We start from the raw sequence: 144179 nt of genomic DNA on the forward strand, positions 1-144179 counted from the left end.
AGACAGATATTTAAGTTCAAAGTCAGCCTGGTCTACAGAGCAAGTTCCAGGATAGCCAGGGCTACACAGAGAAACCCTGTCTCAAAAACCTGATTTTTTTTTTAACTGTAGTAGACAGAACTCAGAGTAGCCCTAAAATTATCTCTAGGCTGTCAAGATAGCTTGATGGGTAAAAGCTCTTGCTGCCTTTAGCTTGATCCCTGAGGAGCTACACAGTTGAGGAAGAGTACTTACTCCAGTAAGTTGTCTCTGAGCTCTGTATACACGCATGCACAAATGCACTCGAGCACATGTGCACACACACACACACACACACACACACACACACACACACACACTTTTTAATGTAATAAAGTTATTTACCCCTTTATTATAATTTTCTTCCTACCCCTCATGGGTGTGGGTAGGACTATGTATGTGACAGATGCCATATTTATGATTACATTATATAACAAAGGCAGAGAGGTTTTGAAGATCTAAAGTACCACATTCTCACACAGGATAGCTTTGAACCAATCAAAAGGGAAATTATCTGGATGGGTCTGTTTTAATCATGTGACTTCTATGGAGATCTGGGGCATCCTTGAGAAAGATTTGGAGATTTTCCTGCTGGTCTGAGAAAAGGTGGAGTTCCTTATAAGTTGTCCATGAAGAGGGACAGCCTTACCAGCCCCTTGTCTGAAGCCTCCTGCCTGGGACCACAAGAAACAATTCTGTCAAAAACACAAATTCGACCAGAGAGAATCACACCCTGACCAAAATCCCAACCACTGTCCTGGAGACTCTGGGCAGAGGATTCAGTTGAGCTGCTTGTGGACTTCTTCCCAATTCAGGGAAACCAAGGCACACAAAGTTCTGCTATATTTGTTGTACCTCACTTCGCAGTTATAGCAGCAATCACCTTAGAAATTTTAGCATGTAGTATCTTTAATTTTTGAAAATCACGATCTTCACTTGAAGAAAATTTCAAGGATGTTAGCACTTTATCAATGCCTTAGTATCTAGTCATAGATAGTTTGATGTTCTAACCCACAAAACAAACATTACTGCATAATTCTACTTAGTAAATTCACTAAGTTTTAGCCACATTTACCATGTTGCTTACTCCTCTCTCTCTCTCTCTCTCTCTCTCTCTCTCTCTCTCTCTCTCTCTCTCTGTTTTGGATATTTATCATTCTTATTCCCACCATTTTGATTTTATTTATTTTTAATTTTAATTTGTGGGTGTTTTGCCTATAGGTATGTCTGCACACCACTTACATACCTGGTGTCCAGGGAAGCCAGAGAGGGTGTCAGATCCCCTGGGACTGTAGTTGCAAAGAGATGTGAGCTACCAGGTGAGTGCAAGAAATTGAACCCAGGTTCTCTGGTAGAATAACAAGCACTCTTAACCACTGACCCATTGCTCCCCCCTCTATTTACATATTTATCATTAGCATCACATTTGTGTAAGATGAGTGTGGGTGCGTATGCCACAGTGTACTGTGGGCTCAAAGGACAACTCTGTGGAACTGATTCTCTCCTTCTTCCCTCAGATGGGTCTGGGAATCAAATTCAGGCCATCAGGATAATATGACAAGCACTGCCAGCTAAGCCATTCCTTCATTTTTAATAATGGCATTGTTTAAGTGACTTGCAATAACATTTCCTGAGGGTTGACTAATTGGCTCTCCTGAATAGGGGCAAGCCAGTTCCCCAGAGTCATTGCCCTGAGCCCCACCCCGGGGGGGGGGGGAGGAGCATGGTGTCCAACTTCAGGTCCTGGCCAGACAGAGACAGACGGCACTGGTGGCACCCCTGGACTGTATGTTCCTGAACTCTTCTGGAATATTTGTAGCAAAACTGGGGAAAGAAATCCAGAGGCTGACGGTCACTCTACTTTAGCTACAAACTTGGAAGAGAGAAAGGGAGGAGCCAAGGAAGATGATGCTCTCCAGCTCAGCCTGTCTTCTCAGCTGAGAAAACCACATTTTTCCCCTCTTCTGCACTGCTCTTTTGTGCTGTGTACCCCCTTCGATTCCAGGCCTGAGAGGATGACTGCTTCCACAGCTTTGCACAACAAACAAGCAACAGAATAACCAAGCTTCAAAGTAGCTTTGTGTAATTCCTGCACAAATAACAGATTCAGCAATTAGGTTATAGAGGATCAAGAACTAAAATCAAGAGCCAGCAAGATGGCTCATGGTGTAAATGCACTGCCAAGCATTGCTGGGCTTTATGAGTCTGGTCCCCAGAACAAGCTAGAAGGAGAAAACTGACACAAGCTTTCCTCTGATTTTCACATATGTACTGTAGCACACGTATGCCAAAGCGCGCAGGCGCATGGCGCACACACACACACACACACTTAACAAGATACGTTTTAAAGAGCAAAAAATGAATGCCATAAATATCTTATTTCAGGAAAGTACATGCATTTCCCTCTGGTAATATTCTACCGGGTTTGCCACAACAAAACACCACAGATTGGGTGTCTTAAGTGACCCATATGAATTTATTTTCCCATTCTCTGAAGCCTGGAGTCCAAGATCAAGGGTCTGCAGGGATGGTGTCTGGTGAGCTTTTGCTCCCTGGTGTGCCAATGTGGAGCTACTGTTTGGGTCTGTGAATTGTGTGATGATTCATCTTGCTTGTCAACCTAATGTGATTTAGGATCACCATGGAAACGTACACCTCTGGGTGTTTCTTTGGGGCTGTTTCCAGCAATGCTAAACTGAGGAGAGGAGGTCCACCATGAATCGGAGCAGCTCTATACTGTGGGCTGAGGACACAGTCTGAATAAAAGGGAAAAAGAACTCATTCAATCTTGTGTACCACTCTAAGTGCCTCATTTCTCCTCCCCTGATTCTGCCTTGACATCCCAGAATTGTTCCTCTTTGAACACTGAGAATGAGAACTGGTAGGGAGCCCATCTGAGCTGTGAAACTGCTGGAATTTAATGTCCTAAAGTTAGAAACAGTCCACACAACAAAGACAAACTTCTCTGCTTCATGTGATGGGGTTCACTCCTGTTCAAACTCTCACTCTTCCAAAATTCCTGCTTTTGTGGCTGGTTGCCTGCTTTCTGGCATGAACCTAGTTATAACTTTTTCCTCATACTGGTGCTCCTGAGAAACAAAAATTAAACCTCTCTCTCTCTCTCTCTCTCTCTCTCTCTCTCTCTCTCTCTCTCTCTGTGTGTGTGTGTGTGTGTGTGTGTGTAAGCCTCTTTAAAGTGTGGGATCGGGATCAGGTACCTTGGTGTACTCACCCTAGCCTAGCCATGAGGCTATCACCGGGAAATAAACTTTCTCCCACTCAGGGGCCCTCTCAGGCCTGTCATTGATGGAGTCTTGTTCCCCCTCACAGAATAACAGTATCTTCAGTGTAACATGCCCACAGAGTATTGCAGACATCACCAGGAAACTTAGCAACACTGGTTACCATAACCACACCCATAGGCAAGGAGACAGGGAGGTTTTGTGTTTTGGTTTTTTTATTATTATTTTGTTTTTGGTGTTATTGAGCTATGTAGCATTTTGAATTATTTTATTTTTGTTCTGTTGAATGTGACACAAACATTCTGGCCAAAAGAAATATAGGGAAGAAAAGAGCTCATTTGGCTTACATGTTCATGTCATAGTCTATCACTGATGGAAGCCAGGGTAGGAACCATGAAGGAATGCTGCTTCCTGGCTCACTCTCAGGCTTGTTCTCTGGCTTATGTGTAGCTGACTTTCTTGTACAGCCCACCTCTGCCTAGGGCATAGTGCCTTTCACAGTGGTCTGTGCCCTCCCACATCAATCATCAATCTAGGCAATCCTTCACAAACATGGTCACACTTGTGAGCCTGGTGCCAAAAGAGGACAGAATAGGGTGTTGAAACCTCTGGAACTAGAGTTACAGATGGCTATGAGGTGCCATGTGGCTGCTGGGAATTTAACCTGGGTCCTCTGGAAGAGCAGCCAGTGTTCTAACCACTGAGCCGTCTCCCCAGCCCCAGTGATCACATAATCTTATGTGCTGCTAATTTTCAACATTTTGAGGCTTTGATTTTATTCTTTACTGTGTTTGTCTTACTTTGGAGATTCTCAGTACATTAATGAAGACATGTCTGTAATGATGGCTTAGAAAAGAAGAGCCATATCCAGGATAGCCACGTGTTTTGGGAAAACTGTAACCGTATCAGCTAAAAACCTGGAGCTGAGTGTAATGGAATCCTGTGTGTTTCTGCATGCTCTTAGGGACTTGCTGGGATCCAAAGCAATGTTGAGGTAAACAGTATAAAATTAAATTATAAAATCTTCAGAAGGAGCCAAATATATAAAATTGTAAAATGTCCAAAGTGTTGGGATAAGTAGTCGCATAGGCTAGGCAAGTCTGTATGCAAGGAAAGCAGGGCTTAGCATGCTATTTCACTCCAGGTTACAGCAACATGGGCTCTGTATCTAGAAAACTCTGTCCTAAGAAATCCATTTAAGGATAACAAAGGGGAGGCAACTTTTTATCTCTGTCTGCTTTGGACATTGAACCTCATAACAGTTCGGGACTTGGAACCTCTGTCACATTCTATGAGCTCTTGAGAAAATGCCCTTCCCAGACCTCTAAACTTAAAAATACCACAGTAACATTTAATGGGTGTGGAGCTGATACACAGACATCAGGTGACTCACCATCACAAGAGCCAGAGTTGGAATTCAGCCATTCTGGTCTCCAGTCCAGTGAGTCCTTCCTGTGGACAGTCTGCCAAGAAATGAGTCAATCAACAATCCGATGGCAGAGGCATCAATGCTAGTTCACTTTTCCTTTCCCTGGCTTTTCTCTACAGAGACTTAGGTAGACCATATTTAGCCTATCACACAGAAATGGTGTTTATGTTTGTATAGGTTATATATGTGTGTGCACACACATGTTAAATTTCTAAGCTGCTTAAATTTACTCACACTTAATCTGCATTTCTCAAGGAGTTTCACCTTATTTTTAAAAAGTAATTTAGGGACCAGTGAGATGGTTCAGAGGCTAATAACACATGATGCTAAGTCCAATAACCAGAGTTTGATCCCAATGACCCATATGGTAAAGGGAGAGAAGCAACTAATACAGGTTGCCCTCTGACCTCCACACACATGCACACATACTCATGTGTACATAAAGTAAATCAAAGTCAATAAAAAATTTTAATTAATTTTTCTTTGGTTATTCTAAGACAGGATCTCATAATATACCCCAGGACTGCTCCAAGTTCTAGGCCAGCCAGAGCGACATGGCAATAAGTAAACAGATAAATAAGTAAATAAATGGATACACTTAAAGGACATTTCAGAACAAACCTGCCTCAGAGAAAGCTGCCATTCTCTGATGCACAAGATAAATAATCTGTCTCCTGAAGCTTCAAATTATATTTCAGAGAAATTAATAAATGTCCCATCTGTGAAATTACCATAAATTAATCAAGATGTTTATTCAAATTTTACCTAATAATACATGCTCATGCTTCTATGACTGGAGTTTTGCTTTTCTGATTATAAATGATTGTAGGTGAATGGCATGAAACAGCGTCCTGAATAGATTGTGCTAGTGTTTCGTTTCCTTCATAGCTATTCAAAACGCTTGTCAAATTACCTTATGACCTGACAGAAAATCCCAAATAAAGTTGGCATTTCATGTATATGATGCTGGAGAGGCTGTTTTTCAACTCCAGATTCAGAGTATTAAGAAATCAAGTGTGGAATTGTGAAGTCTTGTTTCTTAGCCATGTATTGAAGATTTGCTGACTCCTTTTAGCCCATAGTTACTCATCCAAACCAACGGCAACCTTGGCTTAGTCTTCAGAAAGGTTAAAAGACAGAAGCTTCTTTTGCCAGGAGTAAACAGTAAAATTAATCAGAAAATATTGACCTGGTACCAGGAACCCATGTTCAGGAGGGTCAGCCTTGAAGTCAGGCACAGAGCCTCAGTTTATGGGGAGAGAAGCAACTGCTCTCCCATGCTCCTTACCTGGAGTCAGTTCATTAAAAAGATCAAGCCGAAGTCGAAGCGAGGCAGCCTGTTGAACATACAACAATGCTGCATATCTTCTTTTAAAAACATTTAATTCACTATTAGTGTGATGTGATGTGTGTATGTAAGTGTAGGTGGGCATGCACCATGGTGCACATGCACAGGGTAAAGGACAACTTTCAGGACTTGGTTCCAGCATGGGGGCTCAGGGATTGAATTTCAAGCCCTCAGTTAGGCTTGGTGGCAAGTGCCTTTACCCTCTGAACCATCTTCCCCATCTTGCATATCTCTTTCTTTACTTTGTAAGAGTATTTTACTCCTTTTTATTTTATGTGCAGGGGTATTTTGCCTGTATGTATGTATGCACACCACATATATGACTGTTGCCCATGGAAGCCAGAAGAAGCCAGATCCCCTGGAACTGGAGTTACAGATGATTGTTAGGCTTCAAATGGGTGCTGGGAGCCTAGTCCTCTGCAAGAGCAACAGGTGTTCCTAACTGCTACATTGTCTCTCTAGTCCCAGCCCCATTTATCTTGTTGTTAAACAAGTGGGGCATGAATTTAAAAAGAGCAAAAGAGCTAAGGCAGCCTTTTGCCAATTAACTTAAGGCAAGACCCCTGAAAGGCAAGTAGAAAATCAGATTAATCCATTGTGTGTCGAATTGGAAATCTAGAATATTCTTTAGGTACCCTATCATCAGTTCACTTATAAATACATGGAATCTATAGACTTGTGAAACATTATATCAGCCATAGGGAAGGGTTTCTGGTCCAATAGCCCAAGATTGCCTCAAGTTTCCATCAACTGTGTCAGCACAGTCGTCATGGCCCACTAAACTAAGCCTCCACACCATCCTGCTCCTCCGTAAATGTTGGTCTTCCCATCTGTTGGCCACTTGAAGAACTTCCTGGATAATAATTATAAAAGGCTTATACAATCAGAAAGCTTAATGTACTTATAAGTTGTGGACTACACAATAATTTAAAGTGGGATATTATTCAAAGAAACAGAAACTATTTTGGGATCTGCCTTAGTTGGAAGTTTCTGTTGCTGTGAAGAGACTCCATAACCTGTAGCATGAATTCTAATGGTTCTTAATAATAAAAAGGAGAGATGGATATTGGTATTAAAGCTGAAAATCAGAGAAGCAAAGTGGCCAGCCACTAGAGAGTTCTCACCTTTAACAACACTCAAACCGAAAGGGTGATCCTGTCCCCAGACAGAATCTCCAGACTGCATCTGTCTCCACCAAACCTCAGACTGCACTGAGCTCTTGTATTCTTCTGCCTTATATTCCTCTCTAGTGCTGGGATTAAAGGCATGGGATCCTAAGTGCTGAGATCACCTTTGTGTGAGCTCTGTTTCTCCTTTAGACGGGATCAATTTTGTGTTGCTCAGGGTGGCCTTGAATTAACAGAGATCTTTCTGCCTCTGTCTCCTGAGTACTGGAATTAAAGGTGTGTGCCACCACTGCCTGGCCTCTATGGCTAAATAGTGTGGCTAGCTTTGCGCTCTGATCTTCAGATAAGCTTTATTTGTTAGATCATAAACAAAATATCACCACATGACCACAGCAACTTCTATAAAGAAAAATATTTAATTGGGGAGCTCACTTACAGTTCAGAGATTCAATCCATTATCATCATGGTGGGTCACGGGGGCATGAAAGCAAACATGGTGCTGGAGAAGTAGGTGCAAGAGTCCTACATCTTATAGGCAACAGGAAGTGGTCTGAGACCCTGGGTGTGACTTAAGCATATATGAGACCTCAAAGCCTGCCTCCACAGCGACACAGTTCCTCCAAAGCCACATCTTCTCCAACAAAGCCATACCTCCCAATAGTGCCACTCCCTTCAGGGGCCATTTCCTTCCAAACCATCACAGGATCCATCTGAAGATGAGACTCAGAAAAAAGCCCCCATTCATCAGAGCAGTTAAGCATTCAGAAGGAAAAAGCACTCTGCATTTCAGTCTACACCAGTGGTTCTCAACGTTCCTAATGCTGTAACCGTTCCTCATGTTGTGGTGACCACCAACCATAAGAGCACAAGAAGAAGAGGAGAGGAGAAGAAATGGAGGAGCAGATATATTGAGTTGGGGGAAGAATAGAGGAGAGAGAGCAGGATGAGAGATACCATATCAGAGGGAGCCACTATAGGTCCGAGAAGAGATCTGGAACTAGAAAGATCTCCAGAGACCTACAAGGATGACACGATCTGACAGTCCGGGCAGTGGAGGAGAGGATGGCCTAGAAGCCCCTCCCCTAGAATGAGAGTGATGACTACTCTCTATGCTATCCTAGAGTCCTCATCCAGTGGCTGATGGAAGCAGAGACAGACATACACAGAAATACACTGAGCTGAATTCTGGAACCTAGTTGAAGAGAGGGAGGAATGAAGAGAAGGGGTCTGTACCAGGTTGGAGAAACCCACATAAACAGTTGGCCTGAAAAAGGGAAAGCATATCGACCCCAGACGCTCTTTGGGAGGCCAGTACGGGACTAATCCAGCCCCCTGATCATGGATGCCATCGGGGAGGCCCCTGCACTCCTGGGAGCCTCCAGAGGTGGACTGGCTTTTTGCCCTGGTGTATGTGGGGGACTTCGAGAGCCCATCCCACTTGAAGGGATGCACTCTGTCTCTGAACACATGGGGAGGGACCCAGGCCCAGCACAGGAAGATTTGGTGGACTTGGTGGAGCCCCGGTTGGGGGCCCTACCCTGCCTGGGGAGTGGTGGGTGGATGGGGTGGGGGGTAGGTTGGAGGTGGGGGAGAAGGAATGGGGGTAAGGGGAGGGAGAGGGAGAGGGAGAGGGGAAGTACATGTGAAACAAGCCTGTTCCCTAACTTGAATTAATAATAATAAAAAGAGAGAAAAAAATTACTTTCATTGCTACTTCATAACTATAATTTTGCTACTGTTAGGAATTGAAATGTAAATATCTGATACATGACAACCCATGGATTGAGAACTGCTAATCTAGAAAGAGCATGGGAAAGAGAAAATTAATTGGAAAGTAGTAGTACCTTAAATAATGACATATCAATTTTAATTTTAATTTTAATCAATACCTTCAACTAATACTTAGACCCTAAAAATAAAGCTCTGCATAAGAATCCAAATAATTTAATTACAATGTTTTAATTATTTGAGAAATCAACTTAATTCCCTACATAATTTTACTGTTTAGCCACACCAAAATGTGGTGTGGCTTGCTAAACAGGACTTGCTAAATTATCTCACATAAGATATGGCTGTCAGTGTAAGAGGAAATTCAATATTAGAACCTCAGAGAAGCAAACAAAACAGATTGTAGTGGACAGAACTAGACTTGGGAAAGTGGGCCTTCTCCTCAATGACTCCATGGCTTTCAGAAAATTATTTAACCCTTGGGTTTCAGTTCCTTTGTCTATAAACAAAATAACATATTACTCTAAACACCCTCCACAGACCCTTAGTATAATGTTCTTTTAATGCTTTTGAATAAAACTTAAGTCCAATATACTACTGCTTTAAGAAAAACAAATGCCTGATGAGATTTCGAACGTTTTCCTTGTGAAATAATGCTATCCATTTTTGTATTCACAGAGGACCTAGTGGAGTTCTTTGATGTAGGAGGATACTCAAAACAGACATTTCCAATGAATGATTTTTTATCAATATTTTTCTCCCTTTCTCTCTTTCTTTCTTTCTTTCTTTCTTTCTTTCTTTCTTTCTTTTTGGTATATTTGGCAAAATTGGATATTACTTTCTGTTTCACATCGTGGTTTGAAAACACATTTAAGTTTATGAGTGGAATCTAAAGATTATGTTTTTGTACTTTCAAAGTGAGTGCCCTAAATCTTCATGCTCCTTTCACTATTTACATCCGGTGTTGGTTTGTGTTTCTAGAAAGCCATATATTCTGAGAGAAACTGGAAAAGAAGGTAACCATAGAATGTTGGGTTAATTACAGAATAAATGAAAGTAAAAAACATATTTCTAATCAGAGAAGTTATGCCTACCAAATTCCATCACTATATTTACACAGTAACCATTCCAGCTCTCCCAATACCGCCCACCTACTGAAATTCAAATGCAGCAACATGAAAAAATGATTATATTCTAGTAACTTACTAGAAAATGTGTATTTTTCATATAACTTTATGTAAAAAATTCTGCATAGATAATAGGACAAGAAGAAACTAAACAAATGACCAAAATACAGTATATTAAATTCCCTAAGAATTAACAAAAAATTATCTTAGAAAAAAAAAGGCAAAAATAGTAATAATGGCAGTGTTAGAATGAGTGATGGTTAATTTTAATTGCCTAGTTTATGGTATCTAAAAGACAGACCTTTGGACATGCCTGTGGGGCTGGAGTAAGGTCTATGGTCCTTCCATGGCCAGTGAATGAGTAGTCTCTCTCTCTCTCTCTCTCTCTCTCTCTCTCTCTCTCTCTCTCTCTCTCTCTCTCTCTGTGTGTGTGTGTGTGTGTGTGTGTGTGTGTGTGTGTGTGTGTATCACCTCTGTGCCTAGAGCCTGAAGAGGCCAGATGAGAGTTCAGCATCCTCTGGAACTGAAGTAACAGATGCTTAGGAGCCACTGTATGGATACCGAGAACTAAACCCAGGTCCTCTGGGAGAACAACAAGTGCTCTTAACCTCTGAGCCTCTACAGGATCATCAAATAATTCATAATGAAGTATTCTCAGAGACAGACTCCAAACTCTATGAACCAACTTTAGACAGAAGCTCATCATGGACCTCTCCACCAAACTGCCTCATCCGTGAGCAGTGTATGAGCAGAGGCCCCTCTGAGAAGAACTGCAAGTGTTCCCCTAGATGGTTCCCCGGCAGAAGACACTGTTCTCTGGTGCTTCCCTCTCATCACATCTTTTGCTTCTATCCTAATCTTCCTGAGTTAACAATTACTTCTCTTTGAATCCTTTGCATCCATCTTCCCTCTGAAGAACATTGGCAATCCACTGGCCCCTTCCTATGACCCAGAAATTCTCTCAGTACCTGGAATGATCTAAAAAAAGGTGTTTTTTTTTTTTTAATTCTCTTCCTTCAATGTATTCCTATTGCTGCGTAAGAAGAGAGGGGAAATTTATGCTGGGAAGGTAGGAAAGTGATTAGAAACAACACAGGAATGTAGTGGTGGCTTTGGAGCCTCTCTTGGAGAGCTAGGGTCCCAGAAACTCATAAGCCACTGAAGCTTCCCAAGTCAGTGGTTTGTCTCATAAATTCCAAAGACAAAATTCATGGACCACAGAGGATGAGTTTTAGAGAGTTTATCATAGATTCATAGATTGGAGCTGAAGAGGGAGAAAGAGCCACATATCAATTTGAGTTAGACATGGAGATCAGCCACAGGGTGGACACAAGCACAAAGTAGGCAAGTGTCACAAGGCTGTGAGGGAAGCTTTACAAGAAGAGTAAAAAGAGCCAGAAGTACCGGGGTTGGGGGCATACTTATGTTCTGGTCAGCACCCAAAGAAAGAAGAGAAGAGAAGGGGAGACTTGCACCTTTTCTGAGTCAGGACTCTGAACAGCAGGCAAACCAAGCAGAAACTCATGGCAGTTTGTAGGGACTGTGCTATGGCAGAGAGGAATTCTGGGAAGGACAAGTGCACTATTTCAATAAGGGATAATTACTCCAACTATCTTTTTAGCATGGTTTAAGGTGAACCTGCCTTCCTGAGGGTGGTCCCTTGGCCTGCTGATTGACTGGTACAACTGGATTAACTCCTAAGGGGCAAACAATGGTCTATCTCTACCCAGAGACAGATCACACTCTATTGACAACAGTATTCTCTTCATGGGCCTACAATGCCAATATAACAGAAGGACACAGACCAGACAATTGCTTTTCTTTTTTCTTTTGTGCCCTGGTCTGCTTTGCTAGCACACTAAAAACTTCAGACATTTTGCCCCATCTCTATGGACAGCTTTCAATGAGTTGTTATGTGCAAATCATATTCCTCCTGCTACTCTGAACTGTAAGCCGATTAACAACACTTTCCCCTCTACCTTGAGCATCCATTATTAAGTCATCTTAGAACCAGCCATTGCACTCTACTGAGGGTTGGGAAGAGACAGCCTCACCCACACATAGTTGCCACAGGTCAGCATAGCAACTATGGCCTATGAGCCAAATGCAGCCCTTTGCCTGTTCTGTAAGTAGTTTTCCTGGAAGACAAGTATGACTACTCATCTATTGACTACACCAGTCTCTGTTCAAGGCAGAGTTGCATTGTTGCAAGAGTGTCCATGTGGATGTAAAACCTTAGATACTGTTCATCTGGTTCCTCAGAGGAAAAGTTTGCCAACCCCTGACACAGCTTCTCCTGCCGAAAAGCAAGGCCACCTCAGGTGGACGGTGGTGGTGTATATCTTTAATCCCAGCCCTCGGGAAGTAGAGGCAGGCAGATCTTTGTGAGTTTTAGGCCAGGTGGTCTACAGAGTGAGTTCCAGGACAGCCAGGACTACACAGAGAAATCCTATCTTGAAATGACAAAAAGAGAGAAAGAAAGAAAGAAAGAAAGAAAGAAAGAAAGAAAGAAAGAAAGAAAGAAAGAAAGAAGGGAAGGGAAGGAGGGAAAGGCCACCCCAACACAAAGGATCCATCTAGCCCTTCTATCTGCTGCTCTGTTCTGACTTCTCACAAATAGGAGACTTGGGCTCTAGATAAATTCATCTTTTTATTCCTCTTTCCTGAACCCTCCTTGCCTTTACTGAGGATAGAGGTGTAATACTGAAGATGGCAGTATCTATAAAAATTAGCATTTTGCAAACCTGACCTTTGCTTTATATGGGCAAGCTCATACACTTGAAACCTTGGTGCCTCTCTTGACTCCCTATCCTCACCCTCTTAAGCTTACCCAACTGGTCATGAACTTAATAATCCTCCTGCTTATGGCCAACATTAATCTCCTTCACTGTTCGAAGTACTCTACTTATATCCGTTCTCTTATCAATGGGCTTGGCCTGGCCATCCTACCCCCATAACCCATTTACCACAGGCATGGCCTCCTGCAAGCCAGAGTCGTTCTCAACTAAGGTACATCTCTACCCTCATAATCAGGTTTCTGCATTATTGAACAATAGCAGCACTATTTTCCTACTCGCTCAAACAAAAGCCTTGGAATCATCTTTTAGCTTACATTTTTTCTTTGTATCTCACACTGTACTTAATCAGCAAGCCCTGTCAGCTCCACTTAAGAAAACTAGAAGAGGAGCCCGGTGCAGTGGCACATGTCTGTGAACCCAGCACTTAGGAGGTACATACAGGAGGATCAAGTGTTCAAAGCTGGCTCTGTCTAAAAAGGCAGTTCCATGACCTACATGAGACCCTGTCTAATGATGATGATGATGATGATGGTGACGTTGATAATAGTAGAATTAGAAAGTTCAGTCATTGATGCCTATGTCTCCACTCTAAGTTAAGAACCAACTGAAAAAAAAAAACCCAAAAGATAAATGGATCTAAAACATTACCTTTACAAAATATTACCTGAAAACAGAACTGCTATCCATACCTCATTCTTCTACCCAGGATAAGAAGGCAGCATATTAGTGAATCCAGCTATTCAGGCTTCCATTCATACCCAGGCCACGGTGGGCTTGGGCATCCCTGTATAGGCGGAGCTAGACAGAGAGCTGCTCCTTTGACACTTCACAACATAGGAATAGGGCCAAACACATACTCTCAGCATGCAGTGGAATGGGTAGAGCTGGAAGGGGAACAGGAGCAGCCTGGTAGCATTCCCCAGTACTGCCTGCTCTGCCGCCAGACTGACACAATCTGAGAAAGGGAAATGATGATTAAAAAGGCAACTAGTTTCCCAGCAGGTCACGGGGGAGATCTGTCCTTTTACTCCATTAGGTTTAACCATTAACTGTTGGTATGGCTGCCATCTACGAGGGACATGATTAAAAGTCTACTCAAACAATCCTAGCCCCACCTTCAAACAGCTACACCCTGAGATCCAGACCTGATTCTTCCAGGATACTGCTGGCTGGAGTTTATTACAGAGAAGATGCCAAAATGGGTCAGAATAATATATAAATCATTTGAAAGCCTGTCTCCCAAGCTGGAAATCCCTTTGCTGTTCTGTTTCCCTGCCCCACTGTGCACTCACGTTAGCCAGTGTAGCTCATCAAACACTGGCACTGAGATGAAAATAACAACATAAAAAATATGCTAATCTTAAAAATGCCAGCAACATGCAAAGTCCTAGATTTGAATATTAACTACCTTCTTACACGGATTTTCCTGGGAGGAAATTAAAGTTAAAAATTAAATCTGCATGCAAATTAATCCAAACATTTCAGAGGTCAGCAGAATCAAAGTCCAAAAATCTTGCTCTCAGTGCTTGGGACTTGAAAATTCAAAGAAACTGAAGTTGAGCCAAACTTTCTCCTCCTAGGCTCTGCTTCTACCTAGTCTAGGCTGTGAGGGCTGGGCTGTAGGTAGAGCTGGGCAGTAACCTCAGCCTCCCTCATCCTCAGTGGCATGGAGGGAAATCTTGAAGGATTTTAGAAGATGAATGTTTCTTCATTTTTTCTGCTACATTTGAAGATTTTACAGTACACTGAAGATTATCACGGCCTTGAACCAAACCCACCACATCTACAAAACAAACTAGTATTATCTAAGGCAGAATGTTTTTGGCGCCCAGGATTTGTGTTGCCCAAGTCACTGGCAATAATTAAATGGGACTAGATGGAAGGAGGTCAGAATAAGAAAAGAGCTTTGGGTTAACCTCTCTGTGACACCAGCTGTCTGGATAGTTCTTCACAGTCTGGTCTCTGCATTTGCAATCGGATTCTCACATTCTGACACGTGTCTGCATATCTGTTGATGGGAGTGAGGCTGAGATCTATAAGTAACCCTCTTTCTATAATAGAATTTAGTTCCTGGCAATCTTCTTGTAGAGTCAGAAGCTTGAACTGTCTGTCAGCAGCATAAATCACAAGGCTTTGTTTGATTTCTCCTTGCTTTTCTGTTTAGCTGTAACTCTGGTTCCCTTTATTCTTTTGAACGCTATTCTTCCAGCACCCTGACACAGAACTGAATTCAAGCCTCATCAATAACCCATGAGCAAACCTTTTCAGGAGCCTGAGCCAGAAAGGGTGTTTCTGTCAGCAGCTGTGGGGCAGGAGCCAGGGACACAAAGCTCCCCGCTGTAGCCACCTGCAGCAGCCTGAGCACTTCTGTTCAGAGAGCTCTACCCAGGTGAAAACATTATTCTTATAGCATTGGCAGTAGCCTGCAATTCTTGGGGTGGTGTCTATGGGAACCGTTTGACCAATGACTCGGCAAGAGGTAACCCATTCCTGGCACTGGAGGTTCTTCTCGATGGCATAAGATGTGTACTTGGGCACTATGTTCCTTATTACATGGTGACCTCTCATAGATTCCTTTCATATCCATACATATTTTAGGACATTTCTACAGCAGTAGGTTTCCACATGGCTTTTCAAAAACCCTTCAGTGTCAATTAGCCCACTCCACATTCCCTTCTTTACCCTACCTTCCTATCTCCCTCCCTATCTAACCCTCCTATTCTAGTTTCCTCTTACCTGTTTAAAACACTATATTTTATTTCCCCTTCTTTGGGAGATTCCCTCCTTCCTGCCGGTCTCTTAGCTCATACAACCTGTTGTTATTTGGACTGAAGAACCAATAACCAAAGCTTAAAAACTAGCATCCACATATCAAAACAAAACATGCAATGTTTGTCTTTCTGGGTCTGGATTTCCTCACTGAGAATGATTGTTTCTAACTTCATTTACCAGAGAATTTTGTAATTTCATTTTTCCTAACAGCAGAATAATATTCCATTGTGTAAATTACTACGTTTTCATTATCCACTCATCAGCTGACAGACATTAAGGCTGTTTCTATTTTCAGGATACTATAATAGAGACACAGAGAACATGGATGAACAAGTGTCTGTAGTAGGATGTAGAGTCTTTTGAGTATATGCCAAAGAGTGGTATATCTGTGTCTTGTGGTCAATAAAATCTCTGTTTTCTAAGCACCTCCACACTGATTTGTACCTGTACCATTTACATTTGTGTCTGTACCATTTACATTCCCATCAGAAATGATTACATGTCCCCCTTCCCTCTGGCTAATCACCTTATCTTTTTGTATTTTGTTTTTCTTCTTATACTTCCTCTGTTCCTTTAGACAAACTGAAATACAACTTTTAAGTCAGTCCACTTAATCTTGGTTTCCTAAGAAAGCCTCCTTGCTAGCATCCTGGACAGGTCCAGAGCTGCTTGAGATGGCATGATAGGACTGAGGGCTGGTCTACAGGCAAGCTGCATGGGCAGAGCAGTGCCAGAATTTCTCTCTTGGGATCGCAATATTCAAAATCATAGCAACAGCATTTCAGACAGCTGGCATGACACTGCTCACCTGTAGCTCAAGACAATAATCTAAACTCAACATTTCCTCCACAATCCTTTGCTAGTTGTTGTTTCTAAATTGTCTCCTTGCCCACCCAACAGTGAATCCTCTACATATCTGCCAGTGATTTTTTAAAACAAATTTACATTGTTTAAGTATGGTGTCTCATGTCTGTAATCTCAGCATCAGGGGACCACAGCAGGGGGATGAGAGTGGGGTGGTTGTGTTTCCTGTCAGAAATCAAACCTGTTTTCCTTTGCTTGACAGGTCTGGGGAAGACCCAGCTACATAACACATCTCTGTTTCAAAAAGGAAAGGGTAACTTACAGAAAAAAGTCAAAGGGTACTATGAAGAAATTTTAAAAACAGCTCATAGTGAAAGAATTATTTTTTAAGCTAGGCATAGTGACGCACACCTTTAATCCCAGCACACCAGAAGCAGAGGCAGGAGGATTTTAAGGCCAGCCAGAGCTACATAGATAAACCCTGTTTTGACAAAAAAAAAAGAATTAATTTTTACAAATAATATATCTGATAAGGGTCGAGAACCTTAAATATATAAAGAACTTTTGTAACTCAACAGTAAAAGACAGTTTTTCCCCCAAATTTTCAGCCAGGCAAGAGACTGAAGAGCCTCTCTTCAGAAAAAAAAAATGTACAAATGGCCCATGGGCATAGGAAATGATAGCACTGTTAGGCACTAGAGAAATGCACATGTTCTGCATGTCGCTGTGATAATCACCATGACCAAAAGCAACTGGAAAAGGAAAGGATTTATTGGCTTGCTGGTTACAGTCAATCATTGAAGGAAACCAAGGCAAGAACTAAGGACAGGACCTGAAGCAGAGACCACTGGGGAACATTACTTAATGGTTTGTCCCTATTCTCCTGCTCAACTACCTTTCTTACACTGCCCAGTTCTAGCTGCCTAGGGATGGCTCTGGCCACAGTGGTCTGGACCCTCCCATATCAATCATTAATCAAGAAAATAGCCACACACACACACATTCTCTCAGGCCAGTCTAATGGAAGCAATTCCTCAACTGAGATTCCTTCTTCCTAGGTGAATCCAGCTTGAGTCAAACTGATACAAATTAACACCGGTAGTAAGTTTAAATGACAATGACAAGCTTTCTGATGCCCATTGTAATGGCTACAAATCACAAAACCAGAAAATAATGTGTCAGGGTGTTGGAATCTTCCTTCATTGTTTCTGGGAATATAAACTGATACAGCCACTTTGGAAAAGAGACTAACAGTTGCTTAAAAAGTTAAGCATACACTTACCATATAACCTATTAATTACCCGTAGTTACAGAGAGAAACAAGGATCCTATCAGAACCTTCATGGTCATGTTCACAATAGCCAAGGTGTGAAACAGTCCAAGTGCTCATAAGCTCATCAATGGAGAAATAAAATATAATACATACATACACTGGAATATCACTCTGCCCTAAATAAGAACAAAGTATTACTATATGCTGTGACATAGATAAACCTTAAAAACACTATGCTCAGGGCTGGAGAGATGGCTCAGTGGTTAAGAACACTGGCTGCTTTTCCAGAGAAACCAGGTTTGATTCCAAGCAACAACATGGTCACTTACAACTGTCTGAAACTCCAGTTCTTGGGATCCAACACCATGGGCATGCAAGTGGTGCACAGACAAACATTCAAGCAAAACACTCATATACTTAAAACCAAACAAAGCATTCTGCTGGGTGAGAGACTATAGGCTGTGCTGGTTAGCTTTTGTCAACTAGATACAAACCTATACACACCTGGAGAGAGGGAACCTCAGTCCAGGAATTGCCCATATCATATTGGCCTGAACCATGTCCATGGAGATATTTTTCCTGATTAACAATTGACGTGGGAGGGCACATACCTCCAGGTATGCCTCTCCTGAGCAGGTGAATTGTGTAAGAAAACAGGCTGAGGAAACCTTGGAGAGAAGCTAAGGCAGCACCCCTCCATGGTCTCTGCATCAATTCCTGCCTGCAGGTTCCTGCCCTGGCTTCCCTGAATGATAGATTGTAACCTGTAAACCAAGTAAATCCTTTCCTCCCCCAAGTTGGTTTTGGTCAGTGTTTATCACAGTAACAGAGAAACAAACTAGAACAGGTTCTATGCTTCATTTACCTGAAATGCCCAGGACATGCAAATCCACACAGACGGGCAGTAAACTAGTGGCTGCCAGGAACTGAAAGGAAAGAGGAATACCTGCCAACAGGAACAGGATTTCTCATGGAAATGTCCTGGAATTTCTGGTTGTGGCTGCACCCATGGTAAAATTCTACAACAAAAGTCCAACAAAAAATCCAAAAGAAACAAATGAAAATAGTAGATTATGTTATAGGAATTATTTCTCCCAATTTTAAAAAAATCACTAAGAGGGAGCTGGAAAGACGGCTGAGTGGTGAAGAGCACTACTGCTCTTACTGAGGAGTGAGGTTTCATTCCCAGCACCCATCAGGCTGCTCACAACGGTCTGTAAGTCCAGGTTCAGTGGATCCTATTCCCTTCCCTCTGTGGGCATGGCATCACGGGCTTTTACTTCCAACTCATGTCTTCACACTTCATATTTCTCCTCCGGCCTGAAGCATTAGCTACCCCAGGCTTCTCATGGATCCCTTCTTTCATATAATGGAGACCTCAGACCACTGTCAACATCTTTTGAAAGGCCCCACTAACTACTCCCATTACCGTCTGTCATGATAGTTTGTATTTCTATCTGTGTAGCTATTATGGTTAGTCTTGGTTGTCAATTTGATTGGCTCAAAAGATGTCCAGGAGTTTAGTAAAGTGCACCCTGGGTGTGTGATAGACTGGGAGTCTAGAGGCAGTTGGCATGGGTACAGTAGCTGAGGTGAGGGAAGACACAACATCAGTGTGGGTGGCACCACCCAGTAGCTAAAGGCTGATGGAGTAGAGGAAGGTAGAAGCTAGATAACACGTACAAGCTGCATTCTTCCCGAGTGATGGGCCCATGGGTGCTCCTGTCACCAGTGCATAGACAAATTCTCTCCAACCTTAACTCGGAACTGTGTCATTGGTTCTTTTTTTCTGAGGCCTTCAGCTTGTTGAGCTGAGCAGCTATGCAGATGGCCGCTGAGAGATCGTTCAGCCTCTAATCATATAAGCCAATACAACAAACCTCCTTTTGTAATTTATAAACATATTCTTTCTATTCATTCTATTCCCCTAGGGAGCCCTAATTGATACAGTAGCACTTATCAGTCTTTGAAATTGTATGTTTGCCTATTTTCTTTCTCATCTGTGAGTACATACAGAGCTTTGGTCTGCCTTGCTCACTGCTATAATCCAAGCGCTTACAGCATTGTTTGGCACCAAGCATGTGATCAGAAATGTTTTCAGTGAATGGAGAGAGTGCCACCAGTGTATTTTGAATACTTTGGTATTATGATGGTATTTTAAGTGCTGACAAAACCCATGTGTTGGAATGAAGACCCCGTAAACCACAGTCCCGGACACATTAAGGCACCATGGGAGAGGATGAGAAAAAAGAGGGAAGTTTCCTGCTGTCATTTCCAAACATCCCCAAAACTTGTAAAAGCTGTTAAATCTGCCCAAAATTTACAAAACCAGCTAGAGAGGGGGAGTAGGAAACATTTCATCTGGAAAGTTGCCTAGACTTTGGTAAACAACCCCTCACTCATGCCCATATAAGCAATCCTAATTAAACTCATTAAGAAACACACACTTCTAGCAAGCTTCTTCAGCAGCCACCGGCTCACAGATAACGACACAGGAACTGATTATGAAATCTTGGCCTTAGCTTATGTTTGTCTCAACTAGCTCTTATAACTTAAAATAACCTATTTATATCAATCTACGTTCTGCCACATGGTGTTACCTCTCTTTCATCTTGTACATCCTGTTTCCTCTCTGAGTCTGGCTCCACCTTTCTTCTTCCTAGAGTTCTCTGCCCAGAAGTCCCACCTATACCTCCTGCCTAGCTGTTTTAGCTGCTCAGCTTTTTATTACCCCAATCACAGCAATACATTTTCACCACACACACTAATGTACACACATGCACACTCACGCACAAACACATACACCGTGTGGGGATAGAGAGAAGACAAAGTCAGTGGGAGTGTGGGAGGACAAAAGGAAGTGAATATAAAAATGTATTATATATGTGTCTGAAAAACAACGAAACTATTAAAAACAATCATCTAGATAAATAATGCAGTGGAATGCTAGATTCTGTTTGTTCCCATATGGAGGGTGTAGTTGCTTGGTTTGTGCTACCAGGAAGAGATCAAAGAGAGGGCCCAATGAGTATCCCTGTGATTGCTGCTCAGATCAACCTCTGGGCTAAAGCTTTGCTTCTGGAGATGAGCAACAATAAAGAACAGAGCACCCATAGACCACAGAGCACCAGCACATCTGCTCACCCATAGACAAGAGTACCAGCACATTACTTGGAGGCCAAGAAAGAGGGCAAGCAGAGAGACAAGGGTGGAGTGATCTAGCCTTTGAGAACTGAGTTAAGAAGCAACCATGAACACACCAGTGTGAGGAGAGGAGAGCATGTAGGATAGTGGAATCCATGTGGTGGCATGCCAGGAATCCAGGAAAGTATGCTATGCAGCAGACTCCCATAAAAGGGTCTAACCTGGCCTCTGTATTTCCCTGGAGAAGACCAAGACACATGCTGAGAAACATGGATTACACACAACGTAACACTACCCACTTCTTCAGATGAGGAATGTATGTATCCTGCTTGTAATTCTGAGATGATCTGAGTTACATGTGAGATAAACTGAGTGGAAGCAACAGTGGGAGAAAAGCCATCTGTCACTCTATATTCTAGTGAGTTTGATCAGCAGGCAAAAGAAAATACCTGTAAACTAAGATAGATGGGGGGGGACCCATAAAGCTAGTTTAGGTTTAGATGATTCAGTAAGGGGAAGGTATTGAGGAAGGAATGAAAAGGCATGGAGGGATGAGAATGGCAGGTGGTACAAGCAAATTAATGGCTAGCTGGCAGCCAGTGAGACAGCTCCATGAGTCAAGTCTGATAACCCAAGTTCAAGCCCAGAAACCTGTATGGTGGAAGGAGGGAACAAACTGCAGGTTGCTCTCTGACCTCCACATGTGCACCATAGGCCCCTACCATCCCAAATGAAATGTAGTTTAAACGCTCTAAAGACTAGTTGGGAAACTAATACTCAAATTATTACTGCAAGCTTGTAGAAACAATGAAAGTGACTTTTGAAAGTTTAAGAAACATTGGGAACCATGGGGAAGTCCATGATCTGAGCTGCCTCTGGCTGCTGTGAGCAGGGAAGCTTCTTTTGCAGTGGTATCGATGACTGCAGACTCATAACTGAGAATGAGAGACATCGAAGGCTTCTGGGGCAACACCCCCCCCAAAAAAAGGAAAGAAACAATCCAGACAAAAAGTCATTGAGAAGAGCTCTTAAAAATTGTGATAAAAGCCTTTCACCAGCTGCAGCGAAGGGCAGAGTGGCCCCCCTTGCACCTCACCTGGGCAAACAGTAGAGCTGGCCCTGGTGATGTAGGTGTTTGCTAGCCAACCCGAGGAAATGAGAGCAGGGGAAATGGTCTTGCCCATTGCTGCTTACGATGCAACACGCAACGCGTAGGGTCGTCTAGCCAGGATGGTGCAGGAGAAATCACCCTGGTGGTGAGGACGAGGGAGAGCTGGAGGGATGACCAGCCCAGCAACCACCCAGACCCAGAACCAGGCCTATGATTTGGATCACCCCAACATCCACACCATCTGTGATCTGCTGGAGCACAGCAAGGGGCTGGTTCTGAAGATCCAAAGCTGCAGAATCTCCATGACACAAGGCAGTCACAGGATATCCCAGAGGAGCCTCAGTGAAGGCTATTGATGATGTAGCAAAAACCAGAGATCTCAAACCAGACCAACAACTGATTGCTATGAACACTTGCAAGTAATAATATATGGACTGAAAAACGGTGTGATTCACTGTTCACACTACAGTTTCCACAAGATTTTTCTTTTCTTTTTCTCTTTTCTTTTTTTTTAAATTTAAATTCTTTAATTACTACTCATATTTACATATCCACCCCCCTTCCCTTGCCCTCCCATTCTCCCATGTTCCCTACCAACCCCCTCAACCCATCCCCTAACTCCTCCTCAGGGATAGTGAGCCCTCCACAGGGGACCTTCAAAGTCTGTCATATTATTTGGGGGAGGGCCTAGGCCCTCCTTGTTGTATCTCGGCTGCAATAGTATCCCTCCATAGGGAATGGGCTCCCAAAGTCCATTTGTGCTCTACAGATAAACACTGGCTCCACTGTTAGAGGTCATATAACTGTCTTGGCCTCCTAGCTGGCACCCACATTCAGAGGACTTGGTTGGGTCCAATGCTGTTTCTCCAGCTTTATGACTAGGGTCTCCATGCTCTTAGTTGGTCAGGTCAACTGTTTCTGTGGATTTCTCTAGCACCATCTTGGCTCCTTTGCTCATTCCTCCTCCCTCTCCACAACTGGATTCCAGGAGTATGGTTCAGTGCTTAGCTGTGGGTGTCTGTCTCTGCTTAGAACAGCTACTGGATGAAGGCTCTAGGAATGGTAACCAGCCTGATCTACAAGGGAGTTCTAGGTCAACCAGGGCTGTTAAACAGGGAAATCCTGTCTCAAAAAACCAGAGAAAGGAAGGAAGGGTGGGAGGGAGGGAGGGAGGAGGAGGGAGGGAGGGAGGGAGGGAGGGAAAGGGAGAGAGGGAGGAAGGAAGGAAGGGAACAGAATGCTATGGGGCCAAACTTAGACAGAGACACTGAAGCAGTAACATCTAAGGGTGTCTTAGGCTGTGAATTAGACACATTTCAGGGTGTGAAAGAGGAGTCCAGTGACAGATTTTCCAGGTTTGAATTTCCAGAGGTGCCTGCTAGGTGTCCTCTGTGGCTAAGGCAGCCCATACATTCATTGGCTGACTCACCTGCCTGAAACAGATCTTCAGTCATTGTGAAGCCAAAAACACACTCCCATGTCTTACTGAATGAATATTTGTGCATTTGCATCTTCCTTTTTTGAACTTTCTATCTTACCCTCTTTCAGGTCTGTCTCTTCACTGGCCTGCTTCTGGGGCTTTGCCCATGCTGCTGCCTTGGTCTGAAACAGACTCCCTGTTGTCTGGCTAACCAAATACCATCCTTCGTCAAGGCCAAGCTCACATTTTGGTTCCACCACAAGTCCTTCTTAATTGCTTTTCTTTTAACTCCTAAAATACAATTGCTCAATTATATTCTGCCATGCATTATTCACAATTGCTTTATACATATTAATGTTGGGAAGTTGAAGACAAGGAAGAGTTTAACAAAGAGAAAGGGAGCTGAAGAGGTTGCTCAGTGGTTAAGGGCCCTCTTGGCTTTTTCAGGGCACTAGCGTTTGATTCCCAACACCCACCATGGGTGGATCATGACTCCTTGTACCTCTAGCTCCCAGAGACCCAATGCTCTCTTCTGGCTTCTGTGAGCACCTGCACAGACACAGACACACACTCACATACACACCCAAACTGAACACACACACTGTGCACACACACTATACACACATGTGCACACACAAGATGCACACACATATGCACACACACAAATGAAAAATATATTTTTAATAAAGAGGAAGCCCACTATAGCTTCTGCTTTGGGAATGGGTATTGCTAACCTTACACTTTGACAGGTGAAGCAAAGTGGTCCAGAGAGACTCTGGTACAGGAAGAGAAGTTGAGCTGGCTCCAGTAAGCATCCTATTTCCATGTCACTCAGCAATTCACCTTACGATTTTGGTACCATGAGGAGTAAGAGGACCACATGGGTGCTCCACATAACAAAGCTTACTGTGTATATTCTTGGACCCCTCTCCTAACTTACTGAATCAGGAGGACATCTACAATGGGACCCATAAATCTATTTTTAATAGCATTCTAGATAATTCAACTACATTGCAATATTTAAATTTTTAAAATTATATTTATTCAGTGGGGGAGGGGTTGCACATGTGCCACCATGTGCATGAGGAGGCCAAAGGACAACTTGCATAAGTCAGTTCTTTCCTTCCACCTTGTGGGTGCCAGGCATCAAACTCAAAGTCCTCTAGCTGGTGGCAGGCACCTTTATCCACTGAGTTATCTACCCAGTCCTTGGATAACTTTAGAGCATAGAAACCTTAAAAAAAAAAAAAAAACTCACTAGGTACAACTACCTCTCACAAATTACATACTCCTTTCATTTTGAAGACAAAGTACTAATTGTGACATCCTATTCCTTGTGGGGACACTCTCTATAATGAGTATCACTTCTTGCCTGGGGTCACTGTCACTAAGAGGCACTATTCTAGACAGAACAATGGGAAGCCTCCTGCCAGAGCCACCTGGTCTCCTCTAGCAACTACAATTAACTACAACTGTCAGTGTTAGTGTGTGTACCCAGCCCTGATTATTACAAGTAACAGTTCTGGAGATTGAGGGTCTTTAATTTGGGGCTTTATAAAAACAACACAATTGCTGCTTGAAATAGGCTGGATCAAAATTTTGTTGTTGTTGTTGTTGTTTTTTCTTGTTTTCTGTACCCCTTCCTTCTCTACCCCCAGCCCTGCCTGGTCCCCACATTCCCTTTTCCCCAGATTCACTCCTCCTCCTTTCTCTTCAGAAAAAAGGTAGGCTTCCCAAGGATAACAGCCAAACAAGGCACATCAAGTTATAATAAAACTAGACACATCCCTCATATTAAGGCTGGATGAGGCAACCCAGTAGGAAGAAAAGGTTCCCAAAAGTAGGCAAAAGAGTCAGTGACAGCCCCTCCCACTTCCACTGTTAGTAGTACCACAGGAACCCCAAGCTATACAACCATAACACATATGCAGAGGACATAGGTCAGCCCCATGCCGGCTCCCTGGTTATGAGTTCAGTCTCTGTGAGCCCCTATGTTGATTCTGCGGGCTGTTTTCTTGTGGTGTCTTGACCCTACTGGCTCCTGCAATCCCTCCTTTCTCTCTTCTGCAGAGCTCTACCTAATGTTTGGCTGTGGGTCTCGGCATCTGCTGCCATCAGTTGCTGAATGAAGCCTCTCTGATAACGATTATACTAGACATCAGTTTGGTTACATACAATGTATGGTTCACCACAGAAACAACTAACCTGGGCTCACAGGAGCTCACAGACTCTGAACCAACAGCTAGGGAGTCTGCATGGGCCTCTACATGTGAATGAAACTTGTGTAGCTTGGTCTAACTGTGACACTCCTAGCAGTGGGATCAGGGCCTACACCTGATGTCCATGGAGGTCAGAAGAAGGTATTGGATCCCCTGGAATTAGAGTCAGAGATGGTTGTGAGCCACCGTGTACATGTGGGAAACCAAACCCAGGTCCTTTGCAAGAGCAAGTGCTGTTAACCTCTGAGTCCTCACTGCAGACCCTATTCTGGATACTATCAGGTCTTTATGAGGGTTGTCATCAGGACTTCAAGCACCTCTCTGGATGGACCCTTTCTCTCTGTATAGCTTTCCGTTCTCATTGTATGAGAAAAACTTAAAAATTAATGACAAAAATCTTAAACACGGAAATTTTTTGTATATACACAATGGAACTGTGTTCAGCCATGAAGAAGAATGAAGTTTGGGACTGTCAAAATGGCTCAATGGGTGAAGTCACTTTTCACCAAGACTGAGGGCTTGAATTCTATCCCTGGAACACACATGGTAGGAAGTGACTCTAGCAAGTTTCTCTCTGACCTCCATTCATACACTCACATACATATATGCACACACATATATGTACACACTAAACAAAATGCAATAAAAATTAAATTAAAAACCATTTTATTGTTTTATGGCTACAAATGCTTTGCCTGTATGTGTGTCTACATATGTGTATGTGTATATGCACTACATGCATCCTGATGCCTATGCAGGCAGGAGTGGGTGTTGGGTTCCCTGGAACTGGAGTTCCAGCCAGCTGTGATGCAAGGGGTTGAACTAAGAACTGACTCTGAAACTAGTTCCCACAGGTATGAAAGTCAAAGGACATGCAGCTTGTCTGTGATAGCCCTGTGAACTCTCTTACACTTTTTATTTTCTAGTTCTTGGACTAAATTGGGAATCTTCTGCCTGCTATCTGATTTCTCTCTTTGAAGACAAGGCAAGTTTTCAAATCAGATGGGACAGAGATTTTTAATTTGTTCACTCCATTTTTTTGTATAATAGAACTTAAGAGTTCTGATATTTGCTTTCATAATCTAACAACCCCCATTTGCAAACAAATATTCATTTTAGGAGTCAATAAATGCAGTACTATAGAACTTTTCATTCCTAGGACAATTGACCACAAAAGTTAGCCATCTAACCTCTGTATATCCTGGAAATCTGATTAATTAGGGTTACCTTCTGTTAGAATATAACTTTGAAAGTCCAAATTAACTGGACACTAACAATGGTCAGACTGAGTAGAGCTTCAAAGTCCTTACAGAATTCATTGAAAATTCTTCTCCTTGTGCTATTCACAAATTAAATCAGGGACATCTGTCCTTCATCATTTTACTTCTTTATCAAGAAAAATCAGGTTATCTCAGCTTTGCAACCTGTCACCTAGAGGCCATTGCAACAGTTGAGTGGGTTTTATACTTAACAATAGTAAGTGGATATATAGGTTAACCCAGAATAACCCAAGTTAATAAAGTTACAGTGTTGGGGCTTGAGAGATGGCTGAGTGGTTAGTAATGTGTACTTCTCTTGCAGAGAACCTGAGTTTGGTTCCTAGCACCCGTGTCAAGTGGCTCAGAACATGTAACTCCAGATCCAGGGAAAGCCAACATCTCTGACCTCCTTCCACAGACACATATGCATACCTCCACAAAAATATACACATAGTTCAAAAACAGCAAAAATAAACCTTAAAATTTTGCAGTGTTAAATTAGCACCTATCAGAATTTAAAATACAGTAAGTCAATGCTTATCCTAAATTACAAGGAGATATTTTACAGTTATTAGCCTAGTGAGAAGGTGGCAAATTCAAGGCCAGCTTGGGCTAGAATAGTGAGACTCTGTCTCAGAAAACTAAACAAAATGAAGTCTGTATCTACTAGGGTTAGAGACATGGCTCAGTGGGTAAGACTGCTTGCTGTACAAACATAGGGATCAGAGTTCAAATCCCAGAACCCAGGTAAAACACTGGACATAGTGGACTGTTTCCCTATAACTCAAGAGCTGTGCGAGTGGAGACGGGAAGATTGCTGGGACTTGTTGGCCCTCAGGCTATCTCCAGGGTCAGTGAGAAACACTGTCTCAAGACACTAAGACAGAGCACCTGATCATTAAGGCAGAATACCTGATTCTCTGCTGGTCTGTGTGTACATCTGTACTCATCACATTCTGTGTCTCTCTGATTCTGACTCTGTCTCTCTCTGTGTGTGTCTCTCTCTCTGTGTGTGTGCACATGTACAAAATAAATTGCTTATTTTCCATGTTATTTATTGTATAGATTCTTTAAAAAAAAAAAACCTTCTATGGTGATGGTGCTGAAGTGTCGTAAATGAGCAGAGAAGACAGAAGACAAAGACTAAGAGGTGAGATTAGAGGAAGATTGCCAGTGTGCACGCTCAGAGCAGGCACAGCAAGCTGAGAGCATGCCAGAAGTGGGGCAGACTGCTCTGCCTCTTTCTCTGGTGTCAGCCACATTCCTGATGGTCCGGTCCAGTAGGTATTGAGCTCAGAAATCCAGAAAGACACATTCTGATGTCTGAGGGAAGCCATTGAAGTCTGAAAATGCAGTGTTGCCCCACCACCACCACATCACAGGTTATCCAGCTATTTGGATCAAATGTGGCCAGTGAGGAGTGGGGAGAAGCTAAACTACTCAGGGAAAAAAATTAAATAAGAACCTATTTCCCCTTTCCTTCCAGAACTATGGTGCTGTCTGATTTTCTCAAATGAAACATGTTTAGAAATATACACACTGCAAGGCCAATTTCCCTTCACAGATGGTGGGACTGATTTGCATTCAAAAATTATCTGGAAAAAAAAATCACTTGTGTTGTTAAGACTGATTTCTAATCCCTGCAGTTTAAGTCCCTTCAAATAGTACCCTAGAGGCAAACATTAAATAAGAATTAAAAGTACCATTTATATTTCCTTCTATGTTAAAAACTGATAATTATATAATGTTTAGTTGAGATGTACCCCTGGTTGGTCTTAAACTCTCTATATAGGTGAAAATTACCTTGAATTCCTTATACTTCTGCCTCCACTTCCAGGGTTAGCCACCACAAGTAGTTTTATGAGGTGTTGGGGATCGAACCTAGTGCCTTGTGCACTCAACTGACCTACATTCTTATCCCAGTATTTAACATTTAAAAAACCTTAGCTGCTTCTTTTGTCACATTGATCCAATGAATCACACAGAATAGGTACTATCTCTTTTATATTTGAGAAGATATAAAGATCTGAGTAATTAAATTAATGGCCAAAGGACATACAACTAGCTAAGCCAAGATGGTGTCGATTCATGACCCTATCTATTGCTTCCCATTAGTTCCATGCTGGCCGTTGGGAGTCTCAGCTTCCCTGGCACCCACCATCATTTTAGAGGAACAATGCTCCAAGCTTTACTGGAGTGAAGGGAGGTTTTGAAATCTCAAGGGAGTGGGTGTTACCTCACACAGGAGCAGGAAGTCCTCCCTGACAGCGCTGCCTGGCTTTATGTTGTGAAGCAATGGGAGTCAGCTCCTTTTACAGCCTCACAAAAACACTGGAATCTAGGGAAGGTAAAGGAAGTTTCGTATGTGACATTTAAAACTTTTTCAACAAAAACAATATGATGTTTGAGATCTTGGAGTTTGCTTTAAAAGAGTGGATAGATATGCAGGGAAAAGGCATAAATACACAGAGCAAGGGAATGGCCTCAGCACAAATATTGAGGCTGAGTTATGAGCATAGGAGTTATTATTTAAGCTTGTCTATATGTGTTTGCAGTCTGAAGACTAAAATGTTCATAAAGTAGCAAAACAAATAATGAAATGGGAAATGGTGAGATAAGTCAGAAGGTGATGGCATTTGCCATGCAACCTGCCACCCAAAGTTTGATCCCAGCTTATGGCAAGGTTGAAGCAGAGAGCTGATGAGTCCACAAAGTTGTACTCTGACCTCTGCACACATGTCCTGACTTGTGACTCCTGCCCTAATAATGAACTTAGAAAATACAAATGAAGAAATCAACACCATTAAAATCAAAGCCAGACTCTGGAAGAAAAGTAGGGAATCTCAAGCTAGAAGATGGAAAGTGTGATTGTTTAGGAGCAAGCTGGCTTGCTCCTAATTCATAGATCTTAAGAGATCACCATTTGAAAACAAATGGAACTAATTTCTGTCAAGCAAAATGGTCTGTCAGACTCAACTCAGAGAGTGAAGGTGGTGTTCTGTAAAGCCATCAGTGACTCTGGGATAGCGGTCCTTGCTATCTGCAACATGTGGTCACCAAGGTCACTTGGTACACCCCAAGCCTGGCCAGTAAGATGAGGGGAACAGCACAATGGCACATCTTGTGAAATCACAGTCCAGATGGGCCATAGTTCTGCTTTTGTGAAACAGCTGTAAGAAAAGTTCAGTGATGTGGTGAAGGCTTGATAGGTGCTGCAGTTCAGATCTGTGTCTGTCAAAGGCTTGCATGCTAAAGGCTTGATTCACAGCTTGGCACTCCTGAGAGGTCATAGAACTGTCAAAGGTGGGATCATGGGCTTACACACTCGAAGGGGATTCTGGGTCTCTCTCTTCTTTGCCCTGTGGTGTTGGGGATCAAATCCAAGGCCTCACCAGGCATCTTAATACTTGGCAACAGGGCCAAGTAATCATGGATTTAAGCCTTCAAAAGCATGAACGCAAGCAAACCTTTTCTAAGTGGGCTGTCTCAGGCTTTTCTGTCAGTGACAGAGAGAGAACACAATAGGCATGGCCTTCTGATAGGTGCAGTGAAATCTGATGACAAATTTTGATTAAACAAAAACTGGTCATTTCTATAAGTACCTAGGAGTCTCAGCTATGGGCAGAGGTCAGTTATAACAATGCTCCTGAGACAGAAACTTCATGCTTAGGGCCTCTCACCAGTGAAGGTCTCATAAGGCTCCACGAGGAGCCTATATTAGTTACCAATTTCTTTATTGGATATATAATGCATTTATTATTATGGTGATGTGGGTGTGGGTGTGATATGCATTTGTGGGAATGCAGATACTCACGTGCTGCAGCATTGTGGGGACAGAGGAAAGCATTCGGGGCTCCGTACCCTCCTTCCATAGGAGGTTGTAGGGATTGAACTCAGGTGTCACTGGCCCCATAGTTTCTTTTTTCTTTTTCTTCCTTCCTTTCTTCCTTCCTTCCTTTCTTTTTTCTCCCTTCTTTTTTTCTTTTCTTTCTTTCTTCCTTTTTATTATTATTTTTCTTAGAGAAAGGGAAGGGTTGGTCTCATATATACCAGGCTGGTCTTAAACTTGCTAAGTAGCCAAGGATGACCTTGAACTTCGGATCCTTCTAACTCTACCTCTCAGGTGCTAGGATTATAGGCTTGGGCCACCAGGCCCGGTTTATATGGTAATAGGGATCAGACCCAGGGCATTGTGCATGTTCGGCAAGCAGTCTACCAACTAAGCCATATCCACAGGCCATGACCACCAATTTCTTCATAACAAGTTGCTCGAAACACAGCAGTTTAAAACAATAAGCTTACTTTTCTCATGCCATTTCTTAGAATGGAGGATGGAGCAGACTCCCTAGGTGATCTGTACTGGGCTATCTCAGGAGCTTGCAAAGCTATCAGTCAGAGCTGCAGCTATCTGCAGGCCTGACCAGGTTTGGAACACCCATTTTTAAAATGGCTCACATGATCATGGGCTAGAGGTATCATTTCTTTGTCCATGCTTCTTTTGAGTGTTCTTATAACATGGTAGCTGGGTTTCCCCAGAGTGAATGCCCTGAGAGAGAGATGGGTTGATGATGTTTCTGTATCCTAGCAACAGAAGTGACTCACTGTCAGTTCTACTGAATTCCATTGGTAAAATACAACACCAACTCAATATGTAAGAGGAACTGTACAAGGTCATGAACATTAGGAGTTAGGAATAATGAAGGGTATTTTTCATAGTAGGAAGCTGCTACCACTAGGCCTTAGTAATGTGTTCACATAATTTACTTTTGTAATAGTTAGAAAATTAAGACATCTCTATGTTCTTTCCCCAAAATCATATTGGGTTTTAGTTCCAATAAATGTAGTTTTTTTCCTATAGGATCTTAGTTGGTACTCTGAAAATTATTTTAGCACTTGGTAAAACTATACTACAAACCAAAATCACAGTACTGAGTCCTGATAGGAATGAATCAGTCTGTCTGTCTGTCTGTCTGTCTCTCTCTCTCTCTCTCTCTCTCTCTCTCTCTCTCTCTCTCTCTCTCTCTTTCCTCCAGGGTCTCACTAATGTAAACTTGGTTGGGCTGGAACTCTCTATGTAGAGGAAGCTGTCCTTGATCTCATAGAGATCCACCTGCCTGTGACTCTTGAGTGCTGGGATTAAAGGAGTGTCCTACCACAATGGCTTTTAATCTGAATTTTTTTATCTTTCATAAAAATGCTTTCCAATCAGGCTGATCAGAGCAAAGAGGGGTTATATGTAGCAATCTGAACACATGCTCCCAGCATAGGTGCTCCCAGCTAGCTCAATCTATATATTAACTATAAATCTTTCTGTGCCACAAATTTCTCAATCACATGATAATGATAAGAGCGCTTCCTTTATATCATGCAATGATTAAATAAGACAGCCTCCCCAAGTGCCTAGAATGTGTCTAATGCTAATGGAATGCTACTAATTTTTATTATTATTATGTCTCTGAAAACTCACCAACCTCAGGAAGCCAATCCTGGAAGCTTTTTACAGTATTGCAGCAATTTATAATTTCAGTGTTCATCTCAGATGATTGCGTGCATTCATATAAGTTGTCTAACAATGATATGAAGCAATATCAAAGACATGGAGCAATTGGAACACATAAACATTTAGTGGTAGGAGTATAAATGGGTATAACTGTAATTTTAAAAAGCTGCACACAAGGGAAAGACACCATTTGACAGAGTTTGGATGGAGGGGTTTTTATTGGAAGAAAGTGAATGGGAAAAGAGGGGAGACCAGCTTCTGAGAACAGGAGTGGCAAAAAAAGAGAGGTGTGGGGAGAGACAGAGAGACAGACAGAGCAGCAGGGAGAGAGAGAGAAAAAAAGAAAAAGATGGGAGGTGGGCAGGACCTTTTAAAAAGGAAACATAGTGAATGTGCATAGGTGGGTGCTCTTAGTGGCTTCGGTTGAGGGCATATCCTGTCAGAACCCCAAGGGCAGGCCAGTACAGATGCCTGAATACTAACAATAATGATTTTGGTATAATGCTTGTTAGAGTAGCCACATAAGATAACTATGTGCACATCCTACAATATAGCAACTCTTCTCCTAGCTATAAACCCAATGGCAATTATGCTAGCATTTACTAAGACCCATATGCAAGAATATTTATAATGGCTTCATTCATGTTAACCCAACATAAAGTAATCCTAATGCCCTCTGACATAAAATAGCATGTTCATGAGGAGGGATGAACATAGGGATGAAAATAACCAATCTCATTAATATCATGTTGAATAAAGGAGTCTAAGAACAAAAATCAGATAGTTCAGAGAAAAAGAAAATATTAAGTTGGGTGGTGTCTTAGGGTTATTGCTGTGATGAAACACCATGAGCAAAAGCAACTGGGGAAGGTAAGGTTTTATTTCCTTCACAGTCCCATATAATGGTTCATCATCATAAGCAGTGAGGACAGGAACTCAAGCAGGGCAATGTAAGAGGACTGAGAGAGGTCCTTGTGCTCATAGACATGCACTAGGGGAACCTGGAATGTTAAGCACACCAGTTGTTCCATTAAGGAAAGGAATGTAAAACCTGTTTTTTGCCCAGAAGCTGGAGTGGACATGCTTTCTAGCCTGGTGGCCTTTGTGCAATCTGCATGTCTGAAGACTTTCCAGCACCATACCTTTCCAGTAAGGCTGTTTCTCTGTCCGTCTACAGAACTTATTCTTATGGAAGGGCCACATATACTTTACAGAGCTTCGTGTAGTCATACTTCATCGGTATTTAGCTTACATTGTACCTCAAGGAGACTTAGGTATGTTTTGTTGTGCACGTGGGATTGAGTTAATCTTCACAAGAATAGTTTTCACAAAATTGTGCTGTTTAAATAAGCCTAAAATAAGCAACTCAGAGTCAAACTCGAGAAGTTTGAACCAACACCTGCCTACCAAGTCATGTTGCCATGAACTGTCTTCTTGTCTCCCTTGGCTCATATATCTGCTGCTTGTGAAGATTGCAGAGACCCCCCACAGGGCTGGAACCTGGTGGCAGGAGCTGATGCAGAGGCCAAGGAGGAGTACTGCATCCTGGCTTGCTCCACATGGGTAACCTGATTTCTTATAGAACCCAGGACCATGAGCCCAAGGGTGACCCCACCCACAATGGGCTGGGCCCTCCCATGTCAATCACTAATTAAGAAAATGCTCTACAGTCAGATTTTATGGAGGAATTTTCTCAATTGAAGTTCCCTCCTTTCAGATGACTCTAGATTGTGTCAAGTTGACATAAAACGAGCCAGCACAGGGGAGTAGGGAGGTAAGTAGTATCTAGATGTTGGGGAGGGAGGAAACATGATCAAAATATATTGTATGGAAAAAATAATAAAATAAAAGAATTAGAGATGAGAAAGGGAAAAAGGCAAATAGTTCATAATTTCATTATGTGGACTTTGAAATTAGTCAAACAATTAATACAGGTTAAAATACTGGTTGTCTTTTGAACAATTCTGACTAGAAGACTGATCAAGGGAGCGTATGTGATATTGAAAACATTCTAACCATCGATCTGAGTAGTGACTACATAGGTGGATATAGGTTAAAAATTTATCAAGCTTCCAATTTTAGATTTGGATATTTTATTGTAAGTTAGTGATGGAGAGCAAGATGTGGTGGCAGATTCTTGTAATCCCCATACTTAGAAAGGTGAGGCAGGAGGACAATGAGTTTAAGGCTGGCTCTAACAATACAAAACTAACAGAAATAATGACTGGGCTATGGAGATGGATTAATGGGTAAGACACTTGCTGTTCAAGCATGACAACCTGACTTTGGATTGGTGTGGCATCAGGCCTGTAATCCCAAGAGGAGACAGGAGGATCCCAGGGACTCGTTAGCCAGCCAGTCTAGCCAATTGGCAGACTCTAGATTTCAGTGAGAGACTGTGTCAAAACTGGGGTGGAGAGTGACTGGCTGAGGAAGATACGGATGCTGCCTTCTGTCCTCCATACGTGCACACACACAAGGATATGCACATGCATGTAAACTTTCTCAATTACTTTTCTATTGGTGTGATAAAATGCCCCCACTGAAAGCAATATGAGAAGAAAGGGTTTATTTCACCTCACAGGTCACAGTCCATCAAAGGAAGTCAGGGCAGGAACTCAAGGCAGGAACCCAAAGGCAGAAGTGGATACAGAGAAGCCAGGGTGGATGCTACTTACTGGCTTGCTCCCCATAACTTGCTCAGCCTGATCTTTTATAGCACACAAAACCACCAGCCCAGGAGTGGCAATATCTACAGTGACCTGGGCACTCCCATACCCATCATCAACCAAGAAAATGCACTACAGGCTGGCCCACAGCCAATTCAGCAGGGGCAATTTCTCAATTGAGATTCCCTCTTCAAAAATGACTCTAGCTTGTGTCAGGTTGACATAAAACTAGTCAGCAAATACACACACACACACACACACACACACACAGAGAGAGAGAGAGAGAGAGAAGAGAGAGAGAGAGAGAGAGAGAGAGAGAGAAAGAGAGAGTAGTGGACATAAAACTAGCCAGCAAATACACACACACACACACACACACACACACACACACAGTAGTGGTATAAAGAAACCCACTGCTGAGAACGTCGACATGGGATAATAGGGTAAGAGGCTTAATAGTGATTGAGGGCTAGTCAAAAGCTTCATTTTGCCCACCCTAAATCTTTATAGTTAGAGTTGCTAAGCAGTGATGAAAAAGAATCGCGTATTTGTTCTTTAATAGTTGTGTCAGTTTCACCATTTCAAAACTATTCAAGAACCAGTATTCTGTGGGACTACTAACGAGGAGAAAATGAGACACAGCTCCTTGACTCACAGTGCTAGATCTGCTGGGGTATGACAAAAAGTAAATCAAAAGCTAACAACAGCAGACTTCTAGCGGGACTAGAAGGACCTTCTCTGTCACTGGGGAATGACGCCAGAGCAAACAATTAGAAGCAGAAGCTGCAATCAGCGTTCCACAGGCTGAAGACAACTGCACATCCTAGGACCCTAGAGGAACTCAATGAGGCTGGGCATACAAGTGCACTAGAGAGGCCCCAAAGGGAGTAACAAAGACTCGAGAAGAACCAACAGAGGGGACACCCTCCGCGCCCCGTGCGGGGCTTATAATGCCATTCATAGGCAGGAGAAAGGCATGATACCACATATCTTAGATGTGTTCACCTGCATTCAGTATGGAAAAAAGATGAGAGGAGGCAAGATTAAGGGAGGACAGACTGCCTGGAAGGCTGTTGCAGCAATGCTGGCTGTTGATGACGGTATTTAAACGAAGGCAGTAGAGATGAAAGTTGAGCAATTCTCAGAAGTGGCAAGACTGGTCGGCTGAGCAAAGGAAAGATGAACAACAGCTAGGGCTCAGCTCTGGCTTCAGCAACCTGTAGACTGTGGTGCCATTCACCTATACAGATGACAGAGGGAAATCGAGCTCTGTTTTATCCATGAGATGCTGAAGTGGAGATATTGGGTCTACAGTTGGTCCTCAGGAGAGGGGACTTGAAGAAGCTGATCTAGAAGACAGTGTGGTATAGAAATGAATTACTATAGGGACAGAGAGCATCTAGAGTCCCTTCCTTGAATGATGCAGAGTGAGAAGCAGATTGAGTTCAGAACACCAAGGGATCCTCTTCAATAAAGGATCATCAGCAGAGAATGAGTGCCCGTCAAAGAGCAGGGAGGGGGCACACAGAAAGAAGGAAGCCACACAGAAGCTTAAAGAAGGGATATCCTTCAGCTAGAATCAGGAAACAGGATCTAAAGCTGCCACGAGGTCACATCTGGAAATCTATCATCTTCACAAAAGCAGCACTACACCTTTTACCCCAGCACTACCAAATCAGAGGCAAGCAGAGCTTTGTGAGCTCGAGGCCAGTCTGCAGTATTTAGTAAGGCTCAGGCCAGTCAGGGAAACACAGCAAGACCCTGCCTCAAGTAAACAAACAAGCAAGGCTCCGGAGAGATGGTTCAGCATTAGGAGCTCTTGTGGCTCTTGGAGAGAGAGGATACAGGTTTGGTTTCCAGCGCTCTTGTGGCTCTTGGAGAGAGAGGATCCAGGTTTGGTTTCCAGCGCCCAGGTGAAGGTTCTCAACTGTCTGTACCTCTGGATCCTGGAGATCTGAAACCTTCGTTTAGCCTCCGTGGGCACCAGGCATGCACACGGTACACATAAATACATGTAAGAAAATACTCTTACACATATACTAAAATAAATAAATCTTGCGGGGCGTTGGCGGCGCACGCCTTTAATCCCAGCACTCAGGAGGCAGAGGCAGGTGGATTTCTGTGAGTTCGAGGCCAGCCTGGTCTCCAGAGCGAGTGCCAGGATAGGCTCCGAAGCTACACAGAGAAACCCTGTCTCGAAAAACCATAAATAAATAAATAAATAAATAAATCTTTAGAAAAAACAAAAATCAAAATAACAAAAACCCAGCAGAGATGTATTCGCCAAATTTCAGAGGTTAAACTGGTTTGGATTGAAGGCTAAATGTTTATATGTCTAATTCTCAAATATCCACCCACTCCTGTGCCTCAAGACTGTGAATCCTAGTCCCCTTGCTAATTTAGAAACAGATCAATTAATATCCTAGGTTTAGACAGCTGAGCACCCGCTCACGTTAATCATAATGGGATTTCTTATGGAGCATTGGTTAACTCACAGCGTGACTCTGAAGGTCCAAGATCAAAGGCTTACCTTTTGTACAGCCATTGACCACACAGTTAGGAGAAATGACTAACCATGACATGGGACTTTTCTAGCAGGAATGTCCCTGTTGATGCCACCTCCTCCTACTGAGTACCCATGTGTCTAGGATCTGGTAAGCAGAACCTCTATGCCAGCTGCATAGAAAAAGCAGAAGCCATGCCTTCCAGAAGAACTGCCTGGTTTCTACACCATACCCACCCCACCTGCTACAGAAGCTGCAGGGTTCTGTCTGCATGGCAAGCAGCATGACCCTTAGCTACATTCTGAGGGAGTCTTGAAAATGTAGATCTTTTTGTTGTTGTTGTTTTGTTTTTTTTCAAGACAGGGTTTCTCTGTGAAACAGCCCTGGCTGTCCCAGAACTCACTTTGTAAACAGACCATGCTGGCCTCAAACTCACAGAGATCTGCTTGCCTCTGCCTCCAGAGTGCTGGGATTGAAGGCATGTGCCACTACCGCCTGACAGGAAATATGGTTAAAGCTCAGAAAGCCAAGCTACAATGAGATTAGAGATGTGTGAAGAGCCAATGACAATATTCTCCACTGTCTCTTTTTCTTCTAGTTTGCTTTATGTTGCTGTAATAAAGGCCATAACTAAAGCAGCTTGGGGAAAAAAGGGCTTATTTTACATCATAGGTTGCAGTCTAACATTTAGAGAAGTAAGGTCAGGAACTCAAGACAGGAACAGGGAGGCAAGAGCTGAAGGATACAGATGAGTGTCACTTACTGACTTGTTCAGCTGCTTATACAGTTCAGGACCAGTTGCCCAGGAGTGGCACCACCCACAGTGGGATGAATCTTCCCACATCAATCATTTAATCAAGAAATTGCCCTACAGAATTACCTACAGGCCAAGCTGTTGGAGGTATTTTCTCAATTGAGATTCCTCTTCCCAGTCAACTCCAGCTTGTGTCAATGGAACAGCAATAAAAGCACCCGATATACATTTCAGATTAAATATCTGTTCACCCCTTTCCCACACTTAAATTACAAACCACAAATCACAAATATAGCAACATGGTCCTGCCTCTTGTTAAGCAATTATTCCTGCTACATAAAAAACTCCGGGGGCTGAAGAGATGGCTCAGAGGTTAAGAGCACTGACTGCTCTTCCAGAGGTCCTGAGTTCAATTCCCAGCAACCACATGGTGGCTCACAACCATCCCTTATGAGATCTGGTGCCCTCTTCTGGTGTACAGATATACATGGAGCAGAATGTTGTATACATAATAAATAAATAAAATCTTTAATTAAAAAAAAAAAAACTCCATGCATCCAGTCTCATGAGATACAGAACCTCATCAAAAACTTTATCTTTAGGTAATGAATGCTTTACCTCATCTGTCACAACTAAGTATTGATACCCTCAAATGTGGAGGTCAGCTGCAAGTATAAAGGGGGAAAAAGAGAAAAACAAGGAAGAAGTGTGGCCATGAGGCCATGGCTGCCCTTATAACTTCCTTCCTCCAGGACTTAGGCAATACTGCCCACACCCTCAGCCAGAAGCTTAAATGGTTGGCCTCATCGACTTGATGAGATGACCTAACCTTCCCTCCCAAAGGATATGTGCCTTTTGTGACTTGACATGTAGACCTCTGAGATTTTGCATAGTTACCCCCCTTCCAAACTAGACTCGTCAAAGGAAAAGGACACTCTAAGGTCCAAATTATCTTTTCCCTTGCCCCCTTCAGTGTACGACAGAAACTTATCTCCCCTCTTAAAATCAGATTGTGCATCTATGACAATATACACAATTGATTTTAAAATTTGTCATTGTTTATTGTGCATGTATGACTTGTGGGATGCATTTTGTCGAGATATTCACGTGGAGGTCAGAGGACAACTTTGTCAGTTCTTCCCAGGGAACATACTCAGGCCTTCAGTTCTGGATGGCAGGTGCTTCTTCTGCTAGGCCATTTTGCTGGCCTAACACACACAATTTGTTTCTTCCCTTGTTCGTGAGGCATGAGAAATTCAAATTCGGAGCAGCCTCAAACCCAAGTTCAACAAGACTGCTCTCGTATGTCCTAAAGGAATATTCCTCATTTGGTAGCATGATTGTTAGAACAAAATTATTCAGACTTGCAGGGGCCATGTGTGGTGACACACACCTTTAATCTCAGGACTCAGAGGCAGGCAGATCTCTATGAGTTTGAGCCCATGCCTGGCCTACGTACCAAGTTCCAGGCCAGCCAGGGCTACACAGTGATATAGTGTCTCAATAAACAAAAGCAAAAACAAACAACGATAAAAACCTTGCAGGGTAGGAAGCCAAAATTTTAGAAGTGAGTCATGAGGTGTACTAGTGATTGTTGTTCACACTTAATTAAATTGGTCCTTAGCCCATGTATTGTGGTCATGGAAGGTGTACACTGGTTACATTCAACCTGATAGTGTTACAACGTCACAAGCTGTAGTTTCTCAGATGGCATGTTAACTGGGTGTCCCAAAGGACCTACAAGCCCAACAACTGCTGGGTGATTCACAACAGTGTTAGTTTAGTACTTCATTCATCAGTAATACAGTCTCAGGTCAGAAACATGGTAAAAAGGATAGCAGATAATTATGCATTTAGGAGGTCTATAGTGATGGAAGTAAGAATCTGGAAAAAAAAAACTATCTATAGGAAACACATGCTACAGTAAGGTAGATTGCTGCCATCACCTTGGAAATATAGCTGTGCCATCAACCTGCCACTGGATGGCTGCTTGATTTTGTAGGAGTGGTAGCTGGATCTTAGAGGTTTAGGTATTTGTCAATGCACCAAATATGTTGAATATTTATGCCTTGATGTAGGTTAGTGCCAGTGGGGCCAGACAACCTTGAGCCTATGTGATTTCAAATATAATTTTTGTTGTTACTGTTTTTGAGACAGGGTCTCACTTTGTAGCCCTGACTGTCCTAGAACTCTCTTTATATGGCCCAGGCTGGTCTTGAACCCATGGTCCCCCCCCATGGGTTGGGGAATGGGGGAGAGAGGAGGGAGAAATCTACCTGTCTCTGTTTCCCAAGTGCTTGGATTAAAATCATACACCACCATACCTGGCCTAGTATAAAGAGCATGTTGTATGTATGTATGCCCGTGCATGTTGGTGTAAATACACACATGTGTGCTATTTTGCCATAGTGCACATGAGAAGGTCAAAGGACAACTTCTGGGAATCAGTTTTTTCTTTCCATATTGGTAAAGTAGATTCTTATGGCTAAACAGATGGACAGATGGCCTAGTAGACAAGAGTACATACTGATGTTACAGAGGACCTGAATTTAGTTGCTAACATCCATATTGGGTGGCTCACAATTGCCTATAACGCCAGCTCTAGTGGAATCTAACACCTCTGACCTCCTTTACAGACACACACACACACACAGAGACAAATATGCATACAACTACATTTTTAAAAAAAATCTTTTTATTTTTTATTTAATTTAAATTTTTATTTATTTTAATACCAACCACAGTTTCTCCTCCCTTCTCTCCTCCTGTTCCCTCTCCCCTTCTTTCTACCACCCCCATCCACTCCTCAGAAAGGGTAAGGTCTCCCATGGAGAGTCAACAAAGCCTGGCATATCAAGTTGAGGAAGGACCAAGCTCCTCTCCCCTGCATCAAGGCTGAGAAAGACATCCCATCATAGGGAATTGGTTCCAAAAAGCCAGCTCATGTGCTAGGGACAGATCTTAGTCCCACTGCTAGGGTCCCCAAAAATAGACCAAGCTAGACAACTGTCACCCACATTCAGAGGGCCTAGGTCTGACCCATGCTGGCTCCCTAGCTGTTGGTTTAGAGTCCCTGAGCTCTCACATGCTCAGGTCAGCTGTCTCTGTGGGTTTCCCCATCATGATTTTGACCTCCCTTTCCCATATATTCCCTCCTTCCTGTCTTTGACTGTACTCCCAGAGCTCTACCTAGTGCTTGGCTGTAGGTCTCTGCATCTGCTTCCTTCAGTTACTGGATGAAGATTCTATGATGACAATTAGGGTAGTCACCAATCTGATTACAGAAGAAGTCCAGTTCAGGCACCCTCTCCACTATTGCTAGGAGTCTTAGCTGGGGTCATCCTTGTGGATTCCTGGGAATTTCCCTAGCACCTAGTTTCTCCCTAACCCCATAATGGCTTTCTTTATCAAGATATCTCTTTCATTGCTCTCCTTCCCCCAAGTCGGCCATCCAGATCCCTCATGTTCCCATCCCCCATCCCTTCTCCTCTACACCCCCCCACTCCTGGTTTACCCAGGAAATCTCATCTATAAAAATCTTTTTTTTTTTTAAAGCAGACTCTTCCTTATTTCTATATCACAATTTACTCCAGGGTAGCTGGTCCACGAGCTTCCTGGTGATTCCATCATAGAGACTTTTTAGAGAAGCCTAATGAACAAAACTCTTCGATGTCTGAGAATGTCTGTTTTGTCCATCTAATTGCTGAGAAAATCCTCTGCAGAAATAGTTTGACAGGTAGCCACACAACACACCATTATTCACCTACTCAGGGCACAATCTGAAGATTGCCCTCTTTTTACATCATATGTCCTAGGCACAGTCTTTCGATCTTGTTCGTTCCATGCCCTCACTTAAGCCCACCTGTGAGTCAATACAGATCCATACCTCAGGACCTGAGCTCAAAACCTCAGGAAAAAAAAAAAAAAAAGCCTGGGCCTGGTCAAACACAGCTGTAAACACAGCACTGCAAGAGGGCGGGGTAGAGAGACGAGAACAACTCTGCGGTTTGCCAGGTTCAGTAAATGGCAAACCCCAGTGATCCTCCTTTAAATAAAACAGTAAGTGATCCCTGCCTGCCTTACAGTATCTACAGACAGCAGTACAGTACTCAACAAAAGAGAGGTAAACTAACTATAAACTAGTAATGTGTTGTGAAAGTAAAACGAAGAAACAACTCACTGTGGTCAGAGCAGAAAAAGTGCATTGGGGGAAACAAGCAGTAGTAATCAGACATCTAAGACGAGTTCTGATGGATGGAATTAGCATGTCAGAGAAGAAAGGAGATGGGAGGCACACTTAAGCTGAGGAAACTGTGTGCAAAGGCCTGAGGACATGAATAGGCATGAGAAGCATCTTAGCCCTTTCAGATTGCCAAAAGAAGATATTCTAAAACCGGTGGCTGTGAGAAACAGAGACTGGGAGCCAGGCAGGGTTGTGTACATCTTAAGTCCCTCTGGAGGGATTAAGATCTTTAAGTACTCAGGAGGCCGAGGCAGTTGAGTTCCAGGGCATCCAGGGCTACACAGAAAGACTCTGCTCAAAGACAGAGGGTTGATTTTTGGTTTTTTTTTGTTTTGTTTTGTTTGTTTTTTGTTTTTTGTTTTGGTGGGGGGAGAGTAGGGTCTGAGAGCAGGTTTCTCTATATTACAGCCCTGTATGTCCTGGAACTCACTCTGTAGACCAGACTGGCCTCAAACTCACAGAGATCCACCTGCCTCTGCCCTCTCAGTGCTAGGATTAAAGGCAGGTACCATCACCACCCAGCAAGAGAGAGGTTTCTGACAGTTCTGGAATCTGGCAAGCATAAGTTTAAGGCACCAGCAAATTCAGGTTTCACTAAGGGCCTGTATTCTGCTTTATAGATGGCAACTTTCATGCCCATACATGGTGGAAAGCTAATGGAGCCTCTTCAGCAAGAGTACTGCCACCAATGATGAGAGCTCTGTTCTCAGGACCAAATCACTCTTCCAGTGTTCCATCTCTTAATACTCTCACCTAGCTGGTTACGATTCCAACACATTTGGGGAAGACTAAGAGTTCCACTATAGAAAGTATGGAGCCATCCATATAGTCAGGTGAAGTAAGAATATAGTATGACACACGCCTTTAATCCCAGCACTTGGTAGACAGAAGCAGGTGGATTTTTGTGAGTTTGAAGCCAGTTGGTCTACAGAGTGAATTCCAGGACTGTCGGGGCTACTTAGTGAGACCCTGTCTCCAAAGTAGTAGTAGTAATTCATATGCATAAAAAAGCTTAGTGGGAGAGTGTGGTAAAAGGAATAGGTAGGCCACATTGCCTTGAAGGTCAGCCTGAGGCATGCACTGAGGAGCCACTGAATGCTTGTGAAAAGGAAATAAGAACTATTCATGTCTTAGGGACATGTCATGTTTTACACAATGTGATGTGTAAAGATCACAAATGTTGAGATTAAGCAGACCTAAATTTGAGTCTTTTCTTGTACACACAGTAGAACCACTTTGGGTGTGTCCCTCAATTTCTGTTTGATTCCAGTTCATCAGTGCAGACTAGACATGATCAACAAAAGAACTCAAACTCAACAGGGTGTATTGTCAAGATAAAAGAAAGAAAGAGGCAAATGTGGAGGTTCCGCTGAGTAGTGTAATGTTAACTTGACTCAAGCTGAAGTCTTCTGGGAAGAAGAAACATCCATTGAGAAATTCCCCCACAAGATTGGCTGGTGGGCAAACCTGTGGTACATTTTCTTGATTGATGATTGTTGTAGGTAGTGGACTAGTGGTCCTGACTAGCCCAGTATTAAGAAAGCAGGCTGAGGGGTCCTGACTTCCTTCAGTGGTGGATTGTAATGTGGAACTATAAGCTGAAATAAACCCTTTACTCTGCAAGTTGCTGTTGGTTATGATGTTTTATTACAGCAATAGAATTCTAAGACAGAGGCTGATGCAACATTGGAATGAGGGCCCAAAATAAGTTATGACTGTGGGAACAAAAATGAATGGACAGACATTAGATTGTGTTATCTGGTGAACAGAACAAAGAGCCAGATGTCCTAACGTGTACAGCAGTGCTCAGAATTGTCCACGGTGCTAACAGGGAGTTGTGTCATCCTGAACTGTTATACATGTGTCATCCTGCACTGTTTATAGGCCAGCTTGGTCTACACAGTGATTCTAGGCTAGTCAGGGATACCTAGCAAGACTGTTTCAAAACATAAACAAACAAACACATAAAAAATAACAATGCTTAAGCCATGCTTGGTGGTACTCAGCTGGCCCAGCATTTATCACTAGAGACAGGAAGCTCAGGAGTTCATGTTTATCCTCAGCAACCCAGTGAGACCAGTGCCAACTTGGACTACACAAGTCTAAAAAACTCCAAAACAAAACAAACAAAAACCCTAGGTAAATAATGCTGAGGTTGAGGGAAGAGCCTGATTCATGAGATAGAGATCAGAGAACAAGTTGTAGGACGTATTTCCCCTTAAAATTAATTTTTAAATTACAGATATTGAAAACATACTTAAAACATAACAAAACGGACATGCACATGCTTACCACTAAAATGAGAATGTCAGGGGTGACATGGGTCTTTTACTCAAGAAGGAAGTAAAGCTGTGACTCTGCATAAGGGCTGGGAAACACTTATGCCCTGTGACTGCCGTCTCCGTCTGAGGAAGTGGCTTAAACATCCCCCAGTCAAGGCCTTTCGATTCTCCTTCAGGGAGCTTTAAAACAGAACTTTCTGAAAGAAATAATTTATTGAATTGGGGTTAAAATTTTCCACTTGACTCATTAAACAATATTAGTAAGCAGTAAGAGAACATATCCAGAACACGAGAAATTGTAGGATGCCGCCAGTGACTATCAGTAAGTAGGGAATAACATCGTGATTTTTGACTTATGCAGAGTCCGAGGGGAGGAGCCAGTCTAGCCTTACTAACGTCTCATGAATTCCGTCAAAGGTGATACTGGCTGAGGAGTCTATATCTATGTGAACATGGCCTGAATGATCATTAGATGTGATGTCTCCAAACATGACACAAACATAAATGAAAAAAGTGGCTCACCCTCAACCACTCTCTGACTTATTTTTGATACAAGGTTTCTCATTGAAAGGAAAACTCACCAGTTTGGCTAGGGGGATTGTCTACTGACCTTACTATGTAGTACAGTCTGGCCACAGTGATCCACCATGATGCATGCACCATCATGCCCAGTCCTGCATTTTTTAAAGATATATTTTAGCTGGGTCTGATCATACACACCTATAGTCCCAGCACTTGAGAGACAGAGATAGGAGGATCTCCATGAATTCAAAGCCATCCAAGTCTATATAGTGAGTTCCAAGACAGCCAGGACCATATAGAGGGACCGGATCTCAAAATAATAATGATGATAATAATCATGTATCTTTTAAAAATATGTGTAGGTGTGTGTTTTCATATGGGCATGGGCATACCAGTGCAGTTGCCCTTAGAAGCCAGAGGCTTGGGACCTCCTGGAGCTGAAGGTACAGATGGTAAAGGATGGCTGGTATGGATGCTGGGAACCACTGTTACACTTCAGTCTTTGGGAAAACACAGTAGGTGCTCTCAACCACTGAGCTGTTGCTCTAGCTCCTGACCTCCATTTTCAGTCTAGAAAACCGGAGCTAGAGAATGGAGAGATGGCTCAGCATTTACTGCTATTTTAGAGTCCCAGAGTTCAGTTCCCAGCACCCATGTCTGGCTTACAACCACTTCTAAAACCACCTCCATGGGATCCAACACATGCCCTCCTCTGATGAGTGTGCAAAAGTGTGCACACACACACACACTAAAATAAATCTTTTTTAAAAGGGGAAACTCAAGATGCCTCCTGTAAACTTTTATGTGAATGATTGCATGCCTTCTTTAACATGCTCATATGACTATCGTATTAAAACAAAGACAATGATTTTAGATAATCATCTAAAGATTTATTTTCACTTTATGTTTATGTGTATAACATACATGCACAGCCCTTAGAGGCTAGAAAAGGATATTCAATTCCCTGGAATTGGAGTTGCAGATGGCTCTTAGTCACCATGTGGGTGCTGAGAACTGAATTTGGGGCCCTCCAGAAAAGCAGCTGGTGCTTTTAACCATTGAACCATCCTTAGTTCCCCACCCCCCAAAAAAAAACATTTAATTTCTATGACACAGAGGGAAAAGAAACATCCCATAACTGTCGTAGAAATGAAAGGGTTTTGAATTTTAAGCAGGTTTCCCTTAGTGTTCCTACAGTTTCCTTACTTAATGTGGTTAATCTGCAAGGTACTTATTCAAGAACCCTCAAAAGGGGTGGGGAACCATATTTTATTGTAAAATCATTTCTAAACATTGTGTCATTTTCATTTTATGTATTAGCAACACCAAAGATGACTCTCAGGAGATAAATGCCATGTGGCTTTTTGCAATGGTGCCAAGGCTTATAGCCCAAGATTATAGTGAGATATTCACCTATAGCACTGACTACACCCGTTTGGGCATGGTCAGAGGTGAAGATGTGAAGGGGAGTGAGTTTAGGTCTGGGGTCCTGGCAGGTGCCTCTCTCTGGCATCCAGTCGGGTCACAGTGAGCAGCCTGTGCAGATCTTAGAGAGGGAACCTGTGGCAGCCATTTGCTTCTTCTGTGACTTCTCCCTGAAATAAATTATATTTAATATTTGAACCTAGTCCCATGAATCATTATCCATGCCACTGTACAAGGTCTTTGATTTAAGTCTTTATTTTAATCCTTCCTAGTCCAATTGCCTACTAGAATGCTGAGAAATCTTGTTGGCTTGATCTCATGGAGGTAACCACAGCTGCAGTGAATTCAGGAATGCTAGGCCATGTGATGTCCTGAAGACAACATTGCACAATGCTCCTCCCCATCCTCCAGCTCTTACAGTTTCTTTTGTCTTTTAATATACCCTTCTTCCAGAAGTTTCTCTCACCTTTTGGGAGGGGAGAGTTTGAGACAGAGTCAAACTCTGTAGTCCAGGCTGATTTGAACTTAAGAGTGACCCTTCTACCCTAGCCTCCCTAGCACTGGGATTATAAACATGGCCACTATTCAGAGGTTTGTTTGGTTATTTATTTGTTTGTTCATTCATTCATTCATTTATTAATTTATTAATTCCCTTAAAAGGTTAGAAATATGGCTTGGTGGTTAAAACTACTTGCTGTTCTTCTAAAGAGCAACAGTCTATTCCCAGAACCCACATGGTAGCTCACAACTATCTATAACTCCATCTCCAGGAGATCCTATGCCCTCTTCTGGCTTTCTCAGCACTAGGCACACATGCGATATACAGACACACATCCAAGCAAAACACCCATACACATAAATTTAAAAGACTAAAATTGAGTTTGATGAGTTATGAATGGCAGTACACACCTTTAATCCTAGCACCCAAGAGGCAGAAACATGCAGAACTCTGTGACTTACAGGCCAGCATGGTCTGTATAGAGAATCCCAGGCCAGCTGTGGCTACACAGTAAGACCGTGTCTCACAAACAAACAAAATAACAACAAAAAGGAAAGGAATAAAAGGAAGGGAGGGGGAGGGAGGAAGAAAGGTAGGAGGGGAGGGAGGGAGGGAGGAGGGGAGGGGAGGGAGGAGGGGAGGGAGGGAGGGAGGAGGGGAGGGAGGGAGGTAGGAGGGGAGGAAGGGAGGCTGAGGGAAGGGATGGAGGGAGGCAGGCAGGCAGGGAAGAAGTAAGGGAGGGAGGCAGGGAGGAAAGGGAGGGAGGGGAAAGAGAGAGGTTGGGAAGAGGGGTGCAATTCACCCTTGTTCATCATTCATAGATCCTCAGCCATGATTCTCCTCAGAAGGGAACCAGCATGTCTGGAAGCATGTCTGGGAGGAGAGTTAGTTTGTACTGACTAATCTGTTTTTTTTTTTTAATGTCTTTATTCCTATCACACATGTGTATGACCTTACAATTACCACAAACCATGACAGTGACACCAAGACATTTACAAGAAGACAGAGAGCCAAACCTCCTAAGTTGTTCTTTGCTTGGGCTATCCCAGTTTCATAGAGCGTGCTTGTATTCTCACTTCAAAGTTCTGTTATGTAGAAACAAAGCTGAACCTCTGTCTGCTCAACAGGAACAAGTTAATTCTGTGTGTTCCCAGCATCACCGCACCAAAAATAAACCAAACTCCTCAAAATCCCTGTCTCTTTTTCATCAAAATTTTTACCTCATCCAAATGACTTCTTGTTAAGCGTACAAAAAGCAAGAAATATAACCAGAGACAAAGTGAGAGGGGACTCAACTGAATTTGGTTAAACTGTATCTTTTTTCTTAGCTTCTGAACTCCAATGAATATTCTGAGCAATGCAAATGTACTGAAACGAAACAACAGAAAAATCTATGTAAGTTAAGAAGGAATTAAGTCATAAGGCACAAAAAAAAGTTAGGAAACAATGGACACTCACTCATCTTAGATCCAGGACTCAAATCACCTGGAAATAAGACTTAGAAAAATTGAAGATGCTACCTGAGTCCCCGTATGATGCGGTTGCACTAGCAACTTAACCTATTAAAGAGTAGTGGCCAAAGAACCATAGGTCATTTTCTTCCTTCATGAGCAATGTCAAAATCAGCCTTCAAACTCTACACCAGAAGTTTATTTGAAGTTTGATTCAGAACCTAAGACCTACACAGTTATAAAAATGTGGTTTGTGTTTGTTTTTTCCCCTTCAGCTCCATGTTAACTCAAAGAAAAGGAATAAATCATACAGTGTTATAAAAGAATTTATTGGGACTGGAGAAATGGCTCAGTGGGTAAAGTCCTTTGTTGTGCAAACATGAGGGCCTGAGTTTGCAAAGCCTGATGTGAAGGTACAAGCCTGTAATCCCAGCACCAAAGGCGGAGGCAGAGACGACTTGCTGACTAGAGTCTAGCAATAGATGAGCTTTAGGCAAATGAGAAACACTGTCTCAAAAACTAAGCAAGTATGATGACAGAAGAGACAAGATGTCCTCTGGACTCCACACGCACATGTGCAGGTGTTTGCACCTCCACATACACGTAGACATATATACATGCAATGCACACTCACCAGGTGTGTGTACCTGCACGGACAAACACACTTGCACACTCAGAGGGAAAATAAACAAAATAAAATTATAAAAAATTAAAATAGGGCCGACAGGATGGCACATTGGTTAAAGGTGCTCACTGTCAAGCCTGACAATCAGAGTCTGGTCCCTGGTACTAGCATAGTGGAAGGAGATAATTGATTCCTGCAAGTTGTCCTCTGACACCCCCACCACCACCACACACCATGGCATGTGCACATCCACGCCACATATACAAATGCATGTAATTTAAAAATAAAATTAAAATTAATTTTTGGCAAGGCCATTTTTTGAGACTTTAATATCTGTTAACTTTGAGCTGGAGAGATGGCTCAGCAGTTAAGATCATTGACTTCCAGAGGACCCAGATTCAATTCCCAGCACCCACATACGATTGCTCACAACTGTCTATAACTCCAGTCCTAGAAGATCCAACACCCTCACACAGACATACAAGCTAGCAAAACACCATTAAAAATTATATTTTTTAAAATCTGTTAACATTAATTTTATTAAATTTTTTCAAAATCGGTTAACATTAACTTTTTTGTTAACTTTATTATTTTTTTTTCTTCTGAACAATGAATACAAAAAAATAGGGGTAGGAATATTATCTAGGGAGACTTACAACTGGACATACAATCTCTGTATATGGTTTAAATGTCAATGTGGTTGCCCTGAACAGGCTGTGGCTATATGTTTTCACAAAGAGGGATGGGCCTGACCTGTGTACAACAGTTTGGAAAGTTGATACAGGCCTGTGAATACACTTTATGTGTACCTGTCCAAATCTAGTGTACACGCTCACACACAAGAACACATTCAACATATAGGGAATGATTTTAGACTTTATCCTGTCCCAGAAAGGACAAAGCACCTTCCCTCCCACCACCAAAGAGAGTCACCATAATGGTGAAATTCTAATTTATCGTTATATGATGTATACATGCCATTAAAAAAAACAAAACAAAACCTGTTCCTTACTGTTACTGTTAGGAACAGTTGTTTGTTTGTTTGTATGCCATGATATTGTGCTTCCAGAAACCTTAGCTGTGTAAAAAAATGAATAAATAAAAATAAGTAAATAAATGAACAATGGCAAATAAAGCTTAACTTACTATTGCAAATTTTTGTTATCTGTAGTTAAATGCTACTTCTCTAACTTGTTGGGTCTTATTTTTTCCTTTGAAAAAAACTTTTGATTCATTTTTAGACATGTAAATACAAAAACAAATAAGCAACTGTTCCAAACAAAAGATCTAACCAAGCCAGACTTGTGGAATGTCATTTGCCCAAGTATCTCTTTACACCATATTATGACTTATTTGAAAAAGTATGATGTAGTTGAGTTTGTTTTTTTGTTTGTTTGTTTGTTTTTTACCTCTTTGGGGGCCCACCACCCAGCTCCCAAATAAACACATGGAGACATAGTTTTTTTAATAATTTATTTTTTATTTATTTGCATTGATATTTTACTGCATGTATATCTGTGTGAGGGTATCCGATCCCCTGGAACTAGAGTTGCAGACAGTGGTGAGCTGCCATGTGGGTGCTGGGAATTGAACCTGGATCTTCTGGAAGAGCAGACAGTGCTCTTAACCACTGAGCCATCTCTCCAGCCCATGGAGACTTATTCTTACCTGTCCCAACCTACAGGACATCAACCTGGGGCAAGAGAGTCAGGGATAGGGAATGGGGACAAGAGACGCAGAAAGAACAACACAAGACAGGATTCTGATCAAGTGGCAAACTTTAGTTTTCTCAGGCTAGCTTATATAGCCGGCAGAGCAGGATATGGGGAGGGGTAGAATGGGTTGTTTGTGAGCCAGGTGTTAGTGTAGGCAGGATATTAGGAAGCCACAAAGAGGATGTTTGGCAGGGTAAAGAGTTTATGAGTAAGAGGTCCAGGAAGGGTTGCCTAGGTGACTGAGCCTGTGGGTGGAGAACTGGGTCAAGTTGTTTCTTTTCTTGAGCTGAGGTTCTAAGGAGCTGCTATGTAAAGGTTAACTATGTGGCCTACCAAGCATGGCCTAGGATCTCATGCCAAGCCCTGAGATTTGGCTCCCAACACTTACCTATGAATGTCCAGCTTTAGCTTGGCTTATTTCTAGCCAGCCTTTCTTAAATTATCCCATCTCCCTTTTGCCTCTGGGCTTTTACTTTTCTCTATTCTATATGTCTTTCTTTACTTCTTCCTCCATGGTTGGCTTGGGCCTGGTGTCCTCCTCTCCTTCTCCTTTTCTCACTCATCTCTCAAGCCTAGATTTCTCCACTATTTATTCTCTCGGCCTGGCAGCCCCTTCTGTCTTCCTGTCTAGGTATTGGCCATTCAGGTTTTTCTTTTTCTAAACCAGTCAGGTGGTTTAGGCAGACACAGTAACACAGCTTTACAGAGTTAAACAAATGCAGCATAAAAGAATGCAACACATCTTTGCCATCATTAAACAAATATTCCACGGCAAAAATGAATGTAACTCATCTTCAACTAATATTCCACAACATTATGACTCAAAAGGGGAGGCAGGGAAATACCTACTACTAAATTGAGTGGCCCTTGTTTGAACCCTTGATCTGATTTTTTTTCATCTTTGTTGAATGAACTGAGGAAAATGATGAAATTTAAATGATGTACATACAGAATAATTTGTATCTTTTTTTCTATGATTATGAGTTGAAACATTTGCAGTAAATTATCCCTAAAAGAGAGGTGACTCAGTAGGGATGTAAACAATGAATTCTCAGAGTTCAGAGCAAGTGAGGGTGTGAAAGCTGACTAATAAGATGTCAAGGTCTGGGGAATACTGTTGAGCAGTGCAGGGGAACACTCTGTGCTGTTCTTTACAACTCTGAAAGCATTGCAAAGTAAGAATTTAATGACTGGGTGTTAAGAGCAGAAGAAATCTGGATATGGTTAGGAGAATCAGTGGTATCCTAGCAAGCTAAGACCATTAGAAAGAGGAGGCAGTAAAAGACCCACAGAGTTGAATGAAGTTGGGTTATTTTGGCCAGTTAAGTGTGCAGGGTGACAATAATGATTGTGTACTGCTGGTGGGACTGGAGTGGTCTAACCTAGTATAATTTTCCTGAAAGACAATCAGGTTTGTGTTTCACACGTTAAAACAGCCATACCCTTGACTCAGCAACTCTACTTCAAGAAATTTATCTTAGGGAGTTAGTGAGGCAAGTATACAACATGTACTAAAGGTGTGCCTACTTTCTGTCACAGGTGCTAAAGTGTGCTTGCTCCCTGCCACATGTACTAAAGTGTGCTTGCTCTTGGTCATAACAAATTATCAAAGGCACATCAGTAGGGAACTGCTAGATTGATTAAACAAATTATGGCTTATCCACATAACCAAGCATCCTTTGGCCATTGCAAAGTATGAACTATATTGATAGGGAGAAATGTCACTAAATGAAAAGGCAGGCTGCAAAATGGTACACAATACGATCCTATTTGCATTTATAGGGCTTATTTACATTTAAAATAGAATCACCATATAGGCATTTCTTTAAAAACTGAGGCAATTCATGGAAAAAAAGTTGTAATAATTTCAAAAGATTATACACTACACCATACCAGGCAGACAACATAATTTGCAAGAGCCAATACAAAATGAAAATGTGGAGCCCCTGTGCAAAAAAACTAAGAATTTCAAGATGGTGACAATAGAGCATTCAACTAAGCATGAGGCCTTATGTAACTGTATCAGCCACATGTTTATAAAGCCAACCCAGCAAATACACACCATATTATACTATACTACATATTATTATATACCACACTGTATAGCACCCAATAACATGTACATTAACTAGGTGGTTCTATATGGGGTGGGTCGGAATATATATGTGGTCTCTTTTTGACCCCCTTTGTTGTATTATTTTAGGCAATATAGTTTGTAATATAGGAAATACAAAGCATATTTAAATTGTTCCTATAAAGAAGTAGCAATTGAGGAGTGGTGAAATTAGCCATCTGCCAGTGTACCTTTTGATCACTTCATAAGAATGCCTCCAAGAGAACTGCCAGGAACAAAGGAATCAGATATGGGTGGCTCTTCAAAGAGATTTCTGCTGGGTTTGGAAATCCCAGCATTTCAGATGCTGAGACAGGAGGACCATCATGAATCTGGGCTGTGGTGAGTTCCAGGACAGTCTGTGATGTAGTGTGAGATTATCTCAGAAACAAAACCAAACGAAACAAAATGATAAAAGGAGGTCTGGATATACAGGCCAGTTGACAGAGTGCTTATCGAGCCTGTATAAAAGCCCTAGTCTCAATCTCCAGCACCACTAAGAACCTGACATGTTAGCACATTCTTATAACCCCACAGGGAATTTTTACACTTGCAAATGGCAAATGTAACTACCCTCCACCATGGGTCTGACAATATAGCCTTAATTGACCTGGGATTCACTATATGGACCTGACTGGTCTTAAACTCACAGACACCTGCCTATATCTGCCTCCCAAGTGCTTTGATTGAAAGTAAATGTTTCTCAGTATAACTAATACCTGGGAAGTCTAATTTGGGATCAGCACAATAGCATATGCTCTGCCTTGGAGAACACAAGGTTTGATTAAACAGATCTCGAGTCTGTAGCCAGAAGACAGGAGTGCAAGACATTCTCATGTTTTTTGGTTTTGGATGAGATGGTCTAATACTTCCCAGGTTTGTATTCCTAGTTATACAGTGAGCAACAATTTGCAGGTGCTAGTGAGTGCTAGAATAAGTGTGTGGGTAAAAGGATGGAGTTTTCCAGCATTTAAAAGTCAAAAGATTTACCAAAAATTTTTCTGAAGTCTATTATAAGGTGATCTGCAGTGACCAAGCTTATCCAGAACATCGGGAGCTTCAGACCATTGATTCTGGAAGCATCTGAAGAATCCATTGAAACTCCATTGGAGAAGGTCTCCAAGAGACTTCAGGGTCTTGTGTGACATGGTGAAAAACTAGAAATAGAGGACTGGTAAATCCTAGGTGGTGTGTATTTCAGGACTAATTTATGTGCCTTGAAAGTACTCAGTCTTGTGTTGTTTTTTATTTTTATTTGATAATTAAATGTGTATACAGAGTATCGTATTCACATGTAGTCTATGCTCATTCATACAGACAAAAACTGGCAAATGCCTTAAACCAACATCTTACTTATATGTGATTATCCAAAGCAGCTACTTGGTTCAGGACACTAGTCTGTCTTCACTGATGCTATTTAAGACACTCCTTCTTGAGAGACTTTTTGCCAGGCTGATTGCCTGTTTTTCCACTGTTCTCAGTTTCAAAACAGAATGTATAATTCAAGTCCAAGACATCTCCGAAGATAAGGGGCTATCACACTCAAAATGCACACACACACACACACACACACACACACACACACACACACACACACACACACACTGAGGGAGGGCAGTGACAGAGAAGGGCAGAAACAGAAACAGTTAATACATTTGCCCTTTTCATTTCCACAAATTCTTAACTATTTTTTTCTTAAGAACTATAATAACATTAAAAAAATAAAAAGCATGTTCTCCCTGTGTAGTCCTCAGTATGGAGAACAGGAAAGCCTAAAATGCATAGAAATCCCCCTGCTGCTGCCTCCCAAGAGCAAGTGCTGGGATTAAAGACATGCACCACCATGTCTGGCCATGACATGTTCTTTTAAGTGATTAAATCAAGCACACAAGTGTTTTGACAAGCATAGTGTGTGTGTGTGTGTGTGTGTGTGTGTGTGTGTGTGTGTGTGTGTGTGTGTCACTGTGGACTTGAACTTTCTATCCTCTTGCCTCAGTACTCCCAATTACCTCCAATTATGGATCTGTCACCTGGCCTAGCTAGAGAAATCATTTTCTAACATAGCTCATATCCTCTGAAGAGTAAATGGGCTACGACTCAAGATATTTTGAGGTGGAAAAACCCAGTTGAAGGGAATATTGATGTGAAAGTTCAAGCACAAGTCAAGATGATGAACTATCTAGATCGTATCTAAGCTCTTCTAGTCATCATGAACATGAAACAGTCTTACTGACCTCAACAGTGGGGGCAGGGGGTTGTAGCTCAGGGAACAGAAAAGCATCAGCATAGAGGACTTGATGAGGATACTAGTTAATCAATATACTTTGTCATAAATTAAGTGTAGGAATGAAGAGAATGGGATTAAAAAAATCAAAGACATCTAGGGTTTTCAGTTGAAGAAACAGGGTCACCTTCAGAAGAATTGATGAAGGATTATGAGTTAACAGCTCTCTGGGATTTTCCTTCACTGATTTGACCAAAAAAGGAATCTCCCTGAGCAGGGCAACCAAAAATAGGAGTGTATTTATGTCTTGTCTGTTGGTGTGAGAGAGGTTATAAAAGGTAAGTCCAGGACAAAAGACCCTATTCCTGACTAAATCTTCAGTGCAGGCCCTGAAAGCCAGACCAGAAGAAGAAAACTACAATGACCGGCAAATGGATTGGGATTCAGCAGCAGAGAAACAGGTAATGAAGACACAACCTCCTGCCTCTTTGGAAACTGACTCAAGAACTGGGCAGGCCCAAGCCTTCAAACAGGTAGAAAAGAAGTTAAGTGCGGGTGCATAAGATATGAACTAACACCAAGAAGAGCAAACTACACTTACATTTGTTCATGGAGCCAATCCTCATGAAGAAGTTATAAAGAAAGCTGTCGGATAAGTGCAAATGGATCAAAGATCTCACCATAAATCCAGCCACACTGAATCTTCTAGAAGAGAAAGTGGGAATTACCCTTGAACAAATTGGCACAGGAGACCGCTTCCTGAACATTATGCCAGTAGCACAGACATTGAGGTCTGCAATTAATAAATGGGACCTCCTGAAACTGAGAAGCTTCTGCAAGGCAAAGGAAACAGTCAGTAGGACAAAACGTCCACAGAATGGGAAAAGATCTTCACCGATCCCACATCTGACAGAGAACTGATTTCCAAAATATATAAGGAGCTCAAGAAGCTAGCCACCAAAACACCAAACAATGAAATTAAAAAGTGGGGTGCAGAACTAAATAGAAAATTCTCAACAGAGGAATCTGAAATGGCTGAAAGACACTTAAGAAAGTGCTCAAAATCCTTGGCCATCAGAGAAATGCAACTCAAAACAACTCTGAGATACCACCTCACGCCTGTCAGAATGGCTAAAATCAAAAATACCAATGACAATCTATGCTGGAGAGGATGTGGAGAAAAAGGAACACTCCTCCATTGCTGGTGGGAGTGCGAACTTGTAAGACCACTCTGGAAATCAGTATGGCAGTTGCTCAGAAAATGGGAATCAGTCTACCTCAAGATCTAGCCATTCCTCTCTTGGGTATATACCCAAATAATGCATGTTCATACAACAAGGACATATGTTCAACCATGTTCACAGCAGCATTGTTTGTAATAGCCAGAACCTGGAAGCAACCTAGATGCACCTCAACTGAAGAATGGATTGAGAAAATGTGTTACATTTATACAATGGAGTACAATGGAGCAGAAAAAAACAATGGAATCTTGAAATTCACAGGCAAATGGATGGAACTAGAAGAAACCATCCTGAGTGAGGTAACCTAGTCACAAAAAGACAAACATGGTATGTACTCACTCATATATGAATTTTAGACATAGAGCAAAGGATTACCAGCCTATAATCCTCTTCACCAAAGAAACTAGGAAACATGAAGGACTCTAAGGGATAAATGGTCCCCAGGAATGGAAGTGGCATGAACTCCTGAACTAATTGGGAGCATGAGGGTAGGGGGGAGGGAGCTGCTACAATAAGAGCAAGAGAAGAGGAGTAGAGAGGAAATGGAGGAGCAGAAATATTGAGTTGGGGGAAGAATAGAGGAGAGAGAGCAGGATGAGAGATACCATATCAGAGGGAGCCACTATAGGTCCGAGAAGAGATCTGGAACCAGGGAGATCTCCAGAGACCTGGACAAGGATGACACGATCTGACAATCCAGGCAATGGTGGAGAGGATAACCTAAAAGCCCTTCCCCTAAAATGAGATTGATGACTTCTCTTTATGCCATCCTAGAGCCCTCATCCAGTGGCTGATAGAAGCAGAGACAGACATCCACAGATATACACTGAACTGAAATCAGTAATTTAGTTGAAGAGAGGGAGGAATGAAGAGCGAAGGGGTCTGTACCAGGTTGGAGAAACCCACAGGAACAGTTGGCCTGAACAAGGGAGAGCACATCGACCCCAGATGCTGTCTGGGAGGCCAGTACAAGACTGATCCAGACCCCTGAACATGGATGTCAATAAGGAGGCCTCTGCACTCCAGGGAGCCTCTGGTAGTGGATTAGTATTTTTCCCTGGTGCAAGAAGGGACTTTGAGAGCCCATCCCACATGAAGGGATACACTCTGGCCCTAGACACATGGGGAAGGGCCCAGAACCAGCACAGGAAGATTTGGTGGACTTTGCAGAGCCCCATTGAGGGCCCTACCCTGCCTGGGGAGTGGTGGGTGAATGGGGTGGGGGTAGGTTGGGGTGGGGGAGGAGGGATGGGGGTGAGGGAGGGAGAGGGAGAAGGGACTTACATGTGAAGCAAGCTTGTTCCCTAACTAGAACTAATAAATAAACAAATAAATAAATAAATAATTGAAAACTGTTGGAAAACTCCAAGTCAGCCTTCGAAACAGGGTCTCTCAGGTTAGATTAAGCTGGCCTCTGACTTGCTATATCGCCAAGAGTAGCCTTGAGTTCCTAATCCTCCTGCCTTCTCCTTTCTAGTGCTGTTGGAGGCAGAAGCAGGCAGATCTCTGTGAGTTCGAGGCCAGCCTGATCTACAGAGTGAGTTTCAGAACAGGCTCCAAAGCTACACAATGAAACCCTGTCTAGAAAAACAAATGAAGACACAAAAATGCTGTTGGAGGAAACTCAAGAGAAAAACTAACTGTAAGAATCCAGGCAAATACAACATAAATCCACTCAACAATACCAACCTGGTTTTTACTAACTTTATTTTACATGACACATGACCCATCACAGTGATGTGTTGCCCTTATTTTTTTTCCTTACCTTAAGGCTGAAAAAAATCTTAAAATTGGCTGTCATGCCAGATCCAGTAGACCTCAAAGTCATCCCAGGGAGCAGAACACCTGCTTTTATTCAGGAGCTTGGACTTTCTAAAGCAGAAAGCCTGGCGAAGGGCCCACCAAAGTGGGGTTTATTCATCCCTGATGATTTTTATGTAATTGAGGGTTGAGCGCTTTGTCTCCTACATTTTAGAGACTAGACTTGAGTGGTACAGCTGAGGTCTGTGTGTGATGGCAGGGAAACAGAGTTCATCTATCAAGTGTGTGGTGTTAAAGCAAGGCACACACTAGCACTCAAGCACCTGCTAGCTGTGTGAAATCCTGAACAGGTTACCTAACCGAACCAAACCTTAGGCTTCTCATACAGGAAATGGAAATAACAGCTCCCTTCAAAGTACACCATGAATACTGACCTTAAGTCCTTCCCAGGAGGCTCTGGTGTCAGGATCAGTGCAAATGCCTGCTCAAAGATTCACTGTGTGACTTAAATCAATTACTACACATCTCTATGGTTCAATTTTCTAGTTTGTAAAGTGAATATAATTACTTCATAGCATCATTGTAAGAACTCAATGCATTTACACAGCTAGATGTGGTGACTTACTCCCACAATCTAAGCATTAGAGAGGAGGAGATAGGAGGATTAGGAACTCAAGGCTACTCTTGAGTAGCAAGTCAGAGGCCAGCTTAATCTAACCTGAGAGATCCTGTAACAACTGATGTTTAGAAGGCTGCCTTGGCCAAGCATGGTGGTATGGCTGTAATCTTAGCATTCAGGAGGCTAAAAATGGAGAATTATGAATTATAGGCAAACCTTAGCTACATAGCTACCTTAGCTACTTAACTACCTTGTCAAAAAAAAAAAAAAAAAAAAAAAAAAAAAAAAAGCTGGGCGGTGGTGCATGCCTTTAATCCCAGCACTCCGGGAGGCAGAGGCAGGTGGATCTCTGAGTTCAAACCAGTCTGGTCTACAAGAGCTAGTTCCAGGTCAGCCTCAAAAGCCATAGAGAAACCATATCTCGAAAACAACATAACAACAAAAACGACTTATTGATAGGTAAGTGCTATTTATAAGAGTAAATATACAAAAAGCAATAATAAAATACCTCACATAAATAAAATGCACAGACTTAGATTATAATAGCAGCTCAATATCTGGTAATGTTATCATTGAGATTATAGAAACCTTAAATTGTTTACAATCTACTGTCTTTTCTATCTTCTAAGTAGCCTCTGTGGATTTTATCAAAATTAACTACCTTAAAAAGAGATTTATTTTTATTAAATGTGTATGATTGTTTCCAGTGTATGTATGTAGGTGCACCACATATATGCAATGCCCTTGGAGGTCAGAGAGAGTGTCAGATCTCTTGGAGCTGTAGTTTTACAGGTAATAGTGAACCACCCAACCTGAGTGTTGGGATCTGAACTTGGATCCTGTGCAAGAGCAGAAAGTGTTCATATCTGCTGAGCCCCTCTCCAGCCCCAAATGCCTATTTTTGATAGTATGATATAAGGTATTACCATTGGAAGCAGTGGAATAAAGGAAAGCAAAATCACATAGTACCTTTTTGTTATAATTCTTATAAATTTGTAACTACCTAAAAATAAAAAGTTTTAAAAATTAAGGCAGGGAACTATCTGAAGTGGGAAGTATTAGGATGAAGGTTGAGCCTAAAATTAAAAGGTTTCTTTGTTTAAATAGTAAAACCAAGTTTGAGAAATAAGTTATCCTGGTGTGGTGGCATATGCAAGTAACACCAGGACTGGAGAGACAGGCAGGAAAATCAGAAGTTCAAGGCCAGCTTTGTCTCCATAAAAAACAAATTGAGGTCAGTCGGGACTAGATGCAATACTAAGTCAAACAAACAAAAACCTAGATGCTTTTCCTCACTCAAATTCATATCAATTCCAAAATAGGCATTTTCTTCAGACTCTCCAAGCTGTAAGTCAGAATCTTCTCATAATAAAAAGACCCCCATGAAATCTCCCATGCCTGGCAATTTTTTTTCCCCAGAGAAAATACAAGGATGCTACTTCATTAATCCATTTGCTGTTACTGTAACAAATCATTTTAGCCTGGCTACTTTTTAAGAAGACAGTTCACAGTTTTGGAGCTGTTCAAATAGCAAAGTGCTGACTCCGGTGACTCCCCTCCTTCTATGGCAGATGGCATCATGGAGGTATGACAGGAAAATTATGGTTATAGAGGCAACCAAAGAAAATTGACCATTGAGGCATGTCATTTATTGTAACAACTTTATCTTGAGAAGTAACAAAGGGCTCCACAAGAACTATCTTAACCCTTTCCTAGAATTCCTCTGAGACTGGTAACCAAGCTTCAATATATGGGCATTAGACACACCATAGTGAGTGCCTATGATTCAGTGTTTTTCTCTCCAAAAAGAACCAGCCCAACTGTAACAAACACAAATTATATTTTAGTAAAATCTATCAATGCCTAAAATTCCTTCTTTCCTTTACTCAATACTATGTACCATTTTGTTCAAGAAATCACTCAAACCAAATTCACATTCTATCTATCTATCTATCTATCTATCTATCTATCTATCTATGCACCACAATTTTCTTATCCTAAGCCCACACTTTCTTTCATTCATTTTATTTATTTTGAGACAGTGTCTCACTCTATAGCACCTAGAAACTCAGACTTTCAAGTGCTGAGATTACAGACATGATTTGCCTCACCTAGATCTCCTGGTTTTGCTTTGGGACACAGGATTCCTTGATGTGCCCAGACTGGCTTCAGAATTCTAGAACTTACTGCCTGAGTCTCCTAATCTGGAATTAGAGCATACACCACCATACTTGGTTTAATCATATTTTAAAATATACTAGTACTCCAGCACACAAACACAATGTCACTTCAGCTAAATGAGCCTTTGGAGAGTAAAAACATATGAGGGAGAGGGGCTTTAATTAAGATAGTTCTTGTGGAGAGGACTTGAGTTTGATCTCCAGTGAAGCCAGTCCAGGTGTACATGCCTACAATCCCAGCATTGGGGGGTGGAGGCAGAAGGATCCTGAGATGACAAGCCAGCACCCTGTCTCAGGGCCATAAGGGAGAGAGAAGTAACAATGTGGGACATCCTTCTCTGGCTTCTTTTGCGCAAGGGTGTGCATACCTGAATATGTCCACGAACCACACACACCCCATCACACATATAATGAACTTAATCTGAATTCAACTTACATTCAAGGTAACCTTCAGTGTGAATTACTTAACAAAGAGATTGTTTGCCAAGCCCAGAACAAAGTATACAAAATACCAGACTTACTTGAAAGGCATTGCTGTGTCTAAAGGATTTTGTTTCCACCATTCCTCCCTTTATAAGCAATCTTTGAGTGATTCCTATAGCGCCACAGCTCTCTTTATCCCTCATTCCTGCGAGAATTCAGTCCTTCATCCTGTCTAAACCCATTGCTACTGTATTATAATTTTAAAAACACCCTTCTTTGACTTGAAAAGTGTTCATGAAATATTTGCATCTTAAACATTTATTTCTACATCAGGTTCTGCCCAAACAAACTCTACCAGAAAAAAATCAGAAGCTGAAAGTTCCCAAAGGGGCTTGTTATAAGGTCTCTTGCCAAGTTCAAACACATCCAGCTTCCCCACTCCTTACTTCTTTCAGTTGCTATTGCTTTACAAATTCGCACACATTTGAACAACTCTTAGTTGGTAAGTAAACACACACACTTGTTTGTTTTTAGACAAGAGTATCACAGTGTGGCTCAGGCTGACCTCAAACTCGGAGATTCACCTGCCTCTGCTTCCTAAGTGCTGGGTTTAAGGCACAGACCACCACGCTCGTCTTAAATATAATTTTGAAAACATTCCCTCATTCTGTTTTCTGAACCAAGGGCTTCCAGCATACTTAGCCACTGCCAGTATGTCGGTATTTTTTATCTTGAGATGCACGCGCGAGCGGGGAGGGAGATGTCACTGAACTGCTCTGAGTGGCTTTGAATTCTCCAGTGCGGGCGGGACTTGCACTTGGGATCTTCCTACTTCAGCTGCTCCCCTCACCCGCAACAGCTAAGATTATAAACTGTGTCATCAGCGGTGACCTCTTCTGAAAAATTTGAGAGGTTCTTTTGTGTCTTGTTTAACTTCCGCCTTTGGTTACAATGTTCCTGGTTAAGATGGTATCTTTGGGACTAACTTCCTTTATCGAGAGTCACAATGTTGCATTTGCCAAGTCAGGGATCATCGTCGTTGCCCTCTATAAATTAATACTTTGTGACCAAGCAGTTTAATTCCAAGACGAAATACCCCAAAAGGGGTATCATAGGTGTAAGTGTCAAGTCTTCCCAAGTTTCTACCTGTTGCGGGCACTTGGGCAGAGGCCCCTTTTCTTTCCCTGTCCCTCTCACTTTCAGAATGCACATCACCCCAGTGAGTCCTAGCACGCCCCTGCACAAGGCTAAGGGCTGGGACCCCGCGTGGAGCTTGGACACACCTCTTTGCCTTCCAAAGTGAATGCAGCGCTCGAGTAACACCGGAGGAGAAAAGAACGGAGCCCAGAATCCCGACATCCAGAGCTACCCCGACAACCGCACCTCCACACACGGGACGACTATAGGCTGCCCATCCCGCCCACTGCCGGGTCTGCCTCTCTTTGGCTTCCTCGAGTTTCTCCCTCCGCACGACGCTCCTCCCCTCCCGAGCCCCTGCGCCCGGGCCCTTTCCTGTCCCAGACTCTCCCTTCCCCTTTCCTTTTGCGCTTCCGCCCCCGCTCTCCATCGCCCCTTTTGATTGGCCAAGCGCGCCGGAGCCCGGCGGGCCAATCGGGGAACCGAGCTGGCGGCGATGGGCGTGGCCGCAGAGCCGGGCCCTCAGATCGAGGCTGCCTCCCCCTCTCAGCCGGCAGCACATTCCGCCGCCGTTGCCGCCGCCGGCCCCGCGGTCGTCTTCGCCGGAGCCGCTGTGGTGCCCGGGCTCGGGACAGGAGCGGGCGGCCGGCTGGACAGCAGAGGCCGGGCGAGAGGAAGAAGCGGACAGGCGGGCGGGCGGCGCGGGCGGCGGCCGGCTTCCTGGGAGCTTCGGTGCGGCGCGGTGGTTGGGGCGGATCCCGCGGGGCCCGGGGGGGGGGGGAGAGTCGCGGCCCGGCCATGGCGGACAACGAGAAATTGGACAACCAACGGCTCAAGAATTTCAAGAACAAGGCCGCGACTTAGAGGTACAGTGAGGTCCGCGGCCTCCGGCCCCGGCGGGAAGCGGGGTGCGTGCGGAGTCGGCGGCGGGCGGGCGGGCGGGGGCCGGCATGGCGCTGGGCAGGCGGGCGGGAGGGCCGCCGTGACGCGGGCGCCGCGCCGGGAAGTTTGTGCCGGGCCTGCTCCGCCTCCGCCGGCGACAGCGCCGGGGCCCGCCGGGTGCGGCCTAGGCCTGCCCTGTCGAGCCGGCTAGACGCGGGTGCGCGGCTGGGGTCAGCCGCGCGCAGGCTCGGCCGCGGCGAAGGCTCCCGCTCGTCTCGGGCCCCGACGCCAGGCGTTGAGGGCGGAGGGCGGCGCGGGGAGCCAGCGGCCACCTCGTAACTTCCCCCGGCCCCGCGGCGCCTCCACAAGCAGGCGTTCGTTGCTGATCTCCCCGACTACTGTTTTACCCCAACGTCTAAACTGCAGGAGTCAACTTCTCGGTTGAAAAAGACACCGGCGCTTCGAGAGGCGGTCCTGGTGATGCTAACTGTGTCTTCCAGCGGCCTGGCTTTCACTCTGGTCCTAGCTGATCAAGATGTGGCTCACGGTGTGCGATCCCCCTTATTTGAGCTTGACCACAATCTCTTTACCCCTCCTCTGCGAAGAAGATATCCATAGCTGCGTTCGTACATAGAAAGCCCAAAGGGTTATACAAAGCTGTCATCCTCTAGTCTACGGTATCCTTTCCCTCCTCCACCTCCTGGTGGTGGTGGCAGTGAGGAATCGGGTGGTCTGTGGACTGACACCATCACGTATTATTTTAAAAGAGGGAAAGAAGGCTTCATTGTCTTAGACACAGCTGCTTCCAAGGTTTGATGTGTTAAACACACAGATTCTCCCCACTGTGTGTGCGTGCTTGTGTGTGTTGCGCCCGTTAATAAACCCTTTTCTTTATTTTGTGAATTTTATAGGTGCCTATTTATATTTTCTTTAACACAAGCCATTCTGGGTCAAGAATTTAGTTCTAAAAAGAAAGTGGTAAAATGTCTTATTTCCTCCTATATGTTTTTGTAACTGATCCTATTGCTGTGGTCTGTGTCTGAACTTGAGAACTTGCCTGATTGACATAGCAACTTTCGTTTACTTTTTACAGTGCCATTTACTCTTTTAATGTAGTTTGTGCTATTTCAGTTGATTGCAATAGTTAGGACTGTCTGTCCCAGGGTGTGTGTGGCTGTTCAGAGATTGTTTGAAAGTTAATAAAGTTTTTGTTATAATTTTCATAGTGGAAGAAATTTAAAATCTTTTAAAGATTTATTTGTAGGAGTGTTTTGTCTTCATGTGTGTATGTACACCGTGTGTGCCTGGTGTCCAGGGAGACCAGAGGAGGGTGTCGGATCCCCTAGAACTGTGAGCTGCAGTGCAGGTGCTTGGAACGGAACCACCGAACCATCTCCTCAGTTCCCAAATTTAACATCCTTATTGGAGTAGTTGATATGTCACAAAACTTAATCTTTTAAATGTACAGTTCATAGTTGTCAATAAATTTACACGTGGAACTGCTTTTTTTTAAGTAATATGAATATTTAGAATGAGAAAAGTCACAAATTAGGAAACTAAAACTGATAAATACCACAAAGTTTAGAAATTCAGAAAAGTATCAGGTAACCAACCAATCTCTCTAATTCTTTTTTCCTTGTCTTTTTGTTTTTCAAGGCAGGGTTTCTCTGTGTAGCTTTGGAGTCTGTCCTGGAACTGGATCTGTAGACCAGGCTGGCCTTGAACTCAGAGAGATCTTCCTGCCTCTGCATTCCAATTGCTGGGTGTTGGGATTAAAGTTGTGCTCCATTGTTTGTTTTTCAAGACAGAGTTTCTCTGTGTAACAGCTCTGACTGCCCTGGAACTCTATTTGTATACCAGGCTGTCCTCATACTCACAGAGGTCCAACTGCCTTTGCCTCTAAGGCATGTGCCACCATACCCAGCTTCTAATCCCTTTCTTTTGCTATCTATTTTTAACCGGTTCATTGAAATGTGATTCACAGAATATACAATTGACCCATATAAAGTGGTTTTTAATATGCTCACGTAGTTGGTGCAATCAGCACGAAAGTCAGTCTTAGAATGTTTACTACTCTAAAGAACCCCTGACATAGTCATAAGCAGGGATTCTTTCTCAGCTACTCCAGCCTGAATGTTTTGTTTGCCTATTTTGAAAGTTTGTGTATATGAAATATACCTTTGATGATACTTTGTGGTTACCTGCCTTGAAGGTTCAGCCATGCTGTAACAAGAGTATTTCATAGGGCTGAATAATAATTTCTGCATATAGTTTACACCACATTGTGTTTAGGCGCTCATCTTCATGGACATTGTTAACCTTTTTATCAGTTACATACTGCTATGAACATTTATGTACACATTTTTTGTAACAGTTTTATTTCTTTTGGTTACAAACTAAGAAATAGATTCTATGATGCTGAAACTTTATATCTGACTTTTTCTAGGGTTGCCAGACCAGACTTACTTTCTCCCTTTCCACCCCTCCCTCTTTTTTTTTTTTTTTTGTTGTTGTTGTTTTTTTAATCTGTTTAAATTCATTTTAGGTGCATTGGTATTAAAGTGTCAGATCCCTGGGAACTGGACAGTTGTGAGCTGCCAAGTGGGTGCTGGGAATTGAACCCAAGTCCTCTGGAAGATCAGCCAGTGCTCTTAACTGCTGAGTCATCTCTCCAGCCCCAACTCTCTTTTTTTTTTTTTTTTTTGGACAGGGTGTCACTATATAACTGTAGCCCAGGATAGACTTACACTCTAAATCCTCCTCCTCATCCTCGTGAATGCTAAAATTATAGGTATGTGCCAGCATGTCCAACCTGCCACGCTGTTGTATTTTTTTTTTATTTTGTGTGTGGTTGGCCCTGCTACTCTCCCAAGTGCTGGGATTGCAGGCATGTGCCACCGGACCCTGTTTTACAGTTATCCTTTTTTTTTTTTTTTTTAATTGCCCTTACTATGTATTTCTTGCTACTGTAGTCTTTAACAGAGTAAATATTGAATCTACCTGGCCACTATGATAATTTAAAACTATATATAAAAGTATATTAGACATGTTTTGGGATCATGATGTAGTAACTTTGACTGAATCCATGTATATGTATTAGAAGTTAGAATATTTACATTTTCCCATCTCCAAATATGACATGACTAAAAATTTTATCTGTATGACTTACTCAAAATCACATAAGTGGTTGTAGTTCATTGGTGAATTATAGCATACATAAGGCCTTGGGTTTGATCCCCAGTGTGTGTAACTTGTAATAAGACAAAAATATCTTCTATTGCTTTTAGGAGGTCTGTTTTATTTGCTACTTGCATGCCTGTATCTTTTGAAAACATGTATGTACATTTTCCCCCTCCAGATATAGTGACTGCACGGTGTTACATATGTAATGTATGTAGAATATAACAAATACTAAGAAATTACTGCTTTTTGGTTTGTTCTTAAGATTTATGATTTAATGGAGGCAGGGCTATTGCTATTAGCCCAATATATCCTAATCCTAAATGCCATTTTAACATTTAATCTATGCTTTAAAAATGAAATATTTCACATAGTTCTTTTGTTACTAAATTTTCAAAATCCAGTTTCCATTTTACACTTACTGTATTTCTGTTTAGGTCAACTGTGTCTTAAGTGTTTAGTATACTAGTCTCACATGGCTGATAGCTACCTTATTAGGCAGTGTATGTGTAAATATACAACATATAGAGTGACATAATTGTTACATTTGGGGGAGAGGTTGATTAGAAATAATGAGTACAAGATCTGCCAATTAAATTTATTTTTACTTGATCTGTAACTATGTGTGACCTTGGAAGAATCATTTTTAAATTTTAGGATTCTGGCAGTGCAGGATTCAGTGTGATTGAATCTCTTGCTTCCTTACTTGGAGTTAGCTGTGTGTGGTTTTTAGGGTCGCCCCCCCCCCAATGTGTGTATATAAAACTTATGTTACTTTGTACTTTATGTTAAAGAGTCAGTGAGAAATTGCTTATTGGAGGACAATTTAGGCACAGTGATGTGACCCTTTAGGTCATAATTTTATGATTCATGGATTTCTATCTAAAATTCATTAGTACTTTTCAGTATATAATGTTAACTCTTCCAAAAATACAGTCATGCTTTCTTGACAGTACAGAAGTCAAAGGACGTGTCTGTGTATTTGAAGTAATGTTTAAGGAGTTACTAGATGATGTTTATCAAAGCTTGACTTCTTCCTGTAGTTTGGTAGAGGATCATCTAATGCCAGTTTGAGGGTAGTAACAGAGAAGGCTGTACATACACAGTACAATATAGAAAATGGGTAGTGACCAAACTGTCTGTGAGGTTTGTCAGGAGCAGCAAGTTAAGCTGCTTTAAGTTTGGCAGTAGAGAGAGGGACTCTTTTGTAGAATTTCTAATAAACTTTCAAAGTTTTTATAGAAATTCTAAAAATTTGCTGATTCAAAGAGAGTGTAAATATGCTAGAAAAGTAATTAGATCTTGTGAAAACAACTTATGCTAATTATGAGTATTGAAATACAACATCATTTTGAGTATAAAATATGAAGGTAGATAGAAAAAATAACAATGATAGGCTGTTTTGTTTTGGGGTAATAGCCTTGTTGACTCAAAGTGTACAGAGTGAAAAACATTGCTAAGCTATTAAGTCTTAGTAACTTTAGAGACTGACCTCTCTCATCACAAATCTTGGAACATATTTACTGTGCTTAAAATAACTACTGTCTGATTCTTCAAATAATAGTCCAAGTATGAAACAATATGAGAGATCTGATAGAAATAGCCCAAGAATTTAAATTATTGTTTCAGTCTCCTATTAGTTTTTCTGGCTTATAAGGCAACTGACTTCAGAATTGCTTCATTGATAACTTTCTTAAACTATCAAGGGACTGGAGAGATGACTCAGTGCTCTTCCAGAGGACCTGGGTTCAATTTCCAGCATCCACATAGCTGTTCATAACTGTCTGTAATTCCAATTCCAGGGGACCCAACACCATAGGAAAAATACCAATGCACATAAAATAAAAATAAATAAAAAATTAAAATATATATCAAGATGTCCTTAGTTTTCATGGTTTACTGGTCAATTACATGTTTCATGGTCAAATGAATATGCACTATTGAGAAGAATGTATGAGTGATTTTTGGAAGAATGAAACAGCTTTAGGAAAAATGCATAGGAAGTTTGTAGGTAATTGAACTAATATAATCATTGTTTGGTGTTTCTATTTTTGAGACAGTATCTCACTGTAACCCCTAGCTGATCTGGAATTTACTATGTAGACCAGACTGGCCCTGAACTCGGAAAAGATCTGCCTACTTCTACCTCTGAAGAGCTGGGATTCAGGGTTTACACCACTATACCCTACTTTATAATAGTTGGAGTTTTTTGTTTGTTTGTTTTGTTTTTGTTTGTTTTTGGTTTTTTTTTTTTTTTTTCTCGAGACAGGGTTTCTCTGTGGCTGTCCTGGAACTAGCTCTTGTAGACCAGGCTAGTCTCGAATTTCCAGAGATCCACCTGCCTATGCCTCCCGAGTGCTAGGATTAAAAGCATGCGCCACCACCGCTTGGCTTAATGGTTGGAGTTTTTAAAAATATTTTTATTTTATGTGTATGGATATTTTGCCTGCATGTATGGCTGTGTACCACATGCATGCCTGTTGTTTGCAGAGGCCAGAAGAGGGTGTCAGATCCCCTGGATCTGGATTTATAGGTGGTTGTGAGCCATTATGTGGGGGCTAGGAGTCAAACCTCTGGAAGAGCAGCTAATACTCTTAGTTGCTGAGCCATCTTTCCAGCTTCATGGGTAGTTGTAAAATATTGATCCCTGACAGTGGTTGCAGTTAATTAAAATATTCTCATTGTTTTCTGTACTGAATGAGAATACATATTCATATTTTGACTTGCATTGTTGTTTTGGGGGCCTTCTGGTTTAGTTTTGGCACGGAGGCAGGAGAATATTTGATGTTTTTGAGCACCTATTACAGGTATGTCTAACTCTTTATTTATCTCAGTCTTAGAAATTAAAAAGAAACTGTGCTCTGACTTAACAGTCAAGGGAGTGATTTTATCTTGGGTGTATTAAAGCCCTCTGTATTTTTTATACTCTACTAACTTAATTCTTCTCAGCCTAATACAGATCTCAATTTTGGTCAGTAGGTTTTGTTTCAAAGCATTTCTAGTCTATTCTATAGGTTAGTCATTACTGTTCCTTTCTGCACAGATTTTTGGAATTTTGTATCACTTGGAACTTTTAACACTAAACACACCGTTTCCATTTAGATTTGGTAAAGTTGGTGTTCAGTGAGACTCTTTCATCTACTAGTCACTATTGTGAGAATAGTTTTTTGAGTGGCATCTACAAAATATGACAGAGCTGAGCCATGGTGGCACATACTTAGAATCCCATATAAAATTAACATTAGTAGTAGTCAGGCTGCTCATATTATCAGCAAATGTCTGTGACCTGAAAATCTTTGTGCATGCTAATCAGTGTGAATTAGAAGTGTTTTCTGAGGCTGGAGTGATGGCTCAGTGGTTAAGAGCACTGAGTTCCTGTCACCCACATGGCTCCTCACAGCCATCTGTAATTCCAGTCCTAGGCATTCTTTCAACAAGCTAGGCTGAGGCAGGAGAATTACCATGGGCTAGCCTGGGCTGCAGTGAGACCAGGGAGGAGGAAGAGAAAGAAAAGAAAAAGGACAGTGGGGGGCAGGGGCGCTGTTTATTTTTTTTAAAAGATTTACTTATTTTTATATGCATTGGTCTTTTGCCTGCATGTATGTCTATGTGAGGGTGCCAGAGTTCCTGGAACTGGAGTTATAGACATTTATGAGCTGCCATGTGGGTGTTGAGAATTGAACCCGGGTCCTCTGGAAGAGCAGCCAGTAGCTCTTAACCTCTGAGCTATCTCTCCAGCCCCAACAGTATGTGTTTTAGTTTAAAAGTCTGCAGATGTTTGAGGATTGAGACTCATTATGTGTTCTTAGTTTTTATTTGGGTATCTCAATATTTCCCATTTGGGAAATTAGAGTGAGTGAGTGTGTGTGTGTGTGTATCTATGTTGTTTGGGTTTTTGAGACAGGGTTTCTTTTTGTGTGGCTCTGGCTGTCCTGGAACTGGGTCTGTTGTCCAGGCTGACCTTGAACTCACAGTTCCACTTGCATCTGCCTCCCGAGTGTTCAGATTAAAGGCCATGCCCAGGTAAAATCAGTACTTTTTTAAATGTTGGGCTGGCAAGGTAACTGGGCAGGCAAAATTGTCTGCTATCAAGCCTGGTGACATGGGTTCAATCCCTGAGACCCACGTGGTGGAAAAATATAAAAATTTTATCCTATCAATTTCTGAATTTAACATACAGATAAGTGTTTGAAAAAAGACATTTACCTTTTCAGGATGCTTAATTGAAGATACTATAATACAGCCCCAGAAAAACATTCCGCTTACAAAACCAAACTGAAGTTATTCAGATCTTCCAAATGCTGACAGTTTGTTATGCAATGAAAAGATTTCCTTCCAACCTAAAGAGATTAAAAGAAAGGAAGGAAGAAAGAAAATTCACAATTGCTATTAGTACAAAATCATTAGTGTTGGAAACATGTCAAGCTCATGGTGATGGACACAGTTTTCTAAAACTAATTTTTACTTGAAAGCCCAAATTTTATCATTAGCAGTAAATACTGTAAATTGTTTTCCTTTAAGCCATAGGATTACTTTGCCCATTTTTTAAGACATCTGCCAGACACTGAATCAAAATAACCATAATTTCTCTGTCATTCTTTCAAGTGAAAATGATGTTTCTTGAAAAAGTGGTTAGTTCAATTCACAATTTAATTGTCCAAGTACTTTTTCTACATCTGATTATAGAAGTTGATATTGCTGCAGGAGTCATTTATGTATACTCCTGTTTTGTCACATAATTCAAAAGAAAAAGTCAATATTTAATTGATAAATACTTTCTGCATGTGTATGCTTATTTATCTATTTATTTATTTATTTATTTATTTATTTATTGAAGCAGATCTCTCACTGTGTAGTCTTGGCTGGCTTATAACTTGTTGTGTAACAGTCAGTGGCCTGGAACTCACTATGTAGACCAGGCTGACCTCACAATCCGAGTGCAGAGCTCAAAGGTGTACACCACCATGCCTGGCAACGAGTATGGGTGTTCAGTCTGCATATATGTCTGTGCACTGTGCATGCCTAGTGTTTCAGAAAGCCAGAAGCGGGTGTTGGATACTCTGGATTGGAGTGACAGATGGTTGTAAGCAGCTGTGTGGGTGCTGAGAATTGAACCCAATTCCTCTGGAAGTACAGCTAGAGTTCTTAACTGCTGAGTCATCTCTCCATCCCCAAGGACATTCTTCAGTAACTTGGCCTAACTAAAGTACTATGACACTATCACAGCATAATGCTGGTTTCTCTTAATTCGTGCCAGAACACTAGCAGTTCTAATCCCATTGCATTCGTGTAGTGTTAACATGTATATGTATACCTATACATAACACACACACATTATTAACTTTTTTCAGGAAGGTAGTTTGATCTTGAAAATTCTAAATGTCTCACCAAGCATGGTGGCCCATGCATTTTATTCTAGCCCTTGAGAAGTAGAGGCAGGTAGATCTCTGAGTTGGAAGTCTGACCCCATGTTTATCATGTTTATAGTTTATTAACATTGCTTTTTTTTTTACAGATAACTATCGCTTATAATTGCTACAGACTCTTATGAAAAACAATCTTTTCCTTTATTTTGTGTGAGTACATGTATACAGGAGTGCATGTTTGCCATAGCAGGCATGTAAGGTCAGTGAAAGAGTTGATTCTACCTTTCTACCATGTAGGTTTGAAGAATCAGACTCAGATCATCGGGCTGTTTTGTTTTTTTCTAAACAGAGTTTCTCTGTGTAGCCCTGGCCGTCCTGGAACACTCTCTATAGACCAGGCTGGCCTAGAACTCAAACCTTGAAACATCTCATTGGGATTAAAGGTGTGATGTGAGCCACTGGTGCAAGGTTTAATGCTTCATGTAGATTTTGTTGCTGCTTTCCCACAAGATTGTAAGTTTCACCAGAAAACAGTTTTTATTTTATGTATATGGGTGTTTTGCCTGCATATAGCCTGCATACCACTTGTGTGCAGTGTCTGCAGAAGCCAGAAAAGACCATCAGATTGCCTGGCACTGGAGTGAGCAGCCATGTGAGTGATTGGAATTTGAACTGGTTACAAAATCAGCCAGTGCTCTTAACTTATAATTCATGTTCTTTAGTATCCGTAAGGATTTTCAGGTCATAGGCATTTGCTGGCAACATAAATAGCTTGACTATTGAAAATTTAAACTTTTTATATTAGATAGTACCAGAACAAAATTTGGTCATTTGCCACATTTACTGTAAATTTAATTTACTTTAAACTTAATGTAAACTCTGCATGATAGGCATACCTATAATCTCAGTACTCAAGAGACCAAAAACAGGAGCATATTGAAGCCAACCTTAGATACACAGTAAGACCCTGGTTTTTGTTGTTGTTTTATTTTGTTTTACATTTTACTTGGAAATTCATTGAATTTTTATTAACAAAAGCCAGGATCCTATGGGAGTACAGTGTTTGCTAATTTGATTATGGACATAATTTCTAATATTAAAAAGCAAATTTTCTAGTTGCTATCTACTGACTCTATTTTAGTCATCATGCTATTATGGCAGACTATATCTCTTGAACCTTGAACCAAAAAAATTCTTCCTCAATTTTACAAAAATAGGAGATATTGTATACTGTCTTGGTGTCTTTACATTATTGCTGTCCCAGCTGAGCTGTGTCAGCTAGTAGCAAGCACTGTTACTGCTCCTAATGCCTGCTTTGGTTTAATGCTTTGTTTGTGGTTCCTCCAAGGAGCTGTTCTATAAATTTTATTTACTTTGAGAATTGTACCCTGGAAGCCCTACATTGAGTGATCTCTGCATAGTCACTGTAGATGGCCCTATCTTGTTAACTATCTGTTCTGCTTCTAACCACTTTTAGCTATTGGTAGTACAGAAAAGGAAGCAAAATGTTAATCTGATATTTTTACATAGTTATGTTCATACCATATTATGGAAACTCAAGTGTGTTTTGGCTGTCTGTTGGTTAGAAGGCTACTGTGGTCTTCTTACAGAAGTATAATGTTTTCAAGGTTATTATATCCATACTGTTACTTATATCAGCAGTCATCCCTAGACTGTGACTCTAATCAAAATGCCAGCTGTTGCTTTGGATTTATCTGATTATAAGAACAAGATTTCCCATTCATTATGCTTGAACTATTTTGAGCTGGGTCAGTTCCCTAAAACAACTACGTAATCTAAAATCAGCTCCTTCTGTTTGAACCTATCAGTCAACTTTCATTTTTATCATCAAAAAGAATTCTTTGGGGCCATGACCAGTTTCCACTACCCAATAGTCACAGTTGAATTTGTGCAAGCAGCTCTTTGTCACTGACTTTTACTTCTATGCTTCCCTTTAATTTCAGGCATTTTTCTGCATCTGTGTCTGAGATCCTGTTATAAGCATGAGTGCAAAGCAATGAACAATGAACAATGTAGGCTGAATTCCTATTCTACCAGGTCAAGAGCTCTCAGAGCCTGGCCTTAGGCTGACCATGAAGCAGAATGTAACTTGTAAGCTAGAGTTGTAGTAAACTGCTTTATGCCATTAACAAATCTTCAGTTTGAAGGGAAAGGCAATCCTAAGTGTTTTGTATTTGTTAACTCTTCCCTTGAATAGAAAAGCCTGATCTCTAGAGTTAGAAGATTTAGGATTGCATCTCATTAGCCACACACTATTAGAAAAGTTTAATGTTTTCAGCCTTAACTTCTGTATCTAAAAAATTAAAATCCCACCTTTGCGACTTGTTTTGAATTAAGCTTTTAGTAATAACAGGGAACCCTTCTTTATTTAGATTAGGGTCAAGTCAGGTAGACTATTAGAAAAGTTACTACACCAGTTTTCACTTTCTCTATGGTACTGAAGGTATGATTGTCTTTGTGAAAATTCGTGGATTTTTACCATACAGCTTGCCAGCTGATGAGTGAGTTTTTTTTTTTTTTTTTTTTTTTTTTTCCTGGCTACTATCTTAGTTTCGGTATTAAGTTAATATGTGTTAAGTTACTGAAGATAATTTGCCTGAGCTTATAAACAGCCCAAGCAAAAGCAGACCAACCAACCTAGATTGTCTTTTTTGAGCCATTGGGTGCTTTTCTCCTAGTTTCCTGCCAGTCAGTTTTACAGGGAGCATCTCACATAAGGAACTTTTAGAAAGCATTGGTAGAAAGCTGTTTCCCTCAGAAAAGGTTGCTACTATAACGGTGTTTGATTATTTTCCTGTTTATTTGCTACAAGTGTGTTACAGTGTTGCAGATCATTATTCTTTACAAAGGGGTTATTTGTTTTGAGATTGCCACTCTTCAATTACAAAAATAGCCAGGGTAAGTAAATAAGACTGGAGAGATGACTCAGCTGCTTGCTATTCCAGAGGATATGAGTTCAATTCCCAGCACCCACATGGCAACTCAAAATTGCCTGTAACTCAACTTCCAGTGGATCTGACACCCTCATATGTACATGCAGGCAAAACACCAATGTGCATAAATTAAAAAAAAATGTTTAAATAAAGTAAATCCGGGCTGAGGAATCCTCAGTGGTGAATGCTTGTCTAGCATGTTTAAGTATTAAGCTTGAAACCCAGGACAAATGGCTGAGGTGCCTACTTAACATATCAAAGCAGACCTGGCTGCCAAGTTTGGCTCCCAGTATACATCTCAGTCCCTACCTGTTACAGGGTATGCCTGGCAACACCCTGGCCTTTACCCTGAACTCTGCAGCACAGGAGCTGGGCTGCTCTTCTCCCAGAGGCTCTTCCTTATACACTCCAAACATTTTAGTTCCCGCCTTCTTTTGAACCCTTGACCTCCTGGCGATGTACCTGCCCTCACCCCCATACACGTGTATACACACACACAGAGCCCAGCTCAGTCTGGTCATGTCCACTCTGGACTGTCCTAAATGTCCCTGCCTCTGACTATGAGATCCACGTATCTATAATCTTTGTCCTTCACCATACGTAGGAGTAGCCATGTTCTTTCCTTTTTATTTTATTTTTTCCATTCATCTGGTACTGAAACCTGGGAAAACAAGAAGTGACAGGGCAAAGCTTTTCATGGTTAAATGGGAACTGGAGAAAGGGAGCTGGTCAGCTGTAAGGTGGGGCTTGTGAGCAGGCACTGAGGGAGGGTAGGGGCTACCATTGACCTTAGCAAGTTAATAGGCACCAGTCATATGTTAATGAAAGGGCCACAAGTTCCTCTTGTCAGATAAGAATGACTCCCTTTTTGGCAAGCAGGAACTTTCTTCAAACCCCTGAGAGAATAGGAGTTTTTCTCTAAATGCCTGACCTTGGGGAAAGGACTTTCTTGGGGCACACCATTATAGAATGCAGGGTTTTTTTGGTATGGCTTAGTTTATCATAGTCACAATCTCAAGATTTTAAATTTTCTTTGGTTGTCTTCTAAGTATAAACTTGAAAGTGATTATATATATCCATCCATCCATCCATCCAGTCTTCTGGCTAGAGGGAAGAAGCCCCTCTTCCAGTCTTTGTACTGAAAAATCAAGATCAAGTGAGCTTTTGCCTTTCTACTCCACAGGTTTCTTTCCTTTCTGAGCTCGCCTTTTAACCCAAAATTATTTCCCAAGCTTCTACTGTGACGAAAAGGTGTGTGCAAGTCTACTGCCTTTTCTACAATATGGATTTCAGTACAGATTACAAACACTGGGAATGGTAACATCTAAATTTTCTAGCAGCTTGGTGTTAAATATTTAGCAAAGATATAAGTAGTTAGACATTCATCTTAAATCAGCTTTTGTTAATCTAAATAGACCTTTATGTAAAATTTTATCATATACAGTATATTCTAAACCAAAGTTGAATTACATATATAGTATGTTGTAGAAAATGTTAGGGTCCTAGGTTTTATACCCAGTAGTACGAAACAAACAAAGCATCCTCCCCTGCCTTAATAGCTTCCTATGTGCCACATTTAGTTCTGAATGCCCAGTTAGACTTTCAAATCCTTCAGATTTGGTCTTTCTACTTTTCCTACCTGCGTCTTCTGTTTTCTTCTAGCTTGTAGACATCTGTAGTACTCTTCTTTATGCCCTTTATGCAGGCTCTTCTGACTGTCAGAATGCGTTTCCCACCTTCTCAAATTCCTGTGCTTAAAGTTGTATAATTAGTCACCTTCTCCCAAAGCTGTGAAGTTCACTGTTCCATACCATCCTTGGACTTTTGAGTTGAAGTGATCTTCCTCCCCCTCAGCCTCTTGAGTAACTAGGACTTTAGACCTGTATTACTGAACCTGCCATATAATTGACACTAAAGGAAGTATTTTAGGGAATTATTCAATAATTTTTGAGATAAGGCTTCACTAAGTTACCCAGGGTAGCTTTGAATCTGAAATTACCTTGCCTTAGCCTCCTAAATACCTGGATTATAGTTGTATGCCACCATGCCCAAATGAAAAAATTTTAAGAGAGAAAAAGAAAGTAAGAGTGTGCTCTAGGATGGTTTTTATTATTACTATTATTATTCAAGTTCATTTTTTTTCCTCTTTGTAAGTAGGTAGTACATAGAAATTTGATTTAATTTTATTTTTTCTGACATAGTGTTTCACTACATAGCCTAGATTGGCTTTGAGCAGCCATTCTCCTGCCTTAACATCCCAAGAGTTTGGATTTAGGTATATGCCATTATACCTGGATTCCTTCCTTTTTTTTCCTTTGCCCTTTTCTCTTCTCCTCTTTCCTCTCCTCTCCTCCTTTTCCCTCCTCTACCCTCCTTTCCAATACTTGAACTTAATTCTTTCATGGCAGTAACTCAGTAGACTATAGCAGTGTTTTTCAATCTTGACAGTATTGATATTTGGGGCCACATATTTTGTTGAGAGAGGCTATCTTAGTCTGAATGATCTCAACAACAACAAGAGCTATTTGTTTTTTAAAGTAAGCAAAAGACTTAAATAGGCATTTCTCCAAAGATGATGTGTAAAGAGACAAGTTCTTGAAGTGTTCTAGTAACGCTTAGGCAGAAGAAAACCATTAGATGCCACACCCACCCATAGCATTGACCATTATTAAAGGAACAACTGGGTTGCTGTTGAATTTCCTCTTTCAGTTTCCCCTGCTGCAAGTAGCCAGTGTAATTAAAGAACCTGATTACCTGAAATCTGGCTTGGCACATCTCTCTACCAAAGTTGGAAGGTATCTTTATTATTTAAAACAATGATGAGGTGCAGAATTTACAGTGGACATCCATAGAGAGAATTGGAACTTGAACGAGCCAGGATTGCTGCTGTAAAAAGGCAAAGTGGGGTCTTATGGCATGGCTCAGCAGCAGGCCTAATGACCATGAGTTCCTGTGTGGTAGAGGAGACAGCCAATACCCATAAGTTGTGCTCTGACCTCCACACATAGCCTGCTAAGTGATGAGCATATGCCTATGCATATAAAGTGTAATGTAAATAATAAGAACAAGTAAATAAAACATAAACTTGGATACATCTTTTAAAAGGAACAAAAAAGAAAATTGTGTTGGTAAAGAGAATTTGGAATCTTTGTGCACTCTTGATGAGAATAAAAAATGGTGCAGGTGTGTTAGAAAAGTGTTCCTCAAATTAAAATAGAATTATCATATGATATCAATCCTGCTTCTAGGTATATAGGCTGAGATAAACTGAAAACAAGACTTCTGTCTACCCATATTCACAGCAGTGGTATTCACAATATCCAAAGGGTGAAAATGTTCTTTGATAGACAAAATGGCTAAGTAGAAATTTGACTAAGTATGGTAGAGGGTAACCCTTAAAATAAAATGCTGAGACTTTGTCAAAAATAGACTGCTTGCAGTCTGGTTCCAAGAAAGCAAAGGAGGGCTGGAAAGTGAGAGTGTTTTCATTGAGAAATTTTAGATACCTAAACTTTATTCACTGATTTACTCAGTTATAATACCATGGCAGAGTAAATGAGATGTGAGTTAGCTGCTCTGTAAGTACATTATTTTAAGTGAATTGAATGTCTAGTGGTGGGAATAAATGATAGTGGAAATAAGCCATATCTCACAGTAGATGAAGGGTTTGAAATCTTTATTCTTATGGTGATTGTTAACTATTTTGTTACTTTTTTGTTTGTTTTCATGTATTTAGTAATGAGTAGTTTTCAGGCTTCATCTTTTTTTATTTTTGAAGCATTAGTGTGTGTGTGTGTGTGTGTGTGTGTGTGTGTGTGTGTGTGTGTGTGTACTGTGCACACACTTCACCCATGCATATAGAAATTAAAGGACAGGGCTGTGGAGATTATTCCAGGGAACAAGCTGAGGTTGTCAGACTTGTATGTTAAGTGCCTTTGCCTGCTGAGCCACCCCACAGTCTTCATCAGTGTATTTGATATATGCTCCTTTGAGAAGACTCCCTCCCCGCAAGTGGTTCCAGATTCCTGTGTTCTGTCTCACGAACTGTTCCTTCTTCTATTTCTTAGGGGTCCCTAGTGTGTATTTGTACTGTAGGTGATTTCATCAGGTCATCTGGTCTTGAATTTTTTGTAATGACAGCTTTCTAAATTGTTATCTTCCCCTCCTCCCTTTCTTCATTTTGTTGTTTTTTACTTTGAAATTTTGAGACACAGTCTCACTGTAATGGCCTGGGCTGACTTGGAATTCATAGTCCTACTTCAGCCTTCTGAGTGCTGGGAATGCAAGCAGGCATCATTATGCCTGGCTAGTCAGTCCCAACTTGATTGAATTCCAGATTCATTTGACTATTTTGCCATGTTGTTTTATACGTTGTAAGAATTTTAATCTTAAGTGACATAACCCATCCAGCTCCCTGAACCTACCTGATAATCGTTCAAACTGCCCTATCTCAGTAAATGACACTTCTGTCCTTCAGTTACTTGAGCCAAAACCTTAGTGTCTTCATCTCATTACATTCTTGTCCTGTTCAATATAATAAATTTTGTAGGTTTAAATCACACACACACATACACACACACACACACACACACACACACACACACACACACTTACACTTTAGATCTTTGATTCCACTCTAGTCTCTTCCATAAAATGCTACAGTTACGGTATATTGTTAACATGGAAGCTTGGGAGATATGTTTTTTTTGTTTTTTTGGTTTTTTGGTTTTTTTTTTTTTTTTCAAAACAGGGTTTCTCTGAGCTCTGACTGTCCTAGAACTCTCTCTGTAGAACAGGCTGGCCTCAAACTTAGAGTTCCACCTGCCTCTGCCTCCTCAGTGCTAGGATTCAAGGCATGAACAGAGACTTGATATTCTTTTTTTGGTTTTTCAAGACAGGGTATCTCTGTGGCTTTGGAGTCTGCCCTGGAACTAGCTCTTGTAGACCAGGCTGGTCTCGAACTCACAGAGATCCGCCTGCCTCTGCCTCCCGAGTGCTGGGATTAAAGGCGTGCGCCACCAATGCCCATCTGAGACTTGATATTCTTAAGAAAGTCACTTGATCTCAGTTCCTGTCTCTAAGATGAAATAATTTAAAGTAAATGACTTTTATTCTTTCTAGTTACAAAATCCTACAATGTTATTTGTTGAAATTTTTCTGAGGAGCTGGAGAGATGGTTCTGGGGTTAGAAGAATTCTGACTTCTTCCAGGTTCAATTCCCATCACCCATGGTGGCTCACAACCATCTCTTACTCCAGTTCTAAGGGGTCAGACACCCTCTTCTCACTTCCATGGGCAACAGATGTGAAAGTGATGTGCAGACAAACATACAAGCAAAACACCCATACACATAATTTTAACATTTATTTATTATGTATACAACATTCTGCTTCCATGTATATCTGCACACCAGAAGAAGGCACCAGATCTCATAACGGATGGTTGGGAGCCACCATGTGGTTGCTGGGTATTGAATTCCGGACCTCTGGAAGAGCAACCTGCTCTTAACCTCTAAGCCATCTCTCCAGCCCCTAAAATAGTAAATTTTTTAAATTAAAAATATTTTTCATGAAAAAATGAATAGAAACAATTAGAAAGGAAAAATCACACTGACAGCCTTTTCTGAACAACTTCAAAGGACTATCCAAGGAGACAACCAGCTTTGCCCAGGAACTCCAATAAACCATACTTGCAAGGCTATATAGATAAGCTTTGGGGGACTGAGTGCAAAAGCCAGAAGCCTAAGGAGGAAGCAGCAGGGGTACCCAGGAAGTATTTTGTTATGTAGTTGGCACTTTATCAGTTTCTTCCATCTAGAGAAACTAGGGTCGAAATGGCCCATGGAGATGAGAGCAGCTACCAGGGACACCTTATAAAATCACTCCCTTAATCAGTGTGGCTTTTAACAGCCACATAAACGAGTCTCCTTAGCCTCTGGCCCACAAGTTGCTAATGTCATGTTTTGTTTGTTTGTTTGTTTGTTTGTGCTTCATTTTCTTTCCTTTTACATGTCTTTATTGATTTTTATTAAATGTATTGATTCATTAAAACAAAGGCAGGATCTAGAGAAGAGATGCTTTACTGTTTCCCAGCTCTGAATGTGTTAAAGCAATAGACAATTTTTTTAAGTTTATTTTGTTCCTATAGAAAGAAAGCATTCCTTTTTTTGTTTTGTTTTGAGACAGGGCTTCTCTGTGGCTTTGGAGGTTGCTTTTGTTTCTCCTGTTACAAACATGAAAAGTTTGAAGAAACAGGAACATTCTTGCAAGCAGTAGTTGGTCATTTTAGTCTATTTATCTACTTTGTTTATCATAATACATTTCTATGTTGTCCTCAGTCACTGCCATTGCTTTCAAATGTCCACTTTCCAGTTTCTCCAACAGCAACCAGCATAGTATTTAAAGTTCCAAATAGTGTTAAATGCCTGCTCTGGTGGGTAAGTGATATCTACTGTGGGAAAACTCCCACTGTAACCCTTTACTAAGAAAATTCAGTGAGGAAGAGGTTTGGTTCTTTCTTTCAAACCATAATCTAAATTTCTCAAAGATTACATAGTGAGAGGCTGTCTCAACACTCTTCTGTCATAAAAGTACAACCTTGTTTTTTAAAACTATTTTATTTATTACAGCGTGTATGGGTGTGCATGTGCACCCATTCACACTACACCACTTATGTCAGAGGACAGCTTTTAGGGGTAGATCTTTCCTTCTATATAGGTGGGTCCCAGGGATCAAACTCAAGTCCTTTTGGTTTTTCGAGACAGGGTTTCTCTGTGTAGCCTTGGAGCCTATCCTGGCACTTGCTCTGGAGACCAGGCTGGCCTCGAACTCACAGAGATCTGTCTGCCTCTGCCTCCGAGTGCTGGGGTTAAAGGCGTGCGCCACCAGCACCTGGCAAACTCAAGTCTTTAAGCCTGATGGCATATGATTTTCTCCTGAGCTATCTCTCTTGAGGGTGTGGATATTCTTGTATTTGTAGTGCTTAGCAAATAGGTGGTTAATAAGTTTTTCATAGATTGATTTACTACCTCAGTCCCTCAGAAGTCTGCCTTATTTTTTTAAAGTTTGGTTTTCGAGACAGTTTCTCTGTAGCTTTGAAGAAGTCTGTCTTATTAACCTTATTTAAGCCATCTTTTAGGTAGTATATCTTAGAGGCACACTAGTCTACATGAGGCATAGAGCATAGCTATTTGTCTTGTGTTACAGTAAAAGCAAAGCTCATTGGTCAGGTTGAGTATCTCTCACCCAAAATGTATGGGCCAGAATATATTTACATTTCAAATTTTTTGCATATATTTAAGACCAAAGCCCAAACATGAAATTCATTTATATCTCATGATATATATATGACATATCATATATATAATAAATTATAGTTACATAATATGTCAAATAATTTTGACCATGAAGTAATTTGTAGTGTATAGTTTATCACTGGAGACATATCAACATTCCAAATATGGATGAGAATTTTGTATTTCAGATTTTCATATTACTGAATCTCAGCCTGTAATGCTTTACTTTAATATGAACCTTAGACTCTCAAATTGGCTTGAATTCTATTTCCAGACGTTTGGAAAAATGTGCTTACTGCTAATGGGCTTTGGATGATACTGGATTCTAATCCTCTAGGGGCTAGTTTACTATAAGCTTCAGTTTTCATATTTGCATAAATATGTAAGAATAATAAAAATTTCTTCAGGTTGTCATGCTTAAAGGAGATACTAGATCTTAAAACTCTTAGTAGTCCATAGCTGATTATTCATTTTGCAATATTTATCTTGTTAGCATTTTTAATTTTGCCAGTATTATTAAAATCCTTATCTGTACCAAAAATCAGAAAACCACAGAATAAAAAGTAATGTCATCAAAAATTGGGGCAAAGTTTTTTGCACATACAAAATTAAGATAGTTGAGAAGAAATAATGGTTATATATTATAGTGGGAGATTAATAATAAGCAAATAAAATTGTTTAGTAATTGAGGGTGTGATACATGTCATGATAAGGAGGAAAAGTTAGGCATGATAAAGGATAGTATATAGATGGAAAGTTGGTGAAATCACTTGGATAAGGAAGACTGAACACAGCAGATGGTAGGGGAAGAACATTCCAATGTGAGGTCATAGCAGTAATGATAAGACTAACACACTGGAAGTGTCTTAAGTACTTTAATGTATTTGCTTATTTAAGTCTTACTGTAAATGTTAGAAGTAGGTTGAGTGGGGTCTGGTGGCAAAACCCTGTAAATCCCAACTACTAAGACTAAGGGAAGAGGATAACAATTTCAAAACTTGCCTGAGTGAGTCAGCCTGGGCAGCATAATAAGACCCTGTCTTAAAAAACAAAAAGAGGCAGGCATTGGTGGCACACGCCTTTAATCTCAGCACTGGGGAGGTAGAGGCAGGAGGATCTCTGTGAGGCCAGCCTGGTCTACAAAGCTACACAGAGAAACCTTGTCTCAAAAAAACAAAACAAAAAAAAAAAAAAAAAAAAAAAAAGAGAGAGAGAGAGAGGACTGGAGATTGAGCTATTTGAGTGTGGTGTAACTTGCCTTTAATACCAATCCTCAAGCAGTGGCAGGCTGGTCTATGTGAGTTCTAGGCCAGCCTGGACAACATAATGAGTTCTGGGCTAGCCCAGATTGTATATGATGAAATACTTTTGCAAAAGTCCACCCACCAAAAAATGGGGATGGGGGATCTTATCCTACCATTTTGTAGATGAGGAAGTTGAAGTACAGAGAGGTACTGTGTCTAAAACTGAACCCTAATCCATCTTCTTGGGAAATGCTACCTACTCTGTGTGTGTGTGTGTGTGTGTGTGTGTGTGTGTGTGTGTGTGTGTGTGTGTGTGTGTGTGTGTGTGTGTGTGTGTGTGTGTGTGTGTGTAGTCCGTGCTTCCTTGCTTAAAAATACTATACCAGAAGATTAAATTTTTTGATTTTTACCCGGTTGCCAAAGGAGTCCTTATATAGTATACAAAACTTAAAGCTATGAAGATTATTGGGGTTGCTCTCATGAGAGTAGTTTTGGGTGAAAGTTTGAGAAAATTTAGTATATAGACAGATGGAAACAAGAAGTTTATTGTTGTTATTTTTTGTAGACTATGAGAAGACAACGAAACGAAGTTGTAGTTGAATTAAGGAAGGTAAGTATGGCTTACAGTAATTGGTATTATGAGAAATAATCCTGATAACAGTGTATAGAAAATATTAAGAATTATATCTTTTGTAAAATATACTACCTGTTGCATAATGAATTGTATTTATTGAATATAGTCAAGCATTTTCAGTCTCAAGTGCTCAACAACATTTCTTTTTTTGTTTTTTTGAGACAGGGTTTCTCTGTAGTTTTGGAGCCTGTCCTGGAACTAACTCACTTTGTAGACCAGGCTGGCCTCGAACTCATTGAGATCCACCTGCTTTTGCCTCCCAAGTGCTGGGGTTAAAGTCGTGCACCACCGCAGCCTGGCTTTTTTTTTTCCTCCTAACAAGTTTTTGTTTTTAAATAAGTCTAGAAAGCTGTTGAAATTGGCAAGATAAAATTTGCCCACTTTCCACTAATAGATATGAGCAAGTTTACTTTTTGTAACTTTTAATAATTTGTGTAAAGTCTAATCTAGGTAGTAGTTGTACTTTGTTAATTTGTTACATATTAGTTTTATTAAAGTAGACTAGAGTTGAGAATATAATTTTTGATTTGCCCCAAACATTTCAAGTAAAATTGAAACGGTCCTTGACTTTTATTAATTTGCCTAATTTTAACTGCCCAGCTTCTGCTTTGATTCTGCTTTTAGATAATAGTCACTTCCAGATAATGGTTTACTACCTTTGAGTGGAGGCGGGCTTAAACTGTACATTAGCCATTTTAGTAAAACTATTTTCATTTGTTTTTACAATAGTTCACAGTTCATTAGAAATGAATAGTATTTGTGATTTGGGACTCAAATTAACTTATTTCGAAATTTCATATTTTTTTGCATTTGTTTTTACATTTAAAAGGTACTTCATTATTTTAGTTTGTAGGCACAGGATTGCTTAACTTTTATGAAAATAGTTAACTGTTTTTCTTTTGCTTATCTGAAATTGTTTGACTTTTTTCTTAAAGAATAAAAGAGATGAACATCTCTTAAAGAGAAGGAATGTACCACAAGAAGATATCTGTGAAGATTCTGATATAGATGGTGATTATAGAGTGGTAAGTTATTCTGGTATTCTTAGACTTCCAGTAGATTTTTATGAATACAACATTTAAAGATGACCTTTTAACTTTGTTTTCTCTTTAACTTCTTGCCAGCAAAATACCTCTCTAGAAGCTATTGTTCAAGTAAGTTGGGTTTTATTTACCTCTCTTTGTACTTTCTGAACAAAACAACTAATTACTGTGTATCCATGTGATAAATTGTTCTACTTTTTTTTTTTTTAGAATGCTTCAAGTGATAACCAAGGAATTCAATTAAGTGCAGTTCAAGCTGCTAGGTGAGTTAAATGATCAAATTTAAGTTCTTCAGGCCCTATTTTAGGTAGCTAAGTGCTTATATTAGTGCTACATTAGTCAAAACTGTAAATTGAATTATAAGCGTAATGTATCATGTATAACAAGTATACATTAAGTGTATATTGCTGCATATACACTAGTATTTTTCTAAGCCAGAAATGCCAAATCTTTTGTACATTTCAGTTGTGAAACCTGTGTTGTCATATTTTTAGGAAAAAGCCAGAAAAACTTAGTGAGGAGCTGAGGAGATAGCTCCACCTGGAAAGTGCTTGCTGTGCAAGCTCGAGGACCCAAGTTAAGTCCCCAGAACCCATGTAAAAAGCTGAACATGTAGTGCTGGCCTGTAATCCTAGCACTGGAAGTGGAGAATAGACCTATCCTTGGGGCTCCCCTGGCCAGGCAACATAGCTGACTTGGTGAGGCCTGGGCCAGTGAGAAACTCTGTCTCAAAAACAAGGTGGGTAGCTTCTGAGGAATGGATTCTGAGGTTGACCTCTGGCTTTCACATATATGTGCATGCACACATACATGAACACACACATACCCAATTTATTATTGAGAAAGATCTTTGAATTAACTAGTATATTGAAGAAGATATGGTTATATTATAATATAATGGTTGCTTTTTATATTTATAAATTTAAAAGGATTGTTCGTACAAAAATATTTCAAGAAGATACTGGTTGTAGTTGGTAAGATTTCAAAGTACAAAAAATTTTCACAGATTTATGTAATATCAAATTGTGAATCTTTTATGTTGCATTACATGTCCTACTAATGTGTATTTACGGTAACTAAGACAAATAGGGAAAATGTAGCACTACATTATTGTATCCCATAGACTAAAGATACTTAGAGTTTGCTATAAGAGAGATTATGTTTTGAAACAGTAAATTCGTGTTTGTGAGATTAAGATGTGAATTATGTGGGTTCCAGGGAAATCCTGAGCCAGTTTCAGGGATATGTAAGAACAAACTGATTTCAAGATAATTTTAGGATTTATTGAACAATGTTCCTGCAAAAAAAGAACTACAGGTAAAACTATTGGAGCCTTAATACAAATAAAGTCTCTGGCACCAAAGTGATTCATATTCTTATTTTGTAGCTATTGTACTCTTTATTATCAAATAAGAAAAGCAGGGTCTGGAGATACGGCTCAGTGCTTAAAAACATCTGCTGTTCTTGCAGAAGACCTGGGTTGAGTTCCCAACACCCACAGCTCACATGGCAGTTCACACCTGTCCACAACTCCCAATTTTAGAGAACCTGATAACCTTTTGACTTCCTTGGGTATGAGGCACACACATGTGGTGCACAGACACACATGCAAGTAAAAAACTCATATACATAAAATAAGTAAATCTTTTAAGAAATTAAGGGGGACCAGCCGGGGTGGGGGAGGGAGAGAGTATTGGCATGTGAAGCAGGCTTGTTTCTAATTTGAACTAATCAAAATATAATTTCTAAAAAAAAAATCTTTTAAGAAATTAAGATTTAAAAAATAAAAAAGAAAGAAATTAAGATAAAAGCCCCTGATCTTATTCACTCTTGGGCTAAGCTCTGTGCCATGAATTTTGGACAGTATTATAAAAATGCTATGCAATAGTATTTTCTTGATTTTAATAGAATATTTTTATTCTTTATAGGAAAATTTCTTACATGCATACCATGTATTTTGACCATATCTACCTCTCACTTCTCTAACTTCTCTGACCTCCTCCCAACAGATCCCCTTTCTAACGTCATGTCTTCCCTTTTAAAAAGAGTTCCCTTAACCTACTGTGTCCAATTAGTGCTTCTCATCTACTGGGGCTTGGGCAACCTACCAGTGGCCACGCCTCCAAAAAGAAACGACTGCCTCTCAATAGCCATCAAATGCCAACAGCTCTTTAGCTAGGAGTGAGGCCTTGTGAACCCCTCCCTCATCTATGCTGGAAAGCTTGGTCTTGTGAAGGTAACCATACCTGTTGTGAGTTCTTGAGTGCCATGGCCATCTTATGTCCTGAAGACAGTATTCACAGCACTGTTCTCAGTCCTCCAGCTTTTGCATACTTTCTTTACCTGTTTCTGTGATGTGCACTGATCCTTGAAGAGAGAGCATGTTGATAAAGATGTCCCATTTTGGACTGAAAACTCAACAGTCACTTATTCTCAATACTTTGTTCAGTTATAGATCTCTATATTAACCATTACAAAAATACTTCTGACCAAGCACATATCTATGGGCAGAAACATAAATATTTATAAGGCAGTTTGGGAACATGATGATTTGGCTGAACTACAATTGTAAGTTTACCCCTAAGAACTATAATCTCCCTAACCATCGGCTTTTGACCAGGTTTGTGATAACTGATAAGAATTTCTTCTATGGAACAGGACTCAAATCCAATGAGAAAGGAGTTGGTTGCCCTTTTTAACAATCAGGCTACCATTGCATCAGTGGGTACATTTTTCTTGGCATGTCAGTATTGTCCCATACTGATTACAGCCATTAGTGTCTGTTCTTCTCCACCCTGCCCACCCTCCATCCCCAGTGGCCTACATTGTCCTTCCCACACTATGAAAACTAACTAATACAGAGGAAGTTTCTGGGTCAGTTCCAGATTAATTTTTCATGTCCTACCTGCAAGGTATAATATAATTTCTTCCTCAAGTTTAGATTCTAGCCTGAGGATATATAGCTCAGTTGGTAGAATGCTTACCTGGTACGTACAGATTTGATAGCAAGCTCTGTGTAAAACATATCTGTAATCACAGTTCTTGGGAGTAGAAACAGGAGGATCAGAAATATATGATCATCCTTAGCCCCATAGGAAGTTTGAAACCTAGCCTTGTATATATGAGAACCTGTCAGAGAGGGGGGGGCGTAATTGTTTAGGATTTAATAGTGATGGGCTGGAGAGATGGCTCAGTGGTTTAGAGCACTGGCTGCTCTTCCTGAGTTCAATTCCCAGCAACCATATGGTGGCTCACAACCATCTGTAATGAGATCTGGTGCCCTCTTCTGGCCTGCAGGCACACATGCAGACAGGACATTGTACATAATAAATAAATAAATCTAAAAAACCCCAAGAATTTAATAGGGAATGCAGAGCTATTCTCTGGCAAAGTACTCGCAGAATACTGTAAACATAATAAATAAAACCTTTATTTATAAATAAATAGTGGCACCCAGCAACAAGTGTGGGACTGTGCTGTACACATACTGTACCTGAGAGATGGTATGGAACCTGAAATAAATAAATGACTAGCCATTCCTATTGAGAGTAGGATACAAAGTGCTTAGAGATGAGATCACAGTGATACCAGGCTTCAGTTAGATGAGGTGTGGAGCACCTTATGGAGCAGTTGAAAGGTAAGACAAGGAGTTTTATATTCATAGGATAGTAAATAAATAACTGTCCCTTATATAGGGACAGTTTATATAGGGTGATGCTCTGATAAGATTTTCTTAAACCTTATATTTATATAGTTGTACATCAAATTCCAGTAAGAAGATTTATGTTAGTTATTGTTGGGCTTTCATGATATTTTATAGGATATAGAGTGGGATGAATGAATGTGACCACTTTAAGCATACCACCCTTTGGACTCTTAGCCTTTGTAGGGCCTGATATGCCTAATTTGAGACATTTTGAAAACGTATTAATTCTTTTTTAGCAAAGTAAATGTTATGTTGAAATTTGTCTACCTGTTCTCTAAGCATAAAATTAACTCCGAACATAGCACATACAAAAACTTTTAGTTGTGCCATACCTTTAATCCCAGCATTCAGAGACAGAAGCCAGGACTACATAGTAAGAACCTGTCTTTAAAAAAAAAAAAAAATTAGTTGCCTTTTTAGTTGCTATATTCAGAACTGTGTTGAGGGAATAGTGTTGTATTATTAAAAGTGGCAAGATGTCTACCAAAATTTTCTAATTATTGGCCCTATTTATAAATTTAATTTATTAAAAATCTTTTCATGATTAAAGAAAATAAATTGCATTACTTGAAATATAAGAAGTAATTTTCAAAGTGTATACTTATGCCATCTCTTCAGATTTACAGCAGTACCTATATATCCAATGTGAATTTGAATTTAGTTGTAATAATATATATCATTAAGTTTTACAAGAGGTATCTGTCTTACAGGAAGCTTTTGTCCAGTGATCGAAATCCACCAATTGATGACTTAATAAAATCTGGAATATTGCCTATTTTAGTTCATTGTCTTGAAAGAGATGACAAGTAAGTATATAATTATTGTTGTAAACTAGAATGTGTTCTTTTGCAAGGGTAGATTTTCTAATTTAATCTAGGAAAAAGACTCAAGAGGTAGTGACAGGAGGGTCAGAAGTTGAAAGTGATCCTGGGCTATACATAATGAGTTTGGGACAATCAAAAGTAAAGTGTTACAGGATAGAATTGAAAGTTAAAATCAAGAATCAAGGTAAGAACCAAAAAAAATTTGAAAATTATTTTTAATGTGTGAACTTTGAAAATTGGCAAGATAAGTATTTAAAAACTGATGAATAATATGAAAATGTCTGTTTCAGTAAAGATATAAATAAAACTACTAAGAAGGGACATTTGGGGACATGTCTGAACTTCATAATGAAATGATTGGGTTGTTATGTTTTTAAGGATAGATGGATAAATCAACTTGAGCAACATTTTAAATACTGAAGGGAAGAAATGGTTGGTAGTCAGTTGGGTGAAGTGAAATGTGTGATTTAAAAATCTCTTGTTCTTTGGTAGTCCTTCTTTACAGTTTGAAGCTGCATGGGCTTTGACAAACATTGCATCTGGAACTTCTGAACAGACACAAGCAGTGGTTCAGTCCAGTAAGTTGTTAATTAGCAAAATTGTGATTTATTTATTTATTTATTTATTTATTTATTTATTTATTTATTTTTGCCTCATTGGTAAAAAATAAATTGTGATGGCCAAGCATAGTGGCATATGCTTTTAATCCCAGGCTTTGGTTAGCTGACATAGAAGGATCATGAGTTTGAGGCCTCATCTTATAAATAAATAAATCTATAGATCCTCCTAAAAGATATAGTTAGTATCTACCGATAAGACAGGGTTGTTGAAACAGCTGCCTTGAGTATGTTACCTTACTCATCTTGTTTTATTGACTGATAAACCCATTTGCCAAAGTCCTTTTGATTCCTTTGATTCCTTTCTGTATGATTTAAAAGAGCAGAGCACATACATTATTCAACTAGTAAGTATGTTACATCTTAATGTGTGTGATATTAGTTAGAAATTACCTGAAATCCTCCTAAAACTGGTTTTGTTTTATTGGATAGATTTTATGGTCCTATCAGTGTGTCACATTTTCTTTCACTTTTTTAAAACCATTTACTTTTTTTGTTATGTTTTAAGTTTTTTAAGTTTAAGTTTTTTTAAGTTTAAGTTGTTAAGTTTTTAAGTTTTTTAAATATTTTTATTTTATTTACATTGGGTTTTGGCCTGCAGGTATGTGTGAGGGCACCAGATTCTCTGGAACAGGAGTTACAGGCAATTGTAAACTGCCATGTGGGTGCAGGCAATTAAACCCAGGTTCTCTCAAAGAGCAGCCAGTGCTTTTAACAGCTCCACCATCTCTCCAGCCCCACATTTACTCTTTTATATAGTTCTTTTTTTTTGGTTTTTCGAGACAGGGTTTCTCTGTGTAGCTTTGGAGCCTGTCCTGGCACTCCCTCTGGAGACCAGGCTAGCCTCGAACTCACAGAGATCCGCCTGCCTCTGCCTCCCGAGTGCTGGGATTAAAGGCATGCCCGGCCTTTTATATAGTTCTTAATGACTAGGAAGAAGCTGAGTTTTTTTGTTTTGTTTTGTTAAAACAGGGTCTCATGTAGCCCAGGCTGGACTCAAACTCACTATGTAGGTAGGCTAGCTTTGAACTGCTAATCTTCCTGCTTCCAACCTTCATCTAAGTGCTAGGATTACAGGTGTTTTCTACTTTGGATTTGTTTATCATTGCTATTTTATATGGTATCCAAAAATCATAGATAATCATGAGCATGATTGATCTGCATACTTATAAATTATGTAGTGTTCTTTGGAGTTCTGTCTAAAGACAGGAAGAAAAAAGCCAGTGCATGTTAGTGTGCTCAGGTATGTGGAGACCTGTTTCTGTGTTTGCTATCCACTTAAGCAACAGAATCACCAGCCTAAGAACTCAGATAGTGTTAATTTAAATTTCCCTATCTAAAAATTGTTTAAGCAAAGCAAGCGAGATGGCTCAGCAGAGAAAATACTTCCTGCCAATCCTTATAACCTCAGTTAACTCCCTGGGACCCTGATGGAAGAAGGAAACAATTGGCTTTTGCAAATCGTCCTCTGACTTATTTATGCACACCCATACACACCTCACGAGTACACCCATATACAGCCATATTATACCACACATACTCAAATACAACAAACACAAATACAACATTCACACATATACACCACATACGTGCACTCATGTATACCATGCACACCATTAACATACATACACACTTTCTTTCTCAAACTAAATACTATAAAAAAATTTCAAAAGGCAGAACTTGCCTAAAAAGTTGGGCTTTTTCTCTGAGTTTGAAGGTAATACTTACTCTATAAGGAATTAATCTTGAAATTGGAATTCTGTCTAAGCTAGAGCCATAGTGCAGTTTTAGACTATGAGGACAACTTACAGAGTGCATTGGGTTCAGTCCAAGATTGTGAATGAAACAGGGAATTTAATTTGGAATTGTTTATATATTAAATTTTACTTTGATGTTTTCCACAAAAAATATTTAACAAAGTGATGTTTTAAAATAGTTTTGGTAGTTTGTATAATCTTTTGTTGGGGTCTCAGTCAAAAAAGAATTGAAGGGGCTTATATTTTCTTCATCTTTAATTGTTATGTATTTTCCTCTTTCAGATGCTGTGCCACTCTTCCTGAGGCTTCTGCGTTCATCCCATCAGAATGTCTGTGAGCAGGCAGTGTGGGCACTGGGAAATATCATAGGTTTGTATAAAACTTAGAATGCTGACCCAATAAGTTAGATAAATCATACACTATCCAATAAAAATGACTGCTAGTAGTTGAAAAGTAATTTCTTGTCATTTCCAGTTTTTGTGACATTAGCAGAGAAATTTTAACTGTATAACTATGTAAGTGTAAAGCAACAGTAAACAGAAGGAGCATGTTTGTAAGTTACCATATCTTTTTGTTGGTAGTCAATTCTTATTTAAAGGATTGTAAGATATATAAATTATTGATATTTTTCATATTAATGCCCACTTTATTAACTTTCTCCATTTAAGTAATAGGCAAATTTTAAACTGATAATTTTCCCCTTTATAGCACACTTGAAAAGTCTAAAAATAAAACTTTATATAAGACATTAAAATTTAAGCCGGGTGTTGGTGGCTCATGCCTTTAATCCCAGCACTCAGGAGGCAGAGGCAGTCGGATCTCTGTGAGTTTGAGGCCAGCCTGGTATACAGAGCGAGTTCCAGGAAACCTCCAAAGCAATACAGAGAAACCCTGTCTCAAAAAAATAAATAAATAAATAAAATTTAGTAATGTATAAAATATAACACCATTATTGTTTCACACATACACGTGTGTGCTGGGATTGCAGCTATGCATCACCATGGCTGTTTAGTAGAGGATATAGTAAACCAAACTTTTAAATTCAAGGAACTAATCCCAGCACTCGGGAAGTTGAGGCAAGAGAATTTTTGTGAGTTCAAGGCTAGCCTATACTACATAATAAGACCCTGTCTGAAAAAAAATAATGGAAAACTTCTGGGTTTTGAGTTAGTGTGTTCCTGCTATAGCTCAAGACCTCAACTATGGAGGATGGGGTTTTTAAAATCCCTTTTTAGAGGCCTCATTACTTTGATAATTGGATTCCGAGATTGTTTTTAAATGATGACATTTCACTTATTTTGTGTGTATGTGTGTTTGCATGTGTCCTGCAGCATATATTTTCCAGGCTGACCTTGAACTCACTATGTAGCCCAAGTTACATTGAACTCAGACCAATTTTCCTACCTTAGCCGCCTCTTTAATTCTGGGGTTTATGGGTATGCGTCATCACAATTAGTTGCATGTATATATTAGTATTGTTCTGATACCTCTTTATTGTCCCATTCTAGGTCTAATATGAGAATGTATGATTGGGAGTTTTTGTGGGCAGCTTGCTCTGTAAACTTACTAGTATAGAACACACTACCTTCATAAACATGGCGTTGCACATCCAGGTGCCTCTTTCCTTTGCTCTTATACCAAGTTTTAGGTATAAAATTGTTAAAGCACTGGTTCTCAACCTTACTAATGTTGTAACCCTTTAATACAGTTACTCATGTTGTGGTGACCCCCAACTGTAAAATTATTTCATTGCTACTTCATAACTGTTATTTTGCTACTGTTGCAAATTGGGTTGTTTTTGTTTTTGTTTGGTATTTCAAGACAGGGTTTCTCTGTGTAGCTTTGGAGCCTATCCTGGAATAGCTCTTGTAGACCAGACTGGGCTCGAACTCAGAGATCCGCCTGCCTCTGCCTCCCAAGTGCTGGGATTAAAGACATGTGCCACCACGGCATGGCTCTGTTAAAAATTGTAATGTAAATATCTGATATTCAACCTCCAAAGGGGTTGAGACCCACAGGTTAAAGGAACATCATAGTATTTGGGGTTTTGTTTTGCTTTTAATTCTAGATACATCTTGGAATTAATTCAAATACATCAGCAGATATTATCGTACAAGAAAGTTTTTCTTGTGAATTTTTAGTTTTGCTTTAATAGTGGGTCTCATGTAGCCTAGGCTGACTTTGAATTCATTATGTAGCTAAAGCTAGCCTTGACTCATTCTTCTGACTCCACCTCCAAAACGGTAGGATTACAGACTTGTGCCACCACACTATACTAATATTGGATCATAACTATGAATTCTGCATATGTGTTCTCAATAGTTATTTTGCTGTATCTTGTATTAATTTGAAACTTTGTTAAACTGAAAGTGTCATTGGGGTAACAGTAACAGATACCTGCTTAAGGTATATAAAAGAATTCTTAGTCTGCCACACTTGAGGGCATAGATGCATCCTGTGAGCAAGCAGCTATAAAGACACAGATTCAAGTAATAGGAGTGTATGACTTGCATTGTTTCTCTTGGCTCAAAGACCTAGAGTTCTTACTTGTTAAATTCCTAAACCTTTATATAAAATTAAAGAGATCTTATTAAAGTACCCAGCGCTTTATGTTTTACGAAAAGACTTACTATTGATTTATCTTATTAAATTAATCCTTCTACAGGTGATGGGCCTCAGTGTAGAGATTATGTGATAAGTCTTGGAGTTGTAAAACCTCTGCTTTCATTCATAAGTCCGTCTATTCCTATAACATTCTTAAGAAATGTTACTTGGGTTATGGTCAATTTATGTCGCCACAAAGACCCACCACCACCAATGGAAACGATTCAGGAGGTAAACAAGAAAAATACTCATATACCATTGTATGTATTTTTTTAATCTGTATATGTTTTGAATTGTACATATTTCTCTCCTCAGATTCTTCCAGCTCTTTGTGTATTAATTCATCACACAGATGTAAATGTGAGTAAACTCTCTTTGTATATTTATTTATGTGTATATACATATGTACTGGACTTGCTCTATGATATAGGAGAGATGAAAACAATGTACTTGTATTCTCTCATACTTTAACATTTCAAGAATTGAGGTATGTATATTATATATATATTTACTCTGTTTCCTATAGCATAAACTGTAGCTTCAGTGAAGAATCAAGCCTGTCATAAAGATGCAGTTAGTCATCTCTCGTTATCATTATTGATTATTCATAACCTCTGTGATTACCCTATCACAAAGCCTCTCCCATAGTTACAGCTGTATGAAATATGTATTTTTAAGGCGTTACTGTTTTTACATATTTATTGCCCTGATCTTAATCTGTGGGGAGCTTCTAAGAAATCACCTGTAGTGTTTTCTTGTTGTTGTTTGTGGCATTGAGAATTAAACCTAAGACCTTATAAATAATAGACAAATACATAACCACTAAGCTATATTTATCCCTAGCCCTCTTTTTACCTTTTGTTTTGAGACAGGATCTCATGTAGTGTCTCAGGTTGTCTTTCAGCTCAAGTTTATAGCCCAGGCTAGCCTTGAACTTGTGATCTTCATGTCTCAGCCTTTGTTTTATTTTTTTCTTAGCATGTATCAGTTATGCATAGTAATGGATTTTATTGTGCCATTTTTACACTTGTACATAATGTGTTTTAATTAATCTCTCTCTTACACATGCGCACACACACGTATCCTCTTTTGTCCTGATAATTTTCTTCCTGTTTCGAATTTGATGCCCTTCAACTTTCATGTCTTTAGTGTGTATGTGTGTGACCCAGTGAGCTTCATTGGGCTTGCTTGCAGGAAGTGCATGCATTAGGGAGTTGGAAGTGACTTTCTAGTTGCTGTACCACTGAAGAAAATGCTCCTCCTTCTCCTGTTAACCTTTAACTGGTCAAGGTGGTGGGGGGGGGCGCTGGGGGCGGAGGTTACATGTCTCATGAGTCTCTCACCCTTCCAAACAGGGTATTGGCAGGCCCAGGACTATGCAGATGGTCACAACTGCTCTGAGTTCAAGAATAAAATAGACATGTCATGCTAAGAAATTAGAGTCATAAACCTTCCTTTCCACTTCTTCAGTAATGTTCCTAGGTAGTAGGAGTAGGAGTAGTATGCATTCCTTCATGGAGCTAACAGTATTAGAGAATTTAAAAAATATATTTGACCTGTACTAAGCATTATAAACCACTGTGTATGTTGGATGGGTATGTGTGGTAGATGGACAATATATTTGGACCTATCATACTGCATTGTGAGCATCTGAGAAAAAAATGTTGGGTGGATTTTGTGTTTGGTTGGTTGGTTGGTTGGCTGATTTTTCTATTTAATGTGCCGTGTAGTTTGCTGCATTAAGATCGAATACTGATCTGAGATTAGGACCATAGTCAATTTATACATTCTAAGTATAGTTAAAGATGTTCCATTGAGTTGAAACAAGAAGAGAAAGATCTCAGATTGGTTGTATGGTTAGGAATTATTAAAATGGCCAAGTAGTGGCACCTACCTTTAATCCCAGCACTTGGAAGACAAGGGCAGATGGATCTCTTAAGTTTGAGGCCAGCCTGGTCTATAGAGCACGTTCCAGGACAGCTAGAGCTATATAGAGAAACCCTATTTTGAACTGCCCCCCCCCAAAAAAGAAAAGAATTATTAAAATGAGAAAATATTTAAGATTTGAACTTCTGTTTTACTTATTAGATATTGGTAGATACTGTCTGGGCCCTCTCCTACCTTACGGATGCTGGCAATGAACAGATACAGATGGTAATAGACTCCGGAATAGTTCCTCATTTGGTTCCTCTACTCAGCCACCAGGAAGTTAAAGTTCAAGTAAGTTCATTTTGAATAAGATGAGTTTTTCTCACCACAACTTGACTTAAGCATGACATTCAAAGATTACCAGTTTCAATAACGTAAAGCATATTATTCACTTAACAATGAAATGTGTCTTTGATTGGGAAAAGGTGAGTTATTTTATCCTAATTTTAAAGTGGAGGAAATGAGGTAAGAGCACTCTGGTTCATTAGGAACCTTCCTTCCCCTGCCAAACAGGGACACTCTACTGTGAAGAAGTGATTTCTACTCTAGAGAAGCATGCTTTAGTGAAGCACCTTGGGTGGCATCGGAAAGCATTCTTGTTAACAAGTTTGGTTAACCCTGATTTACTGATTCTGAGATAAAGGATTTGAACTGAAATGTGCAGTTTAAGGGCTTCCTAATTGTTTCTCTATTTTATGTTTTTAAGTCCTTTCACGTACTCTTTATCTCAGTGAGGCTCCATGTATAACAAGCAGGGAAAAGTTATAGCTGGAGCTGAGGATATAGCTCAGATGTACAGCCACTTGTCTTACTTGTGCAAAGTTCAGCTTTAGCCATCCCCACCACACACACACACACACACACACACACACACACACACACACACACACACACACACACGCAGAGATAGTCAAACTGCAGTGATAAAGGAGCTTAAGCAAGCACACAACTCCCACATATACAATGTCTGTTACAGCATTATTCATAATAACCCTAAAGCAGAAGTAAACTGTTACTAACCACATAACAGATTATTATTTGGCCAAAAAAAGAATGAATACCACTGAGTGCCATGACATGAACTTGTTTCTGTTTATATGAAATGTGCAGAATATACAGATTAATAGACATGGGGAGGGGTATTGCCAGGGACCTGGGATTGAGGACAATGTTGATGACAGTTAATGGGTATATAACTTCTTTGGGATATAATAAAAATGTTTGTAATTTGATGATGTTGGTTGTGCAGCTTGGAGTACTCCAGTAAGTACTGAATTGCCTGTTCTTGAAAGAATAAGTTTGTGTGTTTAAACAGCTAAATCATTTATCTAAGGAGGAAAACTTACAGAAAATGAAAATTACTTCTTTATTTTCTTTATAGGTGTAATTACTATCAAAAATGCTCCTTATATTGATATAAATTCTCTTAAAATAACTTAAGCTACATAAGGCCTAGAATGTACATATTTCATATTTCCACTGTTGTTTCTAGATTACTGTTGTTCCTGGCATGGAGTAAGTGCTCAAAAGGAATAAGTTAGTTGTAGTGAAAGATTTTTGTGAAAGAATGAATCTGTCTCAAGTTGCCTGACACTGGTTGATAAGAATGCTTAACATTAGCAGGGTGTTGATGGCTCATGCCTTTAATCCCAGCACTCTGGAGGCAGAGGCAAGCAGATCTCTGTGAGTTCGAGACCAGCCTGGTCTACAAGAGCGAGTTCCAGGACAGCCTCCTAAACCACAGAGAAACCCTGTCTCAAAAAACCAAAAAGAACAACAACAAAAAAGAATGCTTAACGTTGAACATCTCATTGAATCTTCCATTTCAGACTGCTGCACTTCGAGCTGTGGGCAACATTGTCACTGGAACTGATGAGCAAACACAAGTAGTTTTAAACTGTGATGCTCTTTCACACTTCCCAGCACTCCTCACTCATCCCAAAGAAAAAATTAATAAAGTAAGTATTTTAAAAGATACTAATAAAATGATAGTTTTTGTTTCTGGAATTAGGTTCCGAGGAATTATTACATTGACTTTTAATATATGCTGATAAAAGCTTCAAGAGAAAATATCTCACTCTTTATAAGATGCTCATGGGATTCTAGATTCAAACCCAGAGCCTTTGACTTGCTAAGTACTCGCTCTACCACTGAGTTATACTATACCATCACCAACAAAGTACATTTTAGGCTCTCTTGGAAATGATGAAATAGAGATACTTGGGTGTTGAATGTTGTCATGAGTGGAAACTTTTAATACGTAGAGTAGTTCTCCTAGTTTAATGTTTCATTTATACTTAATAGTGTGAGTGCATGCGTGCATGTGTGTGTGTGTGTGGTGGCTATGAAAGGGGGCACTGAATGGTGATGCTGATATTGGAGTGCATCTGAGGCTGTTGTAGAAATAACGTGGGTTGTTGATTACAATATTGCCGATGATTATAACCCAAAAACAGCTCACCTAAGTAGCCCAGCACCCTAAAATCTCTAACAGGCTCATTAAATGTCCTGTGATCTGATCCAGAGAGTCTAGTTATGGTTGTGTTTATAATACTAATTACTAAATTGGTGAATTTAAGTTTGGTAAATTCTAATAATATCCTCTGTAGGATGTTAAATATTTGTTGTGTTGTTTATTGCTAACTTGGATTTTAATAATGCATTTATTTTGTTTTAAAGATTTATTCATTTATTTATTTATTACATACACAGTGTTCTTTCTGAATGTATGCCTGCAGGCCAGAAGAGGGCACCAGATTTCATTACAGAAATGGTTGTGAGTCACCATGTGGTTGCTGGGAATTGAACTTGGGACCTCTGGAAAAGCAGTCATAGGTCTTAACTTCTGAGCCATCTCTCCAGCCCCTAGTAATGCATTTATTATCTTTGAAGCTTATGAAACACTGTGATCACTATCATCCCAGAAATAGCTTAGCATCTTTGGTATTAATGGAAGCATTCAGAGGTCATTAAAATAGACCAATCTAGCAAACCAACTAGTTCCACATTTAGCTCTTGAGAGGACTGGTACGATGAATGGCTATTATAAATAAGGACACTAAAAGAATTCACTTGCATTTTGATGGTCTTCATTGTCATGGCTAATTGAGATTTATCTACTAGGATAGGATTGTAAAGGTAGACTAGGGAGAGTAGAATAAAGTGTGTTATTTAAGAAAAGGGTGCTGAATCTCATCTGCAATAGTTTTAGGATTTATAGTTTATGACATCTTCCTTGTATTTGTTCAGCCAAACTTCTTTTAAGACATACAGTTCTCAGACAGCATTGCCTGTAAAAATTCTTTAGAAGAGTTAGCTCATTGTGACTTGAATTAGAAGCCAGTTGTGATTTATCCAAAGAAAAATGTAGGAAAGGTATTAGTTAATGTGTAAACTATATTGTTATATAGAAAATCAAGTGTGGAGGACTAGGCATGGTAGCACACACCTTTAATTTCAGCACTTGGGAGACAGAAGAAGCAGGTGGGTCTCTAGGAGTTCTAGGCCATCCAGGGCTACACAATGAGACCTTTTCTTTATTTAAAAAGCAAAACAAAACAAAAAAACGGCTTTAATCAAATATTCTTGTTTTTTTTAGTACAGAAAAGAGATCGTAGAATTGAAGTTTCTAAGATTTTTTTTATAGAACTCATTCAGTAATAAAATAATTGAGAATACTAGTTAGTGAATATGTTTTCATAGTTCAAACACAGGTTCTATTTTTTTAGTAAGAAATATTGAAAGCATCTTGTTCCACAGGAAGCAGTTTGGTTCCTCTCCAACATCACTGCAGGAAATCAACAGCAGGTTCAGGCAGTAATTGATGCCAATCTTGTACCAATGATAATACACCTTTTGGATAAGGTAAGAAAATCATGGTGGTATCATGTGACAAATACTTTTCTGTTTAATAAAACACTCACTACACAGTGGTGTGAATACTACTATAAAATATGACTGATAATAAAACTTTTCAACCCAACAATATTATATAGAACAGATGTTTCTTCTTGAAAACCCCTCTTTGTCATTACTTGCCCAAGATAGCCATCGCTTTAGAATTAACTTAAAACAAGTGGTATCATTACCAGTAGTCAACAGGTATCATACTGTTCTAAGCATTTTGTAAATATTACCTCTTTTAATATAACAAGCTGATCCAGCAAAATAGTGAGCCTGGAGTTCTGAGTTTTATCCCTGGGACTTAAATGGAGGAAGGAAAGAAAGAGCCTCCTTCCCACAGATTTAAGGATTTATGTCCACTTGACAGGTGAAACTATTGCATGAGCAAATCACTTGCCTAAAATCCAGTGGCCAGTGAGTGTGCTATTGTGTGCCATTTCATTCCTTATACTCACTAAGATTTGTAGGAAAAACTATTTTGTTTTCAGATAGTCATTGATTATTGCTTGGATTCATTATTTAATTAAAGAGTGACAAAATGGTGACTTTCTAATTCTCCCATTCTTGGCATATTGCACATAGTTCTTTAGCATTTCTTCTTTTTTTTTGTTAGTTTGTTTTTTGAGACAGGGTTTCTCTATGGCTTTGGAGGTTTCTTTTATTTTTTAAATTAAAATATAGTTACATCACTTTCCCTCTTTCCTCCCTCCAACCTTCCATGTTCTTTTCCATTTCCCCTATGCTATTACAAATTGATAACCTCTTTATTATTTTTACATATATAGATGTATAAATACAGAATGCTGAGTTCATTTTTGTTGCTTGAGTCTATACAGTTTCAGAGCTGACCGTTTTTGTATTGGATAACTAATTAAGAAGGTCATCCCTGGGATATGCTAATTTTCTATCTCTCAGCAGTCATTAGTTGCCTGTAGTTCTTTGGGGGTGGGGCCCCATGAAATGACAGTCTTCAGCATTAATATAATTTGATACAGATCTTTTTGGTTTTTTGAGACAGGGTTTCTCTGTGTAGCTTTGGAGCCTATCCTGGCACTCGCTCTGTAGACCAGGCTGGCCTCAAACTTACAGAGATCCGCCTGCCTCTGCCTCCCTGGGATTAAAGGTGTTAGCCACCGATGCTCAGCTTTGATATGGTTCTTATTTAGGTTTATTCAGGCTGCCATAGTGTTAGGTTTCGTGGGTATAGCTTCCCTGTCATTTCTAGGATACATAATCTCCCAGCAGACTTTCTAGTTCTCAGGCTTTTAGTCTTTCTAACCCTAACTTCCATGATGTTCCTTGAACCTAAGGTTCAAGGGTTGTGTTTTAGATGAATCACTTGGAGCTAGACACCCTATAATGTGTTGTTCTCCACATTATGGCCAGTTGTGGTTTTCTGTGTTGGTCTCCATTTGCTGGGAAGAGAGACTTCTTTGATGAGAGGTGAGAGCTATACTTACCTGTGGGTATAAAACCGGCTTTAGAATGTAATCACATTCACATCAATCACAAATTGATGATCTCTTTATTATTGTTACATATATACATTGTATGTATGTATGTATGTATGTATGTATAAATTGTGCTGGTATAGTAAGTTAAGTTTTCTTCTAAGATCACTAGTCCAACTAGAATAGTTGGCTATGTTTCTAGTACCAAGCATGATTTCCTCCTGTTAACAGGCCTTAAGTCTAGTTAGATAGCTGCTGGTTACTGACAACATATGAGTACCATTGTTGCACATTGAGGGATCTCTCACCATGCTGGTTATTGTTGTGGTTCATAGGTACCACATGGCTGTATAGGACTGTTGATTGCTTCTCTCTCTTAGAAGCTTTTGTACTTTCTAGTACTATGAAAGCTAAACCACAGAAAAGGAGGTGTTCAGGTTAGATCCAGTAACTCTCTCCTTCTGTTTTGAAGTCCTTCCTCCCCATATTTCCCCTTTCATATCACCTGTATCCTGTTATTCTCTCATCCCCTATCCCACTCCCTTTATAATTCCCTGGTTACTCCATGTTGTATACATGTCAGAGGATTTGGAGGTAGGAATTGCTGATAAGAGGACATAGGGCTTTTGTCTTTCTGGGTATGGGTTACCTCACTCAATATAATATTTTCTAGTTCCATCCATTTAACCTGCAACAACCAAAAAAAAAAAAAAAGGATCCCTTTTTTAATTGGGACATTTGTCTTCTAGATTAGTTGTTGTTTTTTGGGTTTTTTGTTTGTTTTGTTTTTGTTTGTGGAGTTTTGTTTTTAGTTCTTGGCTTATTCTGGTTGTTGATACTCTGTCAGATGTATTGCTGGCAAAAGTGGGTTTCTCTGCTTGATTGTTTCTTTTGCTACACAGAAGCTTTTTAGTTCTATGAGGTCCCACTTGTCAGTTGTTGGCTTAAATTCCTGAGCAAATGGAACCCTATTCAGAAATTCATTTTCTGTATCTTTTTTGGTTTTTCAAGACAGAGTTTCTCTGTGGCTTTGGAGGCTGTCCTGGAACTAGCTCTTGTAGACCAAACTGGTCTCAAACTCACAGAGATCTGCCTGCCTCTGCCTTCCGAGTGCATTTTCTACATCTTTATCTTATAGAGTACTGCCTAAATTCTCTTCTAAATGCAGTTTTAGCATTTCAGGTTGTAAATTGAAGTCTTTGATCCACTTGAAGTTAATTTTTGTGCAGGGTTATGGATATGGGTCTGATTACATTCTGCTGCATGTAGACACCTAGTTTTCCTAGCACCATTTGTTAATAGTGTATTTTTTAGCATCTTTGTCAAATGTCAGATGCCTATAATTATGTGTGCTCATATGTGGGTCTTCTCTTTGATTTGCATGTCTGTTTTATGCTGGTTCCATATTGTTTGTTTACTATAGAGCTCTACTATATCTTGAAGTCGGGAATGGCAATTGTCAAATATTGTTCGTGTTGCTCTGGTTTGCTTTGGCTGTCTGGGATCTATTATGGTTCCATATGAATTTTAATGTTTTCTTTCCTATTTATGTGAAAAATATTCTGAGTATTTTTATTGAGATTGTATTGAATCTATAAATTGCTTTTGGTAGGATGGTCATTTTCACAATATTCTACTAGTCTATGAATATGGAGTGTCTTTCCATTTTCTAGTATCTTTGTCGTTTGTTTTTGTTTTTCAGAAATTTGATTTTTGTGTGTATGTGGCAGTCTTTCACCTCTTTTGGTTAGTTTTGATTTTGTTTGGTTTTTGTTTTTGACAGGGTTTTTTGGTTAGATTTCACAACGTTTTATTGTCTTTGAAGCTATTATAAATGGGATTGTGTCCATGGTCTTTTCTTATTTTAGCCCGATTGTTAGTGGGGTATAGAAAGACAACTGATGTGTTATAAGTTGGTTTTGTATTCTGCCACTTGCTGAAATTGTTCATTGTTTCTAGAAATTTCCTGGTGGAATTTTGGGACTCTCTTACATATCATATCAGCTCTTCTGCAAATACAGAAACTTGACTTCTTTTCCTCTTTGTATACCTTTAATTTCCTTCTCTTGCTTTACTGGTCCAGCTAGTGCTTCGAGTGCTATATTGAAAAGGTGGGGACTAAGAGGAAGATAATGGACAGACCTGTCTCATTCTTTGTCTTAATGAGATTGCTTTAAGATTTTCTCCATTTAGGTAATATTGGCTATGGGTTTGACCTATATAGTCTTTCTTAAGTTGAAGTATGTTTCCTCCAGTTCTGCTCTCTGTGGCTTTTATTGTCAAAACTTGTTGGGAATTGTCAAAGGTTTTTCTCCATATATTAAGATGATCATATGATTTTTTTCTTTAATATATTTATATGACTTACTATGTTTATTGACTCATCCTGCATTTATTTCCAGAATAAAGCAAATTTAATCATGGTGGATGAACTTGATATTTGCCTGCATTTGGTTTACTAGAATTTTTTGAGGATTTTTGAGTCTGTATCCTTCAGAAATTGGTCTGTAACTTTGTTTTGTTTTGTCTTTACCTGGGTTTGGTATTAGAGTAATCCTGGCTTCATAAAGTGAGCTTGGGGCTGCTCCTCTGTTTCTTTTCTTTTTTAAAATAATTTAAGGCGTATTGGTTGTCAGTCATCTTTTGAAAGTCTGGTATAATTGTCTGTGGATCCATTTGGGCTCAGGTTTTTTGTTGTTGTTTTGATCAAAAGGCTTTTATTACTATTTCAATCACATTTGTTATTAATCTGTTTAAGCTGTTAACTTCTAGATTCAATTTTGGTGTTTTGGTTGAGTCTAGAAATTTCCCCATTTCTATTAGGTTTTCCAGCTTAATGGAGGACAGGTTTTTAACGTATTCTCTTATAGTATCTAAATTTCTTTGGTGTCTGATATAATGTTTTCTGTGTTCATTTCTGATTCTGTTAATTTGGGTCATCTCTTTGTTGTTGTTTGAGACAGGGTTTCTCTATGTAACAGCCCTGACTGTCCTGAAACTCACTCTTTAGACCAGGCAGGCTGACCTCAAACTTACAAAAAGGCAAAAGGTGTGCGCCACCACCGCCCCAGGCCAATTTGGGTCATCTCTTGGTCTGTCAATCTTGTTTGTATTCTCAGAAAACAACAGTTCTTATTCATTGATTCCTTGCATTGTTTTCTTTGTTTCTGTTTCATTAAATCTTTTTTTTTAATTATTTTTTAAAAATTATTTCTAGTTGACTACTAGATTGTGGTTTCATTTATTCTTGTTTTTCCAAATACTTGAGTTGTGCTATTAATCCATTTATGTGTGTGCTTTCTGATTTTTTAATGTAGGAACTTAGGGCTTCGGATTTCTCTCTTAGAGCTGCTCTTAATTTGTTGCAGAAGTTTTGTTGTGTTTTCATTTAGTTCCATGATTTTTTTTATTTATTTCTTCTTTAGCCCATTCAGTGATAAATTATGAATCTCCATGCATTTAAACACTTACTAGAAATTTACTATAGTTTTTTGTTTTTATGATGTGGAATTTACTTCAGTTTTTCTGAATTTGTTAAGTTTGTTTTGTGTCTGTGGGTATGGTCTGTTTTAGAGAAGCTTCCATGGGCTGCTGAGTAGAATGTATTTATAGGTGTTTGAGTGGAATATTCTGTAGATATGTTAAGTCCATTTGATGTATAGTGACATTTAATATTGAAGTTCCTCCTGTTAATTTTTTATTCAGATGTTATGTCTGTGGAGAAAGTGAGGGGAAATCTATAATTCTAGAAATTATTTACTGGTATATTGGGCTGGGTGTTAATCTGTTTCTTTAATTCCAATAGTGTGCTTTCTGTGGTACATGTAAGTTTAGGATAGTAATGTTGGTTAGTTGTTCCCTTGATTACAATGAAAATGCCCTCTTGTCTCTTCTGATTAGTTTTAATCTGAAATATATTTTGTTAGATACTAGGATGGCAACACCTGCTTGCTTCCTAACACCATTTGCTTGGGATACTTTTTTCCATCCTTTCATTTTAGGGTGGTACCTACCATTAGAGCTAAGCTTTTTGTAGACTGCAGAATGAGAGGTTTTTGTTTCTTATTTCACTCACCTAGCCTATTGATTGGACATTTAATCAATCTGTTATTGATGACATTTAAGTTGTTTCTGAGTTTCACTGTTAAAATTAGTGGTATTTTAAAGAATAGCTTGTGGGTCATGGTAGCGTCATCCCAGTACTCTAAAGGCAGACACAGTACAATATGGAGTTTAAGGCTAGTCTGGGTGGATATCCTCTTTTTCCCCAAGTTATATTTAGCATAACTGGGTAAATGAGAAAATATTGCTGCATAATTCCCTTTCACCTCTGTAAGACTATACCCATTTGCACCATTATCTCCCTCACAGATATTTAGATTTCCTTAGTTCTCATTTCCATTCTGATTTAGATTTCTTATTTGTGAATGTTTTGTGATGATATTTTGTTTGTGACCTAATAAAGCTTACCTGAAGATCAGAAGGCAAAGCTAGCTACAGCCATAGAGGCCAGGCAGTGGTGCTGTACACCTTTAAATACAGCACTAGAGAGTCATGCTGCATTCAGTGAGTGTAAGGAGCAGCTCCTTGGATATGCAATGAGGACAGGATCGCCCTTTCAGTCTGAGGTAGAGGTAACAGCTAGTGGCTGGCTGCTTTGCTTCTCTGATCTTCAGCTTTAACCCCAGTATCTGTCTCTGGGTTTTTAATTATTTGTATACAGTTTTTTTTTTCTTAATATAACATTCTTTCCAGGCTTCTAGTCTTGATTTTTAATGGCTTATGTTATTTCATTTTGAAAATTTACTGTATTAATTATATACCTGCTGAAAACATTAAATGAGTCTGCTTTTTGGCTGTTACTGTGTTATAGCAAAATATAGAAAGATGTACATTATTAAATTATTTTTCTGGTAGAATCTCAATTGAGGTTACTGGAATCTACATACATATGTCTTTTTAAAAGTTTTCAATTTGTATTCTTTTTTTTAATGAAATTGCATTTGACTTTTATTTACTCTGATTTTGAAGAGTAATATTGTCATCCCCACCTACCCAGAGAGTTCATAGAAAGTAATTTTTATTTCTTCAGAATAGATTCACTGTGGTTCAAGACTTATCAGTAAATAAAAATTACACATGTATAAACATACCTCCAGAGAAACTTAGAAATAAGCAACTGAAAAACATTTTAGAAAATATCTTTTTAAATTTACCCTGTATTCTTTTTTGCTTCATTTTGTTTTTAAGGGAGATTTTGGCACACAGAAAGAAGCTGCTTGGGCCATAAGTAACTTAACAATTAGTGGGAGGAAAGACCAAGTAAGTTGAACTTTTATTTTTCAAAACCGGTAAAATTAACAATATAGGTAATTATATCTTTATATTTAAGTGAGTTATGTAAAATAATAGAAGACTATATTTTGTAGGTAAGTTTTGGTTTTAGGTTGTGTATGAACTCTGTGTTCATGTGTGCATGCAGGTCACATATGCCAAAGATTGAGCCCATATGCTAAGCCTATACTCTACCACTGAGATACACCTCCAAACTCTGCTCTATGATTTTTTTTTTTAATATAAACATAAAAGTATCTCCTTAACTTCCTTTACTCATGTTTCTTAGGAAAGGCGTGTTTTTCTAGTGGTTACATTGCTGGCCATTGAACATAATGCTTTATGAATGTCCAAGTGTTACCTACTAAATGAAATTCAAAATTAATATGGTAGAAAGAAATCACATTAGTGATTCTCCTAAAAAGAATAACTGCAAACAGATTCACTAGCAGAAAAGCAAAGGAGTCACATAGCTGGGACTAGAAAACAGGGCAAAGAATGTGAGGAGCACATTATTAACATGTCCCAATGAGTAATATAAATGGCAGAATTTAGACATATGGGAAGCAACACTGGTACTAAAGGTCTCGGAGCTCATCCATAAAACAAGTAATAAAGGTAAATAATGAACCAAGTGGCAACTGATAATTTATTATTTTTTTTAAAAAAGCTCAATTTAAATGCAAACCTGAGTGCTGAGGAGATAGCTCTGTGGGAAAGAACACTTGCTACACACAGCATGAGGACCTGATTTCAGACACCCAGTACCCATGTAAAAGAGGTATTGCTGCTTACACCTGTAATCCAGCACTGTGGGCAGGAGGAAACAGGAGGATCTTCCAGCTTCAGTGAAAAATGTTGAGCTTCAAGTTTAATGAGAACCGTATCCCAAGGGTAAAGACTAGTGTGATAAATTAGTACACCTGATGTCTTCCTCTGTTGCCTTAAAAAATAGCCTCTCATCTCACTTCAGAATGCTAAAACAACACAGTGTGGAGCCAGTAGGTACTGTTACTAGAACAATCATAGTGTTTAAAAAATATAAGTCAATCTCTTGGTTGGTTTAAAGGATCTTGGGTAAAGGTACTTTTATAGAAAAAGAATATTATATAATAAGAGGTTAAGTCTTCACTTTAGTCACACACACATCCCCCACTAAATTTTAGAAAAATAAACTTGCTGCATTAAAAAGAAGTTATTTGATTAATAATGGAATCTGACTGACATCGGAGAGAGATGTTCATGTTTTCATACTGAGTTTGGAAGTCAACATTATTTCCGTTATAAGTAAATAAATAAATAAATAATAGTTGACCCTTATTTTGTCAATTCATGGAATCCGCATTTTTCAGGTGGCCTATCTTATCCAACAAAATGTTATTCCACCTTTCTGCAATTTGCTGACTGTAAAAGATGCACAAGTTGTGCAAGTAGTACTTGATGGACTAAGTAATATATTAAAAATGGCTGAAGATGAAGCAGAAACCATAGCCAATCTCATAGAAGAATGTGGTGGTAAGTTTATAATGGGGTGTTGTATACATTTTAATGTTCTATTTGTGACTACTGTATTTTTCTATCATAGGTAGTTAAGTAACAATAAAGTATATTCTATATGTATAGTCTGTATATTTTTAGGTAACTGAGTTGTTGCTGTATAGTGAAGGCACCCTACTCAGGTAGTAGGAAGACAGTGGTAAACAAAACAGCCCCTCAAGGTACATAGTTTAGACTTAAAAGAAATATGATATGAACTGATTTAGTGTGCTAATTACCCTAATAGAAATGTACAACAAAATGGGTTAACTAATCCATTCTGGAAGAAGCAGGAAATGACAGCTGAACTGGATTGTGAGAAATGAATGAGGATTAATAAAGTAAAAAGGGATGAAAAGTGTTCTGGGCAGAGATAAAAACATGAGCAAAGTTGAGGTGAGAAATAGCATTCAGCAAATTATAAGTAATTCAATATTGCTGAATCACAGAGTATGAGATGGCAACAGCCCTGAGTTGAAGCTTAAAAAGCAGCCAATGACCAGACCCTAGGAAGTCATGAGCAAATACTTTATTCTGCAGGGCAATAAACATCAAATCTGGCTTCAGACCAGAGCCACCTAGAATGTGAACAACACAATATTTTTTTTTAACTCTTAAGGTTAACATTTAGGCAAAAAACTGAAGTGCCAGTTGTGTCTTTGGTAGAAAATTTGAGTGTCAACCTAAATAACCATAATTGTCTAACTCAAGTTGGAACATGAATGAAAGAGTAGAAGAACCTGTAAAAGTTAAGTGGGAAACCTAGAAATTGGAAAACTAATGCAATAAGAAATAGGCAATAGGACACTGGCTCTGTAAGTGTTTGCTAGTATGCTTGAAGCACTGTGTTCAATCCTCAGTCTGTGTCTCCCCACCCCTGAAAACATAATGAAGAAAAAATAGATATTGAATACTATCTTATTAATGCAACAAGAAATAGGCATATTAGAATTGCTAATATGACAAATAGAAGAAAAAATAGTGTAGCAACTATCAGAGTGGGAAGAGGACATAAGGAATAGGATAGAGAAATAATTAGTAAAACCATGGTAAGAAAATTATTTTACCACTTGATTTACCATATAAACATTTTAATGAGTAATTTTATATATTAAAATTTTAAGAATTTTTTGAGCATTATTTGTCTTACTAGTAATGAGTGTGTTTTATAAATTTCAGTGGGTTCTTCCATAAAGAATGTCAGGCCCTTGGTACACTTTATCTAAGTGGATGTGTTCAAATGGATGTCTGGCACATAGGGCCTTGGGAGAAAGGAGGCACAGAAACCAGGTAGCAAAGTACATAGAGGACAGGCTACAATAAGTGAAGGTAATAATAATGTAGACAAAGGAAGGACAATAGAACTCCTGAATGATTTTGTGAGGTTTTCGAGCTTAGATTGAAGGTAAGGAACGAAAGCTTTCTTAGATATTGTTTATTACTGAAAGAGGCAAGTAATCATTGTACTTCAGATAGTCTGAGTTTTAGAAATCTTTGAAATGTCCTTGTGGAATTTTGCAGGCATTTTTATATTTATGAAACTCTAAAAAGTAGTGAAGATAACAAATTATCAGTCCTTGGTCTGTTTGTGGTAAATAAAGTTTTTGATGGAAGAAACATCGAGAGTGAGTTGTGACAAGCTCCCAAAATAACTTCCTCTACACAGGAATGATTAGCGGAATACTTCATGGGGAAAAATAACTTTTCTTCATTTCAGCACTCTTAAAATCATCACTTCTATAAAGCAGATCAGTAAGTTTAATATATATACATTTTTTAATGTCCTGTCTATGATTTAGTAAACATACTAAGGTTCAGTTAGTTCTCCTTCGCCTGAGATACTGTGGTTGACTTGATTGTTTGCGGTGAGTGTCACAGAATTATTGAATTTATTGCTGGTATCTTCAGTTTCTTTTTCATACATATTAACTCAAAACAGACTGGGCAGATGCTAGAAATGGAAAGATGTGCTTATTATGTTTAATAATTAAAAATAATTTTACAGTGTTTTTGTGAACGTTGGATTTATTGTAAAGTGAGATTTTCTGGCCTGGCAAGTGCCCCAGCCCTAGAGCCCCCAAATAATCACACAGACACTATATTAGTTATAAGTACTGTTGGCCTTTGGCTAAGGTTTCTTATTTGCTAGCTCAGTCTTAATTATTAACCTATTTCTAATAATGTAAGTATTTCCATGTGGCCTTATCTTACTGGAGATAAGGTCCGGGCCTCTTATTCCGTTGGGGTCTACATCTCATCTGCTCAGCGTATCTGAAGAGAAAAGAGAAAAGAGAAAAGGGGAGGGGAGAAGAGAAGAGAAGAAAGCGATTTTCCTGTTTGTTCTATTACTGCCTGCCACATCACTTCCTGCTGGGATCACATGGCGACTTCTCTTTACTACATTCCCAGAAATCTCCTTGTCTCCTAGTCCTGCCTATCTTGCTTCCCTATTGACCAACAGTGCTTTATTCAACAACCAATAAAATAAACATGTACAGAAGACTTCCCCCATCATCTCTTTTCAATCTAAATAAAAAGGGTTTTAACTTTAACATAGTAAAATATGTAACAAAACAATTACCCAGTAAGAACTATAGTTATAATATTTAGTTCGTTACATTTGGCAAAATTTATAGAAAATATTTGTCTTTAATCCTAACTAAGGAAAACTATACCCATAACTATGTCTTCAACTCCATCAAAGACCACAGAAGGATAGTATGTAAACTCTAGAACTGATAGAGACATCTTGCTGCCTAGACAGTCACCAAAGTTCCTCTGTAATGTTGGGGCATCCATCTTCAGCCTATAGGCCATAGTGTGCCTGGCACACTTCTCTGTGAAGCAGGAGATTTTAAACTGCCTGCCTCCATTAGCAGTTTGTCAGTTAATTTCCTCTGTGTTCTGCAGAATGTCTGGCAGACTCTTCCATGAAGTAGGAACCCTTCAGGACTGTCCATCTTGTTTTCCAAGTTCAGCAGTCACTTTTTTGTGGGTCCTGCATGTCCAGTTTATACAGCAACATTCAAACAGTCCAGGCAAGAGCAGTTTCTTGCCCAAATGGATAGTTTTATCATATTGAAAGTAAACTCCATAGTGAGTTTCTTTGATGCCCATCATCTTCTCTGACATAGATTGGTGCTGCCAGGAGCACATTTCTCATTGTCAAGAAAAACCCTAAACCATTTTAAATGCCATTTTCTGAAGGTCTTTGAAAGGTTTGAAGAATATCTATCCATCTCAAATATATCTCTGTATATCTAGAAAACCTAACTAACCTAACTATAAGTTCTGACTATTATAGGTGACTATATACAATCTGTATTTAATTATACATTACATTTTAAAAGATCAGTATAAACATAATATTTAAACAAGAGGAGAAATATACATATCACAAAACTGACCATAAATTTGTATCAACAAATGAAAATCCATTCCAACAGAAAGTATTCATTTCTATATCCTATTCCCCTTTTTCCCTTTAAAAAGAGATTGACTGTGATCATTACATTTATAACTAACCCCATTTAAATGAAAACAAACATTTATAAACAATATTTGGGAACGTGGGCATTGTTGTTCTCGCCAAAGTGCTTCCTGCTGTTTAGGGGTGCTGTCATGGAGATCCAAAGAAAACCCAGAAATCCTGGCTGTAGTGGTCTATGACTGCATCATCCCAGGTGTCTTCACTGTTGGGTCACCTGGAACACTGCTTCAGGAGGTCTTGCTTCATCAAACCATATTAGTCTGGGAGGAATCCACAGCTTTTCATTTTCCGTGGAAACAAAATCTCTTTTCCAAAGTAATATATCCCTATACTTAAATTTTGAAGTCAAGGCATTTTTAAAATACAAGTTGGATTAATCCAGCAGCATTTCTTTTAGCAGTTGTTGCTATTTCCTCAGCAAACAATTCAAAGACAACACAGAAGCATACAGTATCCAGACTGTGTGTTTTCTATCTTTATGTGGCTTATTTATTTAATACTCTATTTCTTTTACTTTTTCCGTTTTTTGAGGTAAGGTTTCTCTGTGTGCTTTGGCTGCCCTTGAACTCATGCTATACACCAGGCTGCCCTTGAAATCACAGAGATCTGCTTGGCTCTGCCTCCTGAGTGCCAAGACTAAAGGCATGTGCCACCACTGCACCCAGCTACTCTTACTTCTTTTTTTCTTTTTAATTACTTTACCCTGTTTATTTTCTCTCACAGGCCTATGTATATTTTTAAACACATTGTAAACTTTAGAGGTTTTACTTTTTCCCTCTGAATCTGTCTTTAATGTATATCTTTATCTTTTTCTGGCCACCTGGTGTTTTATCTGCTAAACAACATTGCTAAAATTAAAGCTGCAGCTATTTTAGCCACTGTCTTTTCAAGATGGAGGGGGTATGTTTACTGCCAGCATGGAGAGCTGTGCTTACTGCCTTGGACTATGCTGCCATCAAGCATCAGGTTGCTGACTTGGAGATGTGGTCACTGCCACTTCCAGCTGCTCGTACACCATTCACTTGTTAGCAGGGCCTCGTAAAAGAGCCTTGCAGTTTTTTGCCGCTATGCTGAGTCAGGAAGATTCCTTAAGGGAGCTGCTCAAGTCTCTGTTTGTCTCTGTTCTTTTAGTTCTCAAATCCCTTTTTAAACTTTTGTCAAGTTTTAAGTGGAAATTTGTGCCTCACATTGGGCGCCATTTTGTAAAGTGAGGTTTTCTGGCCCAGCCAGTTCTCAGCCCTAGAGCCCCCAGATAATCCCACAGACACTATATTAGTTATAAGTCCTGTTGGCCTTTGGTTTCTTATTTGCTAGCTCAGTCTTAATTATTAACCCATTTCTAATAATGGAAGTATTTCCATGTGGCCTTATCTTACTGGAGATAAGGTCCAGGCCTCTTATTCCATTGGGGTCTACATTGCATCTGTTCAGTGTCACCACAGAGAAGAGAAGAAAGGAAGAGAGCAATTTCCTGTTTGTTCTTGCCTACACACTGTTTGTCACTTCCTGCTTGGATCACATGGCGACTTCTCTTTGCTACATTTCCTAGAATTAGTTCTCCTTGTCTCCTAGTCCCACCTATCTTGCTTCCCTAATGGCCAACAGTGCTTTATTCAGCAACTAATAAGATAAACATGTACAAAAGACTTCCCCCATCAGTCTATAATTAATAGATGTCCCATTAATTTATACATTTGCATGCTGTTGCTCAAATTGTTAGTCTTTTTAAGGTAAATGTATTCTTTGTATATGAAATCTCAGCTAGAACTTACCAGTACAGTAGACCCAGCAATTTTACAGTATGAAGATCACATTGTGTGTTTCAAGGTTCTTGTTATTTCCGGCACATTAATTGCCTTTGTTCACTTCATAAATTCTCTTGCAGGACTGGAGAAAATTGAACAACTTCAGAATCATGAAAATGAAGACATCTACAAATTGGCCTATGAGATCATTGACCAGTTCTTCTCTTCAGATGATGTACTTATACTTAATACATTTCTAGTTTTCTATGCTAAGCAAATCTGGATGAAAGAGTATAGTAAACTAGAATATATACATGTGTATACTTTTTTTTGATATACTTACCCATAGATGGGATAACATTGTCCCTCTCTTTGAAAACAAATTTCAGTGTTTAAATCAATAACAAGCAGACAAGAAATTTTGTTACACTAGATAAGCTGTTTCTTTCTAGTTCTCATACTTTTGTTATTATTGTTTTTCTTTTTGCTTTTTTGTTTTGTTTTTGAGATAGGGTTTCTTGGTAGCCCTGGCTGTACTAGAACTTGCTCTGTAGACAAGGCTGGCCTCCAATTCATAGAGATCTGCCTGCTTCAGCCTCCCAAGTGCTGGGATTAAAGGAGTGTGGCACCACCACCCAGGTAAATTCTCATACTTTTACATTAGTAATAACTTGTCTATAAACAAAACAAAAAACAGTAGCACCAAGCATGATGGCACTCAGCTATAACCCCACTGCTTGGGAGGCTGATGCAGAAGAAGGATCAGGAGTTAGAGGCTGTCTTTGGCTTCATAGGGAATTCAAGGCCACCAGGGCATTGGAGACCTGTCTCAAAAAAAAAAAAAAAAAAAAAAAAAAGCAAGCAAACAAAACCAGTAATACTAGTCTAACTGCATTAAATCCTTTATAACTTTAGTTAGTCCATGTTTTCAAATGTCATTTTTTATTGGTAGTTAAAAACAGATAAGATAAAGAGACAAGATGAGCATAATAAATCATCAAAATGTAACATATGCAATATATGGAGTGGTCACTAAATAATAGTTGAAATTAAAGGGTTGTTTACTTATTTGGATTTTGTTAGAAAATGTATTGCTATATATGCCTGGCTGTCCATGAACTTTATGTAAAGTCTTCCTACCTAGCCTTTCAAGTGCTCAGATTATAGGGCATGTACCACTATACCCTATAAATGATTTTCCCAACTTTTCAAGAAAGAAGTTTCAGAGCTGGAGAAATGGCTCAGAGGGTAAGAGCACTGACTCCTCTTCCAGAGGACCCAAGTTCAATTTCCAGCTCCCACTTAGTGACTCACAACCATCTGTAACTCTAGTTCCAGGGAATCTAACACCCATTTCTGGCCTCCATGCCAAGCACACATGTGGTAAAACAGACATACATTCAGGCAAAATACCCATGCACATAACATAACATAACCTAAGGTGGTTATTTTGTTTTTTCGAGACAGGATTTCTCTATTGTTTTGGAGGCTTTCCTGGAACTTGATCTGTAGACCAGATTAACCTCGAATTAAACAGAGATCCACCTGCCTCTTTCAAGTGCTGGGATTAAAGGCATGCATAACCACTGCCCAGCTATAGTTTTTGCTTTTTATTTTAAGAACTAAATTTCATACCACATTTCCACATTACCAAAAAGAGTCAAGTATTAGAAAAAGAAACCCACAGGCCACTTTGAAATGTCCTCACTAGGACTAGCAAGTGGTTCTTAGGGGAAGACTGACAATCTGAACTCAGTCCCGGAATCAGCCTATGTGATAGAAGAGCACTAACTCTCCTGGTTGCCCTCTGACTTCCACATACATAACATTGGGAAATGTCTCCCCCACACACACAATAACCACATAAGTAAGTAAATAAATAAATAAATAATGCCAGTATAGAAAAACAGGCTGGAGAGTTCACTCAGCAGTTATGAGCACTTGTTGCTTTCATAGTGAATCCAGGTTTGATTCCTAATACCTACATGATAATCCAAACAGATAGAAAAATAGAAAAGGAAATTTCATACTAAATCCTATCTAAATACTAAGTTAAATACATCAGAAATCCAGACAAAGCATACTGCCTAAGGAATATATCCTTATGGGTAGATAGCTTTAATTGTGATATTTTTCGGTTTTTTTCTTGTTTGCTTGTTGGTTTGTTTTTTCTAGGCAGGGTCTCTTTGTGTAGATCAGCCTGGCCTCAGACTCTCAGATTCATCGACCTTTGCCTTCCAAGTGCTGGAATTAAAGGCGTGCACCACCACCGTCCAGCTAATTGTGTCTTATAATTGAAAGTTTGGAAGTCCCAATTTGTAGCTAGGAATAACACTGCCTATACATTCCAAAAGTAAAATTAGAACATTTACTTTCTGCTAATGTTTGTGTGTTGGAGGCTTTTGGATCGGGTGTTTTTGAGACCCAGGGTCTTTCTTTTGTTTGTTTGTTTGTTTGTTTTTGTTTTTGTTTTTTCGAGACAGAGTTTCCCTGTGGCTTTGGAGGCTGTCCTGGAACTAGCTCTTGAAGACCAGGCTGGTCTCGAACTCACAGAGATCCGCCTGCCTCTGCCTCTGCCTCCCTAGTACTAGGATTAAAAGCGTGTGCCACCACCGCCCGGCTGCCCAGAGTCTTTTTTTCTGGGGTGGTGCTGGCTGACCCAGAACTCACTACATAGAAGAAGCAAGAAGTGGCTGTAGTCCTGCTTTCCCTTCCCAAGTGCTAAAGTCACAGACTGTGCCACCATGCCTGAAACCTTTTCTTTTCATTGTTTAATATAAGCCAATACCGTTTCTTTCCTAAATATGAGAGAAATTACAGTAAGTCCCACTGTTTAACCTCTCAGTTTGGAATCTGAGGCCATTTACAGTTTCCTATTCCATAAGGTTTCTTTCTATCGTGTATATTCTTGTTTGTTCTTATCCCTTAAAGAAAAGTGTTTACAAAATATTTCAGCTTTCTAAAGGATGGTAGTACATTGCTGGCAGGCACTCATCACTTAGATATGGTCTACATTTTTAGAGGGTGATGGAAATACTGCAATAATTCAGTTTTTGTGTACCTTAAAGCTAATCATCACAATGTTTTTTTTTTTTTCTCTTTTCCTTCAGATTGATGAAGATCCAAGCCTTGTTCCAGAGGCAGTTCAAGGAGGAACATTTGGTTTCAATTCATCTGCCAATGTACCAACAGAGGGGTTCCAGTTTTAGAAAGATATTGTGGATGTTAGGTACAATGCAGCACTGAGACATATATATATATTTACACATATATATAAAAAGGTTTGATCCATCAAGCTTGGCTCATGGGATCTGCTGCTGCATTAAATCGGGAGAGAAAATGTGAAGATTTCATTTGGAATCACAGAAAATGCCCAAATGAGGTCAAGGTGGCGAGTGGGTGCGAGTGAGAATGAGTGGCAATGTAAGGAGAACTTGACATGAATGCTTATCTAGGTTGAGAGTAAAAGGGCTACAGGTCACAGGTCTTGAGCGCCTAAGAAGGAGCATTGACTTACTCTATCAATTGAGGGGAAGTGAAGTGCTGTCATCATCAAGCCTTGTAAGCAAAAAAGTGATACCCATATAAGTCAAGGAAGATGAGCCCAGGCCTTGCTGTGAAGCAGTGTGTGAATGGACAGTGTTGAATGAATGTCTGGCTCCGTGGTAGAGAGCCAGGTTCATCTTTCAAATCTAGGGCTCTTCACGCATGAAGCAGACTCCTAGTCTTGGAGTGACTGTGTACGAGAGTGTGGTTGTAGTGCTGTATGTGGACGCATGCAAGCTTGATTCGCCTTCAGGGGGCTGATAACAAACCTAGTAGATCATCAAAGTGAGATCACAAGTGTTAATGTACACTGGACATGAAAACAAAGACCGGTTTAGCAGCAGACATTGGTTTACTCTGCAGCCTGTGTTTTCTATTCTCCCTCTACCTTCCCCGGCCCCTTTTTTAATTTAGTTTTTATTTACTTTACCTAGTACGTACAGCTTTTTTAGTTGCTTCTCAAGTCAGAAAACTTCAGGAAGGTTTCCCTGTGCATTTGCACCAGATGAGTGTTTGATGCTATGAAAAGCTTTCCATATCATCAAAACAAATTTGTGTAGATTTTTGCATGAAATAAATCATAAATTTCCCTCACAATAGACTGTGTTGCAGTACACAAGTTGCCATAATAGTATAAAATGTGCTTTAAAAGCCATTCTTTTCATTTTCAGAGATAACATAAAAGATCTTTGCATGAGGTAAATTACAGCATAGTTCATTTTTAGATTTTGTTGAGTCCTGTAAAGAAGAAAAGTTTCAGTTGTGATAGAATACCGTGCTGTGTTTAAATGTTAACTTGTTTTCAAACTTTGTTTTCTATGAAAATGATATGGAAACTTCTAAAATGGAATTTGGTGCATATGTACTGCTGAATAAAGACCGATGAAGAGGTTTGAGTAGATGTACAAATCAAGTAATGGTTTGAACACCTTTAATAATATGCCTAATCTGTTTAATTGTTTTAGAATCTTTTTATCTTAGATGTAGGCAGCCATGAACAATCTATTTTGAGCCACTTTAGGGAGAAAACTTTGTATTTTTAAAACTTGCATAAAAGTTATGCAAGTGGTTTTTATAAATTGGAATAATACCTCAGTTTTGAGGTTACGCACACTAAATTAAATATGTCATAAATTAATTTGTACAAAAAGAACTCTTTATAAGGTGGCTCATTGTAGGAAATCCTGTGCCTTCCCCTTTGAGCACAAATGTTGCATGAACAACAATTTGCTATAAGAAACATACCAGGTTAGCCACCATTAGCATCTATATCTACTTTGTGTTTAAAAATCAACTGGTAATTCTGAAACACTGTAGAATGGATAAAAATTATTTTGTGATCATAACTCTTTGTTGAACTAGAGTATTTTTGCAGCATTCCTTGTCATCAAAAACATGGTTAAAGTTTAAAACTAGAAGCAGCAGAAAACTAGCTTGTAAAATTTATCCAAGTAGACTACAGGCTAGGCTGTCTTGGGGAAATAAACATTAAAACTTAAAGCAATGTTTTACATGGGGTGTGTGTGTGTGGTGTGGATTTCTTTTTCTATTTAATATTAAGTTAGAGTATACCTCAGTGGCTTCTGTTAGCTTCTTGTCTGTCTTAAGCCTTTTTTCCTAGAACCAACATGAGACATGTCATAAACTAATTTCATTCTGGGTGTGTTAGTATTTCAGTCCACAGAATTTGTTCAGTTGATATCATCTCTACTTGTACTTTCTCCCTGTCAACACCAAGGTTTTGACCTGCCTTCAGTTTCCCAAGTAATAGGATTAAGAAACAGCTTGAGCTATATTTTAAATAGTGACATAGCCAACATGAGACTCCAAATGATAGATTACATACAAGACCTGGGGTTTTTTGGGGGGGGGGTTGCAGAAAGTGTGAATTCTGGGAAGGTGAGCATATACTACCTTATAATTACTATTTTTTAGTAATCAGTGAGCTTGTACTAGGCCAGTTATGCAATATATATATATATATATATATATATATATATATATATATATAATCCTGATAGATACCTGAGCATGGTGTCATAGGCCTGTAATCTCAGCTCTCAGAAAGCTCAGGTAGGAGAATTACCAAGTTTAAATCCAGGCTATATTGTCATGAAACCGTACTTCAGGAATTCAAATGTGTGGGAACAACATTCACGTCTCTAAGGGCTACCTGAAGGTCTAAATACTTGTTTGTAACTGTGATCTCTATGGGACATTGATTTTTCTAGAATTCTATGGTGTGCTTTTCTGTATCTGAAATGTGTCCCATATGAACACAACTTTTTAAAAATTCTCCAGTGATCTAGGAAATTGATTTAATTTTAGCAAAAACCATTATATTGATGAAATAGAGTAGTAAGTCTAATAAGCTAAATGTTATTTTTTCATGTTCTTAAACTGCCATTTTTGACACCAAGTCCCGTTCAAGTGCTACAAAAATTAAAATTTTGTGTTAAGATGTGTGAGTAGCCCTAGTCTAAAATACACTTTCAAAAGTACTGTTTATCATAGCCAGACATGGTGGTGCATGCTGTTAATCCCAGCAGAAGCAAGTGGAGGATCTCTGGAGGCCAGCCAGGTATAAAGAATGAGCTCCAGGACAGCCAGGGCTATTATCTACACAGAGAAACCCTGTCTTAATTTTATTTATATAGCGGGATTTTTGAAAGGTATCAGTAGTTGTGTGTTATGGTGGAACTGATATTTTTTATATTGTTTATGGTGGAACTGAAAAGTTTTTATATTGCGCTAGGCCAAACCTAGAGCATTTCTATATTGAAGCTATCTACACATCATTGAATTGTACCTGGAAAAGTTTAGTTAGGTTTACCTTGACTACACTTCATAGGGTGAGGGTACTTTTTGATTCTTTAAAAGTCTGAAATGACTGGATTTGTTGTATCATCAGTATAACTTACAGTACACTCATATCTGATTTTCTTTCCGCTTCAACGAAATGTTAGAAATAAATGAAGTTTTGTCTTTTAAGACTAATAACTAATTACCTCAAGCTTGTTGCCCTAGAACATGACATATGTTTGTTGTTTCACAGTTTCTGTGGGTCTGGAATCTAGTTAAAGTTTGACTAGATCTCTGCTCAGGGCCTTACAAGGAAGGCTACAGTTTCATCTGAAGCATGGCTCTTACTCTATGTGCTCATGTAACACAACTCTTTCCTTATAGCAGTAGAGCTCCTGGCTGCTTCAAGACTACCAGACTTTCGGATCTCAGGGGAGGCCCGTGCCCTCTTAAAGGGCTGGCTTGATAAGGTTAGGTCCCTCATTCCCCAGGGTAAGTTCCCTTTGAGTAAGCCCCAACTAAACCAAACTAAATAGGTATCTTTATTACAGTTGAAAACTCCTTCCACATTTGATGCATTCTGGCCCATTCCAAGAGGAATTGTCCATTAGATTGACAGATCCTACCCTCTATTGGGAAGGTATGGTACAAAGTGTGTATACTTGGGGACCATTGTACATTCTACATGTTAAAAAAACTACAAAGTGTCAGAGTTGGAATACTTAGAAGTGATTATTCCCATACAGTACAAGCTAAATTTTTCATTAAGATTACCAACAAAAACTCTAGTTTGGCTTACCCCCAAAGTTATGCAGTTTGCATGTAGTGGTGTTGGAATTTGTAGGAGTTCATAAATTATAGAATAAAATAATCTGTCCTAATCATCTTAAAGTAAGAGTTAGGAGAAGGAATTGTCCAAAGTCATAAGGACCAGGTTAAGGCCTAGTTTTTACTTCCACTATCATGCAGTGTTTTCAATTAACTATTTAAATTTGTAAACCAATGCAAAAAAAAGTTTATGCAAATGAAACTCAGCTTTAGTCAAACCTTTTTAATGTGTAGATTTTATTTTTAAATTATTGCTATGTTAGAAATCTAGATTCTTATACCATTTTTACTTGTTTACTTGGCAAGATATAGTAAATGTTTCCCAGTAATTTAATATTAGAAAATCCAGATAACTTCAGTCTTATTCAAATGCTTTACTAGAAAAACCATGCCTAAAAAAATTGAACACTTTAATTTTAAGCTTCTCAAATAACACATTACTAGATGTTCGTTTTAGGGCTGGGAATACAGTTGAGTTTTATGACACTTGCCTGGCATGTGAGGAGTCTTGGATATTATCCTAGCACTGCAAATATATGTATGAGAGGTGTGTGTGGTGGTGGTGGTGGTGGTGGTGGTGGTGGTGGTGGTGGTGGTGGTGTGTGTGTGTGTGTGTGTGTGTGTGTGTGTGTGTGTGTGTGTGTGTGTGCTTTATTTAAAATACACACATAAATGTTGCTACATAGGTGTCTAAATCACAGTGCGCATTGGTGGCCATAGAACAACCTTTAAAAAAAAAAATAGTTTTCACTGTGTTGCTGAGAACAGGCCTCTATTTTTCTGCTCATACCATCTTCATGCCTCAGCCTCCACGAAAGCTGAGCTTACTGGCACATGCCACTGCGTTTTCTTGTGTAATGCACATTAACTCTTCAATAAAGATTGCTGTAAAGCCTAGCAGTGTGATCAGAAGTAGTTGTCTGCTGGACTTTTTTTAATACTGCATTAGTCATGGGAAAGATAGAATTAACAGCTTTTTCTAGCAATTCCATTAAACCTGAATAGTCCTAAAAATAACAGGGCTTTAACAGAAATTTTGCTCTGGATGACTGTCATGCTGTTCTTTTTTCTGACATTAGTTTAATAGCATCTGTGAGACCTGCTGAGTATACAAAAAGTGCCTGCCACCATGGGCTGCAGCAGTCCCTTGTTGTTGCTGATGCTCTCTGCTGTTTCTTGTCTTTTCTCCACAGATTTCATCTCCCCTGTATCTCAAAGTATGCTGCCTATCCCAAGTTACTTAGCCTTTTTAAACTGTTGGTTCTTTTACTTGTAATCCTTTTAAGAAATTTGGGCCTGGTGAGATGGCTCACAGGGTAAAGGTGCTTAACACCAAGCCTGATGACCTGAGTTTGATCCCTGAAACCGACTTGGTAGAAGGAGAAAAACTCTCAAAAGTTGGCCTCTGACCTCCATGACTGCCTCCACACGCCCCCCCCACATATATATGAATATATAATAGAATATATATTTACATTTCTTTTTCTGTAACTCTTAAACCTTGTGTCCTTATTTTCCCTAACTGTATTTGACTTCTGATCTGGATAGCTGTGTTGGTGTGGTTTTTTATTTCCTCTTAATAATTGAATACCTCAAACTGGGGAAGTTTTAAAGAGTTTTACCTTGGGTCCAAAGGGCTACATCTAGTGATAGCCATCCTCTGGTAATCAAAAGTTTCACATGACAAGAGGTGGTTCTTTGGCCTGATATCTTCTTAGCCCACAAACATTGCATCATGAAGGCTCTAATGACTTTGTCTAGTCTTACCAAGTTCCAAATGCCCCACCTATAAATACCACTGTTGGATTAAGTTGTCAGCCTCAATGCCTCTGAATGGGTAAAGGCTTAAGAGACACAAACAATAGCAGTAGCTAATGGACTCTTTGACTATACTTGCTGTCCCTTACCCCCAAGGCAGTGTTTCTCTGTAGTTTTGGAGCCTGTCCTGGAACTCATTCTGTAGACCAGGCTGACCTTGAACTCAGAGATCTGCCTGCCTCTGTGCCTCTGCCTCTGCCTCTGCCTCTGCCTCTGCTGGGATTAAAACTATAATTGCTAATTTTACCCAAAGATTCCTCCAATCTGCTTTTACTCCTAATTAGAAAAAGCTGTTAGGAATATCTAATAATCTACAAGTTTTTATGGTATAATCAATCTGTAGTTGATTGCCTTCCACCTCAGTGCCCCTCTGCATCCCTCTGAGCCCTTCAGTGTATTTTTATTGTGTGTGTGCTCGGGTGTATGTGTCGCGCATGCAGAACACCACTGAGCTACATCCCAAACCTGCCTTTTTACCGTTTGGGGATATACTAATTCTATCTAACTCTCTAGCTTGACTAAAAAAAAAAAAAAAGTCTTTTTTCCAAAGAAAAATGTAAAGTTTCCATGATTTAACTCACAGTAGTAGATAACCTCTCCTACAGTATTAAGGGTTTTACTTCTGTTCAACTCTTCATGAAACAGCTTCTACCTCTGCTTCCCTTTTGATTTGCCAATGTGCTGCCTTCATGAACAGGCGAAATCTTCAACAAATCTGGTAGCTCCCAGTATTGCCAGTGCACCACCTATGTAACTCCTGCAGTTTGGCCACATCTGTATTTTCATAGCTGGCCTATTGGTCTCTTTAACATAGTGGCATCTCTGGTGATCTTAAACATTTAACCTGAAACATTACATATGTAATAGAGCTGGTACGGAGAAACTTTCTTATTCTCCTTTGAACCAGTTGAGGATTGTTGTCTAAATAGAGGCTTTGTTCTCATCCAAATCCACTGTGGTTAGAGGTGCTAAGAATACTGAAAACTGTCCCCCATTATCACTATCCCTGCAGTCCTTGTGCTCCCAGGTACAGGGAGGAAGGGACAAGTTATCTCACTTGTAGCCTGGTTTGTTTGTTTTTTTTAACTTCAGTCTTCTCCCTTGGATATTTTAAACCTATGTTCTTCAGGAAGTCAGGAATACAGCCAAGGCTATCTACCATCCTTCCCATCCCCATTGACTCATTTTGCAATATGTGTTTTATGTTGATGGTGATTTTTCAGTCTGTGGTGTCTGTTCACTCATTGCTTTCACACCTGCGTTTCTTGTCTTTCTCCCGCTAGATTGTAAGCTCCTTAAGGGCAAGGTCAGCAAAACAGCAAAGCTATGTAAACACTATGAATGTGCCGTGAATTCTATGGGCACTCAATAAAAGTGTGTGATAATGATGTAACTTCTCACATGACTACCTAAAAGTCTTTTCAACTTGGAACTTTTAAATTTTGCTTCACTACTTCTAAAGTCTAAGAGACTTCTGTAGGAAGAAAAGAGACATTATTCCTTAACAGATGAATGCTTGTTTCCTTTTCTCCATGACCAACCAGGATGTCTGGCATTCACTGGATATGGAAACAAATCCTTGTGTGTTTTCCAATACCACTTTCTGTACTATGTAACAGAGGCAACCTCATGTGTTCTAAAACTAATGGCACAACTCAGTTTTTGAAATGTCATTTATTGAAATAATTTTCCATTATAATACATTTTGCATAAAGAGCCCAAATCATAAAGGTGAGTAATTGGTATAGTATGAAATTGATTGGTGATGCAGTGCTGATTGACCACATCACCACATAATTACAAGTTTGCCTGGACAGCAGTGCACAAGGAATCAATATGACCCTGACCTCTGCCTCTGTAGCCACTTAAACACTGCTTCTCTGTTTGAGTTCTATGGCTTTCCAGCTTTTTCTTAGATAAGGTCTTGCTTTGTGACTCAGAATGGCCTTAAGTTGAGAACTTCCCTCCATCTCCCATGTGCTAGGATTATTGGAGTACCCTATCATACCCAACCTCTGCCCTCTGCCAACCTTTTCCATTTTTGTGAAATGGAAAAGGAAATGCATAACATAGTTGTACTTCAATGATAGAGCATTGCTTAGTATCACAAGGCTGAGGCTGGAGAGATGGCTCAGCAGTTAAGAGCAGTGGTTGCTCTTCCAGAGGTCCTGAGTTCAACTCCCAGCAACCACTTGGTGACTCACAGCCATCTCTAGTTGGATCTGATGCTCTATGCTGGATAAAGGCATGCATGTAGATAGAACACTCATACATAAAATAGAGTATTTTTAAAAATATGCACAAGGCCCTGAATTCAGTACCCACTATCAAAAATAGGAAATAAGGCTTGCCTTCGATCTAGGACTTTGGAAGAAGATTCAAATAGATCTCTGAGGTCAAAACCAATCTGGTCACATGGTGAGTTCCAAGACAGCCAGAGCTACATGAGACCATGGTGGGGGTGGGGGAGGGGTTAATATATTGTTGGTAATAGCAGGAGTAGTGTAGCCTATTGCCAGGAACATAAAACAGTCTGGGTCTTTTTTTTTTTTTTTTTCAGTCTTCATTATTTGCCTCATTAAGGCTGCAAAATAAACCCATGGCCTTCTACCTGCTAACAAGTGCTTTACCACTTAGCCACACCTACAGCCCTACACATACTTTTTAATGAACTAATATATGGAAAGGATGGGTAATTAGCCCTGACATGAAGTGGAGGAGTTACGATTTAAATGAGTCAAGTGAGCCTAAACGCTGACAGCAGGAATAGTGAGACAGACCCAGGCTGAACAACACGTGATACTTAGGAGTGAAGGGTTATCAATTTGGTCCTTTAAATCTATCATCTGGGTTGTAGGGTGTTACCGAGACAAAGCCCTGGAGAGGAAGCTTTTAGAGCAGTTGGTCCTAAAGGTGGACCCAAGTGTGGCTGTATGAAGTTGGGATGAAGTGGAATCACCTACAACACTTTGGGTCGGGGGCAGTTGTCAGCAAGTTTTATCTCAAAGCTCTAAATCCAGTCTGTTCTACTTTGCCACCATATCAACAGTTTCCTTCATAAGCTGACTCAGTGTTAAGCTTTATCCTAGCTCTAAAATGATATGACAGGACTGTTGAGATGACACTTGGGAGCTCTAGCTGTCCATTTTTGTGATCACTGGAACCCAGTCGCCCTGGGGGATCATCTCCTGTGCTTTAATTTCAGAGCAGTTACAACCATTTCTGCTGGGTGTCCTATAGTAGGACTAACTTCATGTTCCAAATTAAGGCAGAGAAAATTTTAAATATTGATGCAGGAAATTGGTGAAACTTCAATATATAAATCAACTAGAAAACCAATTTAAATGACCAACACTTTGAACAGACACCTCAGGAAAGATGTGAGCAAAAAATACATATTTCATGTATTGTAGGTGATGTTCATCTTTAATCACAAGAAATATGTGCAAAAATTATATACTCCTGCCATTAGAATGTCTTGCTGCTGCTAAGGATGCCTGATGAGTTCACACATGCCTGATGGGACATTCAACTTGTTTTCAAAGTAGAATTGCAGTTTCTTAGGAATTTACATGTGCAGTTTACCTTGCAACCAAGCAGTCCCACTCCAAGATATATGTTCAAGAGAATTGAAAACTATCCACATTAAAAAAAAAATAACCCAAACAAACAAAAAAACCCTGTGTTCAAATCTTTGCTGCTTGCAGTTGGTCCAACTTACTGGAAACAGTGCATTCACTTGGTGAACCAATATAATAAACTAGCACTCTCCTGTAAAGGGATACAACATGAGTACATTTCGAGAAAGGTTAGCTGAGTGGAGGAAGCCAAATCCAAGGGCATCACATTGTGCTACTTAAATGCCATCACACTGTAATATAATCTGGAACAGGCAAAACTTAAACACTGAGCAGTGAGTGGTTGCCATGCAGTAAGAAAGCAGAAATAGATGACTGTAGGAACTATAGGACTGTGGGGTTCCTATAGAAACCCTCAGGGAGGATGGATACATTTTGATTGTTGTGTTTTCACAATTATTTCCTTTTAACATTCAAAAAACTAGTGAATTCATAGAAACTAATTGTGCTATTACTTTTTTATTTTTTTTGAAACAAGGCTTCACCTGATAGCCCAAGCTGACTTCAAACTTTTGGTAGTCCTGCCCCATCATATGCTGCAATTACAGCATGACTTATACTTCCATTTTTAAAATGCTGCTGTTGGGAACTGAAGGGTGGCTCAACCATAGATCACTTGCCCTAGGCTTGATACAGGGAGGTAGGGGAGGGGTGAACAGAAATGGGATTTAAAGTGAAAGTTAAACAGCTTTTTAAAGACATTTAATAAATAGGTCAATTTTACATAGGTGTTTAAAAAGAAACAGGAATGAAGGATGGGGTTACATTAAATCTTTTATTTGGTTTTGATTTTATTTGAGACAGGGTCTCTGTGTTGGCCTGGAATTTAATATGTACAACAAGCTGGCCTCTAACTTGAAGCCATCCTCCTTCCTCTGCCTCCCTACCGATGGGGGTATAGGCATGCCTCACTACACAGCAGAAAGCAGTTTTTAAATTTTGGATCATGCAAGAGTTTTGTATAATTTTCTTCCATAATTATTTTGCTACCACAAGATGGCAGTATTAAAGGCTTTATATAGAAACACATTTTGCAATCTTGTCCCATGACATGTTTTCTAAGGACTCAATTGAGGACTGAAAACATGTGAAATATATTTGCATACAGGATAGCATTTTGAATATTTTATTTCCTAATTGTATCGTTATTATCTGTTTTGTTGCTTTCTTCTTTTTTCAGTAAAGAACTACAGACCCATGCAAGGAAAGAGAAATAGTCTGAAAGGTGGTAAGGAAAGGCCTCAGCCTCCCTCTCACTCCCACTTTCATTGCCTACAAGGCTTCATCCAAAGCTTCGTAAGTTATTTACCATTTTCTCTCAATAGGTAATTTTGCCTTGAACTCACAGAGTTCTGCCTCTGCCTCCTAAGCTTTGCTTAAAGATTTGTGCTAACAAATCAGGTAGCTTTACTTTTCTTTAGTTTGTGTTTTTTTATTGTTGTTTTGTGGGGGGGGTCTTTCTTTTTCTTTTCTTTTTTTATTTTTTAAATAGGATTTCTGTGTAGTCCCAGCTCTCCTGAAACTTGCTCTGTATACCAGGTTGGCCTCAAACTCAGAGATCTAACTGCCTCTGCCTCCCAGGTGTTGGGATTAAAGACATGTGGCACCACATCTGTCTTATTTTTTCTTTTTATGCTGCTTATTTTTACCAATTTAAGTATTATGCTTTAACTGTAGCATGGAAGACAAAAGACATAAAAATTGAGCTCATTAATAATATCTTCCACTCCCTTTCTTAGAATATTTACTGAGGTATTTTTAAAAGTATTTTTATTGGTTCCTTTCTTTCCTTATTCTTTCTTGGGTGGGGAATTTCCGGATCAAAACCAGAGTCTTGAGCATGCTATGCCAGCATTTAGCCATGAACTCTATCTCAAGGCCAGTACTCTACACATTTAACCCTTTCTGTCTATGGTATCAGTTTTCTTTGTTATCTCTGAACTCCTGGACATGTAAACAGAGTTTCCTAATTTCCTCACCACTCCCTCCTTTTCTGTCTCACAGGTTTTATTTGCATTACTTTTTTAAAATGAAGGGAAAACTTTATTGGAATGACATGAAATTCACTTAAAGTACGTAATTCTGTGGTTTGTAGTGTGTTTGGAGTTGGGCAAACCAAGCCTCTCATTAGAGGAAGAGCCCTCACTATGTTCAGATCATATTATTTACACCTCTATACATTTATTATAACAAGGCCTGTGTTGTTTTTCACCCAATTCAGTGGCTGAATTAAGCAATTGCTGTCCTAATCGGCAACTGCAACTCCACTGCTAACAGTGTTCCACAGCAAGGGCCACCGCCAGCAGGAATTCTGTTCCTTCACACACCAGCTCTCAAAGCCACTAAGGGTAACTTTATCTAGATCTCTCTACTCCTCTGTAGAAGTCAGGATTCAAAGGTTGAGGTAAAATTCTGCTCACTCAGAAAGGCTGAATAGCAAGTAGCTAACCTTCTCTCCTTGCTTGAGTCTCCCCAAAACCCAGGAGACCTTCTGCTCTGCTCCTAGGTAAGAGCACTCACTACACCTGATTCCTCCCTACCACTTCCTGTCAGTCAGTTGCTAATGCAACCTCCTCACCACATATTTATTTTATTTAATCAAGCAAATAGAGCGTGTTTTTGCGTTGTAAACAAAAGCAGTAGGAAGAAATCTAACACACTTTAACATAATATTCCACAACAGGCCTGTGCTACTTTCAGTGGCAAGGGCAAATGACAAATGTTTCATTACTCTTCAATTCCATTAGTTCTGCAAAATCTTGCCATGCATAAGTTTTCATTGTACTTGGAGTTTTGCCTTTAGTGGTGTTTTTTTTCCTTGAGTTTCTAATTGTGTACACAAATGTATGTACTTAGCATATTTCCAAATTTACCCAGGCTTTAGCCATTCTGTTTATGGCACACAATTTCTGTATGTATGTATGTATATGTATCTATATGAATGTATACATATATATGTGTGTATATATGAGTGTATATATATATATATATATATATATATATATATATATATATATATGTATGTGTGTAAATACCTTCCAGAGCCTTCAGCCTTCTAATGCAATGTGGCCTCATTACACAGTAATCATGGAATTAGTGAATTTCTTAAGATTTTGTTTGGTTTTGGAGACAGAGTTTGACCTTATAGGCCAGACTGGCTCCAGGTTAAGATTCTCCTTCCTCTTCTTGAGTGCTGGGATTACAAATAAGTGTCATTTCACCACCTAAAACATTCTTTTTTTTTTTTTCTAGACAGGGTTTCTCTGTATTGCTTTGGAGCTTGTCCTGGAATTCTCTCTGTAGACCAGGCTGTCCTCAAACTCACAGAGATCAGCCTGCCTCTACCTCCTGAGTGCTGGGATTAAAGGCGTGCTCCACCACCACCCAGACAGGCTATTCTTATTAGTGGCTAATATGGCTGGTGACTTCAGGTGAAGCCAGTGCTCTTTGCCATTCCGAAGATTCTAGGGCCCTTAAATGATTCAAATCAACACTGCCTGTGTTTATGTTTTATAAACAGAAAAACAATACTGAATGATAGCATCTGTTTATAACATGGTTTGCAGAATATTTTAAATAGTTGAAAATTACTGCTCAGAAAACAAACAAAAAAAAGATGCCTTTCCAAATGGTATGTTTCCAAATGTACCTATCACCAAAGACATCTGCTTACAACACCTGAAAATAATTGTCTATTCTAAATGTCAAAAGAGTAAGTCAAAATAAAAACATGAACACAGTAGAAACTGAAGCAAGTCCCACCCTCAAAGGGTGGCCTTTGAGGGGCTTACGGGTGGGTACAGAAAAGGAAGACAATGAAGATGTGATGATGCTAATTTGTGCTCTCACTTTGGAGATAGTTCAAGGCAGGAGATCTATAATCATTTTGACGTCAAATGCTCATTGAATTTAGGAGCAAAAGTCAGAAAGTGTCAAAAAAGACCAGATACTAGCACTAAAGGCATGCTTCAGATAGTTTGTCACTGATTATGTAAAAGCAACTGCTTTCAGACATTCATATGTGCACACAGAGATATTCATGTCTGAAAAACCAAATTTAGAGAAATTAATGTGCTGTATGTTGAGTAATAGTGTTGCCATACACTGGTCCTTTAGTCTGAGTGTGAAAAGTTACTCTCTGTGGTGCTGTGGTTTCTCTGTGCTAACTCCAATCAGGCTGAAAAACATTAGGGCAGAATATGTATAGCTGATTTGTTGTCTAAAGGAACATTTGCTTATCCAATCTGCCCATCCCTTCTGTGCCTGCTTCTTAGACATCCTTACCTTCTTGATCTGATTCAGAGTTTCCTGGGGAATCCAGTTCAGGCCAATACCATCTTGACTTGATGTACCCATTTATACTTTCTGCAGTAAAATGCTCTACCACTGAGCTGTATCCCAAAATATTGTCAATGCAAATGCAAGTCAATGTTTCCTTCATCCTACCCACCCCCCATTTGTTTGATTAGTCTTGTGCATACAAGACTAGCACTTGTACATTGGAGCTATAGCCCCAGCACTTTCTGTGTGGGGCTTCTGCACTTTCTAGATTTCAAGAGTTGATAAAGGTCAACAAGAAGAAACCCAAGACTAGTAAGGTGTGTTGACCCATGTCTTTAATCCCAGCACTCAAGAGGCAGAGGCAGGCAGATCTCTGAGTTTCAGGCCAACCTGATCTACAGAGTGAGTTCCAGGACAGCCACAGCAAAAACAAACAGCAACAAAATAGAAACCCAAGACCAACAGGGACACAAACAGATTGTTTTGGGGGCTCAAGAAATGCCTCAGTGGGTCGGGCAGTAGCAGCACATGCCTTTAACCCCAGCACTCGGGAGGCAGAGGCAGGCGGATCTCTGTGAGTTCAAGACCAGCCTGGTCTACAAGAGCTAATTCCAGGACAGGCTCCAAAGTCAAAGAGAAACCCTGTCTCAAAACCTGCCCCTCCCCCCCCAAGAAATGCCTCAGTGTGTAAAGTGCTTGCTATGCAAACATGAAGCCAGAGTTCAGATCTTCAGCACCCACATAAAAGGCCTGGTGAACAGTGGTCCACCAGTAATCCCAGTGCATGGGGGGAGGAGACAAGGCAGTCTCCTGAAAAAGCCAGCTAGCTGCACTAGCTGAACTGGCATGTTCTACAAATAAAAGAGCTTGCCTCAATATATAAAAAGAGTGATTATGAAGATACCTGGTGTCAGTTTTTGATCTTCACGAGCTCATGTGCTCGTGTGTGCTGCCTTAGATCATAATGCTGTCTTAGTTAGGTTTCTATTGCTGTGATAAAATACTAGGACTGTAAACAACTTGGGGAACAAAGGGTTTGTGTCACTTTAAAGTTTCACATCACAGTCCATTGCAGAAATCAAAGAAAGAATTTAATCAGAACAGTACATGGAGATAGAAACTGATGTAGAGAAAGTGGAAGTGTGATTTCCTGGCTCACTCTTCATGGCTTTTGCAACCTGATTTCTTATAGCACATAGGACCACAAGCTGAGGGATGGGCCCTCCTGGTGGGCTGTAGATGGAGATTTCTGTCCCACCTGGTCCCACAGCTTTTTAGCCCCAAATAAACACACAAAGACTTAATATTAATTATAAAACGTTGGCTGATGGCTCAGGTTTCTTATTGGCTAACTCTGTCTTAATTATTAGCCCATTTCTATTAATCTGTGTGTTGCCATGAGGCTGTGTGGCATGTTACTCCTTTGGCAGCATGGCGTCTCCCATGGCCTCTCTCTGCCTTACTCTCCTCAGCCTTCTCTTGGTCTGGTAGCCCCACCTATGCTTCCTGCCTGGCTACTGGCCAAACAGTGTTTTATTCATCAACCAATAAGAGAAACATATATACAAAAGGACTGCCCCCTTTAGTGGGCCTCCCATGTCACTCACCAATCAAGAAAACACACCACAGGACAATCAGGCAGAGGCATTTTTCAGTTGAGGTTCCCTCTTCCAAAATGACTTCTAGTTTGTGACAAGTTGACATAAAGCTAGTCAGCACACCTGCACATCAAAAATACATATACGTGAGAATAAAAGATTGGTTTTCCATCCAACCCATCTCCCTTATTATCTGTAACTGTGTGAATCAAGACAGCATCTTGAAATACATTGCCATTCAAATCTTTGTAGTTCAGGCTGATGGCTTGGCCACAAGCTCATTTCCTGTGCCTCAACCCACTGAGCTCTGCAGAAATGAAAATATACTACCTGATTTTGAAGCCAGTCCTCGTCTACAAGAGACTGTCTCAAAGAGAAAAAGCAATACAAAAATTGATAGTACTGAAGATAATAGATGAGACATCTGTGGATTAAAAAATAAAGCTTTCTGAGGCTGGAGATATGGCTCAATGGCTAACGGCATTTGCTGCTCTTGCAAAGAAACAGATTTGGTTCTCAGCACCCACATCAACAGCTGATGACTCGGGGTCCAATGTCCTTTCTTCAGAGTCACTCACATTCACATCCATAAACATACCCATAAACATGATTTAAAATAGTCTTAGACTATACGTATGTGTATATCCTTAGAACTTTCTTGAAGTTATCTCCCCCTCTTGGTGTAGTATGTGACTGAGGGTGGCTTTGAACTTTTGATTTTCCTTCCTTGTCTCAAGAGAAGTCAGTTACAGGCATGTACCGTTATGCTTAGGGGGTCCTCTTTTGGTCACAACCATCTATAATGAGATCTGGTGCCCTCTTCTGGCATTCAGGCATACATGCAGGCAGAACATTGTATGCATAATAAATAAATCCTTAAAAAATAAAATTTCCAAAGAGGCCATTCCAATGGCAAGAAGTCCAAGTAGGTTGCCTGCCAGTGGACCTTCCCACTCTCTCAGATTCCCCTCCCCTATCCTCATTCCCTTCCTTGTCGCCATATCCCAGCACCCAACTTCAGCAGAGACATCCTGCTTGATCAGATGCCATGCTAACCAACAGAAGTCCAGCCTGCCACTAGGGTGGAGACATCAACCACAGGCCATACTGGCCAGAAGACCAAAGAAGAAACAAATCAAGGAACAAAAAACTGACCCAACAAAGACAAACTCAGAAATCATCACTTACCCCAAACCAGATGCCTAGACACCAGAGTTAGAACACAACAACAGCCAAGGATTATATCACCACAGGGTCCAGCTATTCTACTACAGCAAGATCTGAATATTCCAACACATCTGAAGCACCAGAGAAATACCTTAAAACAAAATTCATGAAGATGACATAGGTCCTTAGAGAGGAAATAATAAGTTAATAAGAAAATAAACTGAGGAAAACTGAGGAAAAGATAAACAAAAATTAGATAATGAATTAATGAATAAATTGTTTAAAGAAAAAACAAACAGTTGAAAGAAACAAATAAAACTTTAAGACCTAGAAATGGAAATAAAAGCAATAAAGAAAACAAAAATCGAGGGAATTCTGGAAATGAAAAATATAGGTAAGCAAGCATGAACTACTGAGGCAAGATTCACCAACAGAATACAAAAGATGGAAGAGAGGTTCTCAGGAGTTGAAGATATAATAGAAGAAATTGATACATCTGTCAAAGAAAATGCTTAATCTAAAAACATTCCTGAAAAAAAAAAAATTCCTGACACAAAACATCCAGGAAACCTGGGACTATCAAAAAAACAAAAAAACCAAACCTAAGAATAATGGAAATAGAAGAAGAATCCCAGCTCAAAGGCCCAGAAATATTTTCAACAAAATTACAGAAGAAAAATTTCAGGCTGGAGAGATGGCTCAGCAGTTGAAAGTATTGGTTGCTCTTCCAGAGGATCTGGGTTCAATTCCCTGAACCCACATGGTAGCTTATGGCTGTATGGCTATAGTTCCAGAGGATCTAATACCTGTAACATGATAAATAAAAGACTGAGAAACAGATATTGGGGTTCAAGTTTCAAGCTGAAGATCAGAAAAGAAAAGCAGCCAGCCACTAGCTCTTATCACTACCTCAGCTTAGACAAAGGGGGCCATCCTCAGACTGCATCTGACTTCACGGCTCCTCAGATTAACTCAGACTGCTCTCCTGTCCTCAGTGTGCTAGAGACTAACTCTCAGACTGAATGCTTCTACCTTTTATACCTCTCAAATCCTGGGATTAAATGTGTGGGCTCTCATTCACTCTCCCATAGCCCAGGGTGGTCTTGTCTTGGACTCAGAGATCCATCTGTCTTTATACTGAGTCCTGGAATTAAAGGTATGTACCGACACTGCCTGATCTCTACAGCTCGAGACTGGCTTTGCTTTCTGAATCCTCAGGCAAGTTTTAACAAATCATAAATAATATATCACCACAGATACTACCACAAAGACATCCATGCAGGCAAAACACCAATCCTTATAAAAAAAAATCACTTAAAAAATTCCTAACCTAAAGAAGGAGATGCCTATAAAGGTACAAGATGTATACAAAACACCAAATAGATTGGACCAGAAAAGAAATTCCCTTTGCCACCAAATAATCCAAACACTAAAAATACAGATTTCCCCTTCATCATAACAGCTGCCCTTTAAACAACTAGCAGCTGGGCTACTAAGGCCATAGCCTGGGGGGAATTTTGTTCCCCTAGACAATGAATGTTGTTAACACCAAAGGTATCTATAACTAAATCTCTGTCATTCTTATAAAACTGAGATTCAAAGGCTAGAGTGAAAACCTATGAGCTCAAAGAGTTAGAGCAGCAACTGGCTAAGTTCTCTCTTTGCTGGTGTCCTGGAAGCCACTCTCCTTCCACACCACCCCAACTAAAAAAACCCAGGCTATGCTCTTTGATAATTCCTGTCAACTAGTTGCTAATCCTGCTTCTCTGAGCCCAGGTTAATTTTAATTAACACAAATGCAACACATCTTTAGATAGTTAACAAATGCAACATAAACAAATGTAACATCTTTGCCTAGTTAAACAAATATTCCACAACACAGAACAGAGAATATTAAGAGCTGCAAGAGTGAAAGACACATAAAGGCAGGCTTATTTGAATTACATCCAAATTCTCAATGGAGAGTCTAAGTCAGAAGGTTCTGGAAAGACGTCCCACAGACTCTAAGAGACCACCAATGCCAGCCCAGACTACTACATCCAGCAAAATTTCAATCCCTAGATAAAACAATATATTTCATGATAAAGTCAAATTTAAACAATATCTATAAACCCAGCCCTATATAAGCCTCCAACCCAAGGAGGTTAACTATACCCACAAAACACAGGAAAAAATCGCGCATCATAAAAACCAAAAGGGGAAATACACACACACACACACACACACACACACACACACACACACACACACACACAAATGCCGCCGCCACCGCCGCCGCCACATTGGTCATCAATATCTCTCCATATCAATGGATTCAATTGCCCAATAAAAAGAGACAGACTAGGCCAGGCGTTGGTGGTGTAAGCCTTTAATCTCAGCACTTGGGAGGCAGAGGCAGGCGAATCTCTGTGAGTTCAAGGCCAGCCTGGTCTCCAGAGTGAGTGCCAGAATAGGCTCCAAAGCTGCACAGAGAAACAATGTCTCGAAAAAAAAACAAAAAAAACAAAACAAAAAAACGAAAAGACACAGACTAACAATGCATGAGAAAACACATTGTAAGAGCAAGGTAAACTCAGAAAAAGCCACCCTGAGAAATTCCCTGCATGGCACAAGGCTGATTCAGCTCCAGCCAAGGAGCCATAAACAGTTCCAAAGAACACCCAAACTGTGTCCCCATCGGGCAATAACTAATTTTGGTAAATAATATCTTCTCATCACAACTGTCCTTGGGGCAACTGTTAGTAACAATTTTGAAATTTCCCTAGCCCACATCAATGAATCCAAAGGTCACCTACTCTTACCCAATCCTCAACAGTCAAGGCATGTAACACTCTGCTTATGTTTTTTCTTTTTCTCTTTCTTTATAAACCCCTTGCTTTATAAACTGCTGTGCCAGTTTGCTGGACAGGGTCCCTGACGAGGCTTGTAACTTAGCATTAAGCCTTATGCGTTTGCATCACTGAGTCGACTCCTTGGTGGTGTTTTTTGGGGGTCTCTCGAACTTGGCATAACATATGGGGTCTTGCATGGAATCCACAAGACACCCCCCCCCCCTCGGGACTCCTGACTCTGAAGGTTTAATTTCTGACCGGTTGCTTAAGTGTTCTGTTTGTCTGTCAGATTTCTGTGGTTTTGTTCTTTTCTGGTTTTGGTCTGCTAGCAGACAATTTGAAACTGTAAGAAAAGATCAAGAAGACCTTGGCAGATGTGCCTAGAGGGTCAGATCTGGAGGAAAGAGTCCAGGAGACGTACCCCTTCCTCGAGTGGATGGGGGTCCACTGGGGGTTGCCCTGTCAGATGTGGACGGGGCCCAGTGAGGACTGCCCCATCAGGAGTGGGGGAGGGGTTTCAGGGGCTGCCCTGTCAGGATTTTTTAATCCAATTTGTACTTTTGTAACTTCTGGAACAGCTACTGGGGAGTTGCCTCCTGTTTGAGAAACTTGCAAGTCTTTGAGATGTGCCCTTCCTTTTGTCTAAGTGCTGTGTTTGTCTTGTCTTGTCTTGTCTTGAAGGTACTGACTGTACGGATGGATGTTGATAGGACACAACCTAACATAGGACAGACACCTTCCTGACCCATTTGAAGGACATAAAATAGAGAATCTGTGATTTTGGTTAGAAATGTTGAGAAAAAAGTTTTGTCTTAGGAACATTGCCAAGGACACTATGCCCAGTGCTGCCATCACCTCTCCTCCCTTCCTAAGCAAATTCTTCTTCACTGTGATACAGTCAAGGTCTTTTCTGATGGCCAGCAGCTTCCCACCGTAACCCCTCTCTGTCTGGATACTGCTTGTAAAGATAATGTTAAATTCTGCCAGTCTGTATACTTTGAGAAGCTTTGACTTTAAAACAAAAGTCAAAGATACATTATGTTTGGAAAAAATTATGCTTTTGTTTCCAAGGAAAAGAAAAATATATGGATTTTAGTCATTTAAATCTAATGGGTTACATTTACTTGTCATCATTTAAGATGCTTCACACTGGTACAGGGTTTAATATGTTGATACAAATTTAGAGTTATTAAAACCATAAGAAGGACTTTGGTAAAAGTTTTTATGTTGACTAAGAAACGAGAGAAAAGGTAGGAGACTAAAGTAATAAAGAGTGAAAAGGAAAGAGAAATTTGTCTAATGTAAGAATGTCTAAGGGAATCAGAAAAAGAGACTAAAGGTAAATATAGAAAGTTATAGAGTGTCAAAGAAAGTTGTAGATGGTAGGAGGAAAGTCATTGAAGGTCAGAGGGAAATGTGAACTATGTTTGCTGTGGTTTCTCATATCTGCAAATACTAAATTTTAAAATTGGTAATATAAGTTAAAATTTTAACCATATTGGGCTAATTCGGGATAAAAAGTTTGTCTATTTCTCAAGAAAATTGTGTATGCTTGTTAAAAGGTTTTGTCTGTGTTTTCTGGTGTACACCTCTATACACAAAAATGCTAAACTTTATAAATTAACAGTCGCCCAGGTGATAATGGTTTTAAAGGCATAAAGGGTACTTTATTTTTGATATTGCAGAAAGACATTAAGAGATTTTTCAGTTTTTAAGAACAGTTTTTACATATTTAAATTTATAAGGCTATAATATATTTGTGCTCATCAAAATGTTTTTATTGTTAACATTTGTACTTAAATTTAAAAACTAAAATTTAAGATCATAGCCAAAAGCACCATATGCTAACCAGCAATTGGGATGTTTATTTCTTGTCATACAGTAAGACAATGACCTAAGTCTGGAAAAGGCTTAGAGTAGCTTCTAAGCCCATGAGTCTCAATCCTTTGGGGGAAAAAAAAAAAGAAAGAAAAAAAACTTTTCATGAGGGTAGCCTAGGACCACCTGCATGTCAGATGTTTGCATTGATAACAATAGGAAAATTCTGTAGTAGGAAATCACCACAACATGGGAACTCCTTTAAAAGGCCAAAGCATTAAAATTTTAAAGCTAAACCTGACGATGTAAAGTCCTAGTCTTCTAAAAGCTGATAACTAATTGTGTTATAAAATGTTTTTAAAAATACAAGTTAATACCCATCCTTATAAATGATCAAGTTTGTCAATTGTAGTCTTGTTAAGTATTATTATGATTAATTACAGGGATAAATCTTACTTAGTGCCCTGTAAATATTTTCAAAAGTTGAGCTCGAAACAAGTAACTGGAAACAAAGTTGTCTGTTCAGATTTTCCTAGGCAGCCCTCTTAATACTTCAGAGATCTACAGAATATGGCATTTAAAATGTTAGTTTAAAAGCTTATAATATCAGACAGAGACTCCCAGATCCTGACAGTGACACAAGGTCTCCAAAGAAGATTACAGGGCACCCACTCCCATGCCTGCACCTGGATTGTGATGACGCTGACCAGTGGGCAAGATGCCCCAATGCAACACCTGCTGCCAGGACCCGGACCAGATTGTGAACAAGCTGCAGGACACTGGAGAATTAATTGTACCACTTTTGCCTAGATAAAATAAGGTCAGTCTTTTCCATGTCCCTCTTCTACAGAGAGGAAAAAAAAACCCTCACCTTATGGGCCTGGCAAAGATTGATGCTGTTCTTTGATACTTTTGCCTCCAACACTATGGAGACGTGGGTATGGCTAACATGTATGGACTGGTCCCTGTCATTTTTTAAAATAGATTTGAAAGCTACATAAAATTTATCTTTCTCTGATCTCTGATAGTATTGATGGTTGGGCTAGCTATAACTTTGTCAGCTTGGCAACATCAGGCAACAAATTCTTCCACAAGGCTTTAGCCAGCTTGATAACTCAACTTATATATTAAAATCAAGCCTTGATGGGCTGGAGAGATGGCTCAGAGGTTAAGAGCACTGACTGCTCTTCCAGAGGTCCTGAGTTCAATTCCCAGCAACCACATAGTGGCTCACAACCATCCGTTATGAGATCTGGTGCCCTCTTCTGATGTGCAGATATGCATGAAAGCAGAATGTTGTATACATAATAAATTTTAAAAAACTTAAAAAAAATCAAGCCTTGATATGGCTCCTAAATAAGGATCTGAGGATGTAAAAACATATAAATTTTAAGGATATAAAATAATTTAAGGAGTTGGGCGTTGGTGGCTCATGCCTTTAATCCCAGCACTTGGGAGGCAGAGGCAGGTGAATCTCTGTGAGTTCAAAGCCAGCCTGGTCTACAGAACGAGTTCCAGGACAACCTCCAAAGCAATACAGAGAAACCCTGTCTCGAAAAACTAATAATAATAATAATAACTAAAGATATAAAAATGGTTTTAAATTGTTTTCCCCTTCTGTGATATGAAAGTTCAGAGCTTAACGTTTAATTGAGTTCTGATAAGCTGATAGAGCATCAACTATCTGCTGTTCAGTCACAAGCTCAAGTATTTGGATTTATTTTGGTTGTCATCTAAGTATAAATTTAAAGGGCTTCTAATCAGGCCAAGACATTTCTGTCTAATCTATACCTGGTCCTTTTTAAACAGAAGGAAAATGTGCAAATCTATAGTTTTTGCTATGACTCAAAGGTATGAGTCTATTCCTACTGTTTTACAGATACCCAATATTTGCTTTTTCTAAAATATGGATTTTAGTACAGATTGGTAACGCTAATATGTCTAAAACTTTTATGTCCTTTTATATAATAAAGTTCATATAGGCTTCAGAGGATTAAAAAGTTATAAAGCTTGGATCCACTTCTCACAGGTCAAAGGACTCCAGATAAGTTTCCCACTTGTCTTTTCCTGAGGATGGGATTTTCTCTTCTGGTCTTGGGACTCTTGCCCTTTCTGATCACTAAAACTATGGCCCTTAGAGTTCTGATTGAGTACATAAATTTTAACTTCTGTTCTTAGTTTAAATGTGTCTTAACAGGTTTCTCCAAGCATCAGTTGTTGACTACAGTCTGCTCCAAAAGACTGTAACTCTAGACTTGTGGATGTGAACCAGTCCAACCAATGTAAACACTCCTCATATCTTCAACAGAGTCCTCGAACCAGCTGCTTCAGATAAACACCCCTTGCCTAAATCCCCTTTTTGCTTTTGATTAGCATTTCAGCCTGCTGGGGGGCCCTGACAACAACATCCCAAAAGTCAGCTGGAAGTAACACAGGAAAGAATACATCAACCCTTTTTCCTGGTCGAAATGCTAAGTCAAAAGAAAACTCCCTTACAAGGGGACAAGATGACAATAGAACCTGTACCCCAAACTTCCCCAGAGTCTTTTAAACTGTCCACTAGTAACCCAAGAATGGGTTACCTATAAGAATAAGCAGGGGGTGCTGGAGAGATGGCTCAGTGGTTAAGAGCACTGGCTGCTATTCCAGAGGTCCTGAGTCCAATTGCCAGCAACCACATAGTGGCTCACAACCATCCATAATGAGATCTGGTCCCTCTTCTGGCTTGCTGGCATACATGCAGGCAGAACACTGTATACACAATAAATAAATTAAACTTTAAAAAGGGAAGGGGAATGTAAGAGCAAGGTAATCTAGAGAGGATTGAGTTAACTCCATCTAAAGCTTAAATCATACGTTGATTTTCACACATTGCTAGTGAGAGACTTTAGTACTCCACTCTCACCAATGGACAGGTCATCCAGCCAAAAACTAAACAGAAATACTTGAGCTAACACACATTATAAACCAAATGGACCACACAGATATCTACAGAACATTTCACCCAAACACAAAAGAATATATCTTCTCAGCACCTCACAGGACTTTCTCAAAAATTGACCACATACTCAATCACAAAGCAAGCTTCAACAGATATAAGACAAATTGAAATAACCCCCTGTATTCTATCAGACCACCATGGATTAAAGCTAGGTAACAAACACAGAAACAACGCAAAGATTACAAACTCATAGAAACTGAACAACTCTCTTCTGAATGAAAAAATGGGTTAAGACAAAAATAAAGAAAATAAAGCCAGGAGTGGTGGTACTTGCCTTTAATCCCAGCACTTGGGAGGCAGAGGCAGGCTGATCTCTGTGAGTTCGAGGCCAGACTGGTCTACAGAGTGAGGTCCAGGACATCTAGGGCTCCACAGTGAAACTCTGCCAGGAGGCAGTTAGTCTCCCAAACAAAAAACAAAACAAAAAAAAAAAAAACAAAAAAAAAAACCTCAGAGCCAGACAGTTTTAGCACAGATTTTTACCAGACTTTCAAGGAAGAGCTAACACCAATTCTCCTCAAATTATTCCACAAAATAGAAGCAGAAGGAACATTGCCAAATTCATTTTATGAGACCACAGTCACCCTGATACCCAAACCACACAAAGACCCAATGAAAAAAGACAATTACCAATTTCCCTTATGAACATAGATTCGAAAATACTCAATAAAATACTTGTAAACTGAATCCAAAAATACATCAAAAAGATTATTCACTACAATTAATTAAGTAGGCTTCATCCCACAGATGCAGGGAAGGTTAAACATATGAAAATGAGTCAATGTAATCTACCATATAAACAAAACTGAAAGAAAAAAAACATGATCATCTCATTAGATGCTGAAAAAGCCTTCTACAAAGTCCAACACCCTTTCATGATAAATGTCCTGCAGAGATCAAGGATATAAGGAACATACCTAAACATAAAAAAACAATTTACATGAAGTCAACAGCCAACATCAAATTAAATGAAGAAAAACTCAAAGCAATTCCACTAAAATCAGGAACAAGATAAAGCTGTCCATTCTCTTCATATCTATTCAATATAGCACTTCAAGTTTTCGCTAGAGCAATAAAATACCTACAGGAGATCAAGGGGATACTAATTGGAAAGGAAGAAGCTAATATATTATTATTTTCAGATAATATGATAGTATACGTAAGTGACCCTTCCTTGTTGCCAAATCCCAGCACTCAATTCAGGTAGACAATTCTATCAGGGAACTCCTACAGCTGATAAACACTGTCATCAAAGTTGCTGAATACAAGATTAACTAAAAAAAAATCAATAGCCCTCCTATATACAAATGACAAATGGACTGGGAGAGAAATCAGGGAAACAACATTCTTCACAATAGTCATAAATAATATAGAATGTCTTGGGATAATTCTAACCAAGCAAGTGAAAGACCTGTATGATAATAAATAAAAAAAAAAACTTTGCAGAAAGGAATTGGAGAAGATCTGTGGATGTAATAATCCTGAAAAAACAAAAAAAGAAATTGGAGAAGATATCAGAAGATGGAAAGATTTCCCATGTTCATGGATAGGGAGAATTAACAGAAAAACTGACCATCTTACAAAAGTAATCTACATATTTAATGCAATCCTCATCAAAATTCCAACACAATTCTTTACAGACTCAACTTTATATGGAAAAACAAAAAACCCAGGATAGCTAAAACAGTCCTGAACAATAATGGAACTTCTGGAGGTATCACCAACCCTGGATTTAAGCTGTACTGTGGAGCTTTAGTAATAAAAATTGCATAGTACTGGCATGAAAACATACATGATCATCAATGGAATAGAATTGAAGACCCAGACATAATAAACCCACACATATATGGACACTTGAATTTTGGTAAAGAAGCCAGAAATACACAATGGAAAACAGAAAGCATCTTCAACAAGCAGTGCTGGTCTAACTGGATGTCAACTTGTAGAAGAATGCAAATAGATCCATATCTATCACCCAGAACAAAACTCAAAACCAAGTGGATCAATGATCTCAACATCAAACAAGATGCACTGAACTTGATAAAAGAGAAAGTGGAGCCTTGAATGCATTGGCACAGGAGGTAACTTCCTGAACAGAACACCAATAGCCTAGGCACTAAAACAAAAAATTAAGCTTGTGTGGTGGTGTATGCTCTAATCCCAGCTCTTAGGAGGCAGAGACAGGCAGATCTCTGTGAGTTCAAGGCCAGCTTAGTCTACAAAGCAAGTTCCAGAAGAGAGGGCCATTAGACAGAAAAACTCGGTCTTGAAAAACAAAACAAACAAAAAAATCAACAATTAATAAAACTGATGAAACTGAAAATCTTTTATAAGGCAAAGGACACTGTCAATAGGACAAAATGATGGCAGCTTACAAAATGGAAAAAGATCTTCACCATTCCATATCCAACAGAGGGTAATATCTAAAATACATAAAGAACTAGAGAAACTAGACATTAACAAACCAAACAATCCAATTAAAACAATGGGGTACACACCTAAACAGAATTCTTAGTAGAGAAATCTCGAATGACTGAGGAACACTTAAAGGAATGTGCAACATCCTTAGCCAGCAGGAAAATTCGAATCAAAAAAGGCTTTAAGATTCCCTCTTATGGGCTGGAGAGATGGTTCAGCCATTAAAGGCTAGGC

The 144179-nt window shown here is 39.8% G+C and overlaps 1 protein-coding gene and 1 non-coding gene across 3 annotated transcripts; both read left to right on the forward strand.

Moving 5' to 3' along the window:
• The first annotated feature begins 63440 nt into the window (after positions 1–63440).
• Kpna4 (karyopherin subunit alpha 4) lies at positions 63441–119261 on the forward strand. 2 transcript variants are annotated; one of them, XM_027391773.2, is made up of 18 exons: positions 63445–63572; positions 64015–64135; positions 84192–84236; positions 85196–85285; positions 85385–85414; positions 85514–85566; positions 89720–89815; positions 90326–90411; positions 92490–92576; positions 94873–95042; positions 95127–95171; positions 96900–97031; positions 98570–98698; positions 100500–100604; positions 107345–107416; positions 108781–108943; positions 114340–114434; positions 117310–119261. In XM_027391773.2, the coding sequence occupies exons 2-18, from the start codon at positions 64124–64126 to the stop codon at positions 117406–117408; spliced, it is 1509 nt and encodes a 502-aa protein (XP_027247574.1). In that variant the 5' UTR covers positions 63445–63572; positions 64015–64123; the 3' UTR covers positions 117409–119261. The 2 variants fall into 2 exon arrangements, with proteins under 2 accessions (XP_027247575.1, XP_027247574.1); XM_027391774.2 differs by lacking the exon at positions 64015–64135 and having other exon boundaries at positions 63441–63572.
• Positions 98938–99264, forward strand: LOC113832912. Its single transcript, XR_003480405.1, has one exon.
• Positions 119262–144179: the final 24918 nt, after the last annotated feature.

Source organism: Cricetulus griseus (genome assembly GCF_003668045.3).
Source record: "Cricetulus griseus strain 17A/GY chromosome 1 unlocalized genomic scaffold, alternate assembly CriGri-PICRH-1.0 chr1_0, whole genome shotgun sequence".
In the NCBI taxonomy this organism is placed as follows: domain Eukaryota; kingdom Metazoa; phylum Chordata; class Mammalia; order Rodentia; family Cricetidae; genus Cricetulus; species Cricetulus griseus.

Coding starts and splice junctions, on each gene's coding strand:
- Kpna4 (XM_027391773.2), top strand. Junction 84,237..85,195: donor TTGTAGTTGAATTAAGGAAG/GTAAGTATGGCT, acceptor TTTTTCTTAAAG/AATAAAAGAGATGAACATCT. Junction 85,415..85,513: donor CTCTAGAAGCTATTGTTCAA/GTAAGTTGGGTT, acceptor TTTTTTTTTTAG/AATGCTTCAAGTGATAACCA.